The 133,606-nt window shown below is 42.2% G+C and overlaps 2 protein-coding genes and 2 non-coding genes across 9 annotated transcripts; 2 read left to right on the top strand and 2 right to left on the bottom strand.

The window, feature by feature from the left end:
• Positions 1-11,974: 11,974 nt before the first annotated feature.
• On the bottom strand, positions 11,975-46,006 carry GPALPP1 (GPALPP motifs containing 1). Of its 6 annotated transcripts, none has more exons than XM_061434542.1 (9): positions 45,799-46,005; positions 38,707-38,839; positions 37,350-37,454; positions 33,875-33,980; positions 30,080-30,214; positions 29,000-29,164; positions 24,517-24,615; positions 17,586-17,804; positions 11,975-12,045 (listed from the first exon to the last, which is right to left on the bottom strand). In XM_061434542.1, exons 1-8 carry the CDS (start codon positions 45,884-45,886, stop codon positions 17,586-17,588), a joined length of 1,050 nt encoding a protein of 349 aa, XP_061290526.1. In that variant the 5' UTR covers positions 45,887-46,005; the 3' UTR covers positions 11,975-12,045. The 6 variants fall into 6 exon arrangements, 4 of the variants coding, with proteins under 4 accessions (XP_061290526.1, XP_061290524.1, XP_061290525.1 ...); XM_061434540.1 differs by lacking the exon at positions 11,975-12,045 and adding an exon at positions 12,924-16,962; XM_061434541.1 differs by lacking the exon at positions 11,975-12,045 and adding an exon at positions 12,924-15,339.
• Positions 46,007-46,061: 55 nt separating this feature from the next.
• Positions 46,062-83,523, top strand: NUFIP1 (nuclear FMR1 interacting protein 1). The gene is made up of 10 exons (XM_061434539.1): positions 46,062-46,511; positions 47,512-47,594; positions 49,188-49,286; positions 49,870-49,932; positions 50,585-50,661; positions 64,563-64,655; positions 71,175-71,368; positions 78,185-78,301; positions 81,376-81,608; positions 82,941-83,523. Exons 1-10 carry the CDS (start codon positions 46,109-46,111, stop codon positions 83,055-83,057), a joined length of 1,479 nt encoding a protein of 492 aa, XP_061290523.1. The 5' UTR covers positions 46,062-46,108; the 3' UTR covers positions 83,058-83,523.
• Positions 83,524-103,483: 19,960 nt separating this feature from the next.
• TRNAE-UUC (transfer RNA glutamic acid (anticodon UUC)) lies at positions 103,484-103,555 on the top strand. The gene has a single exon. It is a non-coding gene; the product is annotated as a tRNA-Glu (tRNA).
• Positions 103,556-114,209: 10,654 nt separating this feature from the next.
• TRNAG-GCC (transfer RNA glycine (anticodon GCC)) lies at positions 114,210-114,282 on the bottom strand. The gene has a single exon. It is a non-coding gene; the product is annotated as a tRNA-Gly (tRNA).
• Between the last annotated feature and the right edge of the window lie 19,324 nt (positions 114,283-133,606).

The following is a 133,606-nucleotide window of genomic DNA, read 5'->3' as shown; positions in this document are numbered from 1 at the left end:
TTGACCCCTGGTCAGGGAACTAAGATTCCATATTCCACACAGGGTGCTCCCCTGCCCCCAAAGAAGAACAAAACCAGTCCTAAGGGCTGGAGTTTCAGGTTCCAGTGACCCAGGAAGCCCAGAGCCTCCTTGTCTTTCCTGAGCTCTGTGTTTACCATCTTCCAGCCTACAAATGGCTCAGGGTTTCCCCAACAAAACTCTCGTAGTCCGACTTGGATTTCTGCCCTTTGCTAACAAGACTATTGACTAATACTATAAAGAGACTTAAACCAAGCGTAACCTGTAAGACAAATCTACAGAGTGGGGTCACAGAAGGGAAAGGGGTTCAAGAAGGGAGTCATCACTCCGAAACTGCAGAAAAGTTGAAAAAGACCATTAGATTTAGTTTCAAAAAGGTCACTGAAAATCTTAATGACAACAGTTTTAATGGACTAATTAGGGATGGCAAATTGAAGCAGGTTTATTTTTATTAGAACATTATGAAAGTTTCATGAGAGTACAGGGCTCATCCACTAAGATATATGAGTTTCTATTTTTATTATAATTAAAAAATTATAAAATTGAAAAGTACAAAAAATATGTAGTGAAAAATAAATCTCTCATTTTAGTACCCTGGTTATTAAAGTTTCTTCTCTACAGGCCCAGAAGCAACACTATATGGGTTCCTTGATTACCCTTACAGAGGTATTCTAAGTAACACACACACACACACACACACACACGGACATTGTTTTTCCTCCCTTCTTTTTTTTTTTTTTTTTGTAGTCTACCATTATGCTCTTTAGTATTTTCACTTAATACCTCTTGGAGATGGTTCCATGTCAGAATATACAGAACTGACTGAATCTTTTAAACAACAGCCTCATGCTCCATAGAATGAAGGTAACAATTTATTTATAAGCAGTCCTCCATGGACATTAATTTCTTGCTATTAGAAACAATGCTCAATTGAAAATGACTTGCCATTCTACACTTATGTGAGCATACTTGTAGAATTAAATTTCTAACAGTGGAATTAAGGTTCTGTTGTAGGCAATTTTCACGAATATTGACAAATTACAAAAAGGCCACATTAAATTCCATTCTTCCCAAGGATGTATGACAGAATGAATTTCCCACCCCCCTTGCCAACACAGGGTATTTTAACTTTTGCTAATCAGTTGAAAAATGATTTCTCATTGTAGTTTTAATTTGCATTTCTTTTTTATGAGTAAGGTTGAATTTCTTTTCATGTATTTAAGAACTATTTTATTTCTTAGGCTTAGATCAAGCATAACCCATAGGTTATGGGAAGGTTTTGAACTCATGGGTTCATATCCTTTGCTAGCTGATAATTTTTTCTTGTTTGAACTTTTCTTATGGACTTTTATCAGTTATTCAAATGCTAAAATAAGGCTTTTGTGATGTGAGTTGCAAAGATTCATTTGTCTTCTGACTGAGTCTTCTATGCAGAAATTTTCTTTAATATAGTCCAATTTATCAATGTTTTATTTTAGGGCTTCTGGATGTTATGTTATCCTTAAGCAATCTTTGCCCATTCTGAGAGTACCAAAATAAATCATCTCACATTTTCTTCTGGTGTGTTTAAGGTTTCATTTTTTTACATATAAATATTTGATATTTCTGGGATTCGTTTTGATCTACAGTGTGAAAGGTCCAACTTATCTTTTCTCCCACATGTCTACCCAGGAATCTAGACATCTTTTATTGAGTAATCGATTCACCCACCCAGGTGATTTGAAAAGCTTTCTATGCATTTGTGTCTGTTTCAAAACTTTCTATGACAGGTGAGCTTGAATTCTATTTGAGACCTTGTCCTTGAAGGAAGAATTCATTTGTTGTTGTTGTTGTTGTTTTAACTTTTTGTCTGCAACCCACAGCATGTGGGATCTTAGTCTCACCTCCCCCACCCCAACCAGGGATTGAACCCACTCCCCCAGCACTGGAAGGCAGAGTCTTAACCAGTAGACCTCCAGGAAATCCTCATTGCTGTTGTTTTGCTTTCAATTATGGGAGAGGCTTGAGCAAGTTTGTATGTGGAGGGAGAAGCAGGCGGTGCAGAGGTTCAGTGGAATCACAAATGGGCCGAGAGGGGAATCAGGGCAATTTAGAGCAGCTCCAAAGAGCTGACGGTGTGCCCACTTCTGGCAGGGGAGTGCGTGCTGGGAATTTTCCCAGCACGACTGGAGGCAGCTTCCTTTCCAGCTCACAGAGCACCCCCTCCAGCTTGTCAGTCTCCTTATGGCCTCTCTTCCTTCCCACTCAGTCTGGAATGTGTTTTTCAAGATTTATTTTATTTATTTTTGGCTGCACGGGGTCTTCATTGCTGCACAAGGGCTTGCTCTAGTTGTGGTGAGGAGGTTGTGTTGCTTGGTCTCATTGCGGAGGTTTCTCTGGTTGTGGAGCACAGGCTCTAAGCGCGCGGGCTTCCGTAGTTGCGGCACACGGGCTTAGTTGCTTCTCAGCGTGTGCGATCTTTCAGGACCAGGGATCGAACCCACATCCTCTGCATTGACAGGCAGATTCTTAACCATTAGACCACCAGGGAAGCCCTGAAAAGTGTATTCATTGCTTGTGTTTCCTCCTGGGATTCCACTTCTCTTAACCTGATCCCAACCTGGATCAAGGCTACAACTCATCTTTTGCTGGTTTCCGAGTAGGGTTATCTCCCTTGCCCTCAGGGTTGATTCCAAATCTGCAAGCCCCTGACCCCTTCCTCTCAGCAAATGACGCAAATGACGGGTCTCTTCTGGGTGGAGTGCAGGTTCTCTCTCCAGAGCCCATGGTTGGAATTCGAAGGCTGGGAAACTAAAATTCTAGGTAAGAATCTGGGTAATGTGCATTTTTAAGAGATAAAACGTCCAGAGTGTTCATCACATTCTCAACAGAGCCCAAGGTTAAAAAAACAAACTTCAATTTCAGCAAATTGAGTATGCCAGGAATAATCTTCCTTATCCTTCTGAACTTTACCTAAAACCTATTGATACCCACCCTCGTTTCCTCCTCCCCACTTTCAGAGGGTGTGGATTTCTCTTCCTCTTCATCCCCGGCTAATCCCTGTTCATCATCCTTTTATTAATTTATTTGGCTGTGCTGGGTCCTAGCTGCAGCATGTGGGACCTAGTTCCCGGACCAGGGATCAAACCCGGGCCCCCAGCACCAGGCAAGTCCCCACCATCCTCTAGCTCCAGCCTTTCAGCGAGATCATTTCCCCTTAGTTCCGCACGTCTCCCCTCCACTGTCTTGCCTTTCAGACCGGGCCCTCTCGCTCCTGAACACACGCAGCAGCACCATCACTACCCGAGCGCCCGTGTTGCCCTCTGTCTGCTTTGCTCTCAGCTCCGCCCTGTGGGTCCAGCTGGCCTCTGTGATCTCCTGGTGTTCTCCGTGTATCTCTGTCTTGTATTTGGCGAGCTGTGTTATCACGGCTATTTCTGTCTCTCTCTCTCTCTTTAGGCTGTGAAGTTGAGGACCACGTCTTAATCATTTTTGCATCCTGAGACCAGGGGCTCAAACATTGTGGGAGCTCAAAAAATATTTGTTCACAGGACTTCATCAATACTTCCAATTCTTCTGTAGACTTCCTGCTTCTCTATTATGTCTTTCCTTGAGTTATAGAAACTAGAACAGGGAGCAGTACAACTATTTCCCTTGTATTTCTTTTCTCTCTTATATGATCCAATACTCTACTAGCTTTGGGGGCTATAACTATGCACTGAGTTGGTCTGAATGAGTCCTGAACCCTTTTCTGCCTTATAACTGAGAACTCAAAGCTCATATTCTAATAACTATAATCTGTATTATTATCGCCTAAATTAACGTCATTACTGCCCACACTGAAGTTTAACTGCTTGTGAGGCAGTACAAACAAAACTATTTAGAAATAGTTACCCATGTAAGGAAAAATACTCCACCTTTTGTCTCTTTAGAATGACACATTTACACATGATCTAACTGCCATGTATGGGAGGCCAGCAGCACTATGGCAACATATCCACTTGCTAATTTTAAACAGCAATTTATTAACGAACTACCTTCATTTGACAACACTTATTTTTTTTAAAATCCATATTTAACTATTTCATATCAGGCCTTTTATTAACTGTGGCGTTTTTCATTTTTTCAAATTTTTACCTGCCCAGAATTCATTTTCTTTTCTAACAGTCCCTCCAGTTTCTCTTAGGGAGCCATCAATATCAGAGGCCAGCATCTTTAGTGCAACTGACAAATCTACTGACCACCAGGCCCTCAACCAATGAGGGCTGCTGAGAAGTTGCTAACACTAGGCTTCACCTTGGGCTTGAGGATGTGAAGGCAAATTTGTTTCTCCTTTTTTTTTTTTTTTTTTAATTTATTTAGCTGTGTCAGGTCTTAGCTGTGGCTCGTGGGATCTTTCATTGCTTCACATGACTCTTTAGTTGTGGCACATGGGGTTAGTTGATCCAACATACCCAGCAGGTTGGATCTTAGTTCTCCAACCAGGGATCAAACCCATGTTCCCTGCACTGCAAGGTGGATTCTTAACCACTGGACCACCAGCGAAGCCCCCTATCTTGTTATATTAGTTTCCTAGTTGCTGCTGCCAAAAAACTACCAGACTTGGCAACTTAGAATTCGTCTCCCCAAATTGCATAGGCCAGAAGTCTAAAATCAAGGAGTCAGAAGGCTCCAGGGGACAGTTTTTCTTGGCCTCTTCCAGCTTCTAGCAGCTTGTAGAGCTCCTTGGCTTGTGGCAACATAACTTCAGTCTCTGTCTCCATCTTCTCGTAACCTTCCTCTCAATGTGTCTTGCTGTCTTAAATCACTCTTTCTCTTCTAAGGACACTGGTCATTGGATGTAGGGACCATCTGGTCTCATCTTGAGATCCTTCATGTAATTGTATCCACAAAGACCCTTCTTCTAAATAAGGTCACACTCTGAGGTGACACTCCAGACACAGCTCTCCAGGTGCTCAAGAGAGAAATCTGAGCATCTCCTATTTCCCTTCCTGCTTTCCTCTAGTTTTGTGATTTGGAAGTCTGGGGCCCCAGCTTTGGCTAACCTCTTTCAAGGGCTGCCTCAGATATTGGATGCCTTCTATCAAGATACATGATAAATTGGCAACGTCAGGCAAGCTTTCTCACTTGGGTTGAGGGTGGCAATTCCTCACATTTTTTCATTGCCTTCTCATCTTTTTTCTTGCCTTGTTTGTAAATGGAAGGGCTAGATCAATCATTTGGAATTGTACTGGGGTTTATATGCAGCAGCAGAATGTGGTGAATAAACTGTGACAGCCATATATTTCTTATCTTCTTTGTGCTAAATGTACTTCTTGATGCCAGATTTCACGGATGCCAGTAAAGAGGGGATAAGCAGTGCTGACTGACTGGGCAGAACCTACCCAGGCTAAGTCATCTCTGAAGCAGGTCAATGTGTGCTTGCTCTTACTCTTTAGCCCCCACAAAAAACTCATAACCACGGGAACTGAAAAAAACAGACACCTAATGAAGAGGGATTCACGATGGTGAACACAGGTGAATAGATGGGTAGATGAGTGATATCCCATTTTGGTAAACAGAAAATTGATCTTCTTATTAATGAATTAGTGAGAATAAAAAATAAGATGGCTATTGCAAGCATCAGTTTTTTTTAAAAAACTGGAGTATAATTGCTATACAAGGTTGTGTTGGTTGCCACTGTACAAGGAAATGAATCAATATGGATACTGTGCTCTGTGGCATGGGTTATCTCGTCGCCAGTTATAGCACTTTCACTTTCTTTTAGGGAACTACCCTCACACGTTCTCAGAAGTTCTCAGCCTCTGTGGTTTAGATCAGGTTTAACTCACCCTTTGGTTTCATAGGTGGAAATGTGAACCAGCCTGGGCTACTGGGTGACTGACCTCCTGACCATATATGATTGATTCAGGGGTAAACAAGTGACCAAAATTGATCCCTAGAGCCAATTAGCATCAGTCCTTGGGAATTATTGGCTGGAACTAGTAGGAAAGACGATTTTTTTTTATTCGTTGCTAAGCTGGCAGGTGATGGACAGGGAAGCCTGGCGTGCTGCGGTCCATGGGGTCGCAAAGAGCTGGACATGACTGAGCGACGGAACTGAACTGAGGCTGCCAGTTTAGAGGGGGTGCTATCTGTGTCAACACCTCAGCCCACCTAAAGATGAAGTCCACGCAAGGGAAGCAGGCTGAGGGACAGGGACAGAATCCTGCTGACGTGACCTGGGTGTCCACATCCAGTCGTACCTCAAGCCCAGCTACCTTCTGAACTTTTCATTACATGAGTGAATAAATTGTTTATTTATTTTTTGCCTAAGCCAGTTTGAATTCAAGTTTCTCTCACTTGCTGCCAAGACTCCTGATAAATGTAGGAATTTTCTGAGGTCCTAAGGAATGACTAGGGCTATTATCCAGGAATAATGATAACCATCATTTATCGTTGGATTTTGTGCTAATTGTTTAGATCTGTCTTCTCATGTAATTCTCCTAACACTCTGTGAGGTGTGCGTGTGTGTGCTAAGTCGCTTCAGTCGTGTCCAACTCGGCAACCCTATAGACTGTAGCCCACCAGGCTCCTCTGTCCTTGGGGATTCTCCAGGCAAGAATACTGGAGTGCATTGCCATGCCCTCCTCCAGGAGATCTTCCCAACCTAGGGATTGAACCCATGTCTCTTATGTATCCTGCATTGGCAGAGGGTTCTTTACACTAGTGACACCTGTGAGGTTATCAGTGCAGTTGAGTTCAGTCGCTCAGTTGCATCCAACTCTTTGCGACTCCATGGACTGCAGCACGCCAGGCTTCCCTGCCCATCACCAACTCCTGGAGCTTGCTCAAACCCATGTCCATTGAATCGGTGATGCCATCCAACCATCTCATCCTCTGTTGTCCCCTTCTCCTCCTGCCTTCAATCTTTCCCAGCATCAGGGTCTTTTCCAATGAGTCAGTTCTTCACATCAGGTGGCTGAAGTATTGGAGTTATCAGTGTCCCCTATTTTAAGACAAATTACAGCTGAGATAGTTTAAGAAACTTTCTCAAGTTTACAGTTAAACTTTCTCAAGTTACAAGGCCAGGATTTGATTTCAAGTTGTTGTTTCCAAAATTTATGCTCTTAACTAGCAGAGCATAATGCCCTTGTGTTACTCAGAGCTCTTAGTTGCAAACAAAATAACATATCTGGCCAGTTTATGTAGGTCCAGACGCTATATAACCAGGGATATGTCCAATCTCACTGCGACGCTCCAGTGTCTCCACCGCTTCATACCACATCACAGGCCTCCAACATGTCAGGCTATCTAGCCCCCACCAGCATAAGATCATTCTGGGAACACGTGCTTCTTTACTTTTGACTTTTCTCTTCTTGGAGTCCGGATCCTACGTGAGTGCCCCTAATTGTCAGAGCCCAAGACACACACATACTTGTGCTCCAGCAGCAGGGGAGGCTGGGAAATGAGTCCTGCCTTCTACCTCTCTCCTCATCATCACTATTCATTTATTTGGCTTAGTTGCTCCACAGCCTGTGGGATCCTAGTTCCCTGACCAGGGATCAAACTTGCATTCCCCACATGGCAAGATGGATTCTTAACCACTGGACCACCAGGGAAGTCCTGTTGTCTATCCTTTGCGTCAAGAGGCTCAGTGGCCACAGCACGACAGCAAGCTGACATTTTTGATTCTAGAAATCTTAATGTGCCATCTTTGGACCAAATCAGTCTTTGAAGTGCGTTAGAACTGCTTGGGGAGCTTGTCAAAAATAGATGCCTGAGCTCCAACCAAAATCTCCGACAATGATGCTAGGGCATCTATATTTTTAATGAGCTCTCAGGGGATTCTGATGAACGCTGAAGCTTCAAACACACGGACCCAGAGGTTTTTGTTGTCTAAATTGGTCCACATCATGCTTGTTCAACTACCACCCCTCATTCCCCTAAACGTAGGTATTACTCAGTTCTGATAAATGCTGAACTGAAGATGCAGTCCTTCTGGGTATTGATATGCACTAATTAACAAGAATATAAATGTGATTTTTTTTAAAACAAAAAAGCTCTTTATGATTAGCTGGTAAAAGGAAATTCTCTGAACCCATCTTTTCACATTATTATCTTAGAAGCACCATCGTATAACGAGTGGGTTAACTAACACAAGCTGATGGGGTTGACAAAACGTTTGTCAACGCTTGTCTTTATTGACAAACACGTTTGACTGGCAAACATTTTTAACTCTAAGAGTCTCATTTTCCAACTATGACAATTTTTATTACCAGTGTATAAGGCTGTTGGAAAGAAAAAAAGACTAATTTAAAAGACCATAAAATATCTAGTTAACATGAAGACTGAAAAATGGCCACAATTTCTAGATTGATTTTTTGGGCCAGTTTCATAGAACCTGCTGTCAGAAGTAGCAAGCTTAGGTTAATGAATTGCTTTCTTAGAGCGTGTTGTGTGTGGCTGAGGTATTAGAGTATTATGTACTCTCAGGGGAGCAAGACACGTTGCTTTCAGCCATTACTCAAAAAGATAAAAATCATCTTAAGTTATACACATTGGCAGCTCCATTTCTGCTTTTGTGTCCAGTGATAAAAGGAACAAGCTAATTTTTATCTCAGAGGGCTGATTATATAAAGGGAAAATTTTAGTACTGAATACCTGATCATATGACCTGATCAGCCAACATCAACCCATCCTGAGGAAACGGAATGGAAGTTCTATAAAAGGCCGCACAGTGGAAAGGAGGTGATTAGAGAGACTTGAAAATGAGCTTCAGAATGCTTTCCAATATTCTAGCATAGGTTCTTGACATTTTTCAGGCTTAAAGTAATCACGTACCTTTGCTGGTTGCCATTCTTTTATCTATAGCTCTCTTTTATTAGCAAAGCAGAAATTGATAGCTAAATGTAACCTGGCTAGCTTAGTTAAAATAATACTTAAGTTGCCAAAGCAGTTACCTAAGACCTCAAAGTACTTCAATAACATTCACTAATTCCCCTGAGGAAAGTAGTCACAAGGCACCCACTCTGAATTTCACCCTTAGCATCCTGCTGAGCCCACTTACCCTCTCAACGTTCTGTACTGCCAGGGTGTTCAGTGATCTCCTGGGCCCCCTAGGCAGCCAAGGACAGAGTTCTTATAACCTAAGTATTGCTCCCAGGGACTTTCTCATTTTCAAAGGTGCCCAAGATTACACAAAATCTAATGAAACTGAATTCCCATTGATAGTATAATCTTAAACCCTGCAGCAGCTGGCTGGTAAAGATATTTGAAGAATGAAAATGTTTAAGCATCAATTTACTCAGTCGAAATGATATTCCACTCTTCATAATGCAAGTATTATCAGTACTGGTGATTATAGCCATGTAACATAAAATGATTATGTTTTAAAGAATATTTAATATAGTAAAGTGACTGTATCAGGGAGAGGGGAAGGTTTACAGGGACATACATAATAAGTGCAGTGATTCTCAAACTTGACAAAGACTCATTAGAGATAATTGTTAAAAATGGAGACTTCTGACTTTAACCTCAGGTTCCCCTTCAGTAGAGGTGGCTTTGGGAATCTGCATTTAAACAAGCTCCCTAGGTGACTCTGATGGAGATGGTTCAAGGATTACAAATTAAGGCACAGATCTAACTGTATTCTCCAGTGCTTAAATGAAAACATTCTGTCATGTCCTGGAATTCTAAAGATTAATTGCTATCAACTGATATCTGTTGAATTAATCTGGTGCTATTTAGCTCTTAAAAAGGATGCATATAATCCTCAATAATTAGGCCTAAGAGGAGGAAAGGAACAATAATTTATAACAAATTCTGAGAAAACAAAAACAAAAATCCCAGACAGCTCTATTTAAATAATGGCAATTTGGTAATATAGACAGGAGTTCAATGGACTAATATTCTGATAACTGATGACCATTATTAGCGAAGTTTCATACAGGTTTTCTTAGACCATACAGAGCAAGGTCTTAAACTCACCATACAGCGCAAGGGTCTAAGGCATGAACACAGACATGTTTATAGAGAATTCTCGAAGGCCAGTAAGGTAGACCTTTGGTGTCAGGATCCATCAGGCCAATTCCTATGTGATGTTTATGACATGACCAAGAGCCACTCTCTTCTGTAAGGCTCCATTTAGCTTCTAAAACCGGGGTAAGTGCAGTTCCCTGGACTTCCTAGTATCTACTGATTTAGGGACCAATCCTGATTATACTTCTCACTGTACACCACCATGCTGGTGCGATTCTTCAAACACCATGGAACTAATGCTTCAGGGTTTTGGAACGTGTGGTCAGGCTGTAAGCAGCTTTAGACAGGAAAGAACTCTCTGCAGGAGGCCTCTTTTGTCTTGTCACTAACCTTAAACCAGGCACCCCTATGCTCTGCTCATCTCTGCCCCTAGCACATCTTTCAAATCTTTTGATCACACAATACTCTGCCTAACCTGTTCTTCCCATAGGTCAAAGTAGTAGAAATGAAAACTAAGTAATTAACAAGATGACCTGATCTCTTCCCTAGCTTCCCCTTCAGTAATCTCACGAACCAACTGGGTGAACAAGATAACATCGACAAGCCTGCACACAGTCTGTACGCAGTGGGGGATGGCAACAACCCTGACTCCCAGTCTAAATCATCAACTGAGGTTACTTCCCTTTTTCCTTTTAAAAACTTTCATGACTGAGTAGAATATTCAGAGGTGGTTTTAGAGGGCACTGATTCCACTGTCTGCTCAGATCACCAGCATTCTGAGTCAAAGCAACTTTCCTGAGTATTTATTTTTGACTGATGAGCAGCCAGACTTGATTTAGTAACAGGTCATTTTTTGAACTGCTAGCTTGAAACGACCCTGATGCTGGGAAAGATTGAAGGCAGGAGGAGAAGGGAAAGACAGAGGATAAGATGGTTGGACAGCATCATCGACTCGATGGACAGGAGTTTGGGTAAACTCCAGGAGTTGGTGATGGACAGGGAGGCCTGGTGTGCTGTGGTCCATGGGGTCACAGAGAGTCGGACACAACTGAGCAACTGAACTGAACTGAGCTTGTCATTTTTTTAGGTTTCAGCTTAAATAACATCTCTTCAGACTTCCCTTCTCTCTTTACTCAGGTAGGATTTTCATCCTCAGTTACCTGTTGGGAGTGTCCCACACCCTGTCTTTATAACACTTACTACAGTATGTGACTCCCCCACCCAGTTTTATTGAGTAGTTGACATACGTCACCGTATGTGTTTATGGTGGACAGCACGATGCTTTGATTTACTTATTGTGAAATGACACAATATGATCAGCTAACACCCATCTTCTCATATAGGCACAATAACATGAAAACAAGGATTCTCCTGGTGAAGATAACATCTAGGATTTACTCTCTTTACTTTCCTATCTACCACACAGCAGTTGTTAGCAATTGGCACCTGCCATCTACCTCTACAAAGATTAGATCAGGTGCTGCTGCAGCTGCTGACCTTCAACACCCCCTGGAAGCTCAGGGTGAAGAGCAGAAATGAGGCCCTCTGTGCTCTGGGAAAAACTGCCAGAACAGGTCTTCAGATAGTTATTTTTAGGAGCTGGTTTTATGAACCCAATTCTTTTATCTCCTCATATCTAGAAAAGCACAAAAATACTTCATGGTTTTTTCCTTCATCCTCCACTGCTGCTCATGACTGGAAGTAACCTTCATGAGACTTGCAGAAACCTGCTGCAAAAATATGTGCTTTAGTTGCACGTACTCCCCCATCATCAAAATCACCTACATACTGACCTTCCCCCCTACCTTATTGGAGCAGTTTCTCAGAGCTATCTGAAATACTGTCTCCCGGGCTATAGTCCTCATTTTGCCCCAAATAAAACTTAACTCAAAACTCTCATGTTATGCTTTTTTTTTTAAGTCGATATCATGTGCACTTATTTTTTAAATGACATCTTCTGCTCTCCCACTTATCATGAGGCAGGGAATCTGGGTTACGTACCTGTGAACACTCTGTAGTGACTAGCACAGAACCTCCTTTCATGGACAAGGGCTACGAATGTCTGGTTCACCACTGTGTTCTTAGCACCTAGAATACACCCGGGTATTTAACAAATGTTTACTGAATGAACAAGTGCAGTATTTCCTCAAGAAATATTTACTATAGGAAAATGATCTGAAAATTCAAAGGCTCTCTTTCCTTGATACTCTATGTCCAGATTCCTATCATTTAATGCTTAGCTTTTGTATTGCCAAGTGTCTCCTTTGGTCACTTCCCCAGTTAAGGAAGAGAGAAATCCTGAGTCCTGTCTCCCTAGTCGTTTAGTTTCTGACACTGTGTAATACAAAATTAGAACTTAAAAACAAAAAACTCATTTCTCCCTGGGACTATAAAAGAATATATGCTTTCTGGAACAATCTGAAAACTAGAAAAGCCAAACAAAACAAAGCAAAAAACTCCCTCAAAACAAAAAGCAAAACCCAAAGAATCTCATAATCAACCAACCCAGGAAAAACCCACCACCGTCATATAATCTTTCAATATGTAGAACAATGAAATTTTGGTTATAAAGCTAGTGTCAGCCCTTCTTGTGCCCTGGTGCTCTTAAGAGCATTTCCAAATTGTCTATCTTATGTTTTTAAATAAATAGTTAATTTTTTATTTAAGGCTAAGCTATGTGGCATGAGGAATATTATTTCCCCAATCAGGGCTCAAACCAATGCCCCTTGCATTGGGAGTATGAGTCTTAACCACTGAACCACCAGGGAAGTCCCAAATACTTAATATTTGCAGTTATATTGGGATAATGAAAATCTGGCAAGTGAGTTGGGTTGAAAGACTTTACCCCCACAATGATCTGACTGGTTAGAATAAATCTTTACAGGACATTCTCTTTAAAAACATTGCCTGCTTCAGATAAGCTAATTAACATTAAAATAAATAAAGCAAAAATAAAAGGCCACAACTTCAGATATAGATGCATCTTTATTTATACATAAAAAATAACACCTCAGAAATTCTTCTTTTCTAAAAACAGTCTTTTAATCATAAAATCAAAATGAAAAGATTGAAAGACAGTGTATAGCTTTTTAATTTTGCACACACTATAGTCAGGGTAAATATTTAAGCTGCAAAAAAATATACCTCTCCAAGAACAGGAAATGCATGACCTTCTGAAGCTGTAGACCAAACTTACATGATGGTTTCAGAAGTCAAACAACAACAACAAAAAATTAACATTCTCAAGTAGAAGACCTGGCGTTGCTGTTTTATGGGTGACTCTCTCTAGCGACTTTCCCCATGTTGATTCTTCCTTTTAGGTATACAACTCAAGAGAGAATTTTCCTTTCCCTAATAATACCTATCACTGCCACGGAAAACAGGGAAGTGAAGTGATATGGGCTCCTGTAAATAGTCTAAAAACTATCTCCCATGATCATATGTTTCTAAGCAATAATGTTAACATTATCCACCTTATATAAGAGACAGAAAGTACCAAGATGTTTCAGGATCAATTAATTTATATATAATGACTGATTATCTCTTCTGGAGCATGGAGCATGTAGGCCTTGGTACCATGTAAAGATCAACCTTATTTCTAAAAAATATCATTACTTCAAAGAACCATAAAACGTTCAAGTGACAAATGTCAAGAAGCTGCTACACCCAAACAAGATAAAAACTTCTTAGTAAAACTGTAGCTTTTCTTTTTCTTAGGGCATAGAGATTAATTTATGATATTTTTCCCGATACAAAAAAAAAATGTTATCTGATGAGACAGCTTTATTATGGGTGTAGCTACCACCTCTCACCTTTTGTTTCTTCTGCCAATTCCCCCACTTGCTAGAGCCATTGATTTACCGGTAATGTTGGTATTATTTGAAGCACCAAAATCTGAGATGACAATTTAGAGAGTGGAACAAAAATCGTATAATTTCAGGGACAATGAACTTAAAACATCACCTTCACCAAACAGTAAAAAATGTTAAAAGTGTCTGCTTCACTCTTTGAACTTGAGTTGTTCTTTTTTCTTATTTTTAGGTTTCAAAAGAGGTCACAGTTCTACAAAATTGGGCCAAGAAGTAAAGAAAATTAAAAGTTCTTAGAAAATGTCAACAATCCCAATTTTCTGCCAGGTGGAGCACAGACTTGATTTTTCAGGCCTTGGGCAGCTTTGAAGAGGGGAGGAGATGAAATGAAGACCACTTTTCCATCCTGTGCAAACAGCTGTTTTGTTTTTATTGTCAGTGTTGTTATATTGGGTTTAGTGTCTCCACAGGGCCAGAAAACTCTGGTTTGGCCTCACATTTTGTAAAACTGTCCTCAGGGCGGTGTGAAATAGCATTAGACCTCTGGAGAAATCTGTATGCAGGTCAGGAAGCAACAGAACTGGACATGGAACAACAGACTGGTTCCAAATAGGAAAAGGAGTACATCAAGGCTGTATATTATCACCCTGCTTGTTTAACTTATATGCAGAGTACATCATGAGAAACGCTGGACTGGAAGAAACACAAGCTGGAATCAAGATTGCCGGGAGAAATATCAGTAACCTCAGATGTGGAGATGACACCACCCTTATGGCAGAAAGTGAAGAGGAACTCAAAAGCCTCTTGATGAAAGTGAAAGAGGAGAGTGAAATGTTGGCTTAAAGCTCAACATTCAGAAAACCAAGATCATGGCATCCGGTCCCATCACTTTATGGGAAATAGATGGGGAAACAGTGGAAACAGTGTCAGACTTTACTTTTTTGGGCTCCAAAATCACAGCAGATGGTGACTGCAGCCATGAAATTAAAAGATGCTTACTCCTTGGAAGGAAAGTTATGACCAACCTAGATAGCATATTCAAAAGCAGAGACATTACTTTGCCAACAAAGGTTCGTCTAGTCAAGGCTATGGTTTTTCCTGTGGTCATGTATGGATGTGAGAGTTGGACTGTGAAGAAGGCTGAGCGCCGAAGAATTGATGCTTTTGAACTGTGGTGTTGGAGAAGACTCTTGAGAGTCCCTTGAACTGCAAGGAGATCCAACCGGTCCATTCTGAAGGAGATCAGCCCTGGGATTTCTTTGGAAGGAATGATGCTGAAGCTGAAACTCCAGTACTTTGGCCACCTCACGCGAAGAGTTGACTCATTGGAAAAGACTCTGATGCTGGGAGGGATTGGGGGCAGGAGGAGAAAGGGATGACAGAGGATGAGATGGCTGGATGGCATCACTGACTCGATGGACGTGAGTCTGAGTGAACTCCGGGAGTTGGTGATGGACAGGGAGGCCTGGCATGCTGCGACTCATGGGGTCGCGAAGAGTCGGACATGACTGAGCGACTGAACTGAACTGAACCAGTGATGTGGTCACTCATGGAAAGTATCAGTATTTTCTCCCTGTTGGTGAGGTTACAGACATTCCAAGCATTATGGGAGAAACAATAAATACATACTATAGGAATATCTCTCTCTATTTTACAGTGAGGAAAGCAAAGCAAAAATAAGTATTCAAAGACCACATTTTTATCTTAAAAATGCCAAAAGCTTCTCAAAAAATATATATATATTAGGAATTTACATGAGGATGAGGAACTAGAAAACATCTCATCAGAAGAAAAAACATTATAACAAAATCAGTGAAAGTAATAGATACTCTTCTACAAAGTTTTGTGTTCAGAAAATATCACCCACTAAAAATGACATCTTCAATCAAAAGGCAGCTCTGTTCAATTCTGCTTAGACTAGGAACCTTTCCAATTTGCTCAGGAGAAAAAAATTCATCTTTTAAACAGGAACATTCTTGAGTGGGTTACTCTTATGGAAGGTATCATTGTATTTGTATAGTCTAAGAAGTCTAAGAAGAAGAATCTGGCCCATAATCTGACTGAACACTCAGTTTTATACTCAATTTTCATGAAGCCTAAATGAACTAGGACTCAGAATCTTTCCCCATTAAAACCATGTGCATCAAAACTAGAACACAGAACTAGCAGGACAATTGGGATTAATCTGTAAGAAAGTGTAACTTCCAGAATTTGTATTTAGGCCTAACTGTTGAGAATTTTCTGTTTAACATCTTCAGAGGCAATGCTTGAAGCATCACAGACTTACCATCCTCCATCATGGTGGCTTTGATTACTTTCCATTTTTATATCTGGGGAATATGAGTTTGATTTTTTTAAAAAAAGTTATTCATGGTTGATTGCAGAGATCTGTCCACAATGAATTAGCTAAAACATGTTACATATAAAAATGGGCCAAGTCAGATCATCCCAAAGCAGTTTAAAGACTTACAAAGCTTTGGTGAAGAACACAGAGCCCGGGTCTCAGACTTCACACCATTAAAGGTTTAATGGTGTGACCTCTGAAGGCATCCTCTAGGATTACTTACTAAGGTTGGAAAAATCAAAATGGTTTTTCCTTAGCACACGAAATAATGCACAGGTCCCTCTTTGTGACACCAACCAACCAAAAAACCCAAACCACAAAGAAAAAGCTCTGATAGCCCAAACAAGCAAACTGCTAACAAAATAGAAAAAACCTTCACACCCTCTGTTTTCAAGTAAATGTTGTCTGTTCACTGACTGCAGTTTAGAGGGAAACCAAAATAGCTTCAAATTCATGGATTCACTGGGAGGATCCCACTCAGTCTCTCAGGGCAGCCTGGTGACATCTGATGGTGGGTTCGGGCTGTGGGAGAGACGCCCTGGATCGGCCTGAGCAGATCTTATGGAGCACTTGTGAGGGTGGGTGGAAGGATCCTAAAAATGATTATTTGAAGAAAAGCCCACACGTCCTCAGAAGCCAAAGACACATAAATAAAATTCTCCTCTAAAAAGACACACCAATTTTATGTTTTCACGTGACTTTAAAGGATGCACAGAACAAGGTAAATCTTTTTGGTTTTTTTAGACTAAAGTCATCCTCTAATCTTAAGAAACTCAAAAGAAAGGAATAAAGTTGGACAGACAGAAAAAAAGAGTATTCTTCAACTCTTCTTCATTGCACAGGGAAATCCCCCTGAAGTAAGAATAAGAAAATTCAGTAAGTCGGAAAATAATTCTCATCTGAACAGTATTTTCCCTTAAAGCCACACTTTAATACTGATGTAGGTTTCATCCAATTAAAAATCACAAAGATTTTACGAAGCAACCTTAGCTTTTATGCAATCACAATTATGAACCCTTGTCAGTTTGGGCCATGTACGAGTGATGTAATGGCTTTGAACCTTAACTTGCACAGAATTTCTCAAAAGCAATGAACATCTTCTGTGATCTTATTTAATAACATAAGAAAATTGCTAAGAAACCTCATTCTTTAATAAAGCATGCATATTTACTCAAGCTTCAAATCACACTTTTCATTGCTGCTTCTGACAAATGAAAAGCTTTTATTTTAGCATTCTGAATAGTAATGCCCCGTTAGGTTATTATCAGGACAAGTCTACTTTCCCAGGATAACATATTTTTTATTCCACAAGGCTGAATTTTCAAAATTCACACTTATTTAGAAAAAAAAAATCTGCAGGTTTATAATCTACTTTATTATAAAAGGAAATCAATTTTTACAGTTATAGGTAACTATTTAGAAAAAAAGTTCAAAATTTATCAATATGAAAATATGCCTTACTGATAGATACTTACTTATAAAAACATATTGCCTTTGCCATGTGAAAACCTGCTGTTTAGTTCTCTAGATTTCTTTATCAAGGCTTTTTTCTGAGCTTCATCAAACCGATGAACTTTGAGATCTGTATCACGGTCAAATGGTATTCTCTCTTGGGGCTTATTTTTATCTTCAGCAGCCTTATTCTTTAATTTTTTATGATGAATGTCCATAAGAGATTCTGACCTTTTTGATTCCTGGGGAGAGCAAGACAGCAGAAATAAAAATCTTAGTTGGGATACGTCACTGGCAGAATATAATAATCAGGAAACAAAGGAATGAAGTGGTAATGGTGAACATTAAGGGAGGCTATTTACAAACCCCAACTGTTTTTCTTCTTTTTTAAAAAAATTTTTATTACTTTTATTTATTTGGCTGTGCTGGGTATTAGTTGCGGCATGTGGGATCTGGTTTCCTGATCAGGGACTGAAGCCAGGCCCCCTGCATTGGGAGCACAGAGTCTTAGCCCTGGGACCACCAGGGAAGTCCCCTTCTTTTTTTTAATACTTAAAAAAATTTTATTTATTTTGGCTGTGCCGGGTCTTCTTCACTGCACGAGGACTTTCTCTAGTTCTGGCGAGCGGGGGGCTACTCCCGACTTGCAGTGTGAGGGCTTCTGAAGTGGCCTCTCCTGCTGCAGAGCACAGGCTGCAGTATAGGCTTCAGGAGTTGTAGCACGTGGGCTTCAGGAGTTGCGGCTCTCGGGCTCTAAAACATGGGTTCAGCAGCTGTGGTGCACAGGCTTAGCTGCTCTGCGGCTTGCAGCATCTTCCTGGGCCACGGACGGAACCCATGTCCCCTGCATTGGCAGGTGGATTCTTAACCCCTGGACCACCAGGGAAGTCCCTCAATGGTTTTTCTAAATCTGAGACAGCATCTCTGAAGAAAATATGTATCAGAGGCAAATTCAATTCAACCAAAATAAAGGTATCTATGAACTCATGCCACGTGATCAAAAAAGAACAAGATGGACATGAAACTAATGTTTAAATAACCATCATGCAAAGCATCATATGATGAGTCAGTGTTAATGGGAGAGAAAGGAGCAATTACTTTCTCTCTTGGGAGCCTGATTAAAGCTTCATGGACGCGCTGGTCCACGAAGCCTTTGTAGGTGGAATGGAAAAGACAGGCACCGCCAGGCTGAAGTGAAAGCACACTCAAAGCAGAAAAACAACGGCACAGAGGAGACAAAATCCAAGGCTGGTGCAGGTCACGTCGGCATGGTCCTGGCACAGACTGTGTGCCAAGAGGACTTCAGTCCCTCTCAGCTTTCCTTATTGCCCTCATTCTCTTTCTTTTCAGCTGGGGACGGTGCTCACATTTTCTTTTTTAAAAAAATCGAAGTATAGCTGATTTATAGTATGATATTAGTTTCACATTTTCAAATATATCTAGGAGGATGAGGTTCGAGCAGAGGCAACTGGTTTTTATAAATTAGAGATTCATCACAGACCTTTCAGTATTAGTTAAAGGATAAGACAGAATAGCCCTGGTTTGGAGGAGCAGGGCGTGAGATGCAGGAGTACGTGCGGGCAGTACAGACCAGCAGCCATCCAACTGCTGTGTGTGTGTGTGTGTGTGTGTGTGTGTGTGTGAGAGCAGGGCGTGAGATGCGGGAGTACGTGCAGGCAGTACAGACCAGCAGCCATCCAACTGCTGTGTGTGTGTGTGTGTCAGTGTGAGTGTGAGCAGGGTGTGAGATGTGGGAGTAGGTGCAAGGCAGTACAGACCAGCTGTGTGTGTATCCATCCCTGGGGGCCACACAGAGTGGATTCCAAGGGGTATTGAAGGCACAGGGAATTTCAATGTTCTCTACCCGTGATTCTCAGCTTCTTCATGTAGCCTCACTTAAAATGGACTCGCCTGATAATGCATCTTGTGAGGATATCTACCCTTTTATTACAGCCCTTTTCCATTTAATGAAGAAGAGGCCTTTCAGAATCTTATTAGAGAACACTGTCTTGGGGAGCAAGGCTCCAGAGCATCAAATAAAAAAACCTGCAATACTGGTATGAACGAAACTTCTAATCAAGGAACGGTAAACCCAGGAGGCTTTGAGCTATTATTCTGTGTCTCAAACATAATTTCTCTTAAAGAGTGTAATATCCTTTTGGAATGGTATTTCTGCTGCTGTTGGAATGTTTCTGAATTCAGATACACTGCAGAATGGGACAATGAAAGACGGTAAGTTTTGCTTAACAACCACATCTCTTCCACACCCTGTCTCCTGTCAGAGAACATATTTGAGAGCAAAGACATGAAGAGAGCTCAGTGAAAGCAAAATAACTGGTAAGAAATGTTGAAGGCGGCAGCATCTTATTTCATTAGAAGACAAATTCATGGCACCTACCCACCTACGGTACAATTCAGAAGTGTCATAGAAATGATCATAATCATATTTATTTGAACAGAGAAATGAAGTCAGACTTTTTCACAGAAAGCCAGCCTCACCTGTCTGATGTGACAATGAGATCTGACTTTGTCAACTAGGTTATGTGGTTATTTCCTATAAACTTAGCTCTAGCTGGATGCTGTAATAGTTAAGAATTTATTTAAATTAGCACTATTTCCAACTTCTCAATCCCTCTCATTTCATACACTGATCATTTCATACATCTTTAGGAAACAAATTGATTTGCAAGTTAAGTGCTTTCTAAATCTTTATTTTTAATGAAAGTGGAGGTAAAAAGAATCAAATATTGCTAAGAAAAAATAACCTATCAATACACAGGGCATGGAGAAACAGTTAAGAACATAAGCGCTGAATTTGGAGAAACCAGAGTAGCAATGATGGTGCTGACATTTTCAACACTTGCTGATCACAGGCAAGTAATTTATGCCTACGTTTCTCAGCTGTAAAATAATAAACCCTAGTAGCAGTAATGTCCAAATATTTGGATGAGGTAGGAGTTAGGTCATCTAAAGAATACAAAGGATTTAGTACCATATCGGGGTACATAAGAAACAGTCAATAAATGTTAAGTATTCAATTTACTGAGCATTTACTATGTTGTAATCTGGACAACATCTAAATTTATAATCAATATAAATTAAATGTTATTATTGCCATTATGCGGATTTGGAAAGTGAGACTGAGAAATACACGCTGTTCAGGGGGCTGGAGTCGGGGCACTACAGTCCTTCCTGTCCCTGTTCGCCCCGCCCTTCAGTAGCCAGTAGGGGGCAATGCTACCAGCTTGTACCCTTTGGAAAAATGGAAACAGCCCTCAGCTGAGAAGTTACTAAATGTCAAGCTGTTCTAATTGCAAAAGAAAAAAAAGAGACTGATGTGAAAGAAAAAATCAAAGTTGAGACAGAGTGAAAGTTGGGATATCATTAATAATAGTAATTTTTTGTTAATAGATCATTCTGAGGTTTAAGTACATAAATAGAAACTGTTTAAAGAACTGAATGACATCATGATAATGAACCATGTTCCTTTCTTACCCACTGCTGTATGTGAACATGGTTTCCTAACTCTTAACCATATGACTCTTAACTATACAAATGAACTAAATAAAGAACATATTTGATGCTGAAATCTGTCTTATTCTAGCAGTAACATTCATCGAAAGACCAGAAAGTAACTGGAGAAAAGGTCTTTCATTAAGATATAAGGTTTACATTTTACTTTTGACATTTAATAATTATCAAAATCTGAGATATGTTTATATTGTTTTTATCAACTGATTTTACAACTTAATCCAAAAGGAAGAAAAGTGTAAACATTTAGACTTTAGATACAGGAAATTAAAACCTTTTGGTTTCAATTTATGTGCATAGATTTGCTGAAGTGAAATATGACTTTTCAAATATAATCATAAAAGACTTTCAAGCGTAAAAGTGGATTCCATTAAGATAAAATTTGTGGCATAAGAGAAATGAAATTATGTATTCAAGGAGAAAAAAGGATGAAATAAAATTTCCAACTGTTAAGGAAGAGCTTGTTCATACATATTTTTAAAGGATAATAATAGATAATAAGTTGCTAAGGCATTTAGATTCCATCTGAAACACTGAAAAGAATAATAAAACAAGCTATAAATTGTATCTCTGCAAACTATTGAAACTTATAATGACATGTCCAGGAGAAGTTTTCTGAGGGGACAATACTCAGTAAATACTGAGTAAAAACACTTGAAAGGCCATCTCTCTCCACCCTTGACTGGTTGAAAAGAAAAACAGCCTCCTGAGCCCCATGACAGATGCAGTGAATCAAAGCTGCCACCATGGATCTCAGGAACCTGTGCTGTGAAGATCCACCCAGGTTCTCACACAGGTGTCCCGTAAAACAGATGGTTCTGTCTGGTAGTTTGGTATAAACAGAGGGGGAAAGAGAATGGAAAGCACAGGAGTAGGGTTAATCTGGGATGGAGAACTATAATGGAGAATATAATTATATGTGTACATATAAATGTAAAACATTTATACTGTAAAATTTAACCTTTTAGTGCAATTTCTCCACATTTTCCCTCCCTTCTTCCACTAATGAGATAATAATTCACTAATGAGACAATAAGGATGAAGGCAGACAGGCTATCAAGAGTTGGATGGGAAAGGCTGAAGACTTAAGAAAGAGCTGGAGGAAACAGAGAGCAGAGTTTGGAGAAACTGTGAGAAGCGGTAGAAGTCCTGCTTGCACTTCCTAGAGCTGGTGCTGAGGAAAACGGTCTACGCTGATGGGCCAAACTGCAGAAGGTAACAAAAAGTGAGCACCAGTGGACAAAGAAAAATGGTCAGTTTCCACTGACTGACCCCCTGAAGTAGTAAACTGAACACCAAGAAAGACAGAGGAATACGTTAAACCAGTAGACTATTATAGTCAATCCACACAATTCAAGTGGACTGTTGTTATGATAAAAGAAATGAGCTGTTGTATCAGTTTGTTTCAGGTGTGCCGTCTACCTGGTTTAGCACATTTGCATTCTGTGACTGACACAGAGGACCGAACTTATAAGTGAGTAATAAAAACATCTAGAAGCAGTTAGTTCACAGAAAATCACACCAAAAGCCAACTCATGTGAGATCAATTTGCTAAACGACCAGTTTGTTGATTTACCAAATTTAATAATTTAACAAAACGTGTATGTTTTATACTAATTTGTAAAAAACAAGGGCAATTAATTTTGAATGTGATAGTTTCTCAGAAGCTTTAGAAAATTCATGCTAAGATTCTAATTGTTTGGTTTTTCTTTTGCCTTCCTGTGCTTAGTCGCTCAGTCGTGTCCAACTCTTTTGCCTTCATGGTCATATTTTATAAAGATTGTCCAATTTATCAATACTAGGAGGTGGTTCAGTCTGAAAACAACATTAATATTTTGAAAAGTAGGTCTCATAAGTAACCAAAATTTCACCATAAGACTCAAACCCTAATTTTTTGGAAGCATTTTAAAGTAAATTGCAGACATCATTACATGTTCTATATTTGTTTACACTGTTTTCTTTTAAAGTAATTTACATAGAATGAAATGTGCAAATCTTAACACTGCATCCACTGAGCTTTGCAACTTGAACTCCTAGCAATATGTGGGATGTACTTCCATCCCTGCAGAAGCTCTGCATGTTCCTTTCTTGTCCATCTCCACACTCCTGCTCCAACAACGACTCTTCTGATTTTTTCCCACCACAGACACATTTTGCTTATTGTGGAGCTTCATATAAATGGAATCATACAGTGGTACATGTGTATGAAATCTTGGGTACGACTTCCTGCACTCAGCATAATGACTTTGAGATTAATCCACAATGTTGCATGTATTTGTAATTTGTTCCTGTTTATTGCCAAGTAGTATTTCATCATATATATACTCCCCCTTGGCCCCCTGCTTACTGATAGATACCTGGGCTTATCAAAGAAATTAGCTGTTATGAATAAAGCTCCTATGAAGATTCCTACAGAAGTCTTTTTAAGGCTGTTGTGAGTGAAGCACTCTCAAGTCTGTGAAAACTTTGCTAACTATATTTTTAATGCTTATAGAACTTTTTATAGACTAATGCACTGGGAATAGAAGGTAGTTTTCCTGAACACCTAAATACCTTTCAGGAGCTGAAGGGTTCAGTGGTTTATTTATTCTTTGAGTGAAATACCAGGTTTTTTTTGCTGTGTTTTTTTTTTTAATGAGTAAGAGACAATTACAAAAATAATAGTTTGCCCAATGAATCCTGACTGTTTTCAAATTTAAATTGAACTGTATTTTAAAGTTTCATACTTTTATTTAAATCTTTACATCAAATATTCCAAATTGGCTTATATTTAGAAATGTCTGAATTGGGATCTCTAGGAGTTAATAGGGCTCTTTACTTTCTGATCATGTGCTACCCATCTCCAGGAATTGAATTTCTGATATACGATTCAAGTAAAAAATGAACTGGGGTGGGATGATTTGGGAGAATGGCATTGAAACATGTATATTATCATCTGTGTAATGAATCGCCAGTACAGGTTCAATGCATGAGACAGGGTGCTTGGGGCTGGTGCACTGGGATGACCTAGAGGGATGGGATGGGGAGGGAGATGGGAGGGGGGTTCAGGATGGGGAACACATGTACACCCATGGTGGATTCATGTCAGTGTATGGCAAAACTAATACAATATTGTAAAGTAATTAGCCTCCAATTAAAATAAATTGATTAAAAAAAAATAAAAAAACAAAACTAAAAAAACCCCGAAAACCTGAAAATATTATGAGATGCATTAAAAAAGCCCACAACATGAGGATTATACATATATGTTTGTATACATATATGTACACACAAGAGTATTTTTCAGAACAGAGGTATAGAAAAAGACTGAGATGAAAAGAAAAACATAAAAGAAAGAGAAACAAGAAAAAGAGAAAAAATGAGAAGAGCATTAAAAGATGTAAAAAAAAAAAGCAAGGTCATGCATTTTATTCTCTGACTTACATTGTATGAGGATACTTGCTCAGCCAATCTCTTATCCCTTCCTGATGGTATATATTCTTCATCCTTCTTACTGAATGACTTTCTTGCTTCTTGCATCTCCTGAGGAATGAACAGATAACACATTACGGAACCACATTATCAGGAAAAAATGAACAAGAAATACTATCATTTTAATTCAGATTAACAGGAGACTAGACAAAGCCAGGCCTGTTGATTCTCTTCCCACTAGAAATGGTAATATTCTTGGTAAGGGATCTGTTAGTCTCCTACTCTAACATTTTCCTGAAAACAAGAAAAAAAGCCCACAAAACCTCCATCCAATCAACTAACTGGATTTTATCAAACTCAGAGATGAGTCTGACAAACGGTAATAAAATGCAGATGAGAAAATAAGGCTTAAGAAGAAATCTTACATTACTGTTTTCAAAACCAGGAAAAGCACTTTTGAGGGAAAAAAATTAAGAGAAAGAAACAAAAGGGGTATAGAAAAATAAAAACAAAACTATCTTTATTCACAGAAGACATATGAGTGTCAATGTAGAAAACTCCACGATCTATTAAACAACTCTTAGCATTAATAAGCAAGTATAGCAAAGCTGGGGCTTCCCAGGCGGCTCAGTGGTAAAGAATCCGCCTGCTGATGCTGGAGACAGAGAAGTGTGGATTTGATCCCTGGGTCAGGAAGATTCCCTGGAGAAGGAAAGGGCAACCCACTCTAGTATTCTTGCCTGGAAAATCCCATGGACAGAGGAACCCAATGGGCTACTGACCATGGGGTTGCAAAGAGTTGGACACGACTGAGCACACACAGATGCACGGCAAAGCTGTAGGATACCAGGCCAACAAACAAAACATACCAGCAAGGAACAATTAGAATTTGAAATTTAAAAAGATATACCATTTACTATAGCACACACACTGATGAAATACTTAGGTAAATTTCCAATAAATTTTGGTTAGAAAAAAAAAATATTCAGCAAAATACAGCCCCAACCAAGAATGAATAAGGCTCAGACAAAAACAACTGAAAACTATTTTTCTCAAAGCATGTTTTTATACTGTTGCTATTTGCTTAGTCAGGTGAAGTGAAGTCGCTCAGTCATGTCCGACTCTTTGCGACCCCATGGACTGTAGCCTACCAGGCTCCTCAGTCCATGGAATTTTCCAGGCAAAAGTACTGGAGTGGGTTGCTATTTCCTTCTCCAGGGGATCTTCCCAACCCAGGGATCAAACCCAGGTCTCTCACATTGTAGGCAGACGCTTTACCATCTGAGCCCAATTTTTATCTAAATAATGGACTAACACTGTACTTAATAAAGTATGTTAAAAAACGTAGGAGTAGCTCATTTCTCATTTTTCCATAACAATTTTCCCAGAAACAGATTCTTTACTTGTAATATTAAGAGAAAAATGATGTTCTGATAAGATGGAGGTGAAGACCTGACCTTCTAAGAGTAAATCTAGTCAAGACTGGGAGGTGAGATTATAACAGATCTTATTCAATTAGTTCATGCATAACACTTTCATTTCTTTCTAATCTTACTTCATTTAGGCCATGTTGGCATTAGTGGTAGGGAGATGAATGCTGGGGAATCAAATATAACAAGTAAGATGATAAAATAAATTTTTAAAAAAAGGAGGGAAATGATGGAAAAAACATACAAAAAGGATATTTGGAGAGAGAGTAAAAAAGGAAACTTGACGAAGATCCATTACAAAAATCAAAAATTAGTCATGACCTTTATAAAGGATTTCCCTGGTGGCTCAGACGGTAAGGCGTCTGCCTACAATGTGGGAGACCGAGGTTTGATCCCTGGGTCGAGAAGATCCTTTTGAGAAGGAAATGGCAACCCACTCCAGTACTCTTGCCTGGAAAGTTCCATGGACAGAGGAGCATGGTAGGCCCATGGGGTTGCAGAGTCGGACATGACTGAGCAACTTCACATTATAAAGGACAGCTCTGTGATACTTTCTGTGATAAATTCTACCACAAATATAAGTCTGCAGTATTACATGCTGTGATATAGAACCACATAAGATCTAAGGGGTATTAATAATCCCTTTGTTAGTCTGTTGTAAATATACAACAAAACATTTTCAACCGTAAAAAGAATGACTAGATCTAAAGAACTCAGTCACAGGACCTAAAATCTTAAGTTCAAATTGTACTGGTTACTTTCTCTTCGTTCCATTTTTCTGTGTTATTTTCCTTTGAGGAAGACTTCTTGCATATCTAGCTGTAGGCTAGACATGTACTCACACACAATGAGGAACAGGAGGTCTGAAAAAAGCACAAATAAAAAGTCCATGTAAGGGATTTTCCCGGTGGTCAAGAATCCGCCTTGCAATGTAGGGGACACAGGTTCAATCCCAGGTCGGGGAATTGAGATGCCACAGGCCACGGGGCAGCTGAGCCTGCACGCTACAACTGGAGAGTCTGTGTGCTGCAATCAAAGATTCCACGAGCCACAATGGAAGATTCTCCATGCGGCAAGTAAGACCTGAGTAAGCCAAATAAATAAATATTTAAAAAATATTAAAAAAAATCCATGTAAGCAAGGGTATTAAGTTGTCTTTTTGGAGACAATTTTAAAGGTGAAATTATAAAAATGCCAGTAAGTTATTTTTATAAAAGACCAGTTAAGAAAGAGCAGCCAGGCATTCCAACACTAGTCATTCACAGTGTGTGGCTCACATCTTTTTTAAAATTTATTTATTAATTGGAGGATAATTGGTTTACAATACTGTGCTGGCTTCTGTCATATAGCAACACGAATCAACCGTAGGTATATATATATCCCCTCCACCCCTCCAGGTTGTCACAGAGCTCCGGTGTGAGCTCCCTGAGTCATACAGCGAATCCCGATTGGCTCCCTATTTGACACGTGGTAATGTGTGCTTCCAAACTATGCTCTCAATCTGTCTCACCCTTCCCTTCCCCCGCTGTGTCCACAAGTCTGTTCTGTCTGCGTCTCCACTGCTGCCCTGCAAATAGGTTCATCAGGACCATCTTTCTAGATTCGGTATGTATGTGTTAATATACAGTATTAATTTTTCTCTTTCTGACTTACTTCACTCTGTGTAACAGGCTCTAGGTTCATCTACTTCATTAGAACTGACTCAAATGCATTCCCTTCTATGGCTGAGTAATATTCCATTATGTATATGTATTAATACCACGAATTCTTTATTCATTCATCTGTCGATGGACATCTAGGTTACCTCCATGTCCTAGCTATTGTAAACAGTGCTGCAGTGAACACTGATGTCTTTCTCAATGGCGGTTTCCTCAGGGCACGTGCCCAGCAGTGGGGCTGTGGGGTGTGGCTCACTTCTACCCCCCATCTTCCGTTGCCTCTCCCCCCAGGTGTGGTGGTTCACCTCACCTGTCCATTATAACTCTCGGATTTCCTTGAGTCTTCAGGGTAAAAGAGAACGTATGGTTTTGCCACATATTCTGCTAAAATGAGGTGATTTCCACACATCACCCACATTTTAAGAACAACACTATTTCACAACCAATTCTTCATGAAAATCAAAGTGTCTTAAGGAGCTTTCTCTGTCACTTGTGACCAAACATGATGCTTGCCAGAGGAGACATTCAATTTTTGGTTATAGAATGAAAATAGAAATCTTCATAATTCCAGGTACTAATGAACAAGACAAACAGAGTTAGGGGCATGAATTAAGTAAGGAACTGTTTAATTTAAAACTGATAAGTTATAATCATAAGGCGCCAATTAGTCAAGCATTTAAGACAGCACTCACAACTCAAGGAAATTGGAATTTCTGATGAAGTGAATTTAAGGAGTTAGTACTGGCTGGATTCTTAACAATGGAATATTTCATAATACGTGTAGAAATCCAAGAAAAGAAAATCTAATAATAATGATGTATTTTATGCATAGTTTTTCCTTTTTCTTTTTTTGGTAAATTATTCAATGTATTAAGGAAAGGGCTTTTTGCCTGTCTTGACAGTAATGTGAAGTTTAGTGCACTGGAGCTACTGCTACTTTCAGAGACACTCACTACTATCACTTAACTCGCTAGGTTAATCTGTGCTTTGGTTTTTTCCAAGATATTTTAAAAGAAACTTTCATGGAGACATTTTGACGTATAAAGACTGGGGGATTTGGAATCAGAAAGGTCTAGAACGGAATTACTGTTCATCACTTACCAGCATTTAATTCCAGAAAAAATGACCTCATAGGGCACAGTGTCTCCTTTCATAAAATGAGGTTAATAAACTTATGTCTCCAGGTTCTCTTGAGGTTTAATGAGACAATTTGTTGGGAAACAGTATAAATGAATACACAGGAAGCAACTGGTGTCGCTTTCTTTTCTTATAACTTTCCTTCAGGGGAAATCTTTTCCCTTGGGAATCATAAACTAAGAAACAGTACCCTGGAATAATTCTGCTTTCTATTTTTTTCAAAATAGAGCCAACGTGGACAGAAATACAGGAACACACAAGCCCTCTCACCTTAGCTTTCCTTTCCCTGTCGGCTGGCGTGTCGGTCCAGACTGATCGGTCTCCAGATTTGCCATCAGCTCTTCTCTTAAAAGTTCTGGGCCCGAGACCAAAGTCTTTCATTTCTGGAGGAAGTTCGGTCATCCAAGATTCTCTCGTAATTGGTTTAGATGAATCCTTTAAGAGAAATAAAAAGTTAAACAAAAAAAAAGTATCTTGGAAAGTGTGGACATGTGTGCATACATGTATAGAATACTACCTAAGTGACTATGCTTCTCAGCTGAGGCAGATGTTAAGAGAAAAAGACACTAGGAGAAAGACAAAGGCCCGTCTAGTCAAAGCTATGGTTTTTCCAGTAGTCATGTATGGATGTTGAGAGTTGGACTATAAAGAAAGCTGAGTGCTGAAGAATTGATGCTTTTGAACTGTGGTGTTGGAGAAGACTCTTGAGAGTCCCTTGGACTGCAAGGAGATCCAACCAGTCCATCCTAAAGGAGATCAGTCCTGAATATTCATTGGAAGGACTGATGTTGAAGCTGAAGCTCCTTTTAAAACTATGGCCATGTGATGTAAAGAACTGACTCCTTAGAAAAGACTCTGATGCTGGGAAAGACTGAAGGCAGAAGCAGAAGGAGAAGGGGACGACAGAGGATGAGATGGTTGGATCGAGTCGGCATCACCGACTCAAAGGACGTGAGTTTGAGTAAGCTCTGGGAGTTGGTGATGAACAGGGAAACCTGGCATGCTGCAGTCCATGGGGTCGCAGAGTCAGACACAACTGAGCAACTGAACTGAACTGAAGAGAAAATGATTTAACAGATGGATGATTTTTCTTGTCAAATATGTTATAAATACTTTCATCTAATTTATTGTTCTTTGGACTTAATGTTATCTTTTGCCATACTGTCATTTTTAATTGTGCAAATCTGTCAGTTTTCTCCTTTTATGGCTTCTGAGTTACCCTAGAGACCAAATTTTTATATACATACACATGCAGAAGGACATTTTTTAAATGTCTGTTATCAAAATTGAGATTTTTGATCTATGTGGTCGATTTCTCAGAGTAAAGTGTTCTGTGTATTTGAAACTTACGTCATCTCCTTTGGTCAGTTTTTCTTTCATTCTCTGGGCCCTCTTTTCAAACTCTGCTGTTACACTGGAGTTAACTGGTCCTTTGGCAGGCATCGGCCCGACAATGTCTTCCTCCTCACTGCTATCCGTTTCCTTCTGAAACAAGACAGGACCTTTAAACCAAGAGTGGAGTGACACATTACAGAAAATGATCCTAAATTACTCAAAATTTAACTGAGACCGATAACCTGGAAACAGAATGAAGGAGCAAACACCGTGTCACTGGCTAATCACTGAGCACCTTTCCTGTGCCTTCGTCAAGCGCACCCAACAGAGACCACAAACCCAGGGCGTGGGATCTGTCCCACCTCAGCCCCTGTGTCCACGGCAGAGCTCATTAACTCACTCAGCTCTATTCCTGATGGACACAGATGTGGCCTCACAATTCCTCTGAAATACTCCAAGGAAGTGGTCGGAGAAGACAGAGTTGAAGCCATTCTCTTTCCTGGTACAGAAAGAGCTCTTTGGAAGAAGAAACACATGAATATGACGTTCTTGGAAGCTATATTCGCCTCCATGATTTAGTATGGTCCACTGAAACAGAAGTGCTGTGCAGTGCCTTCCAAAATGCTGGCCCAAACGGGTGCATTTGGTGCCCAAAGTACTCCAGAGACACATTATTGCAAAAATGGAATTCAAATTGTTTTTGGTAAATCATTTTAACAAAGGGTTTTCATGTAAGACTCTGTGTTAGATGCTATATACACTAGGGTTTAAAATAGTCCTTGACCTCGAGAAGGAGAGAGGGTAAGATAAACAACAAGATGAATCACAATAAGATGTTTGTACTCCCACTGGGACCGGTAGTTTCTTCCTCTTATTTTTTCAACTACCAGGACCAGGCGAGTTAATTTGTGTTGTTTACACTTTCCCTGTTAACCACTCAATGTTAACTCTCTGTGGTTTCTTCTCTGAACTTCTATAGCAATTGTTCTCAGTACAAATAACTGGATAATTATACCTTGTCTTATGGCTGACTCTAAGCCACACACTCTCTCAATAACTGGATTTTGTCTCATTTGAACCTCATAATAAAACTGGGAAATAGCATCATTATTCCTATTTTCTTTCTGAGGAAACCTAGGTTTAGAGAAATATACTTGGAAAGATTAAACAACTTGTCTGAGGTTGTAAAACTTGTACCTAAGACTTAAATATTCTAAGATCAAAGCCAGTATTTTTTCTACTTATACTACAGCAGACTATTATTTCCTTTATTTCAACTGCTAAAGATTTAACTTTAAATGTTTTAGCTTTTCTCAACAACAGTAAGCTCTTTGATGGCAAAGACATTATCTTAAACATATTTATAGCCCCCTACAAACTTAATACTTGGTGATATAAAACGAGCAGATGTATAATAAACTTTAAAAATTACAAGAAACATAGTATCAATAGAGTGTTGACATTTAGGATGATGCGATAAGCTAATGATATTTACACTTTCTTCCAATAAGAGATAGTTTTATAAAGGTAGAGGCCTGAAATATGTAGGAACTGTAACAGCTCCAACCAATAACTATTGCTAAGACAACCCAGTGTTTGTTCATGATGGTTGGAATCATGCTTTCTTCAGGAAACTAAAACCTTCTCTAATTCCTGGGGAAAACTGATAATTCTAAGCCAATCACTTTGGTCTCACTCCTCGTGCCCAACTGATTGGCTTGAGCATAGGCATATGATTCAGTGTGGGCCACAGAAATATGAGGAGAGGTCTATGGGAAACCTGGAGAGGTTTTCCTCCCCCTAAGAAGGGGATACAAGACAGGGTTCATTCCTCTGTCTGGACATTGCCGCCTGCGTGTCAATCTAAGGACTCTGGCAGGCTTCCTGGTATAAGGAAGGGGTCAGCCTAAGAGGAATTAACATGCTGCAAGTGACAGAGGAGACATTCAAAACTGGGGTCCTGGGTGATCTTGTGAGGCTAAGTTAACCAGCCGTGGAGTGTTCCCATCTCTAGACCTCGTCTTAGGTATGAAACACATTTTCCTCAATTTGGGAATACAGATTCTAGATCATTCAGGAAGTTATACAAACAACCCATTTGCTAACTAGCAAGGTTGAGACTAAGCTTCATTGTAAGTTGGACTTTCTGCTATTAGCAGCTAAAAGTGCTCTAGCTGGTGGCAAGCCAGCCACATAAATATCTGGGGGAGATGTGGACAGCAGGTATCAAGGCTCAGGGGTAGGAGCCTGCCTGGCATATTTAAGGTGCAAGAAGCCCAGTGTGGTCAGATCAAAGTAAGAGGAAACCAGGGAGTTAATGGGAGCCAGACTGTAGAGGGCCCTGTAAGGACTCTGACTCTTACACAGAGAGGGGAGCAGCAAATTAATTCTGAGTGTGACTGATGCGATCTGACTTTCTCTGGGCCACTCTAGCTGCTGTGTTGAGAAGAGGCAGCAGAGCATCGAGGGCTAAGACAAGGAGACCAACAATAACACAGGTCAAACAGGGTGATGGCTTGGGGCAGGGTGGCAGCCGAAGTGGCTGGATTCTGGGCGTTTTGGAAGGTGGGAACAGAACTTGTCAGATCGATTTCTGTGACTAATGCCTGACACACTTATGTGTTCTACAATCATCTGTAGGTATTCTATATCATTCATTGAAAGAATGAGTAAATGCTGGAGTTCATGAGCTTAACCACTGAATTACATTTCCTTCAGTAACAACCTCTGTGGAACTGATGAATTCTCAGTGGAGATGCACAGGAGTCTATGAATTCACATATAGGATGGTACTGCAGAAGAGCAGACTGAACAGTGATTTAAAGTCCTAAGAATTGGGCTCTGAGTTTCGGCTTTGCTAAGCAGAAACTGTGCTATTTGGAGTAAGTTACCCAATTTCTCTGGCCTTTAGCATCTCTAAGATACAGATCGTAATTATTTCATAAGGCTTTGGAGAAGCTGAAAATAGTATCCATATATAGAGAAAATGCATTATAAATTATATTCTTTAAATCTCAGCCATTGTTAAGGACTAGGCTTCTAATATGGAGAAGGCAATGGCACCCCACTCCAGTATTCCTGACTGGAAAATCCCACGGACAGAGGAGCCTGGTGGGCTGCAGTCCATGGGGTCGCTAACAGTCAGACATGACTGAGCGACTTCATTTTCACTTTTCACTTTCATGCATTGGAGAAGGAAATGGCAACCCACTCCAATGTTCTTGCCTGGAAAATCCCAGGGATGGGGGAGCCTGGTGGGCTGCCGTCTATGGGGTCGCACAGAGTCGGACATGACTGAAGCGACTTAGCAGCAGCAGCAGCAGCCCTCTAATAAGAAAACAGATTTCCTCCTTGATTTCGGAATCACTGGCTCTTTCTTTTCAAAACATCATGTACCCACGAGTGACCCTGTTAAATAATGGTACCAGAACTGGGTGGGACAAAGTTAATTTCAATATTTTATAATAATTATTTCACTATTTAAACATTTCTCAGCTTGCTCTCTTTTGTATCAAATCACAGCGATTCCTTGAACTGTTTACTGTATTCTACTTTCTAGGACGTAAAAGCTTCCCTTTAAGGATGAGAAGCATGAATAGATCACACCCTGTCAACACGTGACTGCCTTGTCATTTTCCTACAGAATCTCAGGTCTGAGATAGCTTTTGATTTCATCTACCCATGCTACAGTCCTAAATTAGTATGACTATGACACATCTTACATTACATTTGAGTCAAATGACTATAGTTACTACTATGTAAAGTCTTGAGTTTCTTACATCTTGTTCTTTAATAGAAAAATCCCCAAACCTCAGAGTTGAAATCTGATGACACTTGTCCTGGATCACTTCTGCCTTCGTCACTTTTCTGTGTAGATTTAAGAAAACCGGGCGGTAGTGCAGGACCTATCATAGGCCTGAAAAAGAAAACGCACCTTTAAAAAGTCAGCTTTCAGTTGGCTTTTACTTTTCAGTAAAAGCTCACACAAAGAATAAAAAGCCAGGTAATAATAACAAATGTGGAAAATGAGAATCTTATTCGATGTATTATTTTTACTCTGTAACTTAGTATTCATGTATGGATGTGAGAGTTGAACCATAAAGAAGGCTGAGAGCTGACAAACTGATGTTTCTGAACTGTGGTGTTGGAGAAGACTCTCGGGAGTCCCCTGGACTGCAAGGAGATCCAATGAGTCCATCCTAAAGGAAATCAACCCTGAATATTCACTGGAAGGACTGATGCTGAAGCTCCAATACTTTGGTCACCTGATGCGAAGAGCCAACTCATTGGAAAAGACCCTGATGCTGGGAAAGGTAGAAGGCAGGAGGAAAAGAGAGAGAGAGAGGATGAGATGGTTAGACGGCATCACCACTGGACTTGATGGACTCGAGTCTGAGCAAGCTCTAGGACCGGTGATGGACAGAGAGGCCTGGCGTGCTGCAGTCTCCGGGGTTGCAGAGAGTCGGACACAACTGAGGCATTGAACAACAAACCTAGCATTTTTTCACCAAGTATCATAAAAAAATTTAATTTCTACACTTTAATTTTCTATTTATTAGTTAATGATTAGATGCTAAACCAGTAATTCTCAACCTTTGTGGCAGTGGTGTAAACCCACTTCCTAAAAGAAGTATGGTAAATAAAAATAATGACCAAAAGAAAAGAATCCTTATTATGTATTATGGACTAAAGTCTGTGAAGATCTTTTTATCTTGTGCCTTGGCTTTCAGTTTTGATAGTCACTGTCCACTGAAAAATACCTTAGTGGCATTTTAATTACAGTCAGAACTACTTAAGTACAAATGGAGTCTTAAGGACATATGTAGCGAATGCATATAACAGCTGTTAGTAATTTATTTATGGTTACATGTGTCAAGGCAGTATAAAAACCAACATTTCCTCCTCACTAACAACCCCATTATGATGTGGAAATGTGTTACAAAGAAAAGTGTTCCTCTGAGACCCAGAGAGAAAGGAAAAGGTGGTATGCTAACCTCATTTCAACCAGAGAGTGCATTTTTCTGTTTCCCTAAAAAAGTCCTGGTTGGTATAAGTTGCTCCATTTTCTACCTAAGCAAAATGATGCCCAAGGACAACACAAACTCGTAAGCGGCAGACTGGAGCTTTTGCGTTGTTTGTTTTGTTCTCTTTTTGGCCACGCTGCATGGCATATGGGACCTTAGTTCCCCAACCAGGAATCAAACCTGTATCCCCTGCATTGGAAGCATGGAGGCTTAACCACTGGACTGCCAGGGAAGTCCCCAGAGCTGGAGTTTGAACCCCGGTCTATGTGATGTTAGAGTTCATTTTCTTTCAAGTTGCCCTATTGCCACAGTCTGAGGCAACTAACACTGTTCAAAAGAGAAAACCTGCTGAAATTCTGGGTCTTCGAAAGAGAAAGTGCTACTTTTTGTGTGGAAAAAACAAAAAGAGGAATGATATTTCCTACTCTCTTTCATACTGTTAAGTGTCTTCATTCTATTTTTGCTCTTTTCCAGAGATGTCCCTGTGTTAGTGGAACCAACCAAGAGGGCAGTGATGTCCTAAGCTGAATTTTCCAGATGGCACTATGTTCAATCAGAGTCTTACACACAGGTTTCCCAGCAGGGCAAAAACAGCACTCGAGTCTCAGGGTCTGGGTTCTGATCTCGGCCACGTAGTTACCTCTTGTCTTGGTTCATAAAACTGCTATGAACCGAAACAACTGTACATATGAAAAATGCGGAAGTGTGGTATTAAGAGAGATCAAATCAGTTGTCATTTATATGAGGAAGTACTGTAAGAGTGTTTTTTGAGTTTTTAGCAGATGTACAAATTCAAGTACAGCTCAACTCTCTGGCCTCGGGGAATTTTGTGAGGATAAAATTACTAATACATACAATCTTAAAATATAGTAAACGAACATAACCATGGCATGCTACAGGCTTATGGAAGGTTTTGCTTCCAACATATACTACCATCTGTTTATTTCAAACATATATTATCGTCAAGACAGAATTCTCAAGAAACTGCTATGCCTCTAATAACTGTTTTCTTGAAAGGAATATTACATCCCAGCAGTCAGAAAGTTTCCCATAAAAAGCCAGGCAGAAAATATTAGGCTCTGAGGGCCACATTCGGTCTCTGCCACATATTTGTCTTTGCATTTTAATGGCACCTAATGATCATTCTTAGCTTGGGGGCCATACAAAAGCAGCCATGGATTGCCCAGCCCTCTTATTTCTTTTTTTTAATAATAAGCTCCCTTTTATTTACAGACACCATTACAAAAACTATTTTATATTCATAACAAAAAGTGTTTTTTTTGAGTTGTAGTCAGAGGCAGTTACTTTCAGAAAGTTATATGAAAATTAAAAGCTGACAATTGTGATTACAACCTCTGAATATAAAATGTACAACAGCCTTTCCTACTTGTTCTTGCACACTGGGATATAGTGTGAAGAATTATAAACAATTTGATGTGCAATTTCATATTCAGCATTTAAAAATTTTTTAATTTTGAGAAGACAATATTTACTATATGTTTATTCTGTGCAAGGCACTACAGAAGAATCAAACGTTTATATATGTATACAGATACGACATCTCAAGCACCATGACAATTCTGTAAGGGGTGTGCTGCTATCTTAATCCATGGATAACACAGTTGAGGTTAGGTTAACTGTGTAATTTGGTACATAGGGATTTGCCTCTTCTTTCAATAAATAATTAAGATGTCTGACTTATATCCCTGGTTGAGGAACCAGGATCTCATATGTCAAGTGGTGTAGTCAAAAAAAGAAAGAAAGAAAAAAAAAGATCAAATACCAGGATTCTACTCATTGGCTATATGTGAAACTTTGTCAAAAAAAAAAGGGGGGGGAAAGGGTTATGTTTCACCCAGCCTATCACAAAACGCTGTTGTGAGTATCAAATAAGAGATGTGAGTGTTTTTCATGAATTGTTAAGTGCCATAAACATGTAAATAATTACTTTTCTTATGTGGATTTAAAATTTTTTTTCATTTCAAATTTATTTCAAATGTTATATAAACATGTAAGTTAAAAAACAATTTCAGGGACTTCTCTGGTGGTCCAGTGGTTAAGACTTTGAGCTCACAATGCAGGTGGCCCAGGCTCGATCCTGTGTCAGGGAACTAGATCACACATATCACAACTAATAAGACCCAACGCAGCCAAAAAAATACAATTAAAAAACACAACAAACAAACAAACAATTTCAGACAACTCTTTAATGAATTAACAGACTTGAGAAAAGATTGTCCTGAACGGGTACACATTCTTACCGTGGAGGAGAATCATCTTGCTTTTTAAATCCAGGAGGAAGAGCTGGTCCAAAAAACCCTTCATCATCATCATCATCATCGTCATCTTGATTTCTCCTGAGTTTTCTGAAAACAGTGTAATTTTATGCATGTTTGTCAGAAACTTTTTCATAGGGAAATTTTAATTTTTTAAATTAAAATTTTATTAACTTCATTTATTAACATTTAATAACTTCATTTATTAACTTCAAAACATATTAACTTCAACTTTGGAGAAGGCAATGGCAACCCACTCCAGTGTTCTTGCCTGGAAAATCCCATGGATGGAGGAGCCTGGTGGGCTGCTGTCTATGGGATCACACAGAGTCAGACACGACTGAAAAGACTTAGCAGTAGCAGCAGCAGCAACTTCAACTTAGTTGTATAAACTCTGAAACAATAAATTTATCTTGCCAAGTAAAAAAGAAAAGCTACCACAGATCTTATACTTATCTTTTTCAGGAATTCACTTGAGGTCTAAAATAGAGACTGGTTACTTCTTTACACAGCAGTAACGTATCAATTTTCTGTATTTTCTGTGTTGATAAAGACTCTAATCAGTGAAGTTTCAAATATTCTACTTGTGAGATATTTTTAAGCATAGAATTTATGACATTGGCTTTTAAATTCACTTTTGTAAGGGTTGCTATTTTTGTCCCTTAGTCATTAAAATGCATTAAAAAAAACCCCTTGCTATCCAATAATAAAGATTTGATTTCTTATCTACATGGGCCACCGGTGAGGAAGGCTAGGTCAGAGGGAATTCTTCATTTACTTAAATAAAAAGCACACACTGCACACATAAATTTTAAAAGAATGGTTTTAAAATTTTAAATTTTAAAATTATGGTTTATTCAGACTATTTAATCACTTCAATAATACCTTATGGAAATACCTTTATATAAGATGTTTATTGAAATTCTAGATATCTCTGGAGCTATATACTACTAAGATACATTTTTCTATAAAAGGTATAGTTCATGAGGGAATGAAATATGAAGTGATTTTTTCTTGTGCTGTATAAATGCAGGTTATGATAGCTCCTTGAGAAAGTAAAGTGTTAGTCGCTCAGTCGTGTCTGACTCTTTTCGACTCCATGGACGGTAGCCCATCAGGCTCCTCTGTTCATGGGATTCTCCAGGCAAGAATACCGGAATGGGTTGCCATTTCCTTCTCCAGGGTATGTTCCCGACCCTGGGATTGAACCTGGGCCTCCTGTACTGCAGGCAGATTCTTAACCATCTGAGCCACAAGGGAAGCCCCTTACCAGCTATCTACTCTAACCAATAAGTACCAGATTTGGAGCTTGGTTTACCATTTAATGTAAAAACGGACTGACCGTGCCGGTGGACCAGTGTCGTCTTCTTCAGATTCTTGATTTCCTTCTTCGGACAAAGAACTACTGTCCTCGTCGCTGTCTGATGATTCTGAACTACTGCTTTTATAATTAGGAGGCAGAGCCGGTCCTGCAACTGTAAAAGATGTCTTGTGTTTGTCATAAGTAGTCACAACTGTTTCAGTGAATCTCTTAGCTTAGGGGTCGTCAACCTTCAGGATGGAATGTCTGATGATCTGGGGTGGGGCACATGTAATAATAATAAAGTGCAGAATAAATGCAATGTGCTTGAAATCACTCCAAGATCACCCCCTACCCCATCTGTGGAGAAACTGTCTTCCCCGAAACGGGTCCCTGGTGCCAGAAAGGCTGCGGACTGCTGCCTGAGCTGCCATTTCACACTTTACTTTCTGAAATTCACAGCACTGGCGGGCTGTCATTTATTACGGACTTTAATCTCCTTTGCTCTTGTTCTGTGTATAGCAGTTTAGTCTTTCCAACTCCAGGAAGGCAGAGATCATGTCTTATACAGCGTTAATTACGAGAGTCACAAAACTTTAAAACCTGAACTTACAGCAACAGCATGTAATTTCCCTGATATCTAACATTTTTTGCATTGGTTGTAATTTTGGTTGGTGCAACTGCCAAATGGTTTCATGTTTTTTTTTTTTTTACTAACAGACAGCATATGGTAGATAATACATCACAGAGCTAACCAAACAACAAATCTGCCATTTCATACTTTAATACGTTAAAAATAAAAATTCTTCATTCTGGTTTCTGACTAAGAATCACCACTTTAAAAAATATCTTTACTAGCATTATCATACTTCTCAGTTAGTTTTCTGTTCAAGATGATTTCCAAGCAGAGATAAGGGCAGACACACTTTATCTTTCCTGACAGAGACTCAGAGAGGAGAATGAAGCTGCACTGGGGTGGGGATGCTGAGGGAGGGATAATGGTCTTCTGGGCCCACTAACAGAGCCACTGCTCTTACTTTATGGCTCAGCAAAAATTATTATTACATGACGTTACCCAACATAAAATTGTCTCTGTCGATTCTGAGCAGTGATGCCAAAACTCTACTGCTGTAGTTCTCAAGCCTGGATGTTTAATAAATTCACCAAAATATTTTTTTTAAAAAGAGATTCCTGGGCACTTGCCCCAGAGATTTTGACTCAGTTGGCCTGGCGGAGGACTTGGAAATATGATTTTCCAAAAAGCTTTCCAGGTATGTTATTCACTCAATATTAACAAAAACTTAAGAGAGACTTCTGTGCATTTACCTATTTAATTCTGCCAACAACCTTATTAGGACAGTAGTATGAATTCTATCTTGCAGACAAGGAAACTGAGGTAAAGAGATAGTGTCTCGTCCAATTTTACACAACTAAACAGAGGAGTTCTGATATGACCCTCCTAACCACTACACCAAACAACATTCAACAAAAGGTCAATGTTCAACAAATATTTATTGAGTAAATACTTCTAGAGACATAACTTAGAAAATAAATTAAAAAGCTGACTGTGAACATGTGGGAGGGCAATTTTAAAGACAGAGGTCAGGGAAGGACCCCCTCAGAAGACATTTGTACGGAGACTTAAATGAGGACAGTGGCCATGGAACAATCTGAGGGGAGAACAATCTGGGGGAATCACTGCTGCGAAGGTCCTATGGAAAGAACAAGCCTGAAGTGCTTGAGGGACAAAAAGGCCGGTGTAGCTAAAGCAAAGTAAGCAAAGTGACAAGACAGAACCTGAGAGTATAAAGGTGTTAGTTACACTGCACACTTTGGGGTCAGACTCTAGCCATCAATTCCAGCTCAGCTGCTTATTAGCTGTGTGATTTGAATGTTATTTAACCTTCCCATGCCACGCCCTCCCTTTTTTTCTTTTAAATAAGATTGACTGATTTTTGGCTGTGCTGCGCTGCATGTGAGATCTCAGTTTTCCCACCCAGGATTGAACTTGTGCCCCCAGCGGTGGGAAGTATGGAGTCTTAACCGCTGGACTGCCAGGGAAGTCCCTATCTTAACAAACTGGATGTTTTCCAACTTGATCCATTTTCTTCTATATATCACTAAATAAAGGAAGGACTTTTAGGAAAAAAAAAAAAGCTAAACTTGTAACACAGCATGCCTAGAAAAGAACAATCAAGCAGCAAAAGGCAGAAAACATTAAGAATTAAGGGACAGAACTCGTGTCTCCTACTGCTGTTTAAGATTGCAGAACAGTTAACGTCTTAGTATGTAAATGTTCCTCAACCATAAATGGAGATTACATATGACTTCTGATTGTGATGAATAATGCCTTTACTGATTTCTGGTTTATCTCTGTATGTAGTACTAATCCCAGAGAAAGCACCTTTTAGAATATAGCAAGAAGGGGAGAACACCACCTTCCACAAATAATCCTTTCTTCAAAATTCTAGGGGGTCATAGTTTAACATGAAAGAGATTAAAGTTAAAAGTTAAAGTGAAATCGCTTAGTTGTGTCTGAACTCTGTGTGACCCTGCGGACTGTAGCCTACCGGGCTCCTCCATCCATGGGATTTTCCAGGCAAGAGTCCTGGAGTGGGCTGCCATTTCCTTCTCCAGGGGGTCTTCCTGCCCCAGGGATCGAACCCAGGTCCCCCCCACTGCAGGCAGACACTTTACAGTCTGAGCCACAGGGGAATCCCTTGAAAGAGATTAAGAGATTACATTTCATTCCCATGATTGGTTCTTTCCATCTTCTTGTTTCTAAATATTAAGGAGGGAAGTTTTTTTCTTTTTTCCTTAATTTTTTTTCTCTTTTGCTCCTTTCTTTTCTTATATATGGGTGTTATCAATGTAATTTGTCGATTTGGCTAATTTTGGGTTGGTTCCAATCAAGATGAGGTTTTAATACTCTTTTGTAAAGTTCAAATGATTAAAAGGTTAAATGGGTTAAACATGTGCTGTATTATAACTAAGGGATAAATCTGCCTTGAATTTTTAAAGAAACACGTGGGATATATGTTTAAAGATAGGAATAAACAGATGAAGACAAAACTCCTCTGAGAAGAATGTAAGGCCTTATTTTTTTTTAAAATGATGCCAGGAAAAAGTAACATTCAGAATATAATTATTTATTTTCCCTTTGGGTTGTGTCAAAATAAATAATTATTACACAATAAAATAATACTAAGAAATGGTAATATCTAAAAAAACGAATATTGAAAACATAAGTTGGTACAATATAAGCCCCATTACAGATTTTCTAATAAAACTGAGGATATGCCTGGCTTCACTTTTTTATAGGTACCATTCTTCAGAACCATAGAACGTGTCTCAAAATACTGTTTTAGGTGCCTGTAATGAACAATTCCATCTCACACCTAGAGCAGTGATGCATGTGATGAAGGCAGCTCTCCCACTGCAGTGGTAATTTTACCAATAGATTACAACTTCCGTAAGAATACAGATTATGCCTTACATATTCCATTATGTTCCCCTTGTAATATATATCAGACAGAATTATGCAGACACAAAAAGAAGTACTCAGTATATAGCACATCAAACCTCTTTACAGATCAGCGATTGATTATAACAGGAAACACGGACTGTGAACCCCAATTAAGCAAAATGTTATTCCCTCTAAAGCAATTCCATTCTTCTCACTAGTACATTTATACTACAAAAGAATTATATTATGTTTTCAATTTCAACAATAAAAATTTAGGGACTTGCCTAGTGGTCCCAAGCTTAAGACTGCACCTTCCGATGAAGGGGGTTCAATCCCTGGTAAGGGAGCGAAGATCCCATGTGCCTCTCAGCCAAAAAACCAAAACATAAAACAGAAGCTATACTGTAATAAATCCAATGAAGACTTAAAAAAATTCGTGGAAATTTGTTTTCTCTTTTGTTTCATACACACTTCACAATAATCTTGATTTTGCCTGTTGATGAACAAAGTCTAAAATATTTACCGTCTGGTCCAGGAAAAGCTTGTTGATCCTGTGACAGGCTTAAGTCACGGAAATATCAAGAAGGAGCATCCAAGTGTCTTTTGATGGGAGTAGGTAGTGACATCAGAGAAAGCTGCCTAGAAAGAGCGATGGGTGGGCTGAGGTCAAAGGACGAGACTGAGTTAGCTGGGGAAAGGGAGTGTGGGTTGGGGCAAACGTGGTCCACGCAGAGGGAAAAGCACCCACAATGCACTGCAAGCCGAAGGGTCTGACGCATCCAGAAATGTGCTCAGAGTGGCTGGAGCCAAGAGAGGAGAGAAGGCGGGATCATGGAAGTGGGAGTGGGGTAGGGGATGCTGCTGTGAGGTCAAGCAAGGTCAGGACTGAAAAGAGTGCCTTGAATTTAGCAACAAGTTCCTGAGAAGGACTTCCTGAGTGGTTCAGTGGTTAAGAATCTGCCTGCCGATGCAGGGGACCTGGGTTCAATCTCTGGTCTGGGAAGACCCCACATGCCACCGAGTAACTAAGCCTGTGCACCAGAGCTACTGAGCCCGTACTCTAGAGGCCATGAACCACAACGACTGAGTCCATGTGCAGCAACTACTGAAGTCATGTACCCTAGAGCCGGTGCTCAACAATGAGAAAAGCCACCGCAGTGAGAAGCCCATGCACCGCAACTAGAGTAGGCCCGGCTTGTCACAACTAGAGAAAGCCTGCAAGCTGCAATGACGACCCAGTGCATCCAAAAATAAATAAATAAACAGAAAAAGCTATTAAAAAAAAAGGTGCTGAGAGACAACTGGTGGATTGTCTATTTTCACAGTGAAATTGGTGAGAGCAGTCTCAGTGGACTGGGAAGAACAGAAGCCAGGATGCAGTGGGTTAAGAAGAAAATGGTGAAGGTCCAGAGTTGGTCAGAGAGACAGCAGCAGCTACAGGGGGATGTGGAGTAGTCTTCATGAAGATGGGAACAATCTGAACGTTCCAGTTAAATGTCAAAGGCAAAGAACCTCCAGGAGAAGTGAGGGAAGGGGTTTTGAGTAAAAATGGAATGATTAGCCTTGGAAGGAGGTAGTTCCCCTCTTCTACTACAATCAAAGAGAAGCTGAAAGAGCCAGGCAGAGATGCAGGAGAGTTTTTAGGCATAGTACCAGAAAAGTGAGGAAGTTTTTTAAAGATGGTATCTACTTTTTCTGTGATGGAGAGAGAGGCTAAAGAAGAAAGAGTAGGCTTTAAAAAGTTAAAGTTGATCGCTGGGGCAGAGAGCTGTGTGGGAAAACATCACAGGATGGCAGGGCAGAGCTGAGGACCCAGCCAGGGAGGAGGTTATGGTTTGCAGCAGCATTACCCTGTGGAGGGGTGAGGTTTCATTTAGCAGCATGTGGAAGCCTGGGTGTGGTTCACTAGAGGTGAACATCTGGACTGAGCCAGGGTGGAAGTTTTGTCAGATGGATTTACAGAATTACTGGATGGGAAAAGGCAGTGGAAGACACTGACAAGAGAAGGGACGAATGGATGGACCACAGAGGCTAAGTTAAGCAGGGACAGAAACAGTAAAAGGAAGAAGGCCCATCAGGACTGAGGCAGAGAGGCTCAATGAGACTAAAACCAAAAAATAAAAAAAAATGTGATGAGAGTAACTAAGCATATTAAAAAGCAGAGATATCACTTTGCTGACAAAGGTCTGTACAGTCAAAGCTATGGTTCTTCCAGTAGTCATCTGTGGACTAAGAGCTGGACCATAAAAAGACTGAGCACTGAAAAACTGATGCTTTCGAACTGCAGTGCTGGAGAAGACTCTTAAGAGTCCCGCAGACAGCAAGGTGATCAAACCAGTTAATTCTAAAGGAAATCAACCCTGAATATTCACTGGAAGGATCGATGCTGAAGCTGAAGCTCCAATCCTTTGGCCACCTGATGCAAAGAGCTGACTCACTGGAAAAGACCCTGAAGCTGGGAAAGATTGAAGGCAAAAGAAAAGGGCGGTAGAGAATGAGATGTTTAGATAGAATCACTGACTCAATGGACATGAATTTGAGCAAACTCTGGGAGATAGCAGAGGACAGGGGAGCCTGGCATGCTGCAGTCCATGGGGTTGCAAAGAGTCGGACACAACTTAGCGACTGAACAATGAGAGTAACCAAGGAAGAATGATGTATGAACGAGGGCTGAGAATGAGACTGAATTTTTCAGAGATGTGGAAAATCCCTGGTGGTCCAGTGGTTAGCACTCTGAATCCGTGGTCTCACTGTGGAGGGCCTGGGTTCAATTTCTGGTCGTGGAAATAAGATCCCACAAGCTACGAGGTGCCTTCCTCCCTCCCCTCAAAAGTTTTCAGGAATGGAATAAGGCCCAGTGTGTGACTGCAAATGTAGCTGAGATGAGTGGTATGAAGGTCACTGAAGATGAAGAGAATAAAGTCAGAGTAAGAAAGGCTCAGGTTCCACTCAGCTTCCACAAAGCAGTATCTGGATTTTGGGACTTGTCTCAAGAAAACATCTGCACCCAGTTTTAAAACATGATCTCAGGGGACATTTCTCAACATTCAGTTTTCCAGAGTAGTCAAATAAAATTAATCTGGTCCATCTCAAACCTTAACCCCACTTTTCTTCAGTCATCGTTGAAGGGAACTTTCCTTGCTAAAATAAACACCTAACTTTTTTTTTTTTTTTAACACCTAACTTTTTAAAAACCATAGCGAAAACAAGATCTGGAAAGAAACCTCTAGGTGGAAACATGGCCTCTGGGTTGTCAAGAGTGCAAATTAGATTCAGGAATGGGAGGGTTATTCTTTCAGCTTTACTGTTTTCTAACTTCGGTCAGCCACAGGCTACACATTAGAAAAAACACGAAAGGAGATGGATGCTCAGGGAAGGGTCTGAGAATCTTTTTTTTTTTTTTTTTGGCAAATACGAGGTACCAGTTATGTGTTAAGACTAGAAGACTACTGAGTAATGGGTGGAGACAGCTATATCAACACGTTATTTCGAAAGTGTATTAAATACCTGTTGTATTTAAGTAGGGAAAACAAACAAACAAACAAACAAAAACCCCCAAAGGTAGAGAGGGGGCGTGACAGTTTGGAAAGGCTTCGCTGAGCTGACGTTGAAGTTAGGGCCAAAGGATGAGGGAGGGCCTGGCGGGCGGGTAAGTCGCCGCCGCTTACCGGGGCTGGAGTCCCGCTCCTCGTCCTCCGCCGACCCGCCGGCCTTGAAGCCCGGCGGCAGGGCCGGCCCAATCAGATCCCTCGCCATCCGCGGGGTCAGACACTGCAGACGCACACAAGTGTCTCCAAGCCGAGTCAGAACTCCACGACGGGCAGCCAGCGAGCCGCCGAACGCGAGGGAAACTCTTCCGGCGCCGGCCGATGACATATCAGCTTGTGATTGGCTGATCCTTGCTATCGGCGATAACGGAAGTGACGCCTAAGGCTTGCTGCGCACTCGCACGCAGGGTTGACTACCAGGCGGGTGGCGATGGGCGAGCCGGCTGGTGGTGCCGTTCCTCCCGCCGCGTGGTTCCCAGCCCCCGAGCTGACCCCCACGCTGGGGCCTCTACGTGACCGAGCCTCGCGGCCGAACAACTGGATGCTGTGGGCGATGCCGCCGCCGCCGCCTTCGTCGCTTCCCGCAGCAGGGTCCGAGCCTGCCTTAGAGGCACAGCCCCACGAGGAAGCCCGCACTTTCCCCGGGGCACCTCCCCCCTTCGACGCCCACATTCTTCCCGGGGCGCAGCCCCCCTTTGACGCCCAGTCCCCCCTCGATTCTCAGCCTCAACCCAATGGCCAGCCTTCCTGGAATTTCCAGGCTTCAGCGTCACGGTACTGGACACAGTCTCCTGGTGGTTTTCCTTGGCATCAGCAGCCCCACAGCACTCCAGGTAGGTTGTTAACGCCTCTCCGTACCACCCCTTATCTTTCTTTTCCATCCCTACTTCCTCCTCCTTTTCCACCCTTGTTCCCCTCTTCTCTTCTGATACTGCCTTGCACTGTTGGAGTCCGGTCATTAATGTCTCACAGTTTGTTCCACAGTTACGTTTTCCTGACTTGTTCATTTAGTTCAGCAATTATTTGGTGAATTCCAACTATGAATCAGGACGTGAGGGTACAGCAGTGAGCAAAACATTCAGAAATCCTTATCTTAGGCCTTGACATCACCTGGTGTAAGATGACAGAAACAATAAACAAAATAAAGCAGTGCGTATCAGAAGGCAGTGAGTGCTGTGGAGAGAGAAAGCAGAGTCACAAGCAGTGCAGAGTTAAATTTCAGTGTCAGTCATGAGTAAGGTGACATTGGAGCAGAGACTTAAGGGAGGTGAGGGATCAGTTGTTGTTTGGTAGCTAAGTCATGTCTGACTCTTTGCAGCGCCATGGACTGTAGCCCACCAGGCTCATCTGTCCATGGGATTTCCCAGGCGTGAATACTGGACTGGGTTGCTGTTTCCTTCTCCAGGGGATCCCGACACAGGGATGGAACCCGAGTCTCTTGCAGTGCATATGTCTGGGGGTTAGCCATGCAGGCAGAGGGACTTGTGAGTGCAGAGCCTTGAGGCAGGAACTGTGTGAATCACTATTCTTCCTAGAAAGGGTGAAAGTGAAAGTCGCTCAGTGGTGTCGGACTCTTTATGACCCCATGGATTGTAGCCTGACAGGGTCCTCTGTCCCTGGAATTCTCCAGGCGAGAATTCTGAAGTTGGTTGCCATTCCCTTCGCCAGGGGATCTTCCTGACCCAGGGATCGAACCTGGGTCTCCTGCATTGCAGGAGGATTCTAGAAATGGTGACTGCCACTGTTTTAACTCAAGTATTTATGACGTGCTCTAGCAAAATATTAAATAATCGTATAGTTTTTAACGTTTATGAATCTCTTTTTGTTTTCCAGTTAAACATACTTATTTTCCACGAAAGCATGATGCAAGGGTCAATGACTTCAGCGTCTCTCCCAGAAGAAAACAGAAAAAAAAGGTAGTTTTAAAGATGTTCTTAAATGTGACACTTTGGTCCCTATGTCACTGCTTCATATCTCATCTTTCATAACTGTTTCTGTTTTGCCTTCATCATTGACACACCATAGCTTTGCTGTGAAAGTATCTTTAAGGGTCTTGGCTGTAAGTAAAAACTCAAGCAAAATCTTCTTGTGAAAAAGTGGAGAAATTGTACAAAAGAAAACAGTCAATCCATTTACATATAGTATTAGGAGTAATATGGGGAATTATGGTTACAGGTAAATGTAAATGTGATTGAACTTCAATGAAGTAAAAAATATATGCTGCTGCTGCTGCTGCTAAGTCGCTTCAGTCGTGTCCGGCTCTGTGTGACCCCATAGACGGCAGCCCACTAGGCTCCTCTGTCCCTGGGATTCTCCAGGCAAGAACACTGGAGTGGGTTGCCATCTCCTTCTCCAATGCATGAAAGTGAAAAGTGAAAGTGAAGTCACTCAGTCGTGCCCGACTCCACTAGCAGCTTGGGAGGGGAAGGATGAAATGAAAAGTTTTTGTGTATTTTCAACCCTTGATTATATTCAGAAACTGAGCCTTAAAATAGACTTCCTTTATTCTGATGTAGCTTAACAATCTGGTCTTTTTTTTAAGATGTATAAATAATGTCATTATAATAAATTGAATAAGATCCATATCATGAAATTACTACCCTTCATTTTGGTATCAAAACTGTGTTGCTGATATTTACAAAATACTGTGAATATGTAATATATTTAATAACATAATCTCAACATTGAACAATGGGAGTTTACTTCCTATATAGTCTTATCATTGTAATAATCTTTTTTGTTTTATGTTTAAACATAAAAATAGTAAATTGGGAATAAGAAAATAACTAATATTTGCCTAGTTATTTTTTCTCATTTAGTAGTTTTATATATACACACACACATTGTTTTATTTATCCTAAAGGAAGAAATGCTGTTTTTACCCTGAATGTTTATTTTTAGGTTATTTGGACATATACTCTACTGCATTTTAATTACCAATTTGAAATCTATTCATGGTTTATATTAACTCTGTTCAGATTAAAAATTTTTTTTTTTGGCCATGCCTTCTGGCATGTGGGATCTTAGTTCCCTGTGTGCCTGCTCAGTCACTCGGTCATGTCTGACTCTTTGTCACCCCATGGACTGTAGCCCACCAGGCACCTCTGTCCATGGGATTTCCTAGGCAAAAAACAAGGAGTGGGTTGCCATTTCCTCCTCCTGTGGATGTTCCTGACTCAGGGATCAAACCTTCATCTCTTGCCTCTCCTGTATTGTCAGGCAGATTCTCTACCACTAAGCCACCTGGGTAGCCCTGAACAGGCATCAGACCTTGCCCACTGCATTGGAAGCACAGAATCTTAACTGCTGGACCTCCAGGGAAGTCTTAAAATTTTTATTAACAAACCAGGCTTTTTCTCATGAATGTGTTAAACAGAATCACCCCTTCATTAGAAATATATTCAGAAGTTTCTTCCACTAAGAGTGTGTGAAAAATCAAAACCTGCATATTTTTACTGCTGGTTGAGTTCTCACCCAAAGCCTAATGCCTCTTTCATTTTTATTTGCAGAAAAGAAAGGAACCCGTTTTTCACTATTTTTGTGATACCTGTGATCGTGGTTTTAAAAATCAAGAGAAGTATGATACACACATGTCCGAACATACAAAAGTAGGTTTCTTGGTTATCCTGATTTTATTTCACAAAATGGGTATATTGGGTAGAAATTCTGAGCTTTCTTCCTGTAAAAGTTTAGAGTTATCATAGAAATGTTGTTTGAAGACAAGTTGAGACAGTAGCCCTGGGATTTGCAGTTTGAGGGTGGGAGGCCTCCACTTCAGGAGTTGGTGAGATGGCAGCAGAAGAGAAGGGGGGTCTGGCAGCTGTTGAGAAGTAAAAAAGCTAGAAGTTCTTGGTTGGGTAAGTGCTCTTCAGTTTGTAGGAGTCACGCTCAACTTTAGGAAATAAGAACATTTTACAACATTGCTGATGTCCTGCGTTCACTCAAATGGAGAAGTGAGTGCTATGTATCATTGTACTATATACTTTTAGAGCGCAGCTTGGTTTTGGAGTGAGTTTTGTCTTGCTATTGACTGAACTGAATTGAACTGATTGTTGTACGTATTCATGGATAACACCACATAGACAGGATACTAGGTAATAATGCCAGAATATGTCTGTATGTATAGTAGAAGGGTACATTTTTTATGGGAAATGTTGAATTGAGTCTTTTTTTTAAAAAAACTCCTTACAGTGCCCTGAGGTAGATTGCTCTTTTAGTGCACATGAGAAGATTGTCCAGTTCCATTGGAGGAATGTAAGTTGTTTTTCTTTTTGATACACGCTCTTTTTACTTCATTGATCTGTTATCTTCATAGCACTTTATCTACATAGCCTAATAATAAGCAACATTCATGAGCCTTTGTACTTGATAAGGCATTTTTATCATCCATTATTCAGTTTTGTCCTCAGCATCCACTGTGGACTAGATAAGCCTTGGCCCTGTTTCACAGATTTATAAAATGATTTGCCCAGGGCCTCAGAACTGATTCTTGCACTTGGGTTTCTTAGCTGCAAATTCTGTGCTTGTTTTACTAAACTGTGCTGTTTCAGATTGTTCTGTGTACTCATCATTTCTCTAGCTAACTCCCTCAATTATAGTCGGTCAGTCATATGAATATCTAATATTACTCAAGAAATTGATGACATTTGCTTTATAACCAAGATTATATCATGGCTTGCTTTTCTTTTTAATCAGTAGCACTAAAGACATGAAAAAAATTACTCTCTTTTCTTTAAAGGAAAAGTCATAATAAGGATGGATAAAACCTGCTTGCTTAGTTTTAAAATTGTCTCTGCTAGTAAATGTATTGTTAGGTACAGCGTCTTCATTATCCCCTGTAGTTCTTGAGATCTAGTCAAAAGCGAACAGTATGCTTCCTGATATTCAGCAGGCCTTTTCCCCTCAGATGCATGCTCCTGGTATGAAGAAAATCAAGTTAGACACTCCAGAGGAGATTGCAAGATGGAGGGAAGAAAGAAGAAAGTGAGTAAAGAGTTCAGAACTTGTGCAGCATCTTTCTTTTACCCTGGCAGGGCTGAGGACTTCAAAATAAAGACCATCTGGCCCTAAGGAACAATTTGAAAAAGGAAATTTGGTCTTTTATAACATTGCAGATGTTCAGCTCAAAATGGCCAGTCCTAACTTTTGTTGTTGTTCTTTAGAATTGGCTTACAGTGACTTTGAGAGTATTGTTACTTGATGTATGATAATCATACAATTTTTATTATTGTAGTTTTGATTCATTGCGTTCCCTTATAATCTTGCTGCTAGGAAATGGAACTGTCAACTGTATTATATGAGGCTATTATTAAATGTAGCTTTTGGTAGACCTAATAGGAACTCTTGATGAATAACTGATGTCATAATGGGACTTTGCTCTTTGAGGGGGGCCACTATGTGCCCCCTCAGTTTGATGTTCAATACAAGGCAGTGATGGGTGGTGCTATGTTTTAAAAAAAAAAAAAAAGGCATAATATTTTGCTATGTTTATTGTTTTTATTGTTTTTTAAAAAGTTGTTGAATGCTTGCAGTATGCTAGGCAGAGGGAGTATAGTGACAGGATAATCCAAGTGCCTGTCCTTACCTATAAAAAGACAGGGGACTTCCCTGGCAGTCCAGCAGTTAAGACTCCACGATCCCAATGCAGGCGTCATGGGTTCAATCCCTGGTTGGCGAACTAAGATCCGGCATGCCACATGGCATGGCCTTAAAAAAAAAAAAAAAAAGGCAAAGACAAGAAATGTTTTCCTGTAATTAAAGTCTAAGAAATTTGAGCCTACCATGATGACCTGTAGTTTTATACTTACCAAGGAGGAAAGCTTAGTAGATATCTAATCAGAAATGGCAACCCATTCCAGTATTCTTGCCTGGAGAATCCCATGGACAGAGGAGACTGGCGGGCTGTGGTTTATGGGGTCGCAAAGGGCTGGACATGACTGAAGTGACTTAACCACCATCTCCAACTGGAATCTACCAATGAAAAATCCCATGAAGACGCTATTATATTGTTTTCTCAGGAAGGACCAGGATCCCTAATCCTGAAGCACAAGACCAAATCAGAACTATTAGGGGATGATCAGCTGCACTTTTAGGTCAATAGCTGTTTTTCTGGAATTAAAAAATGAGAGCTTGAGATAGAAGGTTGTTGTTTACTGCTGTTTAGTTGCTAAGTCATGGCAACTCTTTTGTGACCCCGTGGACTGTAGCCTGCCAGGCTCCTCTGTCCGTGGGATTCTCCAGGCAAGAATACTGGAATGAGTTGCCATTTCCTTCTCCAGGGATCTTCCCAACCCAGGGATCGAACCTGCGTCTCCTGCATCCCCTGCACTCTTTACCACCGAGCCACCAGGGAAGCCCTAGTTAGGAAGAATTATTCTCAAAGGTCAAAATACTTAAAAACTTTTGACCAGCTGATTAAGCTTGTTCTTAGTTCAGCTTTAAGTTTTCAACTTAAATCCACTGTACATATGCATACATAGTGCTATGTCAGGTGTTACACTATTATGTGAAAAAGTGAGTTACTGCCCTTTAAAGCTTTACAGGCAATTCTGAGGAAAACCAGCAAAAAGATTTAGAACCGAGAACAAATAGCTTTCAATAAATGCGTGTATAGATATCAGTTATTAATATTGTACACAGAGTTGGATGAGTTTGGACAACCAGAGGAAGTAAACCTGGATCCATCCAGTCAGCATGGACTCAATGGATTTAATAGAATTTCAAGAGCATTTTTGGCCAACAAATGTAAGAACCTTGGCCACCAGGAGTAGGATGTACTAAAATGCTTTTTTCCTCATTATCTCCTGTATTCTACAGAGGAATAATCAAACAGGAAGAGTTAGCTCCACTTCCTGATACTTAGTATTTGAGGCCCTGGTGATGATGGTATTGATGATATCCTGTTAGATGGATCAGAAGTGTCCTACCTGCAAAAGTTTTTCCCCACTGACTTTCTCCGACTGACTTTCCTCTGACTTTGGTCAGTAGGAAGTTGTTGCAGCTCAGTGGTGCTAGCCAGTGTTGTGCTGATAGATGTTTAATTCTTTTGAGGAGAATGATGATAGTTACTAGTTGGCAATGATTATGAAGCAATTACCGGCTTCCCTGGTGGCTCAGAGAGTAAAGAATCTGCTTGCAGTTCTGGAGACCCAGGTTCGATTCCTAGGTTGGGAAGATCCCCTGGAGAAGGAAATGGCAACCTACTCCAGTATTCTTGCCTGGAAAATCCCATGGACAGAGGAGCCTGGTGGGTTACAGTCCGTGGGGTTGCAGAGAGTCGGACACGACTGAGCGACCAACACACTACACTACACAGAAAGCAACTAAAAAGTTAACTGTGTAAGCTGTTTACTCTCTCAAGTTTGGAGTTCACTTAAGACAACAGGGAAGGTCTGAAATGAGTCACTGATTTGCCATCTTTGGTTCTTTTATCTCTAGCAGTTGTTTAAATTAAATCACGTAAAACTGAGAAAGTTGTACCTATTATTAAACTTCTCCCCTGCCTGTAGCTGTATTACTCTCCCAAAATTCTCCACTCCACCTTCCTCCTCAGCGCATAAGAGGAAGGGCCTCATCTAGTCTGGAGGAGTGGCGTGTTCCTTGACAAAGGGAGGTTGAGCTGAACTTAGACCTAGTTGGAAAGAAATAAGGGGGGGGGTAGGGACTAGCGTTCAGACAGGTTGGCATGGGCATTGGTAAGAGACGATAGCAGCCTTTGAGAGATGGTAGTTGTAGGGACAGAGAGAAGGAGGTGGATAGAGAACACTTGGGAGATGAAGATAGGCACTGTTTGGCAATTGAATGATTGTGAGGTTGAGGAAAGAGGCTTGGAGGATACATCCAAGTTCCTGGGGTGAGGTGGTGCCTGTGACTGGGACAGGGACCCTGGAAGAGGATGGGGTGCGGGGGTGTTGCTCTGAGATATCACTGAGTGTGAGGACATTCCAAGACATCTATTTGAAGATGCTGTGTAGGCACTGTGACTCAGACCAGACTGGCTAGAGAGACGTTTGAAAATCACGAAGCCATGAATTCTGAAGACTTTAGGAACTAAGTTCCCAATCAGGTCCAGGTTCAATTCAACCTCGCTTTGTCAAGGAACATCCCACCCTTCCAGACTAGATGAGGGCCTCCTTCTTAAAGGCTGAAAAGGAGGGTGGAGTGGAGGACTGTGGGAGAGTCAAACAGCTACAGAGTAGAAATTGAAAAGTGGGTCCAGTTTTCTCAGTGTATATGAAAACTGGTTGGTTTTACTCTCTGTCAAGCTATCTTCCCTTTCTACTCCACCTACAGAGAGAGGGCAGATAGTCTGACAGAGAGTAAAGCCAAGCCTGCTGAGCAAGAGCCAGAGAAGTAGAAGAAAACTCAGAATGTGACCTGTCTTGAAAGCCAGGAGAGGGGAGGATTTCAAGATAGGAAATGTGGAGACAGTGCAGATTGTTGTGGAAAGGTCAAATAAAACAAGCCCCCAGAGTGACTGGTTTTGCAACCTGTAGGGCCGCCTTGACGCGGATCCAGACGATTGCTCCTTGGCCCTTCTTGGGGTTTCCCGCCATCTGTCTCTACAGCTTTCTGCAGCTCTCACACCCTTCCGCATGATTCTTAACAAGAGGGATTGCCATTGTCGTGGCCACTGGGGTTGTGGTTCCACCGGAAGTGTGTATACTTTGAATTCCACTGACTTTTTGAGACTCACAGTTTACCGTAGAGTTCATCCGGCATCTTTTTACCTTCCAGTTTCCAGGGTCCTTCATCTCCGTGCAGTTTCTGCCGCTTACTTTCACGGTCGCACCATGGATCTGATCTTCTGGACGTTCTGCCCCAGAAGTCCTAAAGTTGGGCTCGCTCCTCTTTGGGCCTGACTTCTGTTCTGTGCAGTTCTCTCCCTATCCCTTCTGCCTCTGTGAACAGCACCAGTCCTGGACGAGTTGAGACCTCTCATCTCTTACCCCTCTTCCATCTTGGCCTCCTGCCAAGTTGAAATCACTTCCACTCTTCTCAGCAGCTCAGCTCCCTCATTCTGTTGCCCTTCATCACACCCACCGGCAAAAATCTCAGCTCTGCCTCAGTTGCTCAGTGTTGTTGAAGAAAACCACACAGCTTAAGTGTGCTCTGCAGGTGAACATTCAGCAGTGTTATCACACTTAAGGAACTGACTTCACCAACAAGGTTAGTTTATTCTCTTTGCATTTGCTGTTTTTTTCCATGCAAAATTAGATGCTAACATGCATGTATTTCTTAGTTATATAGGTGACTACGTAGAATAAAATTTAAAAATAAATTTGTTAACCTGATTTTATTTTAGCCAACTCAAATGCCAGTGAAAACAGAATGCCTTGGAACTGACAGAGTAGTATAAGGTGGGCTTCATACGTCTTATCTTTTCTGATTACTGCACATTGCTTGCTTATATGAACTCTCTGTCCCAGCCAAACTTTTTTTTTCCTTTTATCATATCCCAAACAGGTTCTTTGAACTTTCAGCTTCAGTTTTGATCATGCTGCTGCTTCTAGAAATATCTTACCTTTTCCAGCTTGAAGTTCTGCTCACTGCTTTAGTCCAGCTGAAATCCTGCCAGCCTAAATTTGGGCAAATATTTTTCCTCATCTGTTTAGAGTAATATCTTGCCCTTCTTTGAATATGGTATCCCCTCTGCTTATTTGGTGTAGATGCCCCTTATTCTGGTCCTGTTGATGAACTATTTGCTTCAGATCAGATCAGATCAGTCGCTCAGTCGTGTCCGACTCTTTGCGACCCCATGAATCGCAGCACGCCAGGCTTCCCTGTCCATCACCAACTCCCGGAGTTCACTCAGACTCACGTCCATCGAGTCAGTGATGCCATCCAGCCATCTCATCCTCTGTTGTCCCCTTCTCCTCCTGCCCCCAATCCCTCCCAGCATCAGAGTCTTTCTAGTGAGTCAACTCTTCGCATGAGGTGGCCCAAGTACTGGAGTTTCAGCTTTAGCATCATTCCTTCCAAAGAAATCCCAGGGCTGATCTCCTTCAGAATGGACTGGTTGGATCTCCTTGCAGTCCAAGGAACTCTCAAGAGTCTTCTCCAACACCACAGTTCAAAAGCATCAATTCTTCGGCACTCAGCCTTCTTCACAGTCCAACTCTCACATCCATACATGACCACAGGAAAAACCATAGCCTGACTAGATGGACCTTTGTTGGCAAAGTAATGTCTCTGCTTTTGAATATGCTATCTAGATTGGTCATAACTTTCCTTCCAAGGAGTAAGCGTCTTTTAATTTCATGGCTGCAATCACCATCTGCAGTGAGTTTGGAACCCAGAAAAATAAAGTCTGACACTGTTTCCACTGTTTCCCCATCTATTTCCCATGAAGTGATGGGACCGGACGCCATGATCTTTGTTTTCTGAAAGTTGAGCTTTAAGCCAACTTTTTCACTCTCCACTTTCACTTTCATCAAGAGGCTTTTGAGTTCCTCTTCACTTTCTGCCATAAGGGTGGTGTCATCTGCATATCTGAGGTTATTGATATTTCTCCCGGCAATCTTGATTCCAGCTTGTGTTTCTTCCAGTCCAGCGTTTCTCATGATGTACTCTGCATAGAAGTTAAATAAGCAGGGTGACAATATACAGCCTTGACGTACTCCTTTTCTTATTTGGAACCAGTCTGTTGTTCCATGTCCAGTTCTAACTGTTGCTTCCTGACCTGCATATAGGTTTCTCAAGAGGCAGGTCAGGTGGTCTGGTATTCCCATCTCTTTCAGAATTTCCCACAGTTTATTGTGATCCACACAGTCAAAGGCTTTGGCATAGTCAATAAAGCAGAAATAGATGTTTTTCTGGAACTCTCTTGCTTTTTCGATGATCCAGAGGATGTTGGCAATTTGATCTCTGGTTCCTCTGCCTTTTCTAAAACCAGCTTGAACATCAGGAAGTTCACAGTTCACATATTGCTGAAGCCTGGCTTGGAGAATTTTGAGCATTACTTGACTAGCGTGTGAGATGAGTGCAATTGTGTGGTAGTTTGAGCATTCTTTGGCATTGCCTTTCTTTGGGATTGGAATGAAAACTGACCTTTTGCAGTTCTGTGGCCACTGCTGAGTTTTCCAAATCTGCTGGCACATTGAGTGCAGCACTTTCACAGCATCATCTTTCAGGATTTGAAATAGCTCAACTGGAATTCCATCACCTCCACTAGCTTTGTTCGTAGTGATGCTTTCTAAGGCCCACTTGACTTTACATTCCAGGATGTCTGGCTCTAGGTCAGTGATCACAGCATCGTGATTATCTTGGTCATGAAGATCTTTTTTGTACAGTTCTTCTGTGTATTCTTGCCATCTCTTCTTAATATCTTCTGCTTCTGTTAGGTCCATACCATTTCTGTCCTTTATCGAGCTCATCTTTGCATGAAATGTTCCTTTGGTATCTCTGATTTTCTTGAAGAGATCCCTAGTCTTTCCCATTCTGTTGTTTTCCTCTATTTCTTTGCATTGATCGCTGAAGAAGGCTTTCTTATCTCTTCTTGCTATTCTTTGGAACTCTGCATTCAGATGTTTATATCCTTCCTTTTCTCCTTTGCTTTTCGCTTCTCTCCTTTTCACAGATATTTGTAAGCCCTCTCCAGACAGCCATTTTGCTTTTTTGCATTTCTTTTCTATGGGAATGGTCTTGATCCCTGTCTCCTGTACAGTGTCACAAACCTCAGTCCATAGTTCATCAGGCACTCTGTCTATCAGATCTAGGCCCTTAAATCTATTTCTCACTCCCACTGTATAATCATAAGGGATTTGATTTAGGTCATACCTGAATGGTCTAGTGGTTTTCCCTACTTTCTTCAATTTAAGTCTGAATTTGGCAATAAGGAGTTCATGATCTGAGCCACAGTCAGCTCCTGGTCTTGTTTTTGCTGACTGTATAGAGCTTGTCCATCTTTGGCTGCATAGAATATACTCAATCTGATTTCGGTGTTGACCATCTGGTGATGTCCGTGTATAGAGTCTTCTCTTGTGTTGTTGGAAGAGGGTGTTTGTTATGACCAGTGCATTTTCTTGGCAAAACTTTATCAGTCTTTGCCCTGCTTCATTCCTATTCCAAGGCCAAATTTGCCTGTTACTCCAGGTGTTTCTTGACTTCCTACTTTTGCATTCCAGTCCCCTATAATGAAAAGGACATCTTTTTTGGGTGTTAGTTCTAAAAGGTTTTATAGGTCTTTATAGAACCGCTCAACTTCAGCTTCTTCAGTGTTACTGGTTGGGGCATAGACTTGGATTACTGTGATATTGAATGGTTTGCTTTGGAAACGAACAGAGATCATTCTGTCGTTTTTGAGATTGCATCCAAGTACTGCATTTCGGACTCTTCTGTTGACCATGATGGCCACTCCATTTCTTCTGAGGGATTCCTGCCCACAGTAGTAGATATAATGGTCATCTGAGTTAAATTCACCCATTCCAGTCCATTTCAGTTTGCTGATTCCTAGAATGTCGAGATTCACTCTTGCCATCTCTTGTTTGACCACTTCCAATTTGCCTTGATTCATGGACCTGACATTCCAGGTTCCTATGAAATATTGCTGTTTATAGCATCGAACCTTGATTCTATCACCAGTCACATCCACAGCTGGGTATTGTTTTTGCTTTGGCTCCATCCCTTCATTCTTTCTGGAGTCATTTCTCCACTGATCTCCAGTAGCATATTGGGCACCTACTGACCTGGGGAGTTCATCTTTCAGTATCCTATCATTTTGCCTTTTCATACTGTTCATGGGGTTCTCAAGGCAAGAATACTGAAGTGGTTTGCCATTCCCTTCTCCAGTGGACCACATTCTGTCAAATCTCTCCACCATGACCCGCCTATCTTGGGTTGCCCCATGGGCATGGCTTAGTTTCATTGAGTTAGCCAAGGCTGTGGTCCTAGTGTGATTAGATTGACTAGTTTTCTGTGAGTATGGTTTCAGTGTGTTTGCCCTCTGATGCCCTCTTGCAACACCTACCGTCTTATTTGGGTTTCTCTTACCTTGGGCGTGGGGTGTCTCTTCAGGGCTGCTCCAGCAAAGCACAGCCATTGCTCCTTACCTTGGACGAGGGGTATCTCCTCACCGCCGCCCTTCCTGACCTTCAGTGTGGGATAGCTCCTCTAAGCCCTCCTGCACCCGGGCAGCCACAGGTCTGGGTAACTCCTCTTGTCGAAGCCCCTGGCCTCGGGCGTGGGTTGCTCCTCCCGGCCACCGCCTCTGGCCTCGGGCGTGGGGGCGTTGGGTAGCTCCTCCCGGCCACCGCCCCTGACCTCAGACCCGGGGTTGTTCCTCTCGGCTGTTCCTGCGTCGTTGCAGTCTGGCACTCTCGGCTGCTGCTCCTGACCTCGGACGTGGGGTAACTCCTCTTGGCCACCGCCCTTCGGGCATGGGGTCCTCCCAGCTTCTGCCCCTGACCTCGGACGTGGGGTGGCTCCTCTAGGCTTACGAGTCTTTAAAAAAAAATTACAATCTTTAGAAATGTTAATACCCACACTTTATGTGACTGTTTATATCCCTTGGTGGCATAGATACAAGGGATGGTTATAGATGTTAATGCTGGGAAAGATTGTAAGGCAGAAGGAGAAAAGGGCAGCAGAGGATGAGATGGTTAGGTAGCATTATCGACTCGGTGGACGTGAATCTTAGCAAATTCTGGGAGATAGTCAAGGCCTGGAAAGAAGCTGATGTGCTGCTAAGAGTTGGACAGGACTTAGCAACTGAACAATAAGAACATAAATGTTGATATATGTAAATGAGATTTGAAAATATTTTTATTGTGGCTGTAATTCTGTTTTGATACTTCAGAGTAAGTGGTTGGAGAAGTTGTACCGAGATTCATATTTATAATTTATGTTATAAATTGTATATCATTGTTAAGGAAACTGGGCAGTGTTGATCTGATTAGTAATGCTAATTGGAATTAATATAATTAGTGGTACTTAAGCCACTGTGGTTTTGAACAGTAAATCCTCATCTCACAGGACAAGTTGTCACTGAGACAAACCAGACTGATGTGTGTTTGGATGCGTTCCTTTCTGCAGTAGCTCCTCATGTGAAGCTGAGCTCTGCCACCTGTGGTTTTTGTGCAGCAAGTGCTTTAGAGGAAAAAATTCACTGGCTCGAGAAACTTACGGAATAGTAACACGTGAACTAGCTTAGGTAGTGTATGCTTATATAAAGTCCCTGGTGGAAGACCAGTTTGGTTTGCTAATATAATCAAGAAATCTCAGCCGCCTTTGAATTTATGTTAATATACATTATAGCTTTGAGTAACTTCCTGACAAGAGTTTAGTTTGAAATTAGAGGTAAATCTTCAGTATTTGGGGCTTCCCAAGAAAACTAAGATCATGGCATCCGGTCCCATCACTTCATGGCAAATAGATAGGGAAACAGTGGAAACAGTGGCTGACTTTATTTTCTGGGGCTCCAAAATCACTGCCGATGGTGATTGCAGCCATGAAATTAAATGACACTTACTCCTTGAAAGGAAAGTTATGACCAACCTAGACAGCATATTAAAAAGCAGAGACATTACTTTGTCAACAAAAGTCTGTCTAGTCAAGGCTGTGGTTATTCCAGTGGTCATGTATGGATGTGAGAGTTGGACTATAAACAAAGCTGAGCGCCAAAGAATTGATGCTTTTGAACTGTGGTGTTGGAGAAGACTCTTGAGAGTCCGTTGGACTGCAAGGAGATCCAACCAGTCCATCCTAAAGGATATCAGTCCTGGGTGTTCATTGGAAGGACTGATGTTGAAGCTGAAACTCCAATACTTTGGCCACCTGATGCGAAGAGCTGACTCTTTTGAATAAAGCCCCTGATGCTGGGAAAGATTGAGGGCGGGAGGAGAAAGGGACGACAGAGGATGAGATGGTTGGATGGCCTCACTGACTCAATGGACGTGAGTTTGAGTGAACTCTGGGAGTTGGTGCTGGACAGGGAGGCCTGGTGTGCTGTGGTTCATGGGGTCGCAAAGAGTTGGACACGACTGAGCAACTGAACTGAAGTGGTGCTGGTGGTAAAGAGTCCACCTGCCAATGCAGGAGACGTGAGAGAGACAGGTTTGATCCCTGGGTCAGAAAGATCCCCTGGAGGAGAGCATGGCAACCCACTCTAGTATTCTTGCCTGGAGAATCCCATGGACAAAGGAGCCTGGTGGGTTGTAGTCCATAGAGTTGCAAAGAGTTGGACACAACTGAGGTGACTTAGCACAGCATAGCATTCAATATTAGAAAAGGCAAAGATTGTTTTATATATGACCAAAGTTACTGAAAACAGGAGTAGACTCTTGCCTTTAAGATCCTCACTCTAGTAGGAGACGTAAGAAGGTCTATAAATGGCCAGGAGACCACAGGCACCAGAAGTCTTCATTTTTGTCACGTGGGGCTAACACGTCAGTCAAGGGATACCTGGTGTCTTTGGAAGGCAGAGCAATCAGATCGTTTTGTAAGACTTTTTGTAAGAGGGGGTCATGCCACCCCTCTCCCCACCCCAATATGTTTTAAGGTGTTATTTATTCTTTTTAAATGTGTAGTTCTGACCAACATACGGAGTTCTGTTCAATTAAAAACCTTAAGGCTTTCCACTAATAATCTGCAAAAAAAGAAATCACAGCCAAAAAAACTCAAAGTGATTCTTTCTTCATTCCCGTCTTCTGGGGGTACAAACGCTGTATGATTTGGCATTAGGGAAAATTGAGTGAGAGAGGTTCATTTCCCAAATCTGGCTTTTCAAGACTGAAACCCACTTCACAGCAGATGGGGTGTCCACTAGGTGGAGTAGTTCTGTGTTATTTATTTGAAGCAGTTAACTGGCTCTGAGGAAACGCTTAACAGTTGCGCCCCCAGTTCTTGCAGAATTCCAGCAGCGGGGGTGTGCTCCTGAAGAATGCTACATCTTTTTGAAGTTTGAAAAGACTTTGAAATAAAAATGTAGTCTGGTTGAAGCAGCTGTGGTTCAGTGAGAGTCCAGAGGGATTTTGTTTTTCTAGAAAACAGGCTTAAGGGAAAAGCCAGTGAGTGGGTGGAGGTTTGAGAAGGAAAGGGTAAGGTGTAACCAGAATGAGAGGTGTGAAGATAATGATTGGTTCCCTGTTGCCCATTTATTGACTCTGGGGCTTAAGAGCTGTCACTGGAGGCTTGTGGCTTAGGCAAAGGGAAGGCAAAGAGGAGTTAAGAAGTGAAAGAAAGAAAAAAAGTGTTGTAGTTTCAGGGTCAGTTCCTTTTGGGGTGTTGGGGAAAGATGGAAGTAGGGAGAAAAGTGATAAAAATAGAGAAACCAACTGTGAAAATATCACTTCTCACAGTCTTTATAGCTTCATAACATCCATTCTTTACCGGGAGATATTGAACTAAGCTTTATCATGAAGTAACTGTACAGTCAGTGTAAGACCGTTCGTGATATTTTTTCCAACAGTTTGCTGTGTGTTTGTGTACTTTAGAAACCTGAGCTGTGTCTGTGTCCAAGATCAGACTTTTCCTTAATCTTGTATCTCAGTAGTATGTTGCTGGAAGGAGCTTCCTGATGATCGTATATATAACTAGGTCTTATGTTCCTAGATTCCCGTTTTGGGGAAAAATTTGCTTTCTAGTACCCTTGTTTTCTGTAGTTTTTAGTCTCTTCTGTACAGAAGAGTGGCATAATTTTGGGGAAGAAAGTTTTATTTAAGCACTGAAAAACAGAATCTTAAAACTTTGGGAGGGTTAGAAACAGCCACTACCTTTAGGGAAGTGATAACTTTAATCAGCCAGAAAGAAAAAGTGAGCTGTTATAAAAGACTTCCAGCAAAGGCATTGCCACAACATTCTTGATGTCTCATTTATGGGGTTCTTTCTTGTATCTCACCTAAAATCCATTTGCTGTAACAAATTCTGTATATTCCTTATCACTGAGAAGCGCTTCACACCATCTGCTTGCTTATTCGCGCAGCACTGTAGGGCCAAGTCCTTGGGTTTAGCGTATAGCCCGAGATGTTAAGTCAGGGTTGGTCTGCAGTACTCAGAAGAGAAATGTTATGGAAATACAAGCAGTAAGAATAAGTGAATTTCAGAGATGTGAGAAGTGTTGAGCAGCTGTGCGTTACATGTGTAGACACTGTGGGGCCTGTGAAAGTCATCACCTTTTCCCTCATCATCGCTCCTTGTGTGGAGTTTGTCTTCAGATGGCGAACAGCTGTCGGCCGTCTTCTCTGTAAGATTGCGGTGTTTTTGTCACTTCTCCTCCTTTTAAAGGCTGCAAGTTGTTCCAGTTCCTTTCATCTTTCTTTGGAGGTTTTTATTTTTCATCCTGTTAATCATCTGTGAGTCCCTTCTGAATCCCTTCCAAGTTTGATTTTTCCTCAACATTCCTTTTCAGTTCAGCAGTACAAAGCTGGCTGTATCTCCCTGAGAGTTTCTGATCACTTTTGAGTGTCGTGAGAGGAGGACTTCACACTCATACCTGCGCTGGAGTCCTTTATTTGCTTTTTAAAAGTGGAGTCATGCGGTGCTGACTGGCTGTCAGATTTTTATCTCCTGTGACCTTGGTCTTTTCCTCTTATGTTTATTTATAGCTTGTACATTAATCATGTTTTATTTATGAAGTTTATTTTTCTTGGCTGGTAGATTGCTTTGTCCTGTCCTCGCTGAAATCCATTGCTTTTTTTTTCTAATTACTTCACCGCTTACTCAATGTCATTTCCATTCTTATCCTCCAATGTGCCCAGCCCATGAGCTTCATGTTGTCTGAGCTGTGCACGTCAGTGATGCAGATGTTGTAAAAAGAAGGGTGGAAACAGAGTCCTCGAAATAATGGCAGAACACGGTGTGTTGATGTTTCTCAGAATTCATTCTGATGAGCAGCCAGGCCGAGTGGTAGGAGAGCTGTCTGTGTTCACCCTCCTAGGAGCTGTTCCTCTCGCCACCAAGGTTTGGTGCCTCCATTTCCACACAGCTGTGCCAAGGAACAAAGAAAGCTTTGTCGGAGCAATTCATCTTGCACGCTGCTGTCAGATTTAATCTCACTCACTGCCTTGTTCATCTCTCTCCCTGTTCATAACTTTCAGTGGCTCCCCATCACCCCTGAATTAAAAATAGGCTTTCTAGTCTGGCATTCAAGGCACATTTGGGCCCCAGCCTCCCTTTCTGGTCTGATTGCCTGTTTCATCCAAAATGAACCACTTGCCACTCCCTGGATATCTCTCTCACTTTGAAACCTTGGTTTGTGTGCATTGTCTGCTCTGCTTGGAGCACTGACACTCTCCCATTGGATTTGTGTCTGTTGACACCATTTAAGACCAGTGTCTTTCGTGTTCCTTTCTTTGTGGATTTCTTCATCTAGATAATGATCTTTCCTCCCCACCCTCCAATCTTTATGCTCCCAAGGGGGTGCTTATTTTATTTTGTACCTTGTTATAGTTGTTCTTTAGAAATAACCATGCTTTTCTTGTCCTTCCTGGTAGACTGTTCATTTTTTGAGAAGTGTCTCTTCCGTATCTTGGTAACTTTGCATATACCTACTAATTGTGTTTGCGTAAGTACATGTCTAAGAAAATACATTTTTTTCTTACGGTATTTATGGATATGTGCCAAATATGTGAATTATATCCATTTCAGCACATTATATATTTGACTGGCATTCTGTTGTAAGTTCCTTACCTGGTAGCAGATGGACTGGCCACTGGTCTACATCACTGTAGACCTACTATTTTTTACCCTTGAAAAAATCTAGAGTAGCATTGTTGTAGTCTACTTTTGTTACCCTTAAAAATATCTAGAAGGAATTACAAATTTATATTAATTTACTGTGTTAGTCATTTTTACTTAAACCAAAACTGTTAAATGCAGCAATTGCTTGACTACATAATTAAAACTGTACTCTAAAAGCCCTTTTATAATGGATTCTTATTGTTTTCTAGAAACTACCCAACTCTAGCCAATATTGAAAGGAAGAAAAAGTTAAAACTTGAAAAGGAAAAGAGAGGAGCAGTGTTGACGACGACACAGTATGGGTAAGTTCCTGAAAATTGCTTGCACTCTCAATGCTCATTTTAAATGAATGTACATTCTTACAAATAATAAAAAGAGGACACACCCAAATCCTAAAACCTCTATATTTTCAATTCTGAAATTTTTGCTTTTGTAACTTTTTTGCTGAATTTTTAAAATTATAATTTAAAATAATATACCTATACTCGTAGGTATCAGTTCAGTTCAGTTGCTCAGTCATGTCTGAGTCTTTGCAATCCCATGAATTACAGCACACCAGGCCTCCCTGTCCATCACCAACTCCTAGAGTTCACCCAAACTCATGTCCATTGAGTCGGTGATGCCATCCAGCCATCTCATCCTCTGTCGTCCCCTTCTCCTCCTGCCCCCAATCCCTCCCAGCATCAGAGTCTTTTCCAATGAGTCAGCTCTTCACATGAGATGGCCAAAGTACTGGAGTTTCAGCTTTAGCATCATTCCTTCCAAAAAACACCCAGGACTGATGATCTCCTTTAGAATGGACTGGTTGGATGTCCTTGCAGTCCATGGGACTCTCAAGAGTCTTCTCCAACACCACAGTTCAAAAGCATCAATTCTTCGGCACTCAGCTTTCTTCACAGTCCAACTTTCACATCCATACATGACCACTGGAAAAACCATAGCCTTGACTAGACGGACCTTTGTTGGCAAAGTAATGTCTCTGCTTTTGAATATGCTATCTAGGTTGATCATAACTTTCCTTCCAAGGAGTAAGCGTCTTTTAATTTCATGGCTGCAATCACCATCTGCAGTGAGTTTGGAGCCCAAAAAAATAAAGTCTGACACTGTTTTCACTGTTTCCCCATCTATTCCCCATGAAGTGATGGGACCAGATGCCATGATCTTAATTTTCTGAATGTTGAGCTTTAAGCCAACTTTTTCACTTTCCTCTTTCACTTTCATCAAGAGGCTTTTGAGTTCCTCTTCACTTTCTGCCATAAGGGTGGTGTCATCTGCATATCTGAGGTTATTGATATTTCTCCTGGCAATCTTGATTCCAGCTTGCACTTCTTCCAGCCCAGTGTTTCTCATGATGTACTCGGCATATAAGTTAAATAAGCTAGGTGACAATATACAGCCTTGACGTACTCCTTTTCTTATTTGGAACCAGTCTGTCGTTCCATGTCCAGTTCTAACTGTTGCTTCCTGACCTGCATATAGGTTTCTCAAGAGGCAGGTCAGGTGGTCTGGTATTCCCATCTCTTGAAGAATTTTCCGCAGTTTATTGTGATCCACACAGTCAAAGGCTTTGGCATAGTCAATAAAGCAGAAATAGATGTTTTTCTGGAACTCTCTTGCTTTTGCATGATCCAGCAGATGTTGGCAATTTGATCTCTGGTTCCTCTGCCTTTTCTAAAACCAGCTTGAACATCAGGAAGTTCACAGTTCACATATTGCTGAAGCCGGGCTTGGAGAATTTTGAGCATTACTTTACTAGCGTGCGAGATGAGTGCAATTGTTCAGTAGTTTGAGCATTCTTTGGCATTGCCTTTTCTTTGGGATTGGAATGAAAACTGACCTTTTCCAGTCCTGTGGCCACTGCTGAGTTTTCCAAATTTGCTGGCATATTGAGTGCAGCACTTTCACAGCATCATCTTTCAGGATTTGGAATAGCTCAACTAGAATTCCATCACCTCCACTAGCTTTGTTTGTAGTGATGCTTTCTAAGGCCCACTTGACTTCACATTCCAGGATGTCTGGCTCTAGGTGAGTGATCACACCATCATGATTATCTGGGTCATGAAGATCTTTTTTGTACAGTTCTTCTGTGTATTCTTGCCACCTCTTCTTAATATCTTCTGCTTCTGTTAGGTCCATACCATTTCTGTCCTTTATCGAGCCCATCTTTGCATGAAATGTTCCCTTGGTTTCTTTAATTTTCTTGAAGAGATCTCTAGTCTTTCCCATTCTGTTATTTTCCTCTATTTCTTTGCATTGATTGCTGAAGAAGGCTTTCTTATCTTTCCTTGATATTCTTTGGAACTCTGCATTCAGATGCTTATATCTTTCCTTTTCTCCTTTGCTTTTCACTTCTCTTCTTTTCACAGCTATTTGTAAGGCCTCCCCAGACAGCCATTTTGCTTTTTTGCATTTCTTTTCCATGGGGATGGTCTTGATCCCTGTCTCCTGTACAATGTCACGAACCTCAGTCCATAGTTCATCAGGCACTCTGTCTATCAGATCTAGGCCCTTAAATCTATTTCTCACTCCCACTGTATAATAGTAAGGGATTTGATTTAGGTCATACCTGAATGGTCTAGTGGTTTTCCCTACTTTCTTCAATTTAAGTCTGAATTTGGCAATAAGGAGTTCATGATCTGAGCCACAGTCAGCTCCCAGTCTTGTTTTTGCTTCTCCATCTTTGGCTGCATAGAATATAATCAGTCTGATTTCGGTGTTGACCATCTGGTGATGTCCATGTATAGAGTCTTCTCTTGTGTTGTTGGAAGAGGGTGTTGGCTATGACCAGTGCGTTCTCTTGGCAAAACTCTATTAGCCTTTGCCCTGCTTCATTCCATATTCCAAGGCCAAATTTGCCTGTTACTCCAGGTGTTCCTTGACTTCCTACTTTTGCAATCTAGTCCCCTGTAATGAAAAGGACATCTTTTTTGGGTGTTAGTTCTAAAAGGTCTTGTAGGTCTTCATAGAACCGTTCAACTTCAGCTTCTTCAGCGTTACTGGTTGGGGCATAGACTTGGATTACTGTGATATTGAATGGTTTGCTTTGGAAACGAACAGAGATCATTCTGTCGTTTTTGAGATTGCATCCAAGTACTGCATTTTGGACTCCTGTTGACCATGATGGCTACTCCATTTCTTTTAAGGGATTCCTGCCCGCAGTAGTAGATATAATGATCATCTGAGTTAAATTCACCCATTGCAGTCCATTTTAGTTCGCTGATTCCTAGAATGTCAATGTTCACTCTTGCCATCTCCTGTTTGACCACTTCCAATTTGCCTTGATTCATGGACCTAACATTCCAGGTTCTTTGGAAGGAATGATGCTAAAGCTGAAACTCCAGTACTTTGGCCACCTCATGCGAAGAATTGACTCATTGGAAAAGACTCTGATGCTGGGAGGGATTGGGGGCAGGAGGAGAAGGGGACGACAGAGGATGAGATGGCTGGATGGCATCACTGACTCGATGGACATGAGTCTGAGTGAACTCCGGGAGTTGGTGATGGACAGGGAGGCCTGGTGTGCTGCGATTCATGGGGTCGCAAAGAGTTGGACACGACTGAGCGACTGATCTGATCTGATCCGATGCATAGTATAGTATGAGTATAATAATACTCTATACTCATGTGGTTTTCAGAATGATTTATATTAACAGGTGTTTTCTGTCTTTGTACCCTAGCTGAGCAGTTCTCTTTCCCAGAGGCAACGCATTTTATCTTTCTAGAGATATCTTATTTGTATACAGCACATAGATAATAGTCTTTTTTATTCTTTTCCTTTTTCGATATGGTCCTCCATCTTGCTTTTTTTAGCCAAATGATAAATAGTCCTGTATTAATATATAAACAAGACTCCTCATTCTCTGAGGGTGTGTAGGAAGTGTAGGAATATCCCCACAAGGTTGTCTTTTTTTTTCCCTTTAAACCAGTTCTCTATTGACAGACATTCGTTTTCAATCTTTTACTAATAAAAAGTTGCCCTTATTGCTCTGTACATATATTTTACACGTGCAGATATTTCTGAGGGTGGGTTCCTAGAGGTGGATTTGCTGAGTCAAAGACATGTATTCATAATATTGATAGCTAACTGCCAAATATCTGTCATAGAAGCTATCCCAGTTTACTCTCCCAGTAGCAGTGTATGAGACGTCCCATTTCCCCAGTACCTCACCTTCATAGAACTTTTCACATTTTGTTTTGTATTGTGTACAACTCGATGAATTTCTCCATGCATACATACCTACATACCCGTGTAACTTCCACATAAATTAATAATATATAGAATATATTTACCTCACAGAGCTTTTCTCTCTTAGGCCTTCCCACCTAGTTTTATGCCTCCTCACAAAGGTAACCTCTTTTGATTTCTGTCATCATAGATTTATTTTACCTGTTCTTGGAAACTTGTATGAAAGTGAAAGTGGAATTCGCTCAGTTGTGTCCAACTCTTTGCGACCCCCTTGGAATTCTCCAGGCCAGAATACTGGAGTGGGTAACCTTTCTTCTCCAGGGGATCTTCCCAACCCAGAGATTGAACCCAGGCCTCCCACACTGCAGGCGGATTCTTTAGCAGTTGAGCCACAGGGAAGTGGAACCCTGTAGTATATCTTCTTTGGTGTAGTTTCTATGGCTGAACGTTATTTTGTGCTATTCATCCATATTGTTGTATACAGCTGTAAATCCATTCTTAATCCATTCTGCTGTATAGAACTCAGTTGTGAGAATATATCTGGGTTGGCCAAAAAGTTAATTCTGGTTTTCCTGTAAGATGGTACGGAAAAAAACGGAACAAACTTTTGGCCATGCCAATATATTCATTCTGCTATTGGACGCTTGGGTGGTTTCCACTTTGGGCTGTTATGAGTAAAGCTGCTATGAACATTCTTTTAAGTGTCTTTTGTGGACATAAGTACTTGCTTACTGTGTGTTTAGTTATGATAGACACAAGCAGTTTTCTGAAATGGTTGTCCTGATTTATATGCCTACTGACTCTGCATCTAATTTCTCTGTGTCCTGTTCAATATGGGGTGTTGTTACACGTTATACCTTTTCCTCATGTCATGCCATTTCCCTCATGACTAATGATGTTGGGCATCTTTTTATATGCTTATTGGTCATTTTGATAATTCTCTTGTGAAGTGCCAGTTCAAGTCTTTGACTGTTTTTTAATAGAGTTGCTTTTCTTGATTTGTAGGCGTTACTTACTTAGATACAAGTCATTTTTTGTATAGAGTATAGGTGGTGCAGATACAGTCTTGCAACTTGTGGTTTGCCTTTTTGCTCTTAATAGGTGTCTTGTTTTTTGTTTTTTCCTCTCATATGTTAGTCTCAATAGCACACGTATCTGGGGTCAGTTGGGGGATATCTGCTGATCTTGACAGAGTCACAGCCAGGGGTTGGTTAGCTGATGGCTAGGGTGCCTGTGTAGTTAACCATTTCTCGTAGCCTTCATTCTTGAGTGTAGATCATCTTTCTATCTGATACTATTTTTCTCTTGCCTAAAAGACTTCCTTTAACATTTCTTATAGTGAGGGTGTGCTGAAGATGACTTCTTTCAGCTTTATGTGTCTGAAGAGATCTTTATTTTACCTTCTTATTTGAAAGATAATTTTGCTAGATATGCAGTTAGAGGTTAATGGTGTTTTTGATATTTGCAGTACTTTAAAGATGTTGCCCCACTGTTTTCTTAGTGGCATGGTTTCCAAGAGAAATCTGCTGTTACCATTACCTTGTTCATCTGTGTAAATACCTTTTATCTCTGGTTGCTTTTAAGATTTTCTTTTCATCACTACCTTTAAGTTTATTATTATATGCCTTAGTATTATTTTCTTACCTTGTATTATTGTCCATTGAGAGTATATGTAGTGAACCTTTTCTCAAAAGATCTTTTTTCTTTTTCCTGTGCATAGTTTACATAAGCATGTGCTCACATAATTATTTGTTTTCCTCTTAAGTGTAGTAATTAAGGTGGTTTGAGAGGGCACTTGATTTGAGCTAGCTGTGAAATTGTGCTTGGTCTATGATCTTTAAAGTTTATCCCCCTGTAACATGAAGAGAATAATACTTGAGTTGGCCAAAATGTTTGTTTGGGTTTTTCCGTAAGATGTTATGGAAAAACCAGAACCTTTTTGCCACCCCAATACCTGTCTAATCTATTTCAAGGAGTTATCATGAAGCTCAAACAAGAAACAAGGTAGCGTGTTTATAAAATTGTCAGAAACTTCAAGGCTCCTTAAAATTAAGTAGATAAGAGTTTACACACTTTGTAAAGTCTGAGGAATATTTTGTGTGCTAAGTCGCTTCAGTCTTTCCAGCTCTTTGCAGCCCTGTGGACTGTAGCCTGCCGGGCTCCTCTGTCCATGGGATTCTCCAGACAAGAATACTGGAGTGGGTTGCCGTGCCCTCCTCCAGGGGACCTTCCCGACCCAGGGCTGGAACCCACACCCGCACTGGCAGGCGGGTTCTTTACTGCTAGGGCCACCTGGGAAGCCCCAAGGAACATTTTATCTTATGTGTAATAGGAGTGAAAGAACGCTGCCAATTAAACTCACTTGCTGTTGATTGTACAACAGAGCCCAATTTAGAGGGATTAAATTATGGGAAGGAAACGTGCAATTTGGAATTGATAAAGTATGATGTATTGTGTATGCTCAGTTAACGCTCTGCCTTTGGAAGTCATTGAGTGTATTTTTTTCTGATCTCTTTAGTGCGTGACAAGTGATTGATCTGACAGCTAAGTTTCTTTTGCATTCAGTGATCTTTTTCAAATTTTTCTTGAAAGGTCAGTGCCTTTTATATTAAGAATTTCATTTTTCTTACTGCAGCAAGATGAAGGGGATGACCAGACATTCGCAGATGGCGAAAATCCAAAGTCCTGGCAAACATCACAAATGGAAAAATGGCCATGCTGAGCAGAGAACAGCTGCTGGGTCAGGGCATCACTTGGGTGATTTGAAGCCTGAAAGTCCACTTGAGGCAAATTCAGACCCCCTGGGTGTTTTGGTAAACACTGATTCTGGTAAGCTAAATAGGAAAACACCGTGTTTTTAAGAGTATAGACAATGATGCGGAAGTTGATTCTTCACATCCTTGTGCATGGAAAGTTTAATGGCAAAAATGTAAAAAAGTAGAATGATGCTTTTGTTCCTAATGGGAGTGTCTTATTTAAAACCTCACTTTAAGAAACTTTTTATGAATCTTGGAAATGAATGCATGAAGCAGGCAGAATGTGGGAGAAAGATTATATTTATTGGGTAATTTGCATAGTATCATATAATCTTGGAAATATCTTAAGACTGTTTTGAATGTATTGATGCTGTGAATTCAAATTTACACCATTAGATGAATTTTCCCACCTAGAAAGCAGTAATTCCAAGGGAAGCCAGTATTTATGCTGCTCAGCATGAACTTGGTCTCTTTGGGTAAATAACATTAATTCAGTATATTAAATAATACTGTTCTTCCTCACAGCATAGAATATATTTATATGTTTATTATTTATTCTTGAGTTCCCTCTAGAATTTAGGAGATATGTTTACTTTTGCTTACAAGTTGAAAAATTAAAGGACAGAAATGTTGCTGTCACAGAAAGATATCATTCAGCCTCTAAGGCTTCATTTCTCTTCTGCAAAATGAAAACATCAGTGTAAATATTTTACCATCTTTCCTTCTAGTAACAAGGTGTGAGGCTTTATCTAGTTGCTAGTGCTGCTTCTTCTGCAAAGGCGTGTTACCAGTGAGTGGACTGATGAGTGATTGTGGTAGGTTTGCCAGCAGGCCCTGCTCAGCTTGGGGGAAGGTGGCTTCTGCGATAATCACACAGCAGATTATTGAACGTAAATGATGGGAAGAAATGGGCGGGGACGTGGCAACTGCTTCACTGACTAAATCAGGATGGAAAAAGATCTTGGCATAAAGAGATGTTGGGCTAAGAATGACAAGATAAAATTCAGTAGGAATAGTAATAATAAATGTTTTAACACCAACTAAGGAGAAGGCAATGGCACCCCACTCCAGTACTCTTGCCTGGAAAATCCCATGGATGGAGGAGCCTCGTAGGCTGCAGTCCATGGGGTCACTAAGAGTCGGACACGACTGAGCGACTTCACTTTCATTTTTCACTTTTCACTTTCATGCATTGGAGAAGGAAATGGCAACCCACTCCAGTGTTCTTGCCTGGAGAATCCCAGGGACGGCAGAGCCCGGTGGGCTGCTGTCTATGGTGTTGCACAGAGTCGGACATGACTGAAGCGACTTAGCAGCAGCAGCAGCAGCAGCACTTATTAAGTAAGGTACTTAACTGTGCTCTAAGTGCTTTGTGTATAGTAGCTCTTTGCTTCATAACAACCTTTCACGTACATGCAGTTGCTGCTTCCATTTTTGAACCGAGGCACTTAGAGTCGTGTACCTTCGTCACGCCGCTAGTTCGTGACAGAGTCAGAGTTAGGGGTCTTACTCCTAGTATACGGCACTACCTCCAAATGTGAAGTCTGAATCTGGCCCCAAAAAGCAAATCCGTGTTGTATGGGTCTAGGAGAGTTGAGATGTGAAAGAAAAAGCATCTTCTTATCCTTGCTGATAGCGAGGAAAAGGCAGAAGGCATTTGGGGCCAGGGCTCAGTTTACTCTTGGGTACTGATTTTTTTTTTCCTTCAAAAAGTGTTGGAGAGTGCCCACATAGTTATTCAGGCTTACAGCTTGTGACCTTGATGATGAAATACAATCTGTGCCTAAATAGAAACTTCCACGTCATTAAAATACTTGAAACACAAATACGAAGATTACTGTTATAAACGTTAACTAACTTGAAAATTACATAATTCTTTGCTTTATGCAACTTTCTAAATGAACATTTGAAGGGTTCTGTAATGTTGAATAGTCTTTGCCTTCGTATTGTTAGCTCTGGTTGGGCAATTCTGTTTTCCCATTTTTTAAAGAAGTGTTTCAGTGTGTGCTAGTCTGGTGAAGCACTAACGGAAAGATGACCGTTTTACACGTGCCTGTATTTAAGCCTGTATCTAGATCTTCGAGAGACACTTTAGACCTGAGAGACAGTAGTTAAATGCCTTTCCTCCTAATAATAGAAAGCATTCAGTCAGGTTCCTAGGAGCAGTTGAGTGAGAGATATCAAGTCATTTTGTTGTGGCTTAATGGTGAAACCCTTACTTTTGTGAAGGTCAGAGAGGAACATGTAAGGCATGAATACAAAAATCCTAAGAGTAAGCTATAAACTTGTGATGTTCCTTGAGGAAATCAGAATACCAACAATCAAATTATGGTTGCTGGATTTTATAGGAAAGGTTCCATTAAACTCCTGTTATCCTTTACTTGGGATTTCTTCTGGACTTTCACGCTTTACAAATCTAAGTTTCCAAGCACTGGTCTTTCAACTGTCCACTCCCAAGTATAGCTCCAGGGAACCACGTGTGCCCTTGTTTCACATACCCTAAGCATTCTCAGCGTCTCAACTCTCCAGTTATCAGTTTTCCCTTGTTTAGAGAAGCTTCGTTTCACATGAGCCAGAGTCACATGTGGTGTGTCCCCAGAACATAACTGAAGGTAATGAAATGGGAAAAGAGCTGTTCATTTGTGTGAGCTCCTAGCTCTTGCCCTTAGGAAGGCAGTTAGCAATAGTGAGCTGTAGGGCACTCCTAGTGCTGAGTACACCAGCCACCCAGGCTGTGGTTTTAACATCTGTCTAAAATTCTTTGCTATTCCTTATTCCAAGAGATAGAGCCTCATTTCCTTCCCCTTGAATGTGGGCTGGACTTAGTGACTTGTTTCTAGAAATAGAGTGAGAAAAGAGAAGAATAGTAACTTTATGGTGGGGACCCCCAAGTGGTCACGGCTGACGTCACCAGTAATGAGTCGGGTTGATGTGTACCCCCTGATACATGACGAGAAGGACACTACCTAGAATCCATAACCTCAATCTAATCATCAGAAAACATCAGACCCACCTACGGGATATTCTGCAGTAATTGACCAGTAGTCTTTAAAAACAGTCAAGTTCGTGAAACGCAAGGAAATACTGAAGAATTGTCACGGATTGGAAGAGGACACAGATCAAGGAGTCCAGAGACTGAACGTGATGTGCTATGGTGGATTGACTCCTAGAACAGAAAAAGGACAGTAGTGGAAAAACGGGTGAAATTACAGCACAGTCTGTGGTTCAGGTGGTAGTACTATCCCAGCGTTCATTTGTTAGCTGTGGTAGATGCACTGTGGTTATGTAAGATGTTAATATTAGGGGAAGCTGGGGTTTATGGAAAATCTTGGCACTAGCTTTGCACGCCTGTGTAAATCTAAAATGGATTTAAAATACAAAGTCTAGAGAAAAAGGAAGGCAGGAAGAAGGGTTGATATGTAGGCCAATTAAAGCTGTGCAGTCCACTTCTTGAATTGGGGGGAAATACTTGCCTCCAGGTTTCATTTTCCTGTGTTTTCTTTATAATTCATTTTCTGATTATAAAAATGATGCAAAAAATGGGGGGAAAAAAGGAAAAGCATAAGATAAAAAGCAGTATACTTCCTTAACTTATGGAGACAGCCACTGCTCACATTTTATATCCCTCAGTATTTTTCTTAGATACATATATGTGATTTTTTTAAGAAAAATAGAATCATTTTATTGAAAAAAAGAAATAGTCTCTGAATGCAGATGAAGCCAGGTTTCTGTTTTGGCCCCACCTTGGCACAGTTCTGTCATTCTGTTCTAGTTACCTGTTTTGAACTTGTCCTTATTTAACTCATTCATGCAACAGTTTGTTCTTCAAATATTTGTTGAGCATTTATGTACTGTTCTAGGCTTGGAGGATATAGTATACTGAACAAAGCCAAACCCCTTCTCTCCTGTACCTTATGTTCTTTTGGGGGAAGCTACAGTAAATAAATATGGGTTGATATGGGTTGATATCCTTCATGAGGACGAGTAACGCCAAGGGAAAGGACTGAGAATGGCAGCTGGAGAAAGGAGTGTGCTATTTAGTATAATTAGCGAAGGCATCTCTGATAAGGGGATACTAAGAATTCTGAGTGAAATTAGGAGCTGAGACTTGAGAGTTTTCCAAGCAGAGAAAGCAACAATGGCAAACACCCCATGGGGAGAGCATGCTTTGTGTACTTGGGGAACAACAGGGTTGGAGTGGAGTAAGGCAGGAAGAAGGTGGTGAAGGATCAGCTCAAATAGGGTCTTGTCTAAGTCAGGAAAGGACTTGGGACTTTACTCTGAGGTTGAGCAGAGAGGTGATGTGATGTGTTAAAGTGGCGAATGGACTGCAGAGGCGGGCAGATCATATCAGGCTGTTCTTTTAGTAGGATGCTAGAACTGTCTGGGTAAGAAATGTTGACTTGGATTGCGGTTGTAGGAGTGAAGTAATCTGTGTGATTCTGGATATATGTTCAAAACAGAGCTGACAGTATTTGTTGCTGGATTGGATATGGTATGTGAGAAAGTGAAGAGTCAGGGTGATTGCTAGGTTTTGCTGTAACCATTGAAAAGAGCTGGCATTTACTGAGATGGAGGCCAACTGGTAGGCATGTTTGGAGGAGAAATCAAGTGTTTTTTGTTTTGTTTTGGGGCATGCTAACCTTTGAGATGCCTATTTGATATCTAAGTAGAGATGTTGAACAGTTAGTTTATTCTGGGCTTTAGGGGAAAACTGAAGGTATACAGTTGTGATTTATTGGCCTCCAAATAGTACTTTAAGATTTGAGATAAAGTGAAATCATAAGAGGAGAAAGAGGCACAGAGGGAAAGCTTGCTGAGGATTGGACCCAGGGACAACTCAAGAATTTTGAAGTTGGTCAATGAAGAGAATTTAGTAGGGAGACTAAATTCTGGGAAAGGAGAGCCAAGTGAAAGGGTTCTGGAAGTCACATGAAGGTCTCCCGTTGACCTTGAACAATTTCAGGGGTTAGGAGCGCCAGCCCCCCACGTGCTTGAAAACTCGGGTCTAACCTGTAGTTTGCCTTTCGTGTAATGTGGTTCTTCTGCATCCACAGCCCTGAATCCATGGATTCAGCTAATTGCAGGTTGGTTTCAGTAGTATTTCGTATTGAAAAATAGCTGTGTGTAAGTGGACCTGTGAGCTTCAAGCCTGCGTTGTTCAAGGGTCGGTCGCACTGTCAGATGTTGTCACTAGGTTAAGTAAGATGAACACCAGCAACTGACCTTTAGACGTGGCAACACAGAAGAATCCGGTGACCTTGGAAGAAAAAGTTCACTGGTGTGGTGGGCCTGAAAGACAGATTGAAGTAGATTCTAGAGGGTCAGATAGTTGTAGGAAATTTCAGGCCCAAGCGACTTCCCTGGTGAATTATATAAATAGTTGGGGTTTTGCTGTGAAAGGGAACAGAGAAATGGGCTGTAGCTGAAAGACATTTCTTGGCATTATTCTTGACCGTAGAGAGAGTTTGGTAGGATGACTTAATTTTCAGAAGACTTTATATATCTGTAGGAGATATTCTAGCCCACTAGTTAATACTTGGGATTTAGAGTCAGGTAGCCAGGATTTAAATTTGACCTGGCTGTTGTATTGTTCTGTTACCTGAGGGATCATCCAGTTCAGATTCTCTTGAATTTTGGTATTATCACCTGTAATTAACAATGAAGGTGACACTTCAAAAGCGTTAAATGAGCTCATGCTTTTAAAGAGCATTGTTTAGTCATCTGTATTGTACTTTCTGGTGCTTCTGCATTTTGGCATATCATCATTTAAACAATGAGATGAACAGTCTCCACACTAATATTGTTGCAGATTCTGTTTTATCCACTAGACATTTATAAATAAAACTGCATATTTTCAATTCCCCTTTATTAATTCAGGAGAAAAGATAAGAAGTTAGCTCAGAATTGACGAGGAGCAGTTTTTGGAGTGGGTGCTGGGCAGTGTGGATTGGTGGAGAGGGGCTCTCACTTCATCGACCGGAAGGTGGTCGTTCCGTGCTCACTTCCTTTTTCCTGCGGGCGTGCTTCGGTTTCCCTTGGACCGACTTGGTGAATGTTCAGTACTGTCTTGAAACATTTTCTATTGGTTGTGGGGTTGAGCTGGTTCATTACACAAGCAGGTTATTGTCTTCATTCTTCCGTCAGGCACTACTGACTTGTTCAGAATAAATGTAATACACTTTGAGAGGTGCCAAAAATAAACGCAATAGGTGGTGTCCTGGGGCTACAACTAAACTTGCTGGGCTCTGATCAAACACTTCACCTTTGGCAGGCTCTTAGTACTCGCTAAATTCTCGTGCTTGGCTTGTTTACTTAAGTTCTTAGAAGTTCTCAACAATAAAAATTTAGGGCAGATTCAGTGAGGCGTTATGTTTATGCCTTTAACTGTAGAAAGGTTGAAATACTACTTGTACCCTCTAAACCAGTCTTGAAAAGAGTGGCCATTTATATTTTATTTACTCCAAATCTAATTTTCAGAGTCTATGATCCTAGTCCAGTGATGTTAAAAATACATTTATGGCCTTCCTGGTACTGTAATAAAATAAATTAATAGCATGAAATAAAATAATAACAAAGACTGTGTAATTCATTTAGAGAAGACTCAAGTTCCATAACCAGTGAAGCATGGTAAGAGACTTGAGTTGCATATAGCTTCCATTTGCCCCTCTGTTTTCTCTTTGGGGCAGATAGCTTCTCTGACTGTAAAGATTTAAACCAAGGGGAAAATTTTCAAGTCTCCTGGGTTTCGTTTTCAGGAAGATTGAGGACATGATCAGAAAGTGCTTTCTTTTCACTAACATGAAGGGGTGGGGGCCTGTCAGCTTTCATTTTTATGCTGGTAGATATTTTTGATGTACAGTTTCATTCTCAGTGCTTCCTGTTTCAGAGTCTGACAAAGAGGAGAAACCGCAGAGTGCTGTCATACCCAAGGAAGTGACCCCAGCGCTGTGCTCCCTGATGAGCAGCTACGGCGGCCTCTCGGGGTCAGAGAGTGAGCCGGAAGGTGAGCCTGGCTCCGGGTGGTAACAGTGGGTGTGGATCGCTCCACTGTTGCCTCTGATGTACACTGTGCATCAGTAGCATCCTTTTACGTGTATGTATCTGAGGACGAGATGTGTCATGCACATTCTTAAGTTGAGCCTCAAATTCCTTTCTCATTTGATTCCGAAGTTAACATGGGATGAAGGGACGTGGGAGAGATGGCGAACTGTGTTGCTCCTCTAGGAGAAAGGGGCAAAAATAACATAATGAAAGAAGAGGAAGGGGAAGAGATATCCACTAGTGAAATCAGAGAAAATCCTAAAAGATAAAGCAAAGGAAGTTAATACTCCTTCCCACTCTCAAGAACCCTTGTCTTAACACGTTTCGCACCTTTTGAAGCTGGAGAGGGGTCCTTTATGACAAAGAGGATGGTAAAATTCCTTACCTTATATGGGGCATCGCTCCTTATAGAGCACATTTACCTAAGCTGTCTCCTTCGGAGAACACAGGAATCGTATGTGCTTGTGTTGCATTAGCCTGTGTATTTTAAAGGTTGGGAGACATGGAATCCTTTTGATAGTGTTTCTGAGAAGTTAATGTTATTCAGGATACATGTTTTAACCTTAAAAGGTGATGACAAACTCCCCCTCCCCCCCAAAAAAGCAATGGTGATAAACCAACTCAACGTCTGGCATCTCTTCTAGGGCCTCCTAACAGGGCTACGAGTAGGCTTGGCAGTATGGGCAACTCGAGCCAAGGTTCACACCAGTAACCCAGCGTTTGTTTAGTGAATAACCGTGTGTCCTGTCGCGCCTCTGACCCTGGCTCTGCATGGTTGTTACATCTGGGCTTCACCAGCCACGAGAGAATTCTGAGTGTGTGTCTCACATGCGTCATCACAGTAGGGGCTCTACTGAAGACAGGAATAGAGGGTCTTCAAAGTGAAAATGTAGGATGAAAGGGAGGTTTAAATGTAATGGGATGAAGATGGCAGGACTTTTAATGTTGACTAAGCTAGAGAAAATCAATGTTTATGTAGTTGGAAAATGCTGAAGAAGAAAGAGTTGGGCTTTAATATGAAAGTTAAGGTTTAGATCTGGGTATCTATAACATACAGGGTTTTTTTTTTCCTCTTTTTGAAAGGCCAGGCTTTACCATGTTAACTGGTTAAAGGCTGCTTGAATTTTGAAATATAATCTGCTTTGGGTTTATCAGAGGAGTCCTTTACAGATGGTTGCCTCTTCTTTTTTTTTTTTTTGAATTTTAAGAAAAACAGTATTTAGTTCCTTACTCTTGTTTCTAGTACACTGTTATGAAGATGAAGTTATTCTTTAAACACATATTACGTTTCCTGCTTATCTTGTGTATTTATGACAGGTGATAGCAAAGAAAACTATTACCAGATTACTGAATCCCATAAAAACAAGCCATACAAATGCTTTCCCCTCTCATTCCTAAGATAAGATATTTAATAGTTTTATACTCATGTCTTCATTTTGAGACTGCCACTTTGAGGAGGCAGAGAGGAAACTGGAAGGGATCAAGTTTTCAGCCCTTTATTTTATAGACGCTGAAGCTTCAAGAGGACACACTGGCAAAACTAGTATGTGGCAAAGCTAACGTAAAGCTTAGGTCTAAAGGAGCCAACTGCATTGCCTTCCGTTACATCTTTCTTTGTGTGGCAATAGGTGGTGCATAGCTATTCTTTTGACTTTGTATGAATTCAGTTTGACTGATTGTCTAAAATGTCTTGCCTTCAGGAAAAAGTCCTTGCTTCACATTCCTAAGCCTTAGGAATTATTTTATGTAATTTGAATTTGCTTTTATTAAGCCATCCAGGTCACTAGCAGATTTCTAGCTTGCAGTGTTACTGGGCTATAGATTGGGATAGGCTATTGACACAGCAGGACTTTGCAATAAGTGAAACAAGGAAATAAAGTGAGCCTTCTCTGAACCATGAAATAGCATCTCTGTTGTTTTTGTTTTAGTCTCTAAGTCATGTCCTACTTTTGTGACCCCATGGACTATAGCCTGCTGGGCTTCTCTCTCCATAGGATCTCACAGGCAAGAAAATTGGAGTGGGTTGCTATTTGCTACTCAAGGGGATCCTCCTGACCCAGGGATCGAACCCACATCTCCTGGAGCTCCTGCATTTCAGGCGGATTCTTTACAGCTGACCCACTGAGGAAGCCTGTGGTTATCAACCATTAGTATGGTTATTAACCGTGTACTATTTTCAGTATGATGTCTCAGGGAATAGGGAGGCCTGAGGAGGAAAAGAGAGAGAGGAGCATGGCAGGTAGGGGGAGCAGGCAGAACATAACATTGATAAGTTGACTGTCTTATATGGACATGGTTCATGGTGACCCCAAACAGTTATAATAGTAGTATCAAAGATCAGAGATTACACTTGCCCATAACATATAATAACAGTGAAAGTTTGAGACATTGAGCAAAAATCATCAGAATATGATGCAGAGACACGAACAAACAGTGTTGGAGAAATGGTGCTAACAGACTTGGTCAGTGTTGCCACAGACCTTCAATTTGTACAAAATGCTTTGTCTCTGAAGACCATTAAATCAAAGCACAGTAAAACGAGGTGTTCCTGTAATTTAAGAATTTTACAGCAGTATGCTTAGGTTTTCCTCTTCCCTCCCTTTGTGCTGTGCTCTCAGGTTTTAGTTCTGCAGATGCTGATAAGCCCCACAGACATTGTTGTTATGCATTTTTGCTTTCAGTTGTCAATTATCTTTACAAAATTTTTTCAAATGAAAAAGGTCGTTTGTATTTATCCACATATCGACTGTCTCTGGCCCTCTTCACTCCTATGTGTAGATCCAAGTTTCCATCTGGTATTACTTCTTTCATAGGGATCATTTTCCATAGCTCTTCACAGTAATCTCCTCAGTTATTGGCAGTCATAGTTCCCAATTTGAAAAATTTTGTAATACACTGTACATGCTCAGTTTTAAGTAAGTAACTGTTATGGCTGGGGAAGGAGATTATTGTGGGGGGTGTTTTTATTGGTTATTTTTGGAAGTTTTACCTGTTTTTTAATTTGTTATTTTTGTGTTTATTTTTCATCACATGTAGAAGCTCCCATCAGGACTGAAGCAGACATTCTGGCAGAAGACCAGGTTCTTCATAGCAATACTCCTAAGAAACCAAGTCAAGATGTTAAAGCAACTGTTAAAAATTCCTCAGAAGCCAAGTGTGAGAGCCAAAAGAGAAGTTTTAAAAACACAAATCCTAAGAGGAAAAAGAATGATCTCAACTATCGAACATTATTTGAACCAAGAACACACCATCCATATCTCCTGGAAATGGTAAGTGGTCTTTGTGTTCTCGTGTCCTGAGAATAGAGCTGCTGGGCTTGTGTGTGTGTGTGTGTGTGTGTGTGTGTGTGTGTGTCCATCCCTGTGTGTTTTAAGGTTACCAGAGACATATACTCCTTGAAGAGTTATGTATGTATCTTAGTTCTGAAACTGCCTTTGGAATATAGCTGATACTCAGTACATGTGGAATAATTACAGTTTTCAAAACTGCTTAAAATAAAGGAACCCAGGCTTAGGTAGTTGGTAAAGTATATCGAAGTGTACTGACCTTTTTTCAAATTTTCATTGAAAGCACAACTAAATACAGTGCAGGCTAAAGGGAGAAAAAGGGTATTGTGTGTTTGTTTTGTGTTTTGTTGACTTTATTCTCAGTGTGATGTGCTCAAAAGCTTACAATTTTTCTTTAAATTATAAAGAAATAGTGCCTCTTTTGATTCTGGGTAATGGACATTAAGCTGTTCAAAGATCTGAGCCTTTCATGTCTAAGAGTGATGGAGATACCCTGGAATCTCTAGTGGGGTTGTGAAACTGCCTGGTGACGCTCTGTGCAGAGTTGGGTTTCTGCCTGGTTAGGGAGGCGCCTGTGCTACAGCTTGAGGGCTCTGTGACTGCAGACCCGCATGGTGCATACAGGCACAGTTGCTTCTTAATAAAATCGATCTGAAATGTACTATTTCGTAAATTTTGGTGCTATGTAAAGGAAACTGCATTTTTAAAATGTTTTCCTTGTAAGTGGTATATTAAATCATCTGTTTACTGAAAGTTCCTCTGTGGGTGTTTCTGAACTACATTGACATCAGAAATAAGATGAGTGTTACATTATTCTTTTTGGCAAATCACATGTGATTCCTTGGTTATGTATTCTAGATACCAGGGATTTTCAGTTTTCTTTCAATTACAGTAAGCACAAAAGTGGGAAGTCCTGAAAGACCAGGAATGTTGGGATTATTTACTGCTAGTTTCATTATTACTGTATTTACTATAGCTTCATACCAGTTTCTATACTGTTTATAGATTTGGGTTTGGGAGGATCCTGTTTAACACGGTTTTTAGATGTAAAGAATTGTAAGCTTCTAAACCTAGTTTTCCCATCACTTTCTTGATACTCCTGGAGAGGACCTTGGATACTAGTGTTTAAATCTCGATAGTTTTGGTTAAAAGGAGATATTCTTACATTGTTTTTTAGTGAAATAATTAGTAAATATAATACAAATCTTTATTATTCCGTGTTCTTCATATAGAGAAGGCACACAGAATATCTTAGATGCTGTTTCTTGTATGTATTTTATTTAAAAGCTAATCTTTTTATTTATTATTTTTTAGCTGTTAGCTCCGGACATTCGACATGAAAGAAATGTGATTTTGCAGTGTGTTCGGTACATCATCAAAAAAGACTTTTTTGGACTTAATACTACTACTGTGAACACTAAAGATGAATAGGTACCCGGTGTTTCAGCACACACATCTGAAGCATGTAGGATAGTAACAACCTCAAGTTTGTGGGTGAAAAGTCTTCTTTTTTCAACTGGATTTAGTAATTAAATTGTAAGCCTCATGGGCTATTGTGTAGGATTTTCAAGTCTTTGACGCTATATAAATAAATAGCTAATTGATTTTTAAGACTGTCTGTATCGTTGGGATCATATGTAATATTTGCTGGCAGAATTCTACTTTGTATTTATTGCTGTTATATAAGGAAGTCTACTCTTGGGCCAGATAAGAATTGAAGATGCTGGTTTACTGGTAAGGAAAAAAACTTAAAAATTTTTTAAATTAAGCTGAGGAGAACTGTAGGTTGAGGAGAGAAATACAGTCATTTTGTTTTTAATAAATGGGAGAGGAAAGTCATTCTTTAACCCCTGCAAAAGGAGGGTATTTTAAAATAAACCAGAACGAATTAATACGATGAGAACATCTTGAAATTTAAATTTCTGCTGTTTATTTCAAAGGACATGTTGACATTCACCTATTGGCAGCTCAGGTATTGATCATTTGAAATAGTACAGATATGGCTTCTGTTTATGTTCAGTTCAGTAGAAGTGCTTCTTTTTGGTATGGTTCAGAATTGGACGTTTTAAAATTTTTTTCCTGTGAAAAAGTATGTAAAGTATAGTACTTGATGAGGTTCAGTTAATTTTTTACAGCATAAACAGTAATTTGTAAAATATCATATGAGATTTAAAGAATTAAAATTTGCTTATAAAGATAATAATTGAACCTTAAAATATGTTTTAAATAAATAACAGCTACTAAGGTTTTTTTTTATCTCCTGTAATGCCAGAGGTTCCGGTCTTTTATGTTCTGGTCGTTTGTGCTAGCTAGTGCTAGAGCTCTACTCTTTTTTTTAATGTATTTATTTTTAATTGAAGAATAATTCCTTCACAATATTGTGTTGGTTTCTGCCCTATTATCCACATGAGTTAGTCACAGGTACACATATGTCCCCTCTTTCCTAAGGCTCCCTCCCGCCTCCCACCCCGTCGCACCCCTCCAGGTTGTCCCAGAGCCCAGGTTTGAGTTCCCCGAGTCATACAACAGCAGATCCCCACTGGCTGGCTGTTTCACACGTGGTCGCGTGTGTTTCCATGCTCCTCTCTCCGTCCGTCCCAGCCTCTCCCTCCTCTGCCCGCCGGGTCCGTGTCTGTTCGCTGTGTCTGTGTCCAGTGCTGCCGTGCAAGCAGGTCCGTCAGCGCACCTTTCTAGATTCCATATAGATGCATTGATCCATGATACCTGTGTTTCTCTTTATGGCTGATTTCTCTCTGTATGATAGGCTCTGGGTTCATCCATCTCATCAGAACTGACTCAAATGCATTCCTTAAAGCTCCTCTCTTGACATTCAGCCAAAGGAGCTAGATTTTTAAAATTTAGTCTCTTGTAGTTGGAAAATTAATTTTATTTGACATCGTGATTATTGAAATCCAGGAATCTTGACTTCAAGAAGTAGGACAAGAGAGCTGATAGCAGCCCTCTGCCCCTTTTGCTCCTCTATGTATATAAGATCTCATCCCGAATCCTGGAACATCTGGTACCTAACACTGTGACATCACAGACCTGAGATTAACAGTCATATTGACGTCAATGTTTCCCATCCTGGTAACAACCATACAGACCTTTTTATTCTATTTTACTCTCTTTCTCCAAAGAGCCCTGTATTTTGGAAAATTACCAACTAGTTCATTCATTAATTCAGTTCATATAATACTTTAATGGAGTAAAAGAAAAATGAATAAAACCTTGCATTATTCAAAGATGTTACTCTTAACCCAGTTCATCTCAACAGGACAGAGAAGTAACCAATATTACAAACTGATGTGATATTCAAATTTTGACTAGTCTGCAGTTTTATCTCAGATTAGCATGCAATTTCCGTAGGTTTCAAATATATAAATGAATTCACAGACTCCTAGTCTATTTTCGAAGAACCATCATGTCTCCAGGGGCTTTGACAATCACTGCTCTAAGGTAAATTGTGCCATGTTTTATTTTCAGTCTTTCTTGTTTTCTAATAAATGTGGTAAAGACTGAAAATGCCCCACTGAGTACTGCCCTGGCTGTGTCCAGCAGTGTTAAGCTGTGGTGACTGTTAAGCTGTGTTTATTTCTAGGGGGTAATTTCAGATTCAGTTCACTTTATATTTAACCCAGGAATTGCTTAAGTATGTTTACAATTCCCAAGCAGGTAGAGTGTAACCTGTATGGTTTCTGCTTTATGGAATGCATGGTCAATATTTGTAAATATTCTTGAGTTCTGAGGGGAGAAGGGTGCCTTGCCTGTTCTTTTTTGGATTTACCTTGTTAATTGTCAGAACTTCTACATTCTTGATGTCCATTTAATGAATTGATTTCAGAGATGTGAAAGCATTATGTGACTCTTGGTGAGTTGTGCTTTTTACAACTATGAGATATTCTTTTTTGTCCTTAATACTTTCTCCATTGGCTTCTATTTTCAAAACAGGTTTAGGGGAGTTCAATCTAAGAGTCTCTGGGAAATTTAATCCATTCATATTAATTGAAACAGTTGAAATGTTTGGACTGTTTCTGCCATTGTATTTTCTGAATATTGTGCCTGTTTTTATTTCACCATTTTATTGGCTTAATTGATTGTTGTTTTTTCTCCTAGTGCTTTGAAATTAATTCAACATATTGCTGTTTCTTTAGGGGTTACCTTTTTTCTCTATACTTATTAATCAGCAGCCATATTTTGCACTCACCTCCTAATTAAGTCAGTTACCTTAGCATTCTTTCACTTCCCCACCTGGATCCTCTTCTGGTGCAATCCTGTTAGTATTTTTAGATTCATCTCTGTTATCTTTGTGTGTATGCGTTTGTGTCTTGACATTATGTATCATTACTTAGAAAACTGTTAGTTCACTGTTTCCTTCTCACTGCCTTTCCCTTTATCCCAGGGTTAGTTGTTTTGGTTTATTGCAGCATATCATCAAATAATTCAATGCTGTATCCTCGTTTCAATTAAAAAAAAAAAAAACTAGTTTAGGGTATTGCTAAGTCGCTTCAGTCGTGTCCAACTCTGTGTGACCCCATAGACGGCGGCCCACCAGGCTCCCCCGTCCCTGGGATTCTCCAGGCAAGAACACTGGAGTGGGTTGCCATTTCCTTCTCCAATGCATGAAAGTGAAAAGTGAAAGTGAAGTCACTCAGTCGTGTCCGACTCTTAGTGACCCCATGGACTGCAGCCTACCAGGCTGCTCCGTCCATGGGATTTTCCAGGCAAGAGTTCTGGAGTGGGCTGCCGTTGCCTTCTCCGAGTTAGGGTATTAGGTTCAAAATTGAACACATGATCGCTAGTATCCAGTATTGCTTATTAAAAGGCAGACAGCAGTCCGATTCTGTCTGTATTGGCAAAAACTTATTTTTCACCTTCATGAAAAACCTTGGGTTTTTTTTTTATGCTTGGAGTCCTAAAATTTCACCAATAATGCCCAGGTATGTGGGATATAGTATATGTCATTCATTCTACTTACCTTACGGTCCTTTCACTCTGAAGAATTGTACCATTCTTGGGCTAAGGACAATTTCTAAAATGATTTATTTTCTTTCCGTTTTTTCTTTTGTTTTTCTGGACTTAACCAGTGAGTATGGAACTTCGTGACCTGATCTTTTCACTGGACTTATATAATTTGTCTTGGTCTTTTTGTTCTATTCTCTAGATTTCTCTAGATGTTATCTTCCAAGGACTTGCTCTGTAGTCCAGTGGTTAAGACTCCAAGCTTCTACCGCAGGGGCAAGGGTTCATTCATTCCCTGGTCATGGAACTGAGAGCCTGCATGCTGTGCGTGGTGCAGCATCCCCCCCACCCCCCCACCCCCGCCCAAATGTTATCTTCCAAATCACTAATTCCCTCTTCAGGGAATTCCCAATTCATTTTTTTGAATTGAAATGAGGATTCAACATTTAATTACTTGATGATATGCTGTGATATGCTACAATCATTTAGCTTTTCTGTTTAGTTTTTAATATTTAGTAATTTGTTTTCAAATATTTAAGACTGCTTTCTTATTCTGATTGCTTTTTTCATAAGTGTAGTACCCTTATATTTCTAAGGATACCAGTGAGAATTTTCATGTTATTTTCTATTCCTTGAATTATTTGCTTCCCCACTGATTGTCAGTTGTTCTGTTTGTTCAGTTTACTGAACAATTATCTTACTGCTAATTGTTGAAAGAATCACTTTTACATATGAAAGAGAGTCTCTTGATTAATGGGTTGGCATGGATTTTTCCCAGATTTGTATAAAGCCTTCTTTGCTCCAAAAGATGTTTACCTTGACTGAGAAAAGGAAGCTTTGTTCACACAGATTTTTTAGAATAGAGGGGGAGTGGGCAAAAAAATCTAGGCTCTTGGCGTCACTCCTACCTCTTTGCCAAAATACCAAGAGTTTTAATCTGAGGATGGAGCTTTTCTCCGGGGCAGAACTCTCATCTGCCACTCCCACCAACTGCTTGGTTTTGGAGGTGGGCAGGTTTAGGACTTAACTGTTGCAGCTAGTCCCCGGCTTTCTGTCGTTTGTTGACTTGGCTTAGAGTGCCTCTGGACTAACTTTACCTTTCCTGTGGTTGTCTCTGGGGCTGGTTTGGGCGGAGGCCTTCCTTTTGTTTCTTGTCAACCTGGTCAGGTTTATTCAGTTCAGTGCAGCCGCTCAGTCGTGTCCGACTCTTTGTGACCCCATGAATTGCAGCATGCCAGGCCTCCTTATCCATCACCAACTCCTGGAGTTTAGCCAAACTCGTGCATCGAGTCGGTGATGCCATCCAGCCATTTCGTCCTCTGTTGTCCCCTTCTCCTCCTGCTCCCAATCCCTCCCAGCATCAGGGTCTTTTCCAATGAGTCAACTCTTCGCATGAGGTGGCCAAAGTATTGGAGTTTCAGCCTCAATATAGTCCTTCCAATGAATACCCAAGACTGGTCTCCTTTAGGACGGACTGGTTGGATCTCCTTGCAGTCCAACGGACTCTCAAGAGTCTTCTCCAACACCACAGTTCAAAAGCATCAATTCTTCGGCGCTCAGCTTTCTTCACAGTCCCAACTCTCACATCCATACATGACCACAGGAAAAACCATAGCCTTGACTAGACGGACCTTTGTTGGCAAAGTAATATCTCTGCTTTTGAATATGCTATCTAGGTTGGTCATAACTTTCCTTCCAAGTTTCCTGGTCAGCTTTATAGTGGTTCTCAGACTTTGGTTCATCAGAATCAGTTGGGGGCCTCGTTAAAACCAGATTGCAGGGCTCTGCCCCCAAAGGTTATAATTAAGAAGAGCTGGGATGTGGCCTGAGAATTTGCACGTATGGCAGGTTTCAGGTAGCGCTGGTGAGTTTTTTTTTTGGAGGGGGGGTGCATTTTGAGAACCACTTTGAGGAATTTAGGGGTTTCTCAAGCCACTGGTTTCCTGATGTCGTCCTTTATCTTATATTTCTTCCCTGTTGTAAGTATTCAGTTGTTTTTAAAAATGATCATTTCAAGGAATTTGGAACATAGGGAGAGAGTAGTTGATTGTTTTAATAAAGACTTTTACCTGAGTCTCTTTTTTCACTCTGCAGTTTTTTGGGTAAGTATCTTTGTTTTATTTTTTTCTCTCTCTCCTTTTTGTGGCTTTGTTTTTTTTTTTTTTAAGTAATTTTTACTTGTTTCACCATGTGGCACGTGGGATCTTAGTTCCTGGACCAAGGATCAAACCCTCAACCTCTGCATTGGAAGCATGGAGTTTTAACCATGGAACAGCCAGGGAAGTCCCTGTGGCTTTTTTAAAAAGCATTTTCTTTTGGAAAATTTCAAGCACACGAAAAAGTATGTGACGTATAGAAAGAGAGTGATGTAGTGATGCCCGTCTTCCCACCCGCCCTGCAGCGTCAGCACTTCATCTGTCCATGGCCGGTCATGTTCAGTTACGCCTTAGCCATGCCAGCCCACCTTACGTCACCCCACCCCACTGGAGGCTAATATGAAGCTTATGCTCAAGAATCTTACTATTTTATCCCTGTATATTTTAGTATACATCCCTAGAAGATAGGGATTTGAAAAAAAAACAAAACTATCATTTATAAATTAACTCCTTACAATCAGATAAGCTTCTATAACTTTTTATGATAACATAGTTGAGATCATCCTGTATATTTCATATTGTGCCTCATTTTGTGTATGAGAAGTGGAAAATATATTTTGGATGTATTTAAAAGCTCAACCTATTTCTTGTATTTACTAACACCTTCCTCTTTTCCATTACAAAATGAGAGTTAAATTCTGAGGAGGACAGTGTGTTTGAATTTAAGTGTGAAGATGGTAGTGCTCTGTGGAGCTCTTCCCCACTGCTGGGTGCTAGGGTCAGTGAGTCCTCAGGGAGAGGGGAGGCAAGACCCCCACTGATGGACAGGCCAGGGCAGTCTTTCTTCTGAGGGTTTTCTAATTTTCACAGCCCACACTCTGAATTAGCATTTGAAAGTTGCCTTATTCACTTCCTTTGTCTGGTGACTGCTTGATGTATAAGGCTGAAATGGACCGAGAGATCGCCAGAAGAGAAGCCACTTCTAATGGAGGCTGAGCTCTGGAGGGCAGACTTGCTCCTGAACAGTCTCTTGTTAGCAGACCTGGAGGCAGCTTGGGAGTGACCTAGCAAACGAAGGATTCTTTCTTTCTCAAAATTGGAAGAGGGGAAAATCAGTAAGTATGGTTAAACGGAATAATAAAGAAGACAGATACTCTGATGCACAGACAAAAGACCCCAACTCGAAGTTCTGTTCTTTAGAGCTGTACGCCTAGAGACTGTGTGTGCAGTGCAGTGTGTCCTGTGAAACACGCACTGGTGTGGCTAATGTTTGGGACACTTGCTGGGTCATCTCATAAAGAGATCAAGTGGGACTTCCCTGGTGGGACACTGGATACGAATCTGCCTGCCAATGCAGGGGACACGGGTTCTATCTCTGGTCTGGCAAGACCCCACCTGCCACAGAGTAACTGAGCCCCTGCACTCCAGCTACTGAGCCTGTGCTCTCGAGCCTGGGAGCCACAACTGCTGAGCCTGTGTGTTGCAACTACTCAAGCCTGATCGCCTAGAGCTTGTCCTCCGGAACAAGAGAAGCCACCACAGTGAGAAGCCTCCACACCACAGCTAGAGAGCAGGTCCCACTCCTCGCAACTAGAGAATTCCTGTGCAGCAACGAAGACCCAGCACAGCCAGAAATAAATAATAATAAAAAAAAAGCAAGTCTCTTCAATTGGTCCTCTGTATCCGGCTGACTTACCTAAGTCTGTACAAATCCTGGAAAAACTATGACATCTTCGCTTCAGGATCTTGCAACCCTTGTATGAAGGTTTCCACACTCCAGTTTCTGGCAACTTGATTTCTGGTTATTAGGAGGGAATACCATCATTTCCTGGGTTCAATATTTGCAGTTCAGTATCCGCATGTTTTTCTGCTTATTTTTGTGCTTTAATTTGTAAAGCCAAACTACAGGCTTTATTTGAATTAATATCTTCAAAGGCACAGTTATTTAATCAAGGCTCCCTTTTTTTCCTTCCTATGCACTTTTCTCCAATTTCTTAAAACTACTGAAATTTCTTCCTTGTTTTTGGGGGGTTTCTTTGGCTGCATGGCATGCAGGATCTTAGTTCCCTGACCAGGGATCAAACCCGCACCCCTTGCAGTGGAAGCATGGAGTCTTAACCACTGGACTGGGCAAGTCCCACTTCCTTGTTTTATTGGAATGATAGCAGCAGCCACTTCACAAATTCTGGTTTTACACAATCAAAGATTGCTTCCCCTAACCATTAAACTATCTGAAGATAACTAATAATTGAGGCCTTTTTTTTTTAACGTTAGTGACCACTCATTTTTTTTTGTCCCTTTTCACTGGCCTATGGCCTTATATCTTGAGTGAAGTAAGTCACCTCATGTTAAGAGTTGACTCACTGGAAAAGACCCTGATGCTGGGAGGGATTGGGGGCAGGAGGAGGAGGAGATGACAGAGAATGAGATGGCTGGATGGCATCACTGACTCGATGGACATGAGTTTGGGTGAACTCCGGGAGTTGGTGATGGACAGGGAGGCCTGGCGTGCTGCGATTCATGGGGTCGCAAAGAGTTGGACAAGACTGAGCAACTGAACTGAAGTCATATATCATTATCTTGTTTGAGAGTTTCTGAGACATGTAAAATTACCTACAATAGACCAGTCAATGTTATTGGCAGATGAACTGCATAAATCCCGGGATATGGAAGAATTTAAAGATAGGAAAATTCTTAAAAATTCTGTTGCTTGAAAATAAATTTAGGATTACATTTATGGTTTCAACTCTGGAAATATTTTTTTTAGTTTTTGTTTTTAGACATCGTCTCAATTCTTCCCATATTTATTTGTATGTTTAAAACACTGCCAAATCACTGTGAAAGAAATCTGTTTCCTTACAGAAGCAGGAAAAAGAAAAAACTGATTTAGATCCATACTTGTGTTACTAGGCTGGGCACTTTTCTTTTGAATATTTTGGAATGTTGGGGACGTTTTCAAGAAATAGTTTTTTGACCACAACTAAGGTAACAATGTTTGAATTTGGTAAGCGCCTATTAGATCTCATGTGGTTTTTGGTGGGTATGATGATGAGACAGACAAGGAGACATTCATCAAAAAGCATCAGAAGAAGCTCTCTGAAAGGTACTGTTTTAAAATCAAAGAGCTGAGAAGATAGAGGATACGAATCAAATTACGTACTGAGTTTGGCTTGTAGAGTTTGTGATACTTACTGCCCTTAATCACCTAGCAAGGAAAAGTGGCATATGAAGATTAATTGCTCACCATGTCAGATGCTGAATGACTTTGATGTCGACCAGTGGCTCCCACATCAGGCTGATCACCTGTATACAGGTTCCCACCCTGAGATTCTGGGTTTTGTAGATATGGGAATGTAGCCTAGGAATATTTTAACAAGTTCCTCAGATGATTTGGATGATTGGACAGGTTTGAAAATATCTCATGCAGACCATTCTGTGTTTTAGAAGCCCCTGCAGGATGTCTTGCTTGTTCCAATACAGATTGCTGGATCCACCTCCCAAGTTTCTGACTCACAGGTCTTTGGTGGGTCCTGTGTGTGCGTGAGTTGCTCAGTCATGTCCGACTCTTTACAACCCCATGGACTGTAGTCTGCCAGGCTCCTTTGTCCATGGGATTCTCCAGGCAAGAATATCGGAGTGGGTTTCCATTCCCTTCTCCAAGGGATAATACCAACCTGGGGATCAAACTCGGGTCTCCCTCATTGCAGGCAGTTTCTTTGCCATCTGAGCCACCAGGGAAACCCGTTGGTGGGTCCTGAGGATTTGCAGTTCTAATAAGTTCCCAGGAGCTGCTGCTGCTAGTGGCCCAGGGACCACACTTTGAGTACCACTGACAGACTACTCCCCAGGGCTCCCCAGTCCCCGACTGGTCAAACTCAACAAGGAAACAACAAATTGAGTTCTATGGCAAGGTTCTCAGTTTGTGTTCTACTTGGTCATTTTTATCCTTTTGTGTGAGTGTTAACTGATGAAACTTTGTCTCCATGAAAAATTTTGTGGTTTTTGTTTGGTTTTTGGCCAGGCTGTGGAATCTTAGTTCCCCCACCAGGGATCGAACCCACACCCCCTGCAGTGGAAGCACAGAGTCATAACCACTGAACTGCCAGGGAACTCCCTCTGTGGAAAGTTCTGAGTGGAAAGAAGGTGATGTTTGTTGGCTAGGATGGCTTGGTAGTAGAATGGAATGTGTAGCTCTGGGCTAAATTCCCCATTTTTGACCTTGGTTTTATTGTGACCTTCGGCACCTGATCTCTCTGCTCTCCAGCCATGCTTCCTCCTGCCAGGAGGCCTTTACTCCTCTCCATGCCTGGAAAGTTCTTCCCTTTCTCCTATCATCTTATTATTGCTTGCTTTGACTTGGATCTCTGCTCAGCCCTCACTTCCTCAGGAAAGCCTTCCCTGGCCTCCCCAAGTAGGTCAAGTCCTCCTTTTTCACATACTCACACCATGTACCTGCCTTTCTCAGCATTGCCAAAGTTGTGGTTTTATATTTACTTGTGTGATTGATTTGTACCTCTCCACTAGACTGTAAGCTCTGGGACTTACACTGTAAAAAATTTTTTTAAAAATCCATTTGTGTTTCCTATTGTGTTCCAGCTGCAAACACTATGCGTGGTGTGTAGGAGTTGAATGAATGACAATGAATGGTTACATTATACAGAGAGGCAAAGGCAGGGTGGGCATTCCAGGGTAGGCTGCATTCCTGCCTTGGGTTTCTAGAAGATACCCTGTTTTAACAAATTCTTAATTTTGCACAATGTGCTGAGTTTCTGATACTTGCCAGAGTCATGACGGTACAACTACTATTTATCAAATGCTTCCTATATATGTCAGGCATCAGCTATGATCTCACACTTCACATTGATCTAGGAGGTCAAGAATCTTAGTCTATTACTATCTAGGGCATTACTTTCCTCTAAGGAAATGGCAACCACTCCAATATTCTTGCCTGGAGAATCCCATGGACCAAGGAGCCTGGGGGGCTACAGTCTATGGGGTCGCAAAAAGAGTAGGACATGACTGAGCGACTAAACAACAAGATTCTAAAAGCCAAAGTGTACTGGAAAGATATCTATAGACAGAAGATGGATTTCCTTAGCTCTATATTAAGGATAAACAGCAGAATTTTTTTAACAGAAACAGAAACAGAAAGCAACTTCATGCTCAAACTAAATCTCTAAGGTGGTCTTTGAGGATGGGTGGTTTCCAGCTACAGTAGTCCCTCCTTTTCCACTTTCTGTGGTTTTGGTTACCTGTGGTCAACTGCAGTCCAAAAATATTAAATGAAAATTCTAGAAATAAACAATTCATATGTTTTAAATTGTGCGCTACTCTGAGCAGCATGAAGTCCCACACCGTCCTACTCTGTCCTGCCCAGGACAGGACCCTCACATCACCACAAGAAGGAGGGCAAGTACAGGACAATATGATACTGTGAGAGAGGCCAAGTTCATGTAACTTATTACAGTATGTTGTTAAGATTGTTATATTTTATTACTTAGTTACTGATGCTAATCTCTTACTGTCCCTAATTTATAAATTAAACTTTATCATGGGTATGTGTATATAGGAAAAAACAGTATTTATAAGGTTGGGTACTATCCATGCTTTCTGGTGTCCACTGGGGATCTTGGAACATAACCCCCAGGGATAAGTGAGGGCTACTTTACTTACAAATAATGACTGTCCCCTCTATATAGTTAAATCATATAATGGGTAACATTTGGACAGTGTAATCACTTTCTAGGGACAGGATGGTTTAGTTACTGGTCAGAAAAGACTTGACTAACATTTATTCAAATTACTTCCATGCTAATGAGAAAAGAGATTGATATCCTGTAATTTAGAAAATTTAATTTAGAAGCTGAAACTCCAGTTTTTTGGTCATCTGATGCGACCAGCTGACTCACTGGAAAAGTCCCTGACGCTGGGAAAAATTGAGGGCAGGAGAAGAGGGGTCAGAGGATGAGATGGCTGGATGGCATCACTGATGCAATGGACATGAACTTGGGCAAACTTCAGGAGACAGTTAGGGACAGGGAGGCCTGGCGTGCTGCAGTCCATGAGGTGGCAAAGAGCTGGACATGATTGGGCAACTGAATAGCAACAACTTAGAAAAATCTAGATTCAGAGAGGCTGAATGGCACTAAAGAAGAAAGGGGAACCCTGGTCCAAAGACTCGACTATTCTAGGTCCTGATAGATCACTGGTGTGGAAACATGAGCAGTTCAGTTACCCAGCTGATTGTCCTTGCTCTGTGCTCACATGCAAGCTTCAGTAAATGTTGGGAGACCATTCTCCTAGGGCCTCTTGTGCTTCCTTTTTCAAGGATCTTTCAATAGCAGCCAGCCTTGAAAAGAGATGTTTCTCTAAAGCATGGGGCAGACGTGCTTACTGCACATTATAAAAATATCTAGGTTCCCTAAACTCATTGTCCCTCTGACTCAACCCACTGCTTGTACAGGCATTGCCTAGCCCTGTTGTCAGTGCCTCGTGAGAACTGGGGCTTGAAAAAATAATGGGAATGCTGACACTTGGTTGTAGTGTTGCCATGAGCAGAAAGCCCTTTCTCTCCAACCCAGGTGTTTGGGGCTTCCGGCACCCATGAAACCTGGCCAGGCTAACTTGTGGTCATGCTGGCTCAGAGGTCCTTTTCCCCATGGAAGTGATAAAAGGAACTGATTTGCTTTTATTTTCTGACGTAGTTCTGATTCTTTCAAGTTGAGGGCCAGTCCCTGGCCTTGAAGGAGCACGAATTAACAGATAAATAAGGACCTCTTGGAAGATAGCAACCAGCATTTGTGTTCTTAAAGAAGTGTTGACATAAATCAGACTGAATGAGTTCCTTTAATGGACTTGTATCAGAGTCCACCAGGCTTCCCAAGTGGCACAGTGGTAAAGAATCTGCTGCCAGTGCAAGAGATACAAGAGACGTGGGTTTGATCCCTGGTTCGGGAAGATCCCCTGGAGTAGGAAATGGTGACCTACTCCAGTATTCTTGCCTGCAAAGTTCTATGGACAGAGGAGCCTGGCGGGCTACAGTCCATGGGGTCACAAAGAGTTGGACATGACTGAAGTGACTGAGCACACACATCAGAGTCCATCAGGAGACAGAAACCACAGCAGGTATTTTAGTAGTGAAAGTGAGAAAGAAAGTGAAGTCTCTCAGTCGCGTCTGACTCTTTGCGACCCCATGGATTGTAGCCTACCAGGCTCCTCTGTCCATGAGATTTCCCAGGCAATGATGGATAGCCATTCTACTGGAGTGGGTTGCCATTCCCTTCTCCAGGGAATCTTCCCAACCCAGGTCTCCCGCATTGCAGGCAGATGCTTTACTGTCTGAGCTTTAGTAGTAAACTTAATATAAAGAAAAATGGTTAGCCAGGTATTAGGAAAGAAAAAAGGCAAAGACAGGACATAGGTGCCGTAGAGGTAAGAATTATAGGAAATTCCTGACACTCCCACCTCTGCTGAGGGCATGCTGGCCAATCAGTGCTGGTATCTCTGAGCGAGGAAGGGAGGTGGTGTTGTGTTGGTTCTGGAAATGTTGGAAGCAACTGCTGCTACTGAAACCAGCAGTTGCTGCTAGGATGAATTACAGTGTGGTCATGGGGCTTACCTGGTGGCTCAGACGGTAAAGAATCTGCCTGCAGTGTGGGAGACCCAGGTTCCATCCCTGGGTTGGGAGGATCCCCTGGAGAAGGGAATGGCAACCCACTCCAGTAGATCGGCTACCCATCCTTGCCTGGGAAATTCCATGGACAGAGGAGCCTGGTAGGCTACAGTCCATGGGGTTGAGAGAGTGGGACACCATGAGCAACTAACACTTTCACTTCTTCCATGGTCACCCTCAGAAACTGGAAGCAGTCTCCCTCTAGCGCCCCCTATTGGCAGAGCCAAACAGGGAGCCTGCTGGAGAGGGTAGCCTGGTTCCAGAGTGATGCCCCAAGCATCACAGAGGGGTTTTGTTGTTCAATCTCTCAGTAGTGTTCAACTCTGCAACCCCATAGACTGCATCACACCAGGCTTCCCTGTCCTTCACCATCTCCTGGAGCTTGCTCAAACTGATGTCCATTGGAGTCATTGATGCCAACCAACCATTCTCATCCTCTGTCATCCCTTTTTCCTCTTGCCTTCAGTCTTTCACAGCATCAGGGTCTTTTCTAATGAGTCAGCTCTTTGTATCAGGTGGCCAAAGTACTGGAGCTTCAGCTTCAGCATCAATCTTCCAATGAATATCCAGGATTGATTTCCTTTAGGATTGACTGGTTTGATCTCCTTGCAGTCCAAGGGGACTCTTGAAAGGTCTTCTCCAACACCACAGTTCAAAAGCATCAATTATTTGGCACTCGGCCTTCTTTATGGTCCAACTTTCACATCCATACATGACTACTGGAAAAACCATAGCTTTGATTATACAGACCTTTGTTAGCAAAGTAATGTCTCTGCTTTTTAATACGCTGTCTAGGTTGGTCATAGCTTTTCTTCTAAGGAGCAAGCGTCTTTTAATTTCATGGCTGCAGTCACCATCTGCCGTGATTTTGGAGCCCAAGAAAATAAAGTCTGTCACTGTTTCCATCGTTTCCCCATCTATTTGCCATAAAGTTATGGGACCAGATGCCATGATCTTAGTTTTCTGAATGCTGAGTTTTGAGCGGAGGAGAGAGAACTAGCACAGGGATTTTAAAAGCCTGTTTGACTAGTGGTTAGGTGGGGGGAGGAGGGGATGATTCATTTCCTGGGGACATCTGGGCAGTTGCCTCAGGAGTCTCCAGCATTACCTTGAACTTAATATTTTTCTCTAGGTCAGGGAAGGGAGCAGCCAAGGACAGCTGACTTGGAACTCCTGTATTATTACTTGGCAGCATGGGCCTATTTTGCGGCGTACATTAGGTGGAGGCAGGAGGAAACATATTCAGATGATCCAAGGAGATAAACCCATTGCAACTTTATTAGATTATATACGGTTTTATGGCCTTGTCACAAAGCTTGTGTAAATTCCCATGTCTGACCCACACCCTGATAATGACCGATATCTTTTAAGCTAGAACACCACAGATGTTTGATTATATCTCACCCTTAACTTGTGAGCCACATGAGTTCATTGTCTATGAGCTGATTTTATAACCTGTGAAGCATGATGTAAATGAGAAGTGGTTTTATTATTTGTATCCTTCCTGGTCCTTAACTGAGTTCCACAGAAGTGATGAATTTTTGTACCCAAGGGAGGATTTCAGAGGAGATAGAGAGAATCAAGAGCAAAGGCTCCGAATTTACAAAATTAACAGCAGTTTTATACTTTTAAGATTTGGTGTTTACAAATTATGGCCCCCCTGACCGTTCTTTTAGAAGCCAGAATTTGGATCCAGGTAAGTTGGGTAAATATCTCAGTAGAGAGCTCTGGTCCACGAATTGCCACTTGTAAAGCAGCCGTGGCTGGGGCTCCACAGTGCTCCAGTGGTTACGAATCTGCATTTCTAGTTCTGGGGCTCGGGTTGGATCCCGGATCGGGGACCTACGATCCCACCTGCTCTGCAGTGTGGCCAAAATAAATAAATAAATAAATAAAATAAAAATAGAATAAAACAGCAGTGACTGACTTGGACCATGTATTTGGAAGTTTCCAATAATAGACTTTTTTTTTTCAGAATCCATTTATATTAATTGAATGGAATTTATTTATAGTTTGGTACCATGAACTGGATAAAAGCTCATAGCATACCAATCTTGCATGGTAGATAACTAAGTTTTAAGGTGTTCCAGGAGTCAATCTAGACCTAGGTAAGGAGTACTGTCATACGAGATGCTGTTACACCAGCCTTTATTATACTTAACCAGTATATTTTGTTTGGATTGTGAATGTGGAAGGCTTATTTCATTCTAATCATTGCCATGTGACCTTTAGATTAGTAGTTATCATAAGGGAGAATTTAATCGGTATCTGAATAAATAAATAAATATATATATAAAAAATAACTTTGGGTTTCCCAGATGGTGCTAGTGGTAAAGAACCCGCTGGCCAATGCAGGATATGTAAGAGACGCAGGTTCGATCCCTGAGTTGGGAAGATCTCCTGGAGGAGGGCATGGCAGCCCACTCCAGTATTCTTGCCTGGAGAATTCCATGGACAGAGGAGCCTGGTGGGCTACAGTTCATAGCCGGCCAGGGGTCACAAAGAGTTAGATATGACTGAAGCGACTTAGCATAGCACAGCAGAACTTGTAGTCAGTTGCTTTGCCCCTTGGGTGCTGGGTTGAAACCAAGACTATTCCCCTGGGATTGAGTGATGGGTTGATTACTAAATGAATGAATGAATCAGGTAGGTGACCACTTAAACATTTGCTGAGTGTGGCTGATGTGGCAGGAAGGATACCACGCTGTGGAGGTATTTACCTGTATTACCTGTAAATACCTGTATTACAGGTATTTACCTGTCTGAGGGAGCTTCTTCTTGCCAAGCGCTGTGCCAAGAATCTGGGGAGACAACAGAGTGAGACCCAAACTGTGCCATCAGGAGCTTAACATCTGCCCTGGAGAGAGAGGCGGGGAAAATTCATCCAGCCCACAGACTGAGGGGGTGGGCCCACAGAACAAGACCTAACCCAGTTTCGGGGGCTCAAGAGTACTTGTCCTGAGTCCTAGCATGAGTAGGAGATACTAGACTTGGGGTGGAGGTGAAGGGCAGGGTTATATAACCTAAAAAAAGCCCCGAGGAAGCTCTGTTATCCCAGTGGCCTCCTGAGTTCAAGTCCACTTTTAGAAACTGAACCAAGTGTTAGGCCATGAAGATTAACTCACCCCAATTGGTCAGCATGGGCAGGTGCTGTTACCCAAAAGAGCTTTGAGGTTAACTTAATGCCCTAGGCTGGGTCTGTGCCCGCCAGAGCTCTCCTTGGGAGAGTGGAACTTAATTGGCATTTATTTTCGATGCCCTTATAAAGGGTGACTCCTGGGCCCGCTGAAATGGAAACCATCTGAGCTCCTAAATGACTGGCAGGCAGGGGACCTGAATTGCACTCTCTGCTTTGGTTAATCTAGATGCCCGGCAAGTAGAATGTATTTGGGGCTTTTTTCCAGGATCAAATGTATCAAATGGTGGATGAAATGGGAGAGCTGCCCAGTGAGAGTCAGCCTTAGATGCATGGGAACAGGAATAGCGGTTCCTTCTGTCAACAAGGAGGCTTTTTTGTGTGTGTGTGTGTGGAACTAAAGAAATTCAGCTCACTTACTGGTCTGGCTAAACTTCAAAAATGTGTGTTTTTTCCCTTCTCCCAGGAACATTTTGTTCTTACTGTTGGTTAAAAGGAGGCAGCTTTCACACAGAAGTACAGCAGGAAGTATTTAAGTTAGATAAAAGGAAGGACTCTTGGCAAAAGGAGTGACTGCGGGACTGGGTTCCCAGGGGGGATTATGGAATCTGATTTTTATTCATGGGCTTTCCTATTAAATAACTTAAATAATAAGGGTGGCTAGGCATAAGCCTATGTCACCAGTTTTTAGAGGCCTGTGCTTTGAGATTCAGAGGAAATGAACCCACAGCCCTGAGGTGGCTTTATGGGGGTTGAGCTGGCCTTGGAGTTGGGGTCAGATGTGGGAAGACGAGTAGGGAAGGTGCAGAGTGAAATGGAACAAAGAGATCAGGGCAGGACATCACGAGGGGCAAGTGGGACAGAGAAAGCAGGGTGACCGGCACGTGATTGCTGAAGAGCAGGCATTAGAGGATAATATTAGCAGGTTATGTGAGGGCTGGGTTATAGAAAGCTGGGAAGGTTTGGGCAGGGAATTTATAGATTTTACTCAACAGGGGACTGGGCCTTCCCTGGTGGTTGAGTGGTAAAGAATCTGCCTGCCAATGCAGGAGACTCGAGTTCGACCCCAAGGCTGGGAAGATCTCCTGAAGACAAACGACAACCCACTCCAGTGTTCCTGCCTGAGAAATCCCATGGACAGAGCAGCCTGGCAGGTTACAGTCCATAGGGTCCCAAACAATTGGACATGACTTAGCAACTAAACAACAAAAATGACAACTAGGGGTCATTTTTTCTCCCCCCAGGTTTTTCAGCAGGAAAAGGAAATGATGGAAATTGTGCTTCAGAGGTCATGGCCTTTTAGAGGTTGAAGGGAACTTGGGGTCACGTAAGGGTTTCTCAAGCTCTAGTGGCATCTGAGTCATTTGGGAGGAGCGGGGGTGGTGTGCTTGTTAAAATTCAGACTCCCAGGCCCTGCTCCTAGAAGCTCTCATTCGGGAGCTCTGGGTGGGGTCGGGAATCTGCAGTTAAACAAAGGCAGTGGTGCTCCTGGTGTCACAGGTGTAAGACCTACACTGGGCGGCCACTGCCAGCCTTCTGGGAGACACCGTCCTAGGCGTCCACGCAAGGAAGCCTCCGGTGAACTCATAGAGAACCACTGAGAAAAGAGCCCTAAAACCTAAACAGCCCTAAGAGCCCTAAAAGCGAAAAAGAGTTCAGGCCCAGAAAGCAAGAAGCTGACTTTTGGTGGCAGCAGGCCAGTAGGAAGTTTCAGTCTTCCTTTCTCATGCTCTCCACACACTCCAATCTTGGAGGGCCTTGAAGCACTGATGGGGGGAAGGCCGAAGAAAGAAATGAGAAACAGAACACACCCTCTTTCCTGGACAAACAGATCCTAAGCCCAGAGTCCATTTAACCAGCTCACTATTCTTAAATCAGTACAGCAGCTCTCCAAGGTAATAAGCCCTGCCTTGGAGCATCCGCCTATTTCTTTGGTGTAAATATTCTCCACCACCATGGCCATCTACCAATGTGATGTCAGGAATACAGGGTTAGAAAGAGAAGCTAAAATAAGATCTTGTGAGCTGGCAGGAGCCTAATCCAGTTCATCACTGTTCCTAACCTGAAGTCCTGCCCAAGCTGGGGTGGTGGGAAAGAACTATCTAGAATGAGGAGAGTTGCTAAATAGTATATTGTCCTGAACTGTGCTTTATTGTTTAAAGTGACCATAGGGGAACCTCCCTGTTAGTCCAGGGCTAAGATTGCTGCTCTACCCCAGCCAGGGCCAAGGTTGGCTCCCTGGTCAGGGAACTAGATCTCACATGTGGGAGACAGACATATAAATAAATATAAAAATAGTAAATAAAAATAAAGTGACCATAGGGATTTTGGTAACTACTCAAGTTCTCATCCAATGACTAGGGGAAAACTGAACAAATTTCAGATTGAGGATAGTTTAAGAGGCCAGAGAAATTTACGGTTTGGTTATATCCTAAGGATGGTGCCTGTCTTATGGATTACTAGGGGAACTTTTATCTTTAAAACTGGTAAGATACTTTTCCAAAAGAATTACCACGTGGAAATACAAAATTGAAAGGTACATGTGAACTCTCAAACCTCAGATTGAGAACCACAGATGCGGGATGTTCGGTAGTTGATGAGGTTTGTTTTGGAGATTTTTCTTTACTGTTCCGAAACAGATGTCCGCCAGAGGAAGGCAGCTGTCTCACTGATTGCAAAACAAACAAGTGAAATTGTTCAAAGATACAAAAAATGGTACAGGAAGAACCCCCAAGACGTGCACGAGACCTGCCACATAGGAATACTATGAACGAGCAAACAGACTTGAACGTGCAAAGAGTCGGACACGACTGAGCGACTGAACTGAACTGAACTGAACACACACAGTAGGTTTGCAGCCAGTAGGTTGTGACTTTCCTTCGGCGCCTCATTGCATTTCCGTGGTGTTGGATGTTGACTCCCTCTGAGGGAGCATCCTCCGTGTTAATAAATCTAAGAATCATTTCTATTTCCCCTCTGACGAATGTCACAAGGGAAGCCTTAGGCAGCCTCAAAGAAGGGGAGAGCGAAAACCTTCTAAGACCCTTTGGCAGGTGGGGGATGAGGAGGAAGTAAATGAGAACCAGAACCAGCTTTAAGTTGGGCTCCAAAAGTGTCGGGCGCTCGTGCAAACAACTTCTGGGTAGTTGAAGCCGCCTCGAGAACACCAGGACCGCAGCTCTCCCACGCGGGCTTCCTCATCCCGAGGCTGATGGAGGAAGAAAAACTGCACCCGGCGAGATGCTGCCGAGACCGGGCGGGGAGACCGCGGGGACCCTCCATCCTTCATGCCTGCTTGCAACGAGGGACTTTCTCCGGTTTTAAAAACTACGTTCACAAGCCACCACCTCGCACTTTCAACGGCACAAATAGACCTGGAATGTTCCAGGCAGCCCCGTGTCCTGTATCTTGAGAGGGGAAATTTCTGGGACGGGATGGGGCCTGCGTGCGGCCCTGCACGGCGCGGAGGGGAGAAAGGCAGACCCCCGGGTGCCGGGGACACTCGGGCTCGGCGGGCCAGGGGACGCAGCTCCGGCGCTTCCCCGGGCGCGCGGGCATGCCCAGAGCTCGGCGAGCAGGGCCAGAGGGCGGGCGGCACCAAGGCGCGTCGGCGGCGCTCCGGACGGCTGCCTCGCAGGGGCCCCGGCGTCCAGCACACGCCGGCCTCTGTGGAAGCGATTTTACGTCTTCACCCAAAGCAGTGCCAGCCTTCTGGTACTCTGCCGGCTTCTCCTGAGGAATTATGAATAATGACTCATCAATCTAGAATCTACACAGGCGTAGACGCGGTGTCTACAATCAGGAGACCGGATGAGATCATAAAGGACGCGAACGTGCACAGAAGAGATCCGAGCGCCGAGGGCTGGGGCGCAGGCCGTAAAGCAGCTCCGCATGCGCAGAAATAGGTCTGCCGGCGGATGTCGGAAGGGGCGGGGCGGGAGGAAGCTGAGACTGAAGACTCAATTTGTCTAGGTTTGCACCAGTATTCGTCGTCTCCCACATGGTCTAGCGGTTAGGATTCCTGGTTTTCACCCAGGCGGCCCGGGTTCGACTCCCGGTGTGGGAACGCCAATACCTTTTTGGACAGAAAACGAAAATAATTCAAACACCCCTAAACTAGGGGAACACTGGTGTTTTTAGAAAGAGCTATAACCCCATTTCAGAGCACCCAGAGGAAATTGAAGCTGAAGAGAATCGAGGTCTACCCTAGAGTGAATGGTCGTACAGCCCACTCAAAGCCGGTCGACCGGCAGGAGCAAACGGAAAGGAAGTAACTCGAAAGAGTGCCAAGTTTGCTCTTGAAATAAGTCTTTAAATCCGAGGAGCAGGGAGTCAGCCGGTCCTATGCTAAGATAGATCTTTCAGTTGGTTTTCCTGCGTAATTTCTCCTTGTACCGTGAATATGGAACACATGATCAAAAAGTGCTCTTCTTTGGAAAAAAAAAAAGACAAGACACATTGTAAGACATTATAGGCTTTTAAGTTGCCTAAAGCCATTCCTTTGAGAAGGACAGCAGGATTTTCAGAAAAGTCACATTATTGAGGGCACAGTAGTTCAGAGTACAGTCTACTGTGTTTTGTGATTCAAAAGCTCACTGAAGCAGTTATCGTGGGGGGGAGAAGGGGAGGAAGGAAAATAGAAAATTATATTATTACACATATTGAGGAGTGAGGCAATGGCAAAAAATAACACTTTCTTCTCACGCCCTGTTTGACACATTCTGTTGTAAAAAACTTCAGGAATTCATGATACACTCAATAAGCTCTCTAGAGTTAGAAATGTTAGTACTGATGTGTGACAAGACAGTTTCCAACTGTTACCCAAATAAGTGCATCTTCTGCTGTAATCGTTTATCTTGCTTGCTTCTCCAAACATTTGCTGCTAGGAAAAACCTCCAGGCATTTAGAAGCCACACTTCTGTCCCACTGGTGTTGAACTCTTTGAAGCTTCCCCAATTTGTTCTTAGACTACCATTAACCCTGAGAAACAACTGTGAAAAAGACTTGGCATCCACATAACTTTGTTTGAGATTTGCTCTCTTTTTAAAGTCCTTTGGGATTTTAAGGGGACACAAAAATATCACTTTCAATGAGAAACATACTAGGCTAAATATATGCTTATTCAAAATTTCTAATAAAAAGCCTGGAGGAGAAATTGATCATCAGCAGGTGAGCTGCATTTATTAAATCGAGTAGGACAGAACAGATAGGAAAATATAAAACCCTGTAACAGTAACAACTATTTATTGAGCACGTTCCATGAACTTGGATAAATGTTTTATATACTTTTTTTCAATTTAATCCTTATTTTGTTATCAGATAATATTATTATGTCTGTATCAACCAGGGGCCCAGTAGGAAACTGATGACATTCTTAACAGAGTTTAATAAAGGGACTACTTATGTTTTGTTGAGGTTCTAGAAAAGCAACAAGGAATAATGCCCTCTCCAGGGCTCCTCAATCTAAAATGAGCAAGGGGAGGGAGGATGGCTGCCAAGGAGGAGCTGTGGTTTCTGTTTGTCTTAAAACTTGCTTTCTTATGGCAAGTGAGTTCCATTCACATGAAGACTGTTAAATCCACTCATCCCATGAATCATTCATTTTCCATAAAATAGATCTGTGGCCTCACAGATTTGACAAAAGCATCCTTTGGATGAATATGATACTTAAGAGACACAGAGCATAGTAGATGCCTCTATAAACATGTACTTAATTAAATGAAAACAGCTTAACTTTGTGGGGAAATATTTGCTTGAGTTTTATTTGCCATTTTTATAACTTTGTATTTTTTGCAAAACATTTTGCCATAGTTTTCATTAATCATCTTCCTTATTAGTCTTTATATTCATAGACTATTGTGAGCTACAAATGCCCTTTGCAATCATTTAATGGAGCCTTTCATTTTACCCATGAAGCACTGGGTCCTGGATCTTATGCTTCGAATTCCCCAGGTTTGGTTTTTAATTTATCTTTAAAATATTTATTGATTAAAAAACAAAATATTTATTTACTTATGGCTGCACTGGGTCTTCCCTGACGCGCACAAGGTTTCTCCAGTTGAGGTGGGCGGACTTCTCATTGCAATAGCTTCTCTTGTCGCAGAGAACGGGCTCTAGATGTGCGGGCTTCAGTAGGTGCAGCGTGAGGGCTCAGAAGTTGTGGCTCATGGGCTCAGTTATTTGCGGCGCAGGGGCTCAGTTGTTTCCTGGTATGCCAGGGTCCGCCCCGGCTGATCCAGGGTATTCGAAGGAGAGACGGCGTAGGCGAGGATCAGGAAACAACTGCTTAATTAAACGTTAATTAAGGATATAAAGAGTAATAGAGATTTCAGTTTTTCACACAGAGATAACTGTTAATATTGTATTATAGTTCCAATAGATTTTTTAGAAATTTATAGGTACTTTTCTGTGCATAGATTCTTTACCATCTGAGCCACCAGGGAAGAAGCCCTCTAACATAGTTAATATAAAATATAATATTTATATTCTGCTTTTTTCACCTAAAGTTATATGATAAACATTTTACTCTAAAGTTCTCGACAAACATCTTTTTTGTTGACAGCTTAATAAACTATTATGTTGATAAACTGTAAAAAAAAAAAAAAACAACAACAACAAAAAAAAAAGAGTAATAGAATGAGGATAGCTCAGTAGGAAAATTCAGTGGAGAAAAGAGGCTGAGTAGCTTGGTTTACACGGGAGACCAATAAAACTTCAAGACAAGAAGTTTGCACCACTTACGTAGGCTGCAGGCATCCTTCCGTTCTCCCGAAGGAGAGGAGACACTGAGGCCTCCCCGGTCGGATCTTAGAAGCCCAGGCATAATTAGTAAGCATGGTGGGTTCCGCGCTCCAGATGGAGACTCAGCCAGAGTAAGAGAGAGCGCGACATGGGGAGACCAAGTTTCGGTGAACAAGGCTCGCACTTTATTTTCCAAAGTAGTTTTTATACCTTAAGTTAAGCATAGAGGATAATGGGGGAAGGGGTAGAGTCATGCAAGGACAGCAGTTCCTGATCCTAATCGAAGCCAGACTGTCAAACTTATCATATGCAAAAGTTCAGGTGATTTACATCATCTTCTGGCCAGGAGGCCTGTTAACTTTTTAAGAAACTTATTTTTCTCTAAAGGTGATTATTCCAAAGTCAGGAGCCACCCTCCAAAAGCATTAGATAAAGTTGCATTCCTATAGGGCAAAGGTGTGGTGGGCTCAATCAAGAAAAGAATTAACTCAAGGGTCCAAGGTTACAAACATTAAAGCTACTACTTACACCAATTATATTAATCAATACACTGCCAGGGACACAGCAGGTAAGGGATATGGAGACTTAGCAGCAAATATTGGCCCAACAAGTGAAAAACCCTTCACCAATACAATTTCTAATCAATCTTTTAACTGCTCAAAGGACTCTGTATTTAGACAGTTTAGAACATCTCATGCCTCTCACAGTTGGGAGGCTCTGAGCAATCACATGTGGCTGGAAAAACCTATTCAGGCAGGCTAGAGGATTTCCAAAGGAGTTTGTAGGTTGAAACACTGTCACACCCAGGAATTATTAACTGGAGCTGTAAGCTAACTCTTTTTTCAGAGAGAGGTATTGGGGGACAGCCCCCGTAAAGTCAGAGGTGTAGGTGAAAGCACAAAGCAGAAAGTAGGCAGACTCTGGTTTTGGGGGTAGATGCTCGAGAATTTCCAGGGGGACTCCTGAGGCTCGATCCCGCCTTTGCGTATGCCGAGCCTCCTTCCTCATGACCTTTGTCATGGGTGGAGCTCCTCACGCTGGCTCCCGGCACTGATAGAATTCTAGTTGAGCTATTCCAGATCCTGAAAGATGATGCTGTGGAAAGTGCTGCACTCAATATGCAATATGCCGGCTCCCGGCACTGGCATGTGGGATATTCCCTGACTGTGGATCGAACCTATGTCCTCTGCGTTGGCAGGCAGATTCTTAACCCCTGCTCCAGCAGGGAAGTCCTGGGTTTGGATTTTTAGATTATGTATCTCCCTAAATTGAATCTTTCATGGTGTCCTAGACAGACACCACTCCCTCTTGCACCACTGGGTGCAGAGAAGATACATTTGAAGAATTTGGTTGTATCTTGCTTTTGGTACAGCTGCAACAACACAGTTGTAACATCTTTCTGTTTGAAGTTTTGAGTTATTAATTTTTTTTAATTCACCATATAAACATTTCTAGAGAGTGATGATCTTTGGGACATTTGAATTAGTTGTAGGTTCTCAGTATATGGTCATAAATTTTGGGGGAGTCTGCACAGATATCACTTTATGCCTACTCACATACATAGAGTCACATAGAGTCCCATAGATTTGTATGAATCTTCCCTCAGAAATATATGTTACACATAAAAAATGTCCTAACGGATTGCAACATTAACACTTCATATTAATGCAGGAAAAGGAAGGCAAATGTGAATTTTAACTTACCCACGTTGTAAAATTGGAAAAACACAGAATACTTGGAAAATCACCAGAACAAATGATCAAAAAATCAATTTGCAAACACCTAGAAGACCACAGGGAACTGGGTAATCATCCCGCACAGTTTTGTGAAAAACAAAGCTGATCAGATGAATCTAATTTCCTCTTGTCACAGAGTGACAGGCATGGTGGACAGAGGAGCAGTCAAGATAATCTATCCTGATTTAAGAAACCTTGGCATGTTGTACTGTGTTGTACTCATGAAGAAAATGTAGGTAAAACTACTGCTGTCTGGCAGGGACACATTCAAGCTGAAGTTTGGGGCTCAGCTTCATCTATATAGGCAGCTTACCCTCATTCTATGCAGCAATGACTCTATCCTCCTTCCTGAATCTTTTCTGCCTGGATTCCATTAAAAAAAAAAAAAGTGTTAATTCAGATTTTCTGTGCAAATGACATCATCTCTCTGTTCCTCAGTTTCCGAGATGGTAAAATTGGGGGTAATAATCAGATCTATTTTATAGGGTTGTGAAGATTAGACGAGATAATGCATATAAAGGGCTCGGTCCAGTTTGGGGCCAATGACCACTGGTTACCATCACCACCATCATCAGTCATCGTTATCGTGTTTAGTTCCTCTTTCTCTACTTCTAATCACAATGTTAAGTCTGATCTTTTCTACCTCTTCAGTGATGCCAAGGTATGTTCTTATCTATTTCTCCTGCCACTGTGCTGGGCAGATTGTCTTGTTCCCTGCGCTGTTAAATAAGCACCAAGTTGGTTTCTTTGACCCCCTATCTCATCCAACTTTTCTATCTCACATCCTATTGTGCATTGCAGCACAGAGCTGAGGGTGCTGCTCCTCTGCACATCGGGGCTTTGACCTGCTGTGTGCTCCCAACCTACCTTTACAACCTAAATCCTACCACTTCCCTCCGTGCATCCCAGTTTCCAGTTAACTTCTCAGTGAACCCTGTATCTGGCTTTTGCTCAACATTTCCTCTGCTGAGATGTTCTTGTGCCTTTTCCCTAAATATCTGCATCTTATCCATCCTTTAAGGCTTAATTCTAATGTCCTGCCCCTTGCGGAGCACCCCTTACCTCTCCTGCTGGGAGACTCCTGATGGGAATGTGTTCTCATTCCGCTTAGCATCTTATGTACCTCTCTTCTGATATTAATTCCTTTCTGACTTCAGGTCTTAGCTTAGATGTCATTTTTTCCCTAAGTCTCTGCTGCTTCACTGGCAGTGGGGGAGATGCTTTGCTCTGCATGTTTATCTCTCAAAGCCCTGGCCACACACCCCTCTAGAGCGCATGCTCCAAGACCAGTGCCCTGCAAGCAGTAAATACTTAATAAACATGTGTAGAGGGAATGTGTGAGCCAGACAAGAACTGTATTGTCTCAAGGAACATCTTAGGTTCCAAGTTACAGAAAACCACTGGCCGAAGAGAGAATGATTGGGTTATGTAACCAAACTGTGGGAAGTGGGGTGGTGTGGTTGGCCTCAGGGACAACAAGAACCAGTGTTCCCTCTCTCTGTCTCTCTGGGTGTCAGATTTATTCCACCTATTAGGGACCAGCTATTTCCACATGGCAGGGATCTGGGCACCACCAGCTCCATATTCATTTCTCACAGCTCCTCCAACTAAGAGGGAAGCTCTTGGTTTTCTTAGTTTTTGTTGGAAAGTGCTGGGGAGGAGTGTGGCCTTCCCTGGGCTGTGTATCCTCCTGATGATTGATGTGCATAGGGTATTGTGATTGGCAGCCTTCCCAGGTGGCTCAAAGGGTAAAGAATCTGCCTGAAATGCAGAAGATTCTGGTTCGATCCCTGGATCAGGAAGATCCCCTGGAGAAGGGAATGGCTATCCACTCCAGTATCCTTGCCATGACAGAGGAGCCTGACGGCCTAGTCCACAGGGTCGCAAAGATTAGGACACGACTGAGTGACAAACACTTTCATTAGAACCACATGGTGGAGAGGAAGGACAAACAGGGACTAAAATTAAGCCAGAGAGGGACTTTCCTGGTGGTCCAGTGGTTAAGATTCTGTACTTCCAACGCAGGAGACATGGGTTCGATCCCTGCTCAGGGAGTTAGGATACCACCTGCCACATGGCCAAAAATGAGTTAATTAAAAAAAGAGACAGAGACAAAGCTACGATAAAAAATTAAGCCAGAGCAATTAAACACTGGTGATGGCTGTATAACTTTGTGGATACACTAAAACCCACAAATGTAAAGGCTGGTTTTTATGGTATATGAATTATATATCAATTAAAGAAGAAAACAGAAAAGAATTAAGCCAGAGATAAAATTCTGTTGGCAAAATGAGCACTTTTAATTCCTTTTACTTGAGCTACTCATTTATTCAGCAAATATTTGTGGGCATCTATTATGGCCCAGTACTTTGGCCACCTCATGCAAAGAGTTGACTCATTGGAAAAGACTCTGATGCTGGGAAGGATTGGGGGCAGGAGGAAAAGGGGACGACAGAGGATGACATGGCTGGATGGCATCACCGACTTGATGGATGTGAGTTTGAATGAACTCCGGGAGTTGGTGATGGACAGGGAGGCCTGGCGTGCTGCAATTCATGGGGTTGCGAAGAGTCAGACAAGACTGAGTGACTGAACTAATTATGGCCCAGCACCCATTTAGATTTACATGTTAGTTGTGGAAGCTTCCAAACACACAAACACATGAACAGGGTTAGAAGTCTGGGTTTCATTCTAAATGTGATGGGAAACTTCTGGAGGCTTACACACAGAGTGGGTTCCACCCCCCAGGATGAGACTTTCCGGATTTGAGGGGCTTCGAGAATCTTCTGGCCAGTTTCTCTGTTTGTGGTCAGCATCAACCATACCTTTATGGAAAGATGAGAAATGTTTAACAGGTCTTTGAAATGGCTTATATCACCTCATTTTCAGAACCGGGCAACTTTGTTATGAAGTGTCCTTGTGGGCCAACCTGGATCGCATTATACTTTGTTTTCAGCCCATTTGCCTGTGAGCCAAACTGCAAAGTTTGGAGGCATAGTCGTCAAGACTACCCTCACTGTGGACACTGTCGTCAAGTTTGGGGCCTTGCCAAAACCACTCTCAGGTTTGATGATGTGCTAGAAGGACCCACGGAACTCAGGGAAAGCTGCACCTCACAGTTGTGGTGTGTTACAGGAAAAGGGGACAGACTGAAATCAGCCAACGGGAGAGACAGGGCAGTCTGGGCCAGCTTTCTAGTGTCCTCTCTCCCCATGGAGTCAGGATGGACTGCGTCCTCCCCCAAGTACTGATGTGTGACTCTATGCATGGAATATTGCCAATCAGGGGTGCTCACCTCAGTTTTTGTTGGGGCTTCATTATATAGACATGATGGATGGGTTGATCTCCCATGTAGTTAAACTCTCTAGGCTCCTTGGTAACATGTGACCCAAAGCCCCCGTCCTAAATCCCATGGTTGGGCTTTCTGGCTCGGCCAACTCCCTAAAGCCATCAGGTGTGGCCCGCCCTTGCTCTAAACAAAGACCCTCTTATCAGGTCCCTCCGTCCTAAGTCGCTTCAGTCATGTCCGACTCTTTGCGACTCTATGGACTGTAGCCTGCCAGGCTCCTCTGTCCATGGGATTCTCAAGGCAAGAATGCTGGAGTGGATTGCCATTTCTTTCTCCAGGGGATCTTCCAACCTCTGGGATTGAACACGCATCTTTTACATCTCCTGCAGTGGCAGGCAGCTTCTTTACCACTAGCTCCACCTCGAGACAAAGATTGCTTTCCAGAAGTCAAGGGCAAAGGTCAGGTATCTCTTTTGTTGTTATTCAGTCGTTCAGTTGGGTCCAACTCTTGGCAACCCCATGGACTGTGGCACTCCAGGCTTCCCTGTCCTTCACTATCTCCTGGAGTTTGCTCAAACTCATGTCCACTGAGTCAATCTTTCCTAGCATCAGGGTCTTTTCCAGTGAGTTTGACTCTTCGAATCAGGTGGCCAAAGTATTGGAGCTTCAGCATCACTCCTGCCAATGAATATTCAGGGCTGATTTCCTTTCAGAAATCTCTTTGGGCAAGGCCAAATTCTTTACTATGAACCATTTTTTTCCTAGTTTTCTCCTCAATGGAAATGGAGGAGACAGGATTGGTTATGGCCATAAACTGTTTGCCAAAATGTAGGTAAGTGATCAGGGCACCAGCTCATGATGACTCTGCTTTCTCTTTTTTCACAATTTCCTAAGGGTAATTTTCCTATGCTCAGAAGGTAAAGAAACTGCCTGCAATGCGGAAGACCTGGGTTCAATCCCTGGGTTGGGAAGATCCCCCGGAGAAGAAAGGGCATGGCAACCCACTCCAGTATTCTTGGCTGGAGAATTCCATGGACAGAGGAGCCTGGCGGGCTGCAGTCCACAGGGTTGCAGAGTTGGACACGACTGAGCAACTAACATGAGGGGAAATTCCACACCAAGAGGTGAGGAGGGGCTTTGGGGAGTAGCAGGTTTTCTCTGAGGCATACATTGTTTGTCTGGCCACCTCACCTCATGCTCTGATCTTAAAATGAAAACAATGCCCCCTTGGGGAGTGTCTGATGCTGGGCGTTTCTGTCTCATCAGAACCACAGTGAGTCTGAGGGGTGTCACCTGCATTAGAATTTCCACTGGAAGCTCAAAAGCAAAACTGCATTCGCGTGCAGAAAATGGAGGTCTGTTAGGGTTCTGTCTGGAGCCTGCAGTGTCTGACAGTGGAGCTGGGGTGCTCACCTGGCTATTATCAAGGGACCCCACCCCCTCCCTTCAGTGGGTTTGAGCTATGTTTGCCCAACACCTAGAGCAGTCTGGTGGCATCATTGCCTTTGACCCTGACTCACTCACGTATAAACTTAAGTGAAATGGAGTATTTCCTGCCATATCAATAAACAAGGATGTCACAGTCATTAGGGATACCGGCCCTCCAAATGTGGATTTCTGAGCCTAGGAAGAACAATGTCTGTTATCTGGCAGCCACTGCACTGCTGCCACTCCCTACCATGAGCGATGAAGTAAGGATGTGAAAAATCAAATTGCAGGATGATTGCAGTAAGCCAAGATTTTTGTGCCGTCCCATACACAGAAAAGCGCTAAATTCCTTGAGATATCTGGTTTTCCTTCATTAATAATAATCTTCCGATGTTCAGACTACCTGCCCCTGGCTGCAAACTTCTGTATAATCTGACTCCTCCCACCCCCAACCCCATCCCCAGACTAGTTCTCCCAGGATCACTTGAGATGCTGTCTCCCAGGCTTGAAGTCCTAAAAATTCTCACCGAAAAGAACATAACTGTCAGCTTCCGGGTTGTGACTATTTTTTTTTTTTTAAGTTGACACTTCGAACGTCTATTTGCCAAAGGCAGAGAGCTCCATCATTTATTTCTTGCCTCTGGGTAACTCTGTTCGGTGCTGTTTTCCATTCTAGGCTCAGTACAGAAGTTTGGGGCTGCAGGGAGGGTTCAGAGGAAGGCAGGAGATTTCATAAGCATCAGTGTGTTCATTGAGTCTGAGGTGGGCACAGTGAAGCTGCCAGTTATCAGAAGCTGGAGTAATTTTCCATCACCGGGGCTCATTAATGTCCTGGGATTGGAGTTAATGGATTCAGGGGCATTGAAGAGAGTGGCGCATTAAGGGGAGTGAAGCAGGAATAATCAGAATTTGGCAACAGCTCAGCGGTGAGGTGTGAAGGGCAGGGGTGATTTGCTGACAACCCTAAGATGATAAGCATCCCAGGAGAGACCGAGAAGTGGGGCAGAGAGAATGAGATTTGTCTCCTCTCACAAATTTGAGGCACTGCGGGGACGTCTGAATGGAAGAAACAGCGCAGGCAAGCCAGGTTGGAACACCTATGAAAGCAGACACCTCGGGGGGCAATTATCGTGGTCAGGCAAACAGGAGGCTAGGAGGCTTTCTAATGAATGGTGCCTGGCTGTTGCAAGCAGCGGTGTGGTGGAGCGTGTGTGTGTGTGCTGGGGAAGAAGTGAGAGATGCTGTCGTGTATCTGGAGATATGTACACTTTTGTACATCAACCTCTAGCCTGCAGGGACACATTGCTCAAGAGCACCAAGGGAGCCCCACACAGCTCACAGGGCCTCCAGTCCCACTGCAGTCATCGTAAACTCTGGTAGCTTTCTGGCAGATGGCAGTAAAGGGTCTTGAGAAAGGTGTGAATTTTCCAATTTGAGCAAAGGTACTATGTACGCTTCCAGGGGCTCTGGGGTGTTTGTCAGCCTTCTTTTTTTCTGACTGCACCAAGTGGCTTGTGGGATCTTTGTTCCCTGACCAGGGTTCAAACCCATGCCCCCTGCGTTGGCAGCACAGAGTCTTAACCACTCGACCACCAGGGAAGTCCCCCCACCCTTTTTTATTCTTTGTGACCCCATGGACTGTAGCCCATCAGGCTCCTCCATCCATGGGATTCTCTAGGCAAGAATCCTGGAGTGGGTTGCCACTTCCTTCTCCAGGGGATCTTCCTCACCCAGAGATTGAACCCATGTCTCTTGCATTGCCTGCATTGGCAGGCAGATTCTTTACCACTGGTGCCATGTGGGAAGCCTTTTTAAATTAAAATAAATAAAGCCTGCAGAATTTCTAATCCCTTCTGATCTTGTTACATGATGTGAAGAATCAAAGACCCTGAACTACTATTTTATAAAGCGGGCACTGTAATGTTGGCATGGTGTTTCTTGTACATGTTTTGTGTGTGATTGTGGGACATGCTGGAAAGTTGAGTTGGTACAGATTTCATGGAAAACTGTTTAGCATGCAATACACATCAAGAGTCATAAATATGTTTCTTCCTTTTATCTGCTTATTATACTTTTAGAAGATCCCCTGGAGAAGGAAATGGCAACCCACTCCAGTACTCTTACCTGGAGAATCCCATGGAGGGAGGAGCCTGGTAGGCTACAGTCTATGGGGTCGCAAAGAGTTGGACATGACTTCACTTTCACTTTCACTTTTCACTTTCATACTTTTAGAAATCTACATCCAGGGAAGAATCAGAGAAGAGCAAAGATACAGACTGGTGAACAAGGATGCTTTTTTTTTCCCTTATAGCATCATCTATCATTAAAAAAAATACTTGAAACAATAAAAAAAAGTCCTGTAATAGAATGAATGAACAAATGGTATGCCCATCTGGTGGAATATTGTACAGCTGATTATTTACAGCCAATATTATCTAATGACATGGAAAGAAGCAGAATCCCAAACTCTATGTATACTTTGAGTCCAACTTTGTCTAGAAGGCAATACACACATACCTAAAAACAGGAAGGAAATACCAAACATTAACAGAGGCTATTTCTGGATGGCACAGTTACATTTAATTTTTTTCCTTTTATTTATTTCAATTCCCCAAATTGTTTTTGAAATGCATATATGATTGCTTTCGTAGTCAGGAGCTTTTCCCCAAAGTAATACCATACAGTTTGGGAGTCTGGGTTGAGTGCCATGAGATACCCCATGGTAAGCTCTCACCAACCCCCAGCACAAGGGCATTTCAGAGCCATCCAACACTTTGTGGGTCTCTACTTGGTGCTCTTACCCTTTAGACAGGGGTCCTGGGCTGCCCCTGCAGTGGGCAATGCTGGCATTGAGGGACAAGGCTTCAAGCCCACTAAGGACCCCTTCGGGCTCTCATCCAGGCTGACGTGGGTGGTCCACCTTCTCATCAGAAAACGAAATCTGAATGCCCAGGGTCTTATGCGGTAAATGCCATTTTAGCTGCAAGTGCCTTCCCTGGGCCTGCCAAGCAGGCGATGCAAGAGTTCTGTGGGTGGGGAAGGGTTCGCTCTGTGGGTGGGGAAGATCCCCTGAAGTAGGAAATGGCAATCCACTCCAGTTTTCTTGCCTGGAAAATTCCTTGGACAGAAGAACTTGGCAGGATACGTCCATGGGGTCGCACTTGACATTCTTTTAGGAAACCAGGATTGAACCATTCACTGACAGCTCTTTGCAAGCATTGAAAGATTTTAAAGCACAAACCTAGATCTCATTAGTCTTCTCCATCTGGTAACTTTCCTCCTGACAGAGTGCTCCCTTTCCTTACTGCTCTTTTGCAAATGAAAATCAGAGTGGCTTAAAAAAAATTATTTTCAGTTGGATTTTTGATCCATTGGGTGTAGAAATCCCTGAGATACTTATCAAAATGAAATTCTATATCAAGAATCGCAAAAATTGGAATTCTTATTTGAGGGTTAGCAGAAAAAAATGGGTAATTTCACAAGGTAGGGAGAGGCCAATGTCAGATAGAACAAATTAAAATAGCAAAAAGAGAAAATTGAATTCATTTCTATTAGGCTCAATAATCACGAAAGCATAATAACTTGGATATTTAGAGTGAGCTCTCTATCTTTTAAACATGCTCTTTTTTTTTAATGGATTAAAAAAAAATTATTTATTCAGTTGTGCCAGGCGTTAGTTGTGGATCTAAGCCGTGATTCCCGCTCTGGATCTTCCGTCTTTGTTGTGGCCCGCAGGATCTTTCATTGCGGCAGGCGAACTCTTAGCTGTGGCCTGTGCGTTCTAGTTCCCCAACCAGGGATAGAACCCAGGCCCCCTGTACTGGTAGCTTAGAGTCTTAGCTACTGGATCACCAGGGAAGTCCCTTAAACATGATCTTTTGAGGGAACAAAACATTGACATGTATATGTAGAAAGTCATTCGGCTTCCAAGAAAGTTAGACCCCAAAAGTTCGTAACTCTCCAGTCTCCAAGGACTCTTGTCCTCAGGCTGAGACCCCAAAGAGCAGAGACCTAGAGGAAGGGGAACGTAGCGCGTGTGACTATAGCTCTCATCTCAGGTAAACAACTGTTAACATTCAAATGTTCTGCAGCTTCCTGTGTGTATGCAATTATTTCAAAATAGAAAGTTAAAAGAAATTAAGTGAGAACGAGAAACATTAGAAGCCTAAGGAGTGTAGCTTCATTATAGTAACTTTTGCCACCATCCCTAGGAATATGACATAAAGGTAAAGTTAGATGCTGGTAAGTGGAGGGTAACTGGCTTGGGGGTAAGGGGTAGACAGGATGCAGGGAGACTAGAAGAAACGAGTTAGGGTCCCACTGTTCCACCACCACTACAGGACAGAGGGGGCAGGAGTTGAATTTCTGTGAAAATTTTGGGAAAAGTGTTAGTCTCTAGTCATATCTGACTCTTTGCAACCCCATGGACTGTAGCCATCCAGGCTTCTCTGTCCATGGGATTCTCTAGGTAAGAATATTGGAGTGGTTTGCCATTTCCTTCTCCAGGGAACCTTCCCGACCCAGGGATGGAACCTGGGCCTTCTTCATTAAGGGCAGTTTCTTTACCATCTGAGCTACCAGGGAAGCCCTGGTATTATGGGATGGAATATTATGGGAGGGGGGTATGTGAGTGTTTTGGGGGGAGAGGTAATGCTAGAGTTGGTTGTGTGGGTTTTGGGTTTGGTTTGGTTTTGGTTGGGTTGTTTACATTTAGATGACTGGGTGCAGACACGCGTCTCTGGCATTGCTGTTGAATTCCAGTGTAGACACACAAGGTCTTCTGTCCTTTTCTCACCACCAGCTGCTAGCTTGTTCCACCCAGGGCTGAGTTAGGTCAAACAAGTTCAACAATTCCTGGAGATGTTCTGAGGGATCAAGTGTGCAGCCAATGTAAGATTCTTTTTTCAGTTGGTGTCATGGATTCATTCTCCAACTTCTGCTTGAGCCACAAGCCACTGGTGGATAAAATGATCTCAGTGACTGGATGTGGTGCCCACGGGGTGCTCTTCCTTCACTGGTTCTGTTCGCCCTGGAAGCTGAAGCTAGACCCAACCTTTTCTGGCAAGATCCCCAACTGGCCTATATTTTTAAAAAGCCAGCAGGTCTGGTCAGAGAACCTTGGCTGCTTCCATGACACTTTTTCAGCACAGAAACTGGTTCCATGCACTTAGCGGTTGCCCAGCACACAGCTCTGAATGGAGCTCTTCCCCAGTCCTTCCCACTGGCAGCCGGAGCTCGCATTCCTTTTCTGGCAAGGATGCCCTGCACGACTGCCTGTACCCAGAGAGCTGGCTCCGATCCCTAGCAATTCCACAAGGCTCCCGCTCTGTGATGGTAAACATGGAGCAGCCTAAACTTTCCCAAAGCGCTGGGATCGAAAACAGAAAGTACCTGGGGCCCCGGTGACAAGCAACAGAGTCCCCCCTGCCGCTCAGCAGAGAGCTTTTAGAATGTAGAATAAATCTGGCACTGAAGGTTTGGTCACAGTGATTGCTTCAATTTGGGGCACGGATATTTCAAATTTCTTCTCAAGGCTTGGGCAACTGCATAAGCTTTCTTTATTTTGTCATCTGTAATCATAGGCAAACAGCTAGTTTTATAGAGGAGTAAAGCTGGGCAGCGAATCAAACAGCCCTGGTGCACAGCTTCAACTTGACATAGACTTGGAACTGATTTTATTGCCAATGTGTGATATCTGGGGGAAATTCTGTATTTTCTTCAACTTACAATTCTTTATCTGAAAACCGATAGAAAATGCAGTGCCTGTGTGATAAGGTCAGTGAAAGAATAAGCAAATAAACGAATACAAAGGCACCCACTAAGCACTCCAAAATCTTCCTCCTACCTTCTCTCCTGCTCTCCATCCCCTTTTTCCATCTCTAGAGTGGTAATTTTCAAACTAGTTTAATGTCTGGAACTTCCTTTTTTTTTTTTTTTTGGCTTCCCTGCGCTGCATGCAGGATCTTAGTTACCCAACCAGGATGGAACCTGTGGCCCCTGCAGTGGGCATGTGAAGTCCTAACCACTGGACTGCCAGGGGGTTCCCATGTCTGGAACTTTAAAAGCATTTAAATGTATATGTATGTAGAAGCCAGGCATAGAAAATAGATAAAACCCCCAAGCTGCTACAGAAGTACCTGACTGGTCCTGTCTTTCCTCAGAAGTTTCTTGCAATTTAATCCTTGGGGATGGCCTTTCTCCTTTACTGGGAGACCCAGGGGGGAGTTGTTATTCAGTCACTAAGTTATGTCCGACTCTTTGTGACTCCGTGATCTGCAGCACACCAGGTTTCCCTGTCCTTCACCATCTCCTGGAGTTTGCTAAAACTCATGTCCATTGAGTTGGTGATGGCATCCAACCATCTCATCCACTGTCACCCCCTTCTCCTCTTGCTCTCAATCTTTCCCAGCATCAGAGTCTTTTCCAGTGAGTTGGTTCTTCCCATTAGGTGGCCAAAGTATTGGAACTTCAGCTTCAGCATCAGTCCTTCCAAAGAATATCCAGGATTGATTTTCTTTAGGATTGACTGGTTTGATCTCCTTGCTGTCCCAGGGACTCTCAAGAGTCTTCTCCAACACCACAGTTCAAAAGCATCAATTCTTTAGTGCTCAGTCTTCTTTATGGTCCAACTCTCATATCCCTACATGCCTACTGGAAAACTATAGCTTTGACTATACAGATGTATGTCAGCAAAGTGATGTCTCTGCTTTTTAATATGCTGTCTAGGTTTGTCACAGCTTTTCTTCCAAGAAGCAAGAGTCTTTTAATTTCGCAGTTGCAGTCACCATCCACAGTGACTTTGGAGCCCAAGAAAATAAAGTCTGTCCTTGTTTCCATTACAGGGACAGAGTCGGATCACTGGTCCCTGCGATGCCCACCCTGCCTCCCCTGACCCTTTCTACAGTCTCCTCCCTTTCTTTAGATTCAGGCATCTGAAAACTTCCTAGGGAGGGCTCCATTGTGTTCTGGGTTAAAATTCATGCATTTGGGGTTTGAATTCTTTCCACTTTGGTGTTTGCTCTGATGAACTCTCTATCTGGAGAGGAGGCACCACTGGCTGACCAAGGGCACTCAGCAAGGCCGAGACTTTATTGGTTCAGCTGCAGGGAGAGCTGTGTGAGCTCCAGTTTAGTGCCCAGGTAACAGAAAGCAAGGAGGTGCTCAGTGAGCACAACTCTTTACTTGGGTTTGAGTGTTTATCTGATTTGTCGTTTGCCATTTGCACACATGCTCAGTCGTGTTAGATCTTCACGACTCCATAGACTGTAACCCACCAGGTTCCTCTGTTCATGGGATTCCCCAGGCAAGAATACTAAAGTGGGTTGCCATTTCCTTCTCCAGCGGATCTTCCCCACCCAGGGATGGAACCCACATCTCTGGCATCACCTGTACTGGCAGGTAAATTCTTTACCACTGGCGCCACCTGGGAAGTCACTACCCGAATTGTATTGGCACCTAGAAAGGACTGATGGAATTAGGCCCGCTGGTGCAAGATGGGGGCATTAAAGGGTAACTCACAAAACGCTTGGCTGTGACCTGGGGACCTGAGCTCTGTAGGACCTGCTCTGATGGGTGTGTCTGCCTCCTAAGAGTGAGGTGGTCTCGGCAGGAGACCTGCTTCAGGGGGCCCGCAGCTAAGCAGGTCCCCGCCCACCCAGAGCCCGGAAGTCCTGGTGGGTGCCCCGCCCCATCCCACCCCAGGACCGTGCCCTGTCCCCGCCTCCTTCTCCTATTGGCTCAGGATTTCTTTTCCTGCAGCACCAAACCGGGCCTTTGGAGAAGTGTCCAGGGGCTGGGAAAAGAGCTTCTCCCCTTTATGTGGCTCCGATCATAGATCGCTTGGTCTGAAGGGTGAGGACTGCCTGGAGTCCTGCCCTCAGCCGGGAGTCGGAAAGTACAGTAGTGCTTTCAAGATCTCTGTCATCGGTAAACAGAGCCTTTAAACTCTGGGTCTGGCGTGTTCTTTCTTCTGCTGGGCCGCCTGCGGTTGCCATGGATATGGCTTTATCTCCGGAGGCCTATAACCAAGGAGGATTTAAATCCCCGTGGGTCAATATTTCCATAAAACCCCCCAAAAAAGGAAAAAGGAAAACTTTCTTGAACAGCTCTAACATACCCTTAAAGCATATGACCAAAAGAACAACAAAACCAGCAGGCTTTCCAGAACCCATAGGGGCACACATTTAAAAAAACTACTCCAAATTATGAAGATGAAGCCCACTTAATGTCTCTCTGACTGCAACAAGTGAAAATGATGGTATTTCCCAGTAGGTGTTTTGGACAATATAAAGCTACTTTTTTTTTTTTTTTTTTGTTAATGCTAGTGCTTATATTTCAGAATGCCTCTAGAGTTGCCTTTTTTACAATGTGCCATATTCCAGCAATAAATGAATCTGTGTTTCAGGCCAACAGTAGTTGTTTCTGTCTGACACGGGAGGTTCAGTGACACTGGAGGATGACTGTGGAACATGGGTAGATTGAAAAGGCTTAAAAAAAAAAAAAAGGGTGGGGAGAAGAAGAAGAAAGACTGTGTGCTGCTCTGTAACTAAAGAACTCTGGAGTCTTTGAAAACACAGGCAATGTTCTCCTGGGATTCCTCATAAGTTACTTGGGAGAAAGCTGCTGTCGCCTGGTTAAACGGAGGTCAGGGAGCTGGGGAGCAGCCACAGTCCCGCCATGCCTTGGTTCTTTGCTCAAGAGCCTCATCCTTTTTAATGGGCCGCTCTTTGTGTATGTTTCTTTGTGTCTCCAGGGACCTCACTGCTTCGGCCAGGGAAGCAAGCTGTGGACTTTGGGCTGAGGACCTCGGCGGAGGTGCCCACAGCTGGGAAAGAGCTGTTTCCATAGCAGCATCCTCGCCAGCAGCACTCAGCTGCCCCCTACTCCTCATGGTAGCAACTCAGGGTCTTATCATCCGTCCCACTTGCTGCCCTGTTTATTGTCTTGGGGAGCAAGACACTTCCAATAAAGAAGTTGTGTCTGGGTTGCAATTACCCAGCGACCCTTTTTTTTTTTTTTACTGAATTGGGGCAAAAAGTGACATTCATTTCCTTTCCATGTACTTGGGTTTTCCCATGTTGGTACTTCGTAATATCCACAGTCTCCTTGCTTGCCTGCCTTAGGCGTTCTCCCCAAACCTTGCCCGTGCTGGTCACCTGGCAACCGTTGGGACTTCTCTAGTGAAGGTTAGGACCCTCTTGCTCTGACTCCGAGTGCCTGGATTGGAAAGGCCTTGGTGATGATTAGGAACAGAGAGGGCAGTGCAACGGCTGGCAGGCTGCCACCAGGGTCGGTGGTGGCTTGTCTGGAGGGGGACCTCAGGCTTGAAACTGCCTCTGGTAGGTCCTGGGAGAAATGGTTTACTCCCAGGCCAGCTTGCTCCCATCCAGTCACCAACTGCCTGGGAGGCGGTGGTGGGGTGCCTTGGTCGTGGGCCAGTGAACAAAGATTCAGCTTTTTGGCTTGATGAGGTCAGTTATGGGGTGGGTCTGGGAGCCCTAAGAAAACCCCAGGGTGATAGGAGGAGTCCCTGGATAAACAGCTGCTAGGTTCTCTGAACCACTGTAGAGACCCTCAGAGGACGTTTGACCCCATGCATGCTGAGTCCTAACTTTTTGCAGCACTATGGACTGTAGCCCATTAGGCTCCTCTGTCCTTGGGATTTTCCAGGCAAGAATACTGGAGCGGGTTGTCATTTCCTTCTCCAGGGGATCTTCCCAACCCAGGGATCGAACCTGCATCTTCCTCATTGCAGGCGGATTCTTTACCACCGAGCCACTGGGGAAGACTTTGACCCCTATGGCTTCCATAAAGTTCCTCCAGGGCCACCACCAGCAGGGAGCAATTTCCTGAAAAAGCTGGGCTACCCTGGTCCTGACTTGACCCCAAGCTGAGAAAGATCATTTTGATCTGGACTAAAAGGAGTTTCCTGATGTTCCGAAGTTCATGAATGGGATAGAGAGATGCTTGTGATTTGGATTTGAGGAAGATTCCAAAAGGACCCGGGAAGGTTATGAAGTTTTATGTGACATGCTTTCTGTACCCGTACTGAAAACATCACGCGGAAGAAAAGGAAGAGGCAGCTACAAGAACCGATGTGCTGGTGAGGGGAGGCTGTTAGAGCTCTGATTTCAGATGAGCACAAACAAAAGATGGAAGGAGGGGGACGTAATGAAGGGTGTCACAAAAGAATAGCAGGAATCTGTATATTAGTGTCAGGAAGAGCTGAAGTCCAGAATATGCTAAGACTTGTGAAATAGCAGCTGACATGAGGATAATGCTCCATAGTTTGCAAAGCATTTTCATGTAAATGATCACATGGATCCTCACAATAATCCTTGGGGGATGGGGTGGGTAAGAATTATTATTCTCAGAGCATGTGGGGGACGTCTCGGAGGCGAAGCTGGGATTTGAGCCCAGATTATTTCAGGCCAAATGCTGGGTCTTTCCTTGACTCCACATCTCTTTCTGTGACACTGCTCAAAAATATATTTAGAGAAAGATGGGGCAGGGCCACGCTTAGGGAGCCACTGTACCACAGGCGGGTGATAGAAAGCAAGACCAGCAGGTTCTTCAATGCATCATAAAGCAAAACCATCTTTAAAGGCTGGAAAAAATGTCTCAAGGTGGATGAGACCTTCCAGGGGGCTGAGTTCTCCAAGCCTCAGGTCTGAATGTTGTAGATGTGTGTGTGCTGTGTGTGCTCCATCGTGTCTGACTCTTTGCAACCCTGTGGACTGTAGCCCACCAGGCTCCTCTGTCCATGGGATTTCCCAAGCAAGAATACTGGAGTGGGTTGCTATTTCCTTCTCCAGGGGATCTTCCTGACCCAGGGATCAGACCCAGGTCTACCACATTGCAGGCAGATTCTTTACTACTGAACCTCCGGGGATCCCAGACAATGTAGATGGCTGTTTCCCAAAGGGACCTGAATTTCTCCTGCATGACACTCACTCCAGAAATAACCTGTTCAGTGTTCCCTGCTAGACCTAGCTTCTCTAAGGCAGGGACCATGGTCATCCTGTCCATCATGTTGTGGCCATCGACTGTTCAGGCATTGAATGAGCAACTGATCACAGACCTGTGAGCAGTCATTTCTGGGAAATTATGGGAGGTGTGCCACAGAGAGAGGTGGCAGTCATTGTGATTTACAAAAATGAGAAAAGGCAGGTTCTAGAGTCTACTTACCAATTAGCTGACATTAATCTCGAGGTATTTACACTCATGTCAAAGATAAAACTGAGGTCCAAAGGCATAAAGCGAGTCCTGTGAGCCCATCTCACTCAGCCCAGAGACCTGATCAGGAAGCGTCTGTTTTGGGTTGCTCAAGACTGAGGTCTTGAGGGGCCATCTGATCCACAATGTGCCATAAATGCAGAAAAACAAGATTTTGAGGCAAGAATAGTCTTTTTTCTAAGCATTAGATCTTGCTTTTACAGTGAATTGTTCTGTTACGTATTTAGTCTTAGAAGAGGAAGTTTCACTTTCTGCTTGTGCTGGAAGATACATATTTTGGAGAAGTTCGAAGTGGATACATTTAATACCAAAGTTCAATGAAGCTTTCAATTGTCAACCCATCTCATCATCACCATAGTTACCACACGTCAAAGTGTAAACACAGGCAGAGACCTCTCTAAAGGACTTTGAGATCGTGAGGGACTGAATTCAATTGAAATAGATTTTCAGACATTTCTTAAGCTCCTCTCTTCTTGGGAAGGACATTGATTAAGGGTGGACCTCCCATTTCCTCTTTTCCTGACTCCAGGCCCACCTTTCCAACTCTGCTGCTGCTGCTGCTAATTCGCTTCAGCTGTGTCCGACTCTGTGTGACCCCATGGACTCAGCCTACCAGGCTCCTCCATCCATGGGATTTTCCGGGCAACAGTACTGGAGTGGGGTGCCATTGCCTTCTCCGCTAAAGATACTAATCCTCCTCAAAGGTGTAGTTCTGGGCCATCGGTCTTGAGGGGCCATCTGATCCACAATGTGTCATAAATGCAGAAAAACAAGATTTTGAGGCAAGAATAATCTCTTTTTTTAGGCATTATATCTTGCTTTTACAGTGAATTGTTCTGTTATGTATTTAGTCTTAGAAGAGGAAGTTTCACTTTCTGCTTGTGCTTTCCAACTCTATGTGTGGACTTTTAAGGGCTAAAAGGAGTCTGAGCTAACCCCATCTCATGGCCTCCTCCTTATTCATGTCACTGAAGCCAACAAGGGTCTTCTGTCTGCCCCTCTAAACACCAAGCGTGTTCCCACCCCAAGGCACTGGCATCTGCTGTCCCTTCTTCCAGAATTCTTCTCCAGGTCCTTATCCCCATGACCAGCTTGCTGTCATTCAAGCCTCAGCTCTATCAGTCTCCTTGGGGAGAGGCCAGCCTGACCCACTCCCCATTGTATTTTCTTCATCATGCTTTCATCCCAATATGAATCTACTCTCTGTTCTCCCTGCTCTAGGTCCCCTTTCCTCTCTCTCTCCTTCCTGGTTGCTTCTGTTTCCCTTCCTCATCTGTCTCCCCTAAAATGGAGGCTCTGGGAGGTAGGGAACTTGTTTGTCTTGCTCTCTGATGAATCCTCAGTGCCTGGGAAGGTACCTGAGCAGATGCTCCACACACACGTGTTGTCTGAATGAGCTGACTTGCCCACATTCTTTCTTGGCTGCTTCTGTTGGGAGCCTTCAGGACACTAGGGTCATCTATTTTCAACAAATGAAGAAAGGGAGAAGGCCAGTGGAGACCACTGAATGCACTTTGACATCGGCAAAGAGTATTCATGCTTCAGGGGTCTCTGATAAGCTGAAAGCAAACCACAGCGACAGGCTCAGATCACAAGTTCTGGAAGCATCCTTAAGTCCGAAGGAATGGTGCTCTGTCTGGGTGCAGTAAATGAAACCTCCGGGGAAGCTGAGAAAAGGGAATGGGGTGGGTTCCCTCTGGGAACATAAAGAGCACTGCTGACTGAAGGTAAGCCTTCTCAGGGTCCCTCAAAATATCCTTTACTCAGATCATCTTGGACCTCCTGATGAATTCTCGTGAGCAAGATCAGGTTGGAAGGAGCTAAGAAAAGGCCAAGAACAGGGAGGAGAGAGTAGCTTGGGTAGCAGAGGAGGCAGAGAAAAGCAAGTCTCAGGAGGTACTGGCTCAAATCGAGCATTTCTGCTGGTTTTATTGAATGATGTAGGCATACCCGCTCTTTACCTTTGGCAAAATGGAGATGGTACTGCTGACATTTTTAGTGGAGAAGGTAGGAACGGGTGAGACTATCAGGTCATCTTTGTGAGCCAGACCCCAAATAACAGTCAGTTAAATAAGATAAGAAGTGTTCTGTCACATGGGAACTCTCACGTGAGCCTAAAGCACTAATGGCTTGCAAGGCAGTGGTGGAGTCATTGACCCAATCGCCTTCCACTTTTTTGTTCTGCCATCTTTGGAATACTGCCCTCATCTGCATGAGGGTCACTGCCTCATCCGTATTTAGACCAGAAAAAAGAAAGAAGGGGAAAGACACTCACGTTACAAGCTTGTACATACCTTCCATTCACATCTTATTGGCCAGAACTTTGTCTCATGGCCATACCTCAGTGCAAAGGAGTCTGGGAGATGTGGTTTTTAACCAGGGTGGCCACATCCCAAGTGAACATTCTACAACCACAAAGAAAAGGATATCAGGAGACAGCATATCTGCCATGGGTGACTGGAGGAAATACAGTCAAATGCCTTGTAAGTACAATATTGGCTTTCCTTTGCAACTGCCCCAGGGGACGAAAATCAAATGGAAATTGAGAGATTCTCTGCCAGATCTTTGCAGAGCAAGGAACTGCATGGATTTTGATGAACAAAGCAATGAAAATTTATTCCTAGAAAGCATATTAAGCCCACTGATAATAAACAAGGCATGTTAATGCTGTAAAACAGAATTGGAGCAATTCTGAAATCTTCATGAGAATGTAGTGGCTACCAGCTAATTTAGCTAATCAGTCAGGATACTGCTTCTTGCCTCCACCCTCAACCACTTAGAATTAACTCTAAAGCAGGTCCACTGTGGAGTCTGGATCTAGAAATACTGGAATGTAAGTGTTGCAGGAAATGTGTGGCAGGCACTTATTCACCCTGTGTACAATTACTAAAACCTTGCCCAAAGTGTCATGCTGGACTGTGGGGGTTCGGCAGCTCTGCCCTTGAGAAGGAGAGAGATGTACCTTGAGAGTTCACTAACAAAATGCCAGCCTGTGAGTTCATCCATTCACTCAACAGATGCTTACTATTATGAGTCAGACTCATTGTGAAAGGGATGAAAAGCTAATCAAGATTTCTGGCCTCAAAGTGCACATCCTAGAGTTAAAAAAAAAAAAAAAAAAGGAAGAAAAAAGACTAGAGGGACTTCTCTGGTGAAGAAGCTACTCATGCAAGGAGCAAGGCAAAGAGATGGGGAAAAAGCTTGGGGTGTGAATGGACCAGCCAGCAAGGGTGCTAGTGTGGCTGGAGTGAACTGAGTGAGGGGAGAGGGAGGTGAGCTGAGACGGAGACGAAGGGGCTGGGCCCAGACGGTTTCTGGAAGGCTAGGAGCTTTAGCTGGTCCTGGAAGGACAGATAAGGTTTAAGTCTGAGAGAAGGGGAAAACGTTTTCAAAGCAGGGAGAACTGTGAAGGGCCTGAGCAGTGTAAGGACAGGCTCAGGGTAGTAGATGAGAAGGGTTCCTATCGGGAGTAGGGGGTAAAGGCTGGAAAGAGAAACTGGGGAAAGTTCTAGAAGGTCTTAAAGGTCAAGGAGCTTAAATTCTCAAAGATAATGTGCAGCCATTTGAGCAGGAGTGAAGCATGATCAAGATGTGGTTTTAGAAGCATTATCTTGGTACTGCACCAAGGCTTCTTAATCTTGGCACTCTTGATGGGTTGTTTTGTTTTTTTTCTTTTGTGGTGAAGAGCTTCTCTGTGCACTGAAGGATGTTTAGCAGTATCTCTCGTCTCTAGATGCCAGAAGACCCCCTTCAGGCATGACAACCAAAATGGTCTCCAGATGATTGCCAATGCTTAAAAAAAATTGCTTTAGGTCTTTTTTATGTTTTGGTTTTTGAAAATCAGATTTTGGACTTGAAGTATCTTGATAATTGACGTTGCTCCTTCCACTGTAATTGTGTGGACAGAGGAAGGAGAAATTTTAAGTAGTGGGAAGGCAACCTTCGTTAGAATTGGAATTCTTGAATTTTATTTGAAAATTTAAGAAAAGCTCATATGATGTTTATACAAACAATTTTTTTTTTTGGCCCTGCCATATGGCATGCAAGTACCCCAACCAGGGATCGAACCCATGCCCTCCTGCAATGAAAGTGCGAAGTTACAGATAAGTTTTAATTCACTCTAAAATGAGGCTGTGAAAGCCCTAAGGGATCTTTCCTCCACACTTGACACTGACATTTTTACTCTTCTTACCGTATGCACCTCTCTTCTCGGACAAGCAGCCACCCTAGAGCAGGCCCTGAACTTGGGAGGTGAGAGAGGCAAGGCACAGAAGGAAAGGGCTCTTTTCTAAAGAGGAGCTGTGTATATTGAGCTGAAAAATAAGCATTAAGGAGGATTGTTGTGAAATATTATTTCGAGGCCCCTAGGTTTAAATTAGCATTGTGGCAACTCTTTGGGATTAAAAAACTCCCCGAATTAAAATACTGTAATTTTTCCTTCTCCCCTACATGATTTTTGAAAGATATGCAAAGAGAATATGAAGAAATCCAGACATGGTTTTTTAAAAATCCGTCCTCTGGACTTCACGGTGGTCAGAGGTTAAGCATCTATCTGCCAGTGCGGGGGACATGGGTTTGATCCCTGGTTCGGGAAGATCGCGTATGCCACAGGGCATCTAATTTGGTGCCTCCAACTACTGAGACCGAGGCCCATGCTCCACAGCAAGAGAAGCCGCCGCAATGAGAAGCCCTCACACCTAACAAAGAGGAGCCCCTGCTTGCCGCAGCTAGAGAAAAACCCACACACAGTAACGAAGACACAGCACAGCCAAGAATAAAGAAATAAAAAAATTTAAAAACTCTTTCTATGTCTTTCAAATTGTGTACTGGGTTGAATAATGTCTTCTCCAAGTTCATGTCCATTTGGAATTTCAGATTTGGAAATGGTCTTTGCAGATGCAAATAGTTAATAAGATGAGAGCATCCTGGATTACAGCGGGTCCTAAACTCAGTGAATGATGTCCTTAAAGGAGAGGAGAGAAGGCCCAGGGACACGCTGAGAAGAAGGTCACGTGGAGAAGGAGGTGGAGATGGGAGTGATGCATGTGTGAGATGCCATGCAGATTGGCTGGTGGCGCCAGAACCTCAGAGGAGGCAGGGTAACATCTTCCCCCAAAATCTTTGGAGAGAGTACCTTGATTTTGCACTTCTAGCTTCCAGAACCATGAGAAAATACATTTCTGCTGTTTAAAGTCATCCAGCGTGTGGCAACTTGTAGATGCCCTGGAGATCTGGAGTGGCAACCTACTCCAGTATTCTTGCCTGGGAAATCCCACAGACAGAGGAGTTCACGGCGTCTCAAAGAGTCGGATGTGACTGAACAACTAATATACAGTAGTCTCTGCAGCCCTAGGAAACTAGCATGAAAGGTCATTTTATAACTGCTTTCAGTTTTTTTTTTTTTTAAATTAACACCTGGGCTTGCTTCTTCCTCCTTGGAACTGCCTGCTTTTCAGAACTGGCATAACTTGCAGCAAAAGGCTGGCCTTTGCCCTGTGCTTGGCCACCAGTGGAGTGGCTTCAAACGTGACCACTCAGACTTCAGTTCCCGCTGCACCCAGAAAACACAGCCAAGAATTCTGTGCGCCAAACAGGTTTCTGAATGGAAGCCCGCAGGTAGCAGTGATGCTTCCTTCAGATCGAATTCTGAGACCAGAGGCTTTGGGCTGCCCTCTGCCTCGATGGGTAGTGGCTCTCAGTCTCTGGAATGAAGGTTAGCGACCTCATTAGAGAGATGTCACACCCCTAAATTAAAAGAGGGGGGGGGCTTCTGGTTGGGTCCCAGAGGAAATCGGGAGAGGTGAGTCAGTGGATCATGGGGTGGGAATAGAAGGGAGAACTAAAGACTCAGGGGAGGGGGAGTGCCCGGGGATGGGGGAGAAAGGGGAGCAGGACAGCTGAAGCCTTTCAGAGGAGAGGGAGAGGGCCTTAATTTACCACAGGTCAACACAGAAAAGCAAGATGACACAGCATTGTTAATGACACTGTTTCTGTCACTCATCCTGATGGTCGTCATTATGTCTATTATGCAGATTTGGTGGTTAAGGTGCTGTCCTGCCAGCCTGCTCCCGAGGGGATTGATGCGGGAGGGTTAGCATTACCAAAGAGAGCCCGTGGGGTCTGGAAGCTCTCATTTGTAATCTGACAAATACACAAAGTTTCTGATAAAACCAGCTCTTCAAATTAACTAAAACAGGTAGACATTTTTCTCCTCCTGTCAGCCATGTCCTTACTATGTCCTGTGTTTTTCTGCTGATGGAGGAGGCTAAACATTTGCTGGGCTTGATTTTTAGCCAAAAAAAAAGAAAGAAACAAAGAAAAGAAGGTTTGCACACATATTTTTAGAAGTGACTGTATTGCTTGTCTTTGTTCGTAGTGATGCTTTCTAAGGCCCACTTGACTTCACATTCCAGGATATCTGGCTCTAGGTGAGTGATCACACCATCATGATTATCTGGGTCATGAAGATTTTTTTGTACAGTTCTTCTGTGTATTCTTGCCACCTCTTCTTAATATCTTCTGCTTCTGTTAGGTCCATACCATTTCTGTCCTTTATCGAGCCCATCTTTGCATGAAATGTTCCCTTGATATCTCTAATTTTCTTGAAGAGATCTCTAGTCTTTCCCATTCTGTTGTTTTCCTCTATTTCTTTGTATTGATCGCTGAGGAAGGCTTTCTTATCTCTCCTTGCTATTCTTTGGAACTCTGCATTCAGATGCTTATATCTTTCCTTTTCTCCTTTGCTTTTCACTTCTCTTCTTTTCACAGCTATTTATAAGGCCTCCCCAGACAGCCATTTTGCTTTTTTGCATTTCTTTTCCATGGGGATGGTCTTGATCCCTGTCTCCTGTACAATGTCACGAACCTCCATCCATAGTTCATCAGGCACTCTATCTATCAGATCTAGTCCCTTAAATCTATTTCTCACTTCCACTGTATAATAGTAAGGGATTTGATTTAGGTCATACCTGAATGGTCTAGTGGTTTACCCCACTTTCTTCAATTTTAGTCTGAATTTGGCAATAAGGAGTTCAGGATCTGAGCCACAGTCAGCTCCTGGTCTTGTTTTTGTTGACTGTATAGAGCTTCTCCATCTTTGGCTGAAAAGAATATAATCAATCTGATTTCGGTGTTGACCATCTGGTGATGTTCATGGGTACAGTCTTCTCTTGTGTTGTCGCAAGAGGGTGTTTTTTTTTTTGCAAAAAATCAAGCCCAGCAAATGTCTAGCCTCCTCCATCAGCAGAAAAACACAGGACATAGTAAGGACATGGCTGAGAGGAGGAGAAAAATCTCTACCTGTTTTAGTTAATTTGAAGAGCTGGTTTTATCAGAAACTTTGTGTATTTGTCAGGTTACAAATGAAAGCTTAAAGCTCAACATTCAGAAAATTAAGATCATGACATCTGGTCCCATCACTTCATGGGAAATAGATGGGGAAACAGTGGAAACAGTGTCAGACTTTATTTTTTGGGCTCCAAAATCACTGCAGATGGTGATTGCAGCCATGAAATTAAAAGACGCTTACTCCTTGGAAGGAAAGTTATGACCAACCTAGATAGCATATTCAAAAGCAGAGACATTACTTTGCCAACAAAGGTCCGTCTAGTCAAGGCTATGGTTTTTCCAGTGGTCATGTATGGATGTGAGAGTTGGACTGTGAGGAAAGCTGAGCGCTGAAGAATTGGTGCTTTTGAACTGTGGTGTTGGAGAAGACTCTTGAGAGTCCCTTGGATTGCAAGGAGATCCAACCAGTCCATCCTAAAGGAGATCAGTCCTGGCTGTTCATTGGAAGGACTGATGCTAAGGCTGAAACTCCAGTACTTTGGCCACCTCATGCGAAGAGTTGACTCATTGGAAAAGACCCTGATGCTGGGAGGTTTTGGGGACAGGAGGAGAAGGGGATGACAGAGGATGAGATGGCTGGATGACATCACCGACTTGACGCACATGAGTTTGGGTGAACTCAGGGAGTTGGTGATGGACAGGGAGGCCTGGCGTGCTGCAGTTCATGGAGCCGCAAAGAGTCGGACACGACTGAGCAACTGAACTGACTGAACTGTATTGCTAGTCTAGAAAACAACTAAGAAATTCACCCCAATTTTGTGTGAGGGATGGGGATGGTGGGGTGGGAGGCGTTGGGTAAATGATTTCCAGGACAGCCTGGGTTTCCAGGAGCAAACATTGCCTGCTGATGGCATGGAAACATTTACTACATTTGAAAACATTTATTTAGCACTTACTGTGTGTTAAGCACTGGTACAGGGGCTTTGGATTTAGAATTGATTTTTCTAAAGGGAGTCTACAACTTACTACAAAAACTGATGATTAAATGATTCATTCATTCATCAAATAGTTCCTGAGTGCCATCCATGTGCTATTTACCTAGTATTGTATTAGTCGCTTAGTCGTGTCCAACTTTTTGCAACCCCATGGACTGTAGCCCACCAGGCTCCTCTCTCCATGGGATTCTCTAGGCAAAAATACTGGAGTGGGTTGCCATTTCTCCTCCAGGGGACCTTCCCAACTGTACATAAAGGAGACTTCATTAATGTGCATTAGAGGATACCCCAGGTTAACTGTCATAGAAAACTGTCTCTTGAGCCTTTAAATTCTATACCAATTCTACACCTCTGGTTGGCCAACTGTTTGTTTCTTTATTTAGGTTTTAAGGTGAATGACCTGGGGCTATTTGTTTCCATTAACCTGACTGCAAATCTAAAGGCACAGTTGAAATGTCTATTTTTCTTGCCATCCTCAGAAGAGACTGCTGCAGATCTACTCGATGATTCTCATTCTTTTCAGCTTACAATATAAATAGCTTTTTTTTTTTTTTTTGTTTGAGGTACAAGTAAAACTGAGCTGCTGAAGGTCCTACTTTCTCTGGGTAAAAGAGAGGAGGCACATGTCCTGTGGATGGAGGAGGTGTCCATTTGGCCTGAAGTAGCTGGGGAAGCTTTTTCAACACAGCTATCCATAAAAGTGTGGAAGACGCTGAGGAGGTCTGCTGACTGCTTTTAAAAGAAAACATATTTATTTAACCGTGCGGGTGTCTTAGTTGCAACACATAAGATTGTCAGTTTCGGCATGTGGGACCTGGTTCTCTGACCAGGGATCAAACGTGGGCTGCCTGCATTGGAGCTCGGGGTCTTAGTTCCTGGACCAGCAGGGGAAGGCCCTAATGACTGCTTTTTTTAATTGTGACTTTGCAAAGTTTATGTGTGGTGATCATCACCACTGTACTTCCTAATAACACAGAAGTAACCTGACCCAGGAAACACAGCCTCTCAATTTCATTTTATTCTGTTAATTTTTTGGCAGTACTGTGCAGCATGTGGGATCTTAGTTCCCAACCAGGGATGGAACCCACGCTCCCTGCAGTGAAAGTGCAGTTTTAACCACTGGAAGTCCCAAAGGACATCCCAAAGTGATGTTTTGTGTTACCCATCTTCTCAGTCTACTCACTTCTGCTATGCATATTTGTCCAGCCTCCAAGTGTCAACCCCTTCCTGCTCCCTGATGACCCCAAATGCATGACCCCTGAGCACCAAGCCCTCTGTCTACCTCTGGCTGGATGTGTCCACTTCCCAACCTTGGTGACCAGGGTCTGCCAGATCCCTTGCCCAGCCTGGAGCTCTCTAGCAATCCTTGTTCCCTTCCTCTCGTGCTAAATCCTTCTCTGAACTGT

This window comes from Bos javanicus, chromosome 12 (genome assembly GCF_032452875.1).
Source record: "Bos javanicus breed banteng chromosome 12, ARS-OSU_banteng_1.0, whole genome shotgun sequence".
NCBI classification, from domain to species: domain Eukaryota; kingdom Metazoa; phylum Chordata; class Mammalia; order Artiodactyla; family Bovidae; genus Bos; species Bos javanicus.
The sequence above is the reverse complement of the archived record's forward strand: the minus strand, read 5'-3'. Positions and strand labels throughout refer to the sequence as shown.

Coding starts and splice junctions, on each gene's coding strand:
- GPALPP1 (XM_061434543.1), bottom strand. CDS start 46,006: ATGTCATCGGCCGGCGCCGGAAGAGTTTCCCTCGCGTTCGGCGGCTCG. Junction 38,840..45,798: donor GGAGCGGGACTCCAGCCCCG/GTAAGCGGCGGC, acceptor CATCTTTTACAG/TTGCAGGACCGGCTCTGCCT. Junction 30,212..33,874: donor CATCAGATTTCAACTCTGAG/GTTTGGGGATTT, acceptor TTGTTTCAGAAG/GAAACGGATAGCAGTGAGGA.
- NUFIP1 (XM_061434539.1), top strand. CDS start 46,109: ATGGGCGAGCCGGCTGGTGGTGCCGTTCCTCCCGCCGCGTGGTTCCCA. Junction 46,512..47,511: donor GCAGCCCCACAGCACTCCAG/GTAGGTTGTTAA, acceptor TTTGTTTTCCAG/TTAAACATACTTATTTTCCA. Junction 81,609..82,940: donor ATCCATATCTCCTGGAAATG/GTAAGTGGTCTT, acceptor ATTATTTTTTAG/CTGTTAGCTCCGGACATTCG.